At 31.2% G+C, this 142803-nt stretch overlaps 15 protein-coding genes and 2 long non-coding RNA genes across 34 annotated transcripts in view; 11 read left to right on the forward strand and 6 right to left on the reverse strand.

The window, feature by feature from the left end:
• Positions 1-3615: 3615 nt before the first annotated feature.
• Positions 3616-7077, reverse strand: LOC114196289 (nuclear speckle RNA-binding protein B-like). 2 transcript variants are annotated; one of them, XR_014984440.1, is made up of 7 exons: positions 6909-7077; positions 6164-6261; positions 5815-6079; positions 5385-5446; positions 5121-5193; positions 4781-4862; positions 3616-4161 (listed from the first exon to the last, which is right to left on the reverse strand). XR_014984440.1 is itself a non-coding variant. In XM_028086887.2 (6 exons), exons 1-6 carry the CDS (start codon positions 6955-6957, stop codon positions 4055-4057), a joined length of 663 nt encoding a protein of 220 aa, XP_027942688.1. In that variant the 5' UTR covers positions 6958-7073; the 3' UTR covers positions 3616-4054. The 2 variants fall into 2 exon arrangements, 1 of the variants encoding a protein (XP_027942688.1); XM_028086887.2 differs by lacking the exon at positions 5121-5193 and having other exon boundaries at positions 6909-7073.
• A 1921-nt stretch (positions 7078-8998) lies between these two features.
• LOC114162263 (uncharacterized) lies at positions 8999-10737 on the forward strand. The gene is made up of 3 exons (XR_003599175.2): positions 8999-9072; positions 9191-9264; positions 10514-10737. It is a non-coding gene; the product is annotated as an uncharacterized LOC114162263 (long non-coding RNA).
• Positions 10738-14481: 3744 nt separating this feature from the next.
• LOC114163385 (AGC (cAMP-dependent, cGMP-dependent and protein kinase C) kinase family protein) lies at positions 14482-25342 on the forward strand. Of its 2 annotated transcripts, XM_028047693.2 has the most exons (12): positions 14485-14819; positions 17176-17350; positions 17508-17591; positions 17858-18099; positions 18236-18479; positions 19071-19150; positions 19306-19390; positions 20324-20455; positions 20568-20681; positions 22009-22056; positions 24435-24519; positions 24909-25342. In XM_028047693.2, the coding sequence occupies exons 1-12, from the start codon at positions 14677-14679 to the stop codon at positions 24998-25000; spliced, it is 1524 nt and encodes a 507-aa protein (XP_027903494.1). In that variant the 5' UTR covers positions 14485-14676; the 3' UTR covers positions 25001-25342. The 2 variants fall into 2 exon arrangements, with proteins under 2 accessions (XP_085522559.1, XP_027903494.1); XM_085666433.1 differs by lacking the exon at positions 24435-24519 and having other exon boundaries at positions 14482-14819.
• A 2725-nt stretch (positions 25343-28067) lies between these two features.
• LOC114162920 (protein phosphatase 2C 50-like) lies at positions 28068-32570 on the forward strand. The gene is made up of 6 exons (XM_085666901.1): positions 28068-28276; positions 28419-28499; positions 28824-30108; positions 30190-30507; positions 30598-30703; positions 31876-32570. The coding sequence occupies exons 3-6, from the start codon at positions 29236-29238 to the stop codon at positions 32208-32210; spliced, it is 1632 nt and encodes a 543-aa protein (XP_085523027.1). The 5' UTR covers positions 28068-28276; positions 28419-28499; positions 28824-29235; the 3' UTR covers positions 32211-32570.
• Positions 32571-33987: 1417 nt separating this feature from the next.
• APM1 (aminopeptidase M1) lies at positions 33988-41434 on the reverse strand. Its single transcript, XM_028046925.2, has 19 exons — positions 41140-41434; positions 40809-40954; positions 40054-40156; positions 39638-39824; positions 39454-39547; positions 38531-38684; positions 38303-38407; positions 37823-37939; positions 37428-37541; positions 36880-37062; positions 36503-36779; positions 36297-36418; positions 36118-36215; positions 35664-35841; positions 35469-35583; positions 35330-35397; positions 35135-35209; positions 34542-34619; positions 33988-34439 (listed from the first exon to the last, which is right to left on the reverse strand). Exons 1-19 carry the CDS (start codon positions 41353-41355, stop codon positions 34254-34256), a joined length of 2616 nt encoding a protein of 871 aa, XP_027902726.1. The 5' UTR covers positions 41356-41434; the 3' UTR covers positions 33988-34253.
• A 2363-nt stretch (positions 41435-43797) lies between these two features.
• On the forward strand, positions 43798-47013 carry LOC114162921 (protein phosphatase). Of its 12 annotated transcripts, none has more exons than XR_014984641.1 (5): positions 43798-44077; positions 44154-44238; positions 44316-44406; positions 44544-44630; positions 46809-47013. XR_014984641.1 is itself a non-coding variant. In XM_028046931.2 (4 exons), the coding sequence occupies exons 1-3, from the start codon at positions 43992-43994 to the stop codon at positions 44394-44396; spliced, it is 252 nt and encodes an 83-aa protein (XP_027902732.1). In that variant the 5' UTR covers positions 43798-43991; the 3' UTR covers positions 44397-44411; positions 46809-47013. The 12 variants fall into 12 exon arrangements, 6 of the variants coding, with proteins under 6 accessions (XP_027902732.1, XP_027902731.1, XP_085523030.1 ...); XR_003599318.2 differs by having other exon boundaries at positions 46820-47013; XR_003599319.2 differs by lacking the exon at positions 46809-47013 and adding an exon at positions 44754-46514.
• Positions 47014-55160: 8147 nt separating this feature from the next.
• Positions 55161-58434, forward strand: LOC114163004 (U-box domain-containing protein 52-like). Of its 3 annotated transcripts, none has more exons than XM_028047046.2 (8): positions 55161-55387; positions 55524-55606; positions 55693-55814; positions 55917-56123; positions 56246-56492; positions 56587-56688; positions 56913-57341; positions 57490-58434. In XM_028047046.2, exons 1-8 carry the CDS (start codon positions 55240-55242, stop codon positions 58291-58293), a joined length of 2142 nt encoding a protein of 713 aa, XP_027902847.1. In that variant the 5' UTR covers positions 55161-55239; the 3' UTR covers positions 58294-58434. The 3 variants fall into 3 exon arrangements, with proteins under 3 accessions (XP_027902847.1, XP_085523080.1, XP_085523079.1); XM_085666954.1 differs by having other exon boundaries at positions 55222-55362; XM_085666953.1 differs by having other exon boundaries at positions 55287-55425.
• Positions 58435-59309: 875 nt separating this feature from the next.
• LOC114164516 (uncharacterized) lies at positions 59310-60142 on the forward strand. The gene has a single exon (XM_028049227.2). It carries the CDS (start codon positions 59504-59506, stop codon positions 60017-60019), a length of 516 nt encoding a protein of 171 aa, XP_027905028.1. The 5' UTR covers positions 59310-59503; the 3' UTR covers positions 60020-60142.
• Positions 60143-64196: 4054 nt separating this feature from the next.
• LOC146883983 (uncharacterized) lies at positions 64197-65920 on the reverse strand. Of its 2 annotated transcripts, none has more exons than XR_014984540.1 (2): positions 65472-65920; positions 64197-64431 (listed from the first exon to the last, which is right to left on the reverse strand). It is a non-coding gene; the product is annotated as an uncharacterized LOC146883983 (long non-coding RNA). The 2 variants fall into 2 exon arrangements; XR_014984541.1 differs by having other exon boundaries at positions 64197-64532.
• Positions 65921-79961: 14041 nt separating this feature from the next.
• LOC114163254 (eukaryotic initiation factor 4A-10-like) lies at positions 79962-83134 on the forward strand. The gene is made up of 5 exons (XM_028047444.2): positions 79962-80159; positions 80531-80607; positions 80784-80890; positions 81125-81555; positions 82151-83134. Exons 2-5 carry the CDS (start codon positions 80540-80542, stop codon positions 82784-82786), a joined length of 1242 nt encoding a protein of 413 aa, XP_027903245.1. The 5' UTR covers positions 79962-80159; positions 80531-80539; the 3' UTR covers positions 82787-83134.
• Positions 83135-86190: 3056 nt separating this feature from the next.
• On the forward strand, positions 86191-86814 carry LOC114162210 (uncharacterized). The gene has a single exon (XM_028046025.2). The coding sequence runs from the start codon at positions 86290-86292 to the stop codon at positions 86614-86616; it is 327 nt and encodes a 108-aa protein (XP_027901826.1). The 5' UTR covers positions 86191-86289; the 3' UTR covers positions 86617-86814.
• Positions 86815-89750: 2936 nt separating this feature from the next.
• On the forward strand, positions 89751-93453 carry LOC114196111 (magnesium transporter, putative (DUF803)). The gene is made up of 9 exons (XM_028086643.2): positions 89751-89956; positions 90316-90414; positions 90552-90681; positions 91144-91232; positions 91497-91553; positions 91676-91734; positions 92194-92314; positions 92432-92580; positions 92857-93453. The coding sequence occupies exons 1-9, from the start codon at positions 89846-89848 to the stop codon at positions 93050-93052; spliced, it is 1011 nt and encodes a 336-aa protein (XP_027942444.1). The 5' UTR covers positions 89751-89845; the 3' UTR covers positions 93053-93453.
• Positions 93454-108319: 14866 nt separating this feature from the next.
• LOC114164683 (cytokinin riboside 5'-monophosphate phosphoribohydrolase LOG8) lies at positions 108320-110866 on the reverse strand. The gene is given in 8 exon segments (XM_028049430.2): positions 108320-108504; positions 108506-108571; positions 109025-109168; positions 109250-109320; positions 109495-109594; positions 109854-109884; positions 109996-110093; positions 110491-110866. Coding segments are annotated over 8 exon segments (678 nt in total). The 5' UTR covers positions 110605-110866; the 3' UTR covers positions 108320-108450.
• Positions 110867-120918: 10052 nt separating this feature from the next.
• LOC114196208 (Mitochondrial substrate carrier family protein) lies at positions 120919-125002 on the forward strand. Its single transcript, XM_028086773.2, has 7 exons — positions 120919-121583; positions 122123-122208; positions 122289-122496; positions 123252-123378; positions 123567-123751; positions 123976-124104; positions 124637-125002. The coding sequence occupies exons 1-7, from the start codon at positions 121404-121406 to the stop codon at positions 124739-124741; spliced, it is 1020 nt and encodes a 339-aa protein (XP_027942574.1). The 5' UTR covers positions 120919-121403; the 3' UTR covers positions 124742-125002.
• Positions 125003-128347: 3345 nt separating this feature from the next.
• On the forward strand, positions 128348-130462 carry LOC114163160 (protein IQ-DOMAIN 6-like). The gene is made up of 5 exons (XM_028047293.2): positions 128348-128603; positions 128683-128934; positions 129026-129253; positions 129331-129444; positions 129579-130462. Exons 1-5 carry the CDS (start codon positions 128538-128540, stop codon positions 130245-130247), a joined length of 1329 nt encoding a protein of 442 aa, XP_027903094.1. The 5' UTR covers positions 128348-128537; the 3' UTR covers positions 130248-130462.
• Positions 130463-130519: 57 nt separating this feature from the next.
• LOC114163159 (cytochrome P450 711A1-like) lies at positions 130520-137190 on the reverse strand. Its single transcript, XM_028047291.2, has 5 exons — positions 136699-137190; positions 134483-134635; positions 131428-132220; positions 131197-131292; positions 130520-131082 (listed from the first exon to the last, which is right to left on the reverse strand). Exons 1-5 carry the CDS (start codon positions 136938-136940, stop codon positions 130753-130755), a joined length of 1614 nt encoding a protein of 537 aa, XP_027903092.1. The 5' UTR covers positions 136941-137190; the 3' UTR covers positions 130520-130752.
• A 5475-nt stretch (positions 137191-142665) lies between these two features.
• The window catches only part of LOC114164865 (heat shock factor protein HSF30-like), a 2119-nt gene continuing 1981 nt past the window's right edge, over positions 142666-142803 (reverse strand). For both annotated transcript variants that reach the window (XM_028049639.2, XM_028049638.2), the window contains exon 3: positions 142666-142803. This exon is cut by the window's right edge. The gene's annotated coding sequence lies outside the window, so the exon portion shown is untranslated.

Below are 142803 nucleotides of genomic sequence, written 5' to 3' on the forward strand. Positions count from 1 at the left end.
TGAGAAATTGAAATTGAGAACCTTGAGAAACTGAAATTGATAACCGTGAGAAATTGAGACTCATGAGAAATTAACAACCGTGACAAATTGAGAACCGTGAGGAATTGAAGTTGAGAACCTTGAGAAATTGAAATTGAGAACCGTGAGAAATTGAGAACGGCGAGAACTTAACAACCCTGAGAAATTGACAACCGTGAGAAATTGAGAACCATGAAAAAATGAGAACCGTGAGAAATTGATAGCCTTGAGAAATTAACAACTGTGAGAAATTGATAACCGTGTGAAATTAACAACCGTGAGAAGTTGACAACCGTTAGAAATTGAGAACCATGAGAAAATGTGAACAGTGAGAAATTGAAAACCTTAAATTTGAAATTGAGAACCGTGAGAAATTAACAATCGTAAGAAATTGAGAATCGTGAGAAATTGATAACCGTGAGAAATTGATAACCTTGAGAAATTGAAATTGAGAACAACGAGAAATTGAAATTTAGAACCTTGAGAAATTAACAATCGTGAGAAATTGAGAACCTTGAGAAATTGAAATTGAGAACCTTGAGAAACTAAAATTGATAACCGTGAGAAATTGAGACTCATGAGAAATTAACAACCGTGACAAATTGAGAACCGTGAGAAAGTGAAGTTGAGAACCTTGAGAAATTGAAATTGAGAACCGTGAGAAATTGAGAACGGCGAGAACTTAACAACCCTGAGAAATTGACAACCGTGAGAAATTGAGAACCATGAAAAAATGAGAACTGTGAGAAATTGATAACCTTGAAAAATTAACAACTGTGAAAAATTTATAATCGTGTGAAATTAACAACCGTGAGAAGTTGACAACCGTTAGAAATTGAGAACCATGAGAAAATGTGAACAATGAGAAATTGAAAACCTTAAATTTGAAATTGAGAACCTTGAAAAATTTAAATTGAGAACCGTGAGATGTTAACAACCGTGAAAATTTGAGAATTATGAGAAATTATAAATGGTAAGAAATTAAGAACTTTAAAAAATTAAAATTGAGAATCTTGATAATTTGAAATTGCGCGAAAAATTAACAATCGTTAAAAATTGACGATCGCAAATTGAGAATCATAAAAACTTGAGAATAATAAGAAATCGAGAACTTTAAAAAATTAAAATCGAAAATCTTAATAAATTGAAATTTAGACCATGAGAATTTAAGAAGCCTGAGAGCAATCTCATTCAGCATTAAAACATTAGCGCATATTTGATGCTGTCATCATAATTTCAAGAAAATCAGACAAAAAAAAAAGTTGCAATTGATAAATGTCAAGATCCACATTCTGTATAAATTAAAATAAAACAAATTAAAAATTCTGAATAATAAAAACAAAAATAAAGAATAAAGAATATAATACATTGTCCGGCGGTTTAATTTTATTTGGTTTAGATTAGTTTTCAACCTATAAATCTAAATCATGTTATTTGAAAAAAAAAGAACATAATAGGACGAAGTTAATATTTTACATTTTTTTCACTTTTTAAATTGGATTAGTTTGATTTTAAACATTTTTATCATCTACTAATGGAAAAACATTGCATGTGTTCTTTTTTTATTGTAAAATAAAAAATAATTTAAAAAGATAAAATCGTAAAATAATTATTTTAATTTATAAAATAATTAAATTAAAATCAACAGTCAAAAAAATTAAATAGAAATGTAATTATTTTAATTTCAAACAATGTTTATTTAAAGGATAAAATTATATATATATATATATATATATATATATATATATATATATATATATATATATATATAATCTGCTTTATATATAAATATAGATGTTTCTCCGTATTAATTTTATTCTTCTAAAGCGTTATTTTATTTGTAAGGTAAACTACTCAAATTTATTTGAATTTAATGAATTAATTGTTACGAAGAACATATTTAAAAATAAAATTACATGAAATAAAAAAATTATATTTAGAAAATAAATTATTTAGAAAATCAATACATCACAACTTAATCGGGTAAGTGAACTTAGCGTAACACTTAATTTTAAGCCTTAATTATTTTTCTGGTAAGATAGAAATAAAAAAAAAAAATTATAGTGTACATAAATTGATCATAAATATATTTTCACTTGTTATTTATCCGTAACTTTTCTCATATTTTTTTCTTCTATTTCTTCTTTCTACTCTTACTCTGACAAATACATTTTAAGATAGTATATTTACAAACTGTTCTCACTTACATGTGGAACTTCACATTCACAATTGTTCTCAAACAATCTTTCCCTCAAAGTAAAGTATTTTTCATCCACAAATATTCCATGGTCACCCTTAGAGCTTAATCATCGTTACCAATACGTTATATACTTGTAATGTCGTTAGGCCCATAAAGCTTAGTAATTGTTGTCAAACACGGCATTTGCATAGTTCTCAACTTCCATTAATGGGATACTCACTTCACATGCACATTTTGAAAAGCTATTACGTCTCCATACTTTATATTTACTACTAAGAAGATTTCGACATAAATAATCTTACATGTTAACGTATTACCAAGTTAAACCATAAACTATGAAAGGAATAAACTACTTTGATACCATATGTTTGTACTAAATATTTTATTGTGAGGTTTCATTTTAAGATAAGATTTTTCTTTGAATTTACATTTTAAATAATTATATTTAATAATCTTATTTAAATTTTCAAAAAATATACTCAAACGTATCCATGTATTTGTGAGTATTCTTCTTGTACTTGACAAGTAACAAGGTTAATTTTATTTCAGACTGGACAAGTAACAAACAAGAATACCCATTCCCATCCTATGATGCTGTCTTCCTTATTCTTTCATATGTTTTTATCTCCTCAAGCAAAAGTCTTTTCATATCCATGAATGTTCAGTCATAACACTTAAATCCATTTTCAATTTTGTTATATATTAATATAAACAAATAATCACTTTGAATTATTGACTTCAACACCACTCATTAGAACATTAGAACGATCATCATCAATAAATTACAGCCAAATCACAAAATAAAATTTCAGCATCACACGTATTAAGTTTAAAAGTTTTTCTCACTTACACATAATTCAACTTTATCTTGTGTGAAACTTTATATTCACACTTGTTCTCTTGCCGTCTATTTCTAAATATACTTCACATAATAATATAGGATTTGTCACGATTAGGCCAGAGTAATTTCATGTTTCTTTGTTGTCTGGAGTTAAATTTACGCATAATGACCAAAAAATATATATTTTTTACAAATGGATACAGGGCATGAATAGTTTAAGAATCACTGTGAGAAATGGGGTAGCCATCGGACATGTCTAAGAGCAAATCCCTGAAGAGTAGCCAAAAAGTGCAGCAGTAATTCTGAATACCCCACCAATTATTAGCCGACAAGCACAATACCTCAACATCAATCATCATCAATAGGCAATGATCATCGTTATATGGAATCTTGCACTATGCATTAATCTTCGGCGTAAGGCAAAGGTAAGTGGAGGCAAGCCATTAAATCAGCTATGGAAAAAATTCAAACACCCTCTGGACAGGGGATACAGCTTAAAGCAATGCAATGTTTTATATTTAGTTCTGACAAAAACAAGACACGTAGCATGCCATGATTTACTGATAAAATGCAGCCCGAATGCATAGTGAGCCAACTCCGAACTATTAGTATTATTTTCACAGGTCCTGACCATAGTTACAACTATCTGCTTGGGCATAAAAGATTAAAATGAGAGCAGCCGAATACATGAACTTCAACCATTGTCAGATATAAGTGGGTCAAAACTCAAATGTACAAGCCACGGCCTTAATCCGGTGATTGGAGAGGCTAACTGATAATAGGGGCCAAAATATAATGAAAATTCTATCAACATATTTCAGATTAAAAATTGTCCTATTGCCAGACTTCTTGCATATCCATATCCTACATTCAACAGCTAGGAAGGTCTAACCTAAAACTCGGAGTATAAAAGTGAATACCTCTATCTGATAGAGTTCATCTGAGCACCATCAAAATCCATTATCACCCAAGAAATGAATGTCCAGCCGTGTGTGTCATGTTGTTAAGCTATTGCCATGATCAGACGGTAGACGGAATGGAAAGTGCGCAAACTGTATTTTTAGGGTTGGCGAGTCGGGCTTTTTATCATCAAACTTGTAGCCTGCATCAAGTTTCACCCTTGAGTGTACAACTCACTCACATACATATGTTTAAGGGCCTTTTAATTTAAATTTCAAATTGACAATTTACAACCAAAGGCTAAGTTTATCTGTAGTACACCTTCTAATAAACACTGTACATCTAGATTTATATCTACTATATGGATAATATAAAGCAATATTAGAAATTTACTCATAAAATTCAACTCTGTTTAGATGGGTGTGCGTTTCGAATAAGAATAAATTATATAAAAAAATAGCTATTATTGACATCCAAAGCAGAGAAGCTGTTTCTGGTGAAAACACACACAATTCACAGACAAAAGACTTATTTAGAACATAAATTGTTAGATGTCTTAACCTTCAAGTCATTATGTTATCTAAGATGATTATTTATTCGTTACAAGTCTGGTTAAGTTAGTGCTTAGTAACTTATAGTTAGCATAGTACTGATACTTGAATTAGAATATTGCAATAAATAAGTGTTAGTGTTCTGTATCTGTATCCACAACCCACCATAGAATTAGAGATTCCATATTATTCACCAGCCTACATTCACATTCCTGAGGACTGTGCATGGATATAAAACTGAATTATATGCAATCCAGAAAAAACAAATACCTTGCAGGGCTTCCAGGGCAGTGAGAGCACATTTGGAGTCAACAAACTCCACAAAGCACAAAGTCATTGCCTTGTCACCGCTCTGCAACATCCCAGTCATTTAAAAACGATTCATTATTCATAATAAATGAAGCACAAACAAATAGCGTAGATTAACACTCTACACTTAATATATCTACCTACCAAAGCCAATGTATTACTAACAAGGTAGTCAAGCTCAAGATTCTATTATTCAGACTGGGTAGGAGATACTGAATTGTAAATCAACGGAATCGTAACAATGATGCATAAGATTCCACGACATATATAAAATTATATGTGTGTGCAACATGAATCGTACCGATTTTGCTCAGCAACAATTCTAAGCATGGACAAACTCCCAAGGCATTGCAGAAGGGTAGAATCGTGCAATTCTAGAAATTTTGACTACCATGATTATTAGCCAGAGGAATATTGCAACAGGTGAGAAGCAATTGTATGCTCCTCAAAAACAAATAATATTTATGACCTTATATGCATTTTCTGTCTTTCCTGGACAAGACTATTGTACATAATTGAAATATGCTAAAATATAAAACACGAAATTCTTAATTAACACACTTACACGTCTAGGCTCCTTGTGAACAACTCTGATATCCTTATAGCCAATAAAGGGGCGGAAAAGATCTATGGGCACAAGTCAAGGCTTCGTATCAAAATAACAACAAAATACAATGTATATTTGGGAATGTATCCTGGAAGAAAAGACAAAGACGAGCAATTTTTTCCTTTTCAAATCAAGAGTTATCTAGTGTTTACAAAACCAGCTAGAATTTTCACCTCTTCTTTTTCCTTCAAAATTTCGCTCTCAAGCATACTATTAAAGTAACCAACTGATCTAATATCCATATGCTATTAAACTTATAAGGCAAATTATAATCTCATAAGTAAATCCAATGTTAATTTCAAAATACTTAATTCCTATCCATTTTTGCAAGGAACAAAAGCCTGATATGCATATGCACACAAGCAGACATATAAATCACAAAGGATACGCCCAACTTCCCTTCTAGTGCAGTTATTTGGAAGTCCACCCACAAACAGAATGTTTGAGTCCGCTGCTGAAATAGGCAGACCATCATAACTGTTTTTAGATGATGCTCTTTCACTGTTCACATCAGAAACACCATGACTAATGCCTAATGGTGCCATATCTCGTTTTTTACTCAGGTCAGGATCTGCGAGAGGTGAATAACCCTTAACAGGCTCAGAATGAACCCTAGATCCCAAAGTATCATCTGCACTATAAAACAAGCCTATCTGCAGCAACAGTCAAAATTGAAAATGAACATTCGTCCCCACGGCATCACATAGTAACTCAAAATAGTATTATAATGTTCTTACGTCTCTTTGCAGGTAATCTGATCCAATACCCCGAAGTTCAGTAGAATTTGAAGGCTCAGTTGGAATATATCCAGCAAAGCTGGTCCTCGCAATACTTGCTGACAGAACCAAAACAATGGTCAAAACATAATCATTATTTTCTGTAATAAGAGGTTAAAGTATTTATTTCATCGGTATAGTTTTGTCAATTTGAGCTTTAGTTCCTGTGTAAAAATTGTAAGCTAGTCCTTGCGTAGTTTTTGCCATATTTTAACACCACTAAAAAGCTCTTGCGGCTAGGTTTAAGTCCACTCATCTTACGGTTATCCAAACATGAACTCTTGAACATCGAAAAATTTCTTGTGATCATTTTTTAGCAGTTTCGAATCATCAAATTGTTTTGGCGTTCTGAATGGGGATCAAAATAGCTAAGTATCATGGACTAAAACCCACAATTTCCTTATAAAAATGAAAACTTAAAATGGACATTATTATAAGGACTAATTCAATAGTTTAACCTTAAAGAAAAATAAGAAACAGAATCTTATTACTAATGTTCCTTTTCTATCATATAACTTGTTTAGGGTTCAGTGTTGAAGAATGAAAGTAATTGTTGAAATTTTAAGAAACTAACAGCTGAACTGAATCAATGGTTAAAACACGTAAAACTGGTTCGGGTTTTGTAGTTCTACATGTTTGTGCGAAGGAATTGAAAATGGACAAAAATTATTGGAAATTTGTAAAAGTAGGGAAAACCAGAGAGTACCTCCGTCGGTAGCTGCCGGAGTAGTATATGGGTAGTAGGGATCCGCCATGGAGACTCTTCTCTCTGTTTGGTCACAGTGGAAAGAAAGAAAAAATGTGAATGAGAAGAGGGGACAGACACTTACTCCCCTCCGAAGTTTTATCTGTGATCTAAATTTTATTCTTCCTTATTATAACTAAATTTCGAATACATTGTCTTAACAAAATTATTATAATCACTTCTTATTTACTATAAAGAATAGTAGGATAGAATGGAATATTATACATTTATAGTTAGTGGTAATTTAAAAAAAAACATAATTATACTAACTTTTTTGTTAGGTGTTCAAAATTAAAAAAAAATCTTAAATTAAATTTATTTTATAATGAGAGTGTTTGTATAGATATAATGAGAGGTTCAAATATTTTCGCATATATATGACTTCAACTTAACCATAATTTCAGTAGCATTTGAAGCGATATAACATCACTTTTAATGGTAACATATTATTATTACATTGAATAATTGGATTAAATAATTAATTATAAGCTAAAAATATTATTGGAGGGACATAACCTTACATCTTCATTTACTATTTGTTTTTTTAAGAGCATAACAAAAATGGTTAAATATGTTTTTATCTCTCAAGTTTAGTGAATTTTGAAATTAGTCTGTCTTCGAAATTTTATACCAATTTAGTCATTCATTTTTAGAAATACTTATTTAGTCCTTATTACTAAATTTTGTTAAGTTTATTTGATATTTTAAACGTATTTTATAATAATATTTGAGTTAACATTAAAGCTTGTCAAACGATGTAAATAATTCAAATACTATCATAAAATACACTTAAAAAGTCAAATAAACTTAACAAAATTTGATTAAAAAAACTAAATTCACGTATTTTTAAAGATGAAAGACTAAATTGGTCAAAAAATTTAAAAATAAACTAATTCCAAATTTTACTGAAACTTGAGAGATAAAAACATATTTAAGTATAAAAAGTTTACTCTCGGACCTAAAAATTTCTCTTAAATTTTTTATTTTCACAGAGTTCTTACATATTAAAAAAATATATTTTTTATAACTTGGTAACATATATATGAAAAAGTTTATCATCATAAATTTCATAAAATTTGAACGCAATGATGATTTCTGAAGTACACACAAATTAAAGTGGACACTCCATAATCAATTATGTATGATAATCACACCGCAGGGCTTGAACTGAAATTTCATTAAATTTATGCATAAATTTAAAACGTATGCATATTAACAGAATATGAAAAGAAAAATTTTCAAATTTTCAAATTTTCAAATCAAACAATTTAAAATTTAATATACAAACAATTTAACTTTAATCATTTATACTAAATCTAAATGAAAACTGAACTAAATTTTCACAAAATTTGTACGTCTAAAATTATAATAAATTTTATTATAAACTAACAATACACTTTAATATAAACTAACAAAACACCTAATAATAATTTATTATTTAATCAAATTAGAAATTAATCAACCATTTAATAAACTTAAAATTAATCAAGAATATCAACCAAAAATTATAAAACTCAGTCAACACAACCAATGTCTGAATTCCCCTAATAACAATCACGAACGTCTACGCTACAGCCAAAAAAAATATGAAACTAACTTTAATGCAAACAAAAAGAAAAAAATTGGGAAAGATATTTCTGAATGCATAACACACAAAAATAACAAAAAAATGTAACTTTTGATCACGAAATGAAACTCTAACAAGCACCATATAATCGTTGTCGTCAAGGATAATGGTCATGCAATGAAAAAATTAAGGAGAAATGCAGGGCGCAATATTGTAAGCCTCAACCTCAATCGTAACTCAATGATTTTCAACCATTTATAAATAAAAAAATTAAACCATAAATAAAAAACCAAAATATTTATTTTACTAACTTTCAAATTTCAAATAAAAATATCTTTCTATTTTAATATATAGAAAGTTCAAATCAATCTAGCCATTATTACCTAAAGGTCAGCCCCTCTAAAAGACCCCAATACCCTGCCAGCCCCCTCACAATCTCACTTTACCTTTGTTTTAGAGAAATAGCTTTCCTCCCATTTCTCTTGTTTTCTGCTAGGAGCTCTACTAGGGCACGAAGTCTGTCCGTCTCAGAGCAAGCAAAACCCCTTTCTTTTTCAGGTAAGTTGAGCTTTAGAGGTTCTGGCCCGTTCTTTTCCTTGTCCTCACTGTTTGACCATGTTGGTCAGGTTAGGGTTAAGTCTCCTAACCTCGTCTTGTGCGAATCTTCTTTTTCCAGCTCACTGCTCTGCTTGGAGCTGAAGTACTCCTTAGTTTCGAGATTGTTTGCGTTTTGGTTAGCATCTAAGCAAGGTAAGGGAAGCTATGTTTTGAGTCTTTAAGAACTATTTATGCATGCCTTTGGTCTGTACCATGAATTTATGCTTGATTGATGTTTTGGACGGTATGAACTGGCTTGTTTGTGTTTTGATGTGCTGCTTTTGAGTTGTATCCCTGCTGCATGCGCGTAACAGTGACGAGTACTGTTATTCTCGCTCAAGCGAGCTCGTCTCGCCTAGGCGAGAATAGTTGAGACTCGCCCAGGTTTTGTTCGAGCAGCTCGCCTAGGCGGATGGCTCTTATTTTGAGCGACACGCTGTCTTGCTCAAGCGAGTTCTCGAAGAAGAACCTGGTGTGCTTTGCTCACGTCCTCGTCCAGGCGAAGGATTTGATTTTTGGGCGGAGGGCGATCTCGCCCAGGCGAGCTGGTCTCGCCCAAGCGATATGCTCGTAGAGTGCCACTGTTATAGGCCTCGCCTAGGCGAGAATGCCTAGCCTAAGCGAGACAGTTGTTGTGGCTTAGGCGAGGACTTCTAGCCTGGGCGAGAATAGTGCAGATTTATATGTTATATTTCTATTTCCCTTGAGTGTGGCTATTTATCTCGAACGTGCATGATTACGGTGTGTTTGCATGAGTTGTATGAGTTGTGTACACTGAAAGTTGTATGTTAGCATGAGTAATATATGGAATTCTGTTTGGTTGGTTGAGAACATGCATGAGAATTAAATGTTGAGATGATAAGTGGTGGTTGTGGCATGAGAGACATGAAAATGGTATGTGATAGGCGTAATTCCATGAGTCTCGTGGGGAGACTTCAAGGTGGCGTGTAGTGTATATATTAAGATATGGATTCAAGTAAGGATCGCATCCCGAAACTCTAAAGGGTCAGTGAGTCTCAGGTAGAGCAAACTGACCCAAGTGGTGAGAGTGGCGGGAGGCCTTAGTCTTTGGCAGGATAATGGCCTTAGATGCTTGAAGGTTAACCTTGTGCGTGGTAGGGTGAAACCCATTGGCAATGGCTCTGCAGAGCAGTAGAGGCCACCACGAGTGCAAGCGTCCAGTGAATCCGATCTTAGTATATTTATCCGGATAACTGAGTCATAGTGTCCTGCTTGTTTGTTATAACATGATTCTTTGTACCTACTGTGTTGGATGCTTGGTCTGTTTAAGGACTTGTTTGCTATACCATGATGCCATTTATATTACACTAGCTTACCCTTGCATTTATGTTATGTTCCTGTTATGTTTTCTCTTTTGCGATGATCACCCTTGTGGGAGCAGATGGAGGAAATTTTGGGAGTAGGCCTGGTGGTAGTAGCGGTGCAGCTTAGGGGACTTGTATGTGTGACTCTCTGGAGCAGTCCTGGCCCTAAATGCCTTTTCTTTTGTAATTTCATGCTCCAGAGGAGCATCGTCATTTGTAAAACTGTTAACTTTTCTTTGCGTTTGTTATGGCATGGTGGTATGCCCAAGTTTGCTTTCACAAATACACTCTTGGATGCCTGTAATAGTTACCTTTCTTATCTTCTATGTTTCTCATTATTATGATCATGTGATATTTTATTAAGTAGATTATTCTATTTAAATGGGATTTCACATCCAATGTCATGATTTTATATATAAATTTGTCATCAAATTTTTAAATTAACATGTGCAGTCATTCAGTTTCATATTCAATTTAACTATAAATAAAATAATTATATAATAATTCATCAACTATAATTATACTTACTTTTAAAAAATAGCTGTCCAAATAAATGTTATAGAAAAATTATTACTTCAATTACTTAGAAACATAGTACAGCACAATCAGACAAAAACAAAATTTGACAAGGAGTAAAATAAAATATTGAAATTTAAAATGAACAAATACTTAATCTAAAATAAAATATCTTGTAATGAAATTAATCCTTCATGCACTCCTATTGCAAGATAATTTTTAATTTAGAAAGAATTTAAAAATGAAATAAAAAACCAAACAAAAAATATGGAGTAAAATAAAACTCAAACATATAGGAAAGTTTAAGAACAAGAAGAATAAAAAGAATAAACATGCCCAAAGTTTTACGATAAATTTATTTGAAAAAGAATATTAAACTATTGGACAAAATTTTGATTCTCCTTACCAATGACTATTCAGCTAAGTACATGTATTTTAGGTTACAATAATTGGGGTTCAATGTTATTTCACCACTTAACAGTGAAAATGATAAATTAAGATAATTCATTTTATAAAAGTTAAGTGAGAAAACTTTTCTCAGATATGAAACTATGTTTTACTAAATATTTTGTATTTCTAAACAAAAATCATTGTTCCAATTATGCTATATAGTTAATATTAAAATACTTTATTTGGATTTTAAAATGTATTTTATAGATAAATTGAGAAAGGGGTAAAGTAACAAAGTATCGCTATTAACAATCGGTTTAGTTTTACATGAATTTGGCAATTTGTCTTTAGCATATTGTTGACATTTTCTATCAGATTTTATAATTTTTCTTAAATAACATTTTAAAAATAATTGAAATTTTAAAACAGCTCAATAAAATAATTAGCAATAAGATAAAAAGTGTATAAACTTTTACCACTACCAATACATTAAAGTCAAATATTTTAATTTTAACTTTTTTTCTTACATATTTAATGCTATATTAATAAAGTAGAAACATGGTCCACCCATGTGCTCGATGACTGTGTATATGAAGATTAAAAAAATAAAAATAAGAAATGACTGTGTATACCATATATGTCTGTACCGTCCATCTTAAAATAATTGTTAATTTAAAATACACACGTTTATTATTGTTAACTTTTAAATTCCTTTAAATAGAAGAGGACAAAACAAAAGACGGAGAAATATAATAAATAAGTGAAAATACAATTTTTTTTGGTCGATAAAAAGTTAATAAAAAAATATTTTTACACTGAAAAAATAAAAACGGTATTTATTATTATAATTATTATGGAAAACATAAATGGTATGATACGTACCTATTATACACCCTATGAATCTTTTATAAATAATATATATATATAATTATTATTTAATGTAATTTTATTTATTATCTAAAAAATAATGAAACATATCATTTATTATATGTGATATAGAGATTATGTTATAATAAAATAATTTAATTATATATAATCAAAATATTTTAAATATTTACAACTTAATTATATTTATATTTAAAATAAATATCTTTTCATCCAGCTATAAACTATTTATTAGTTTCTTTTGGTGTTTGTTATTTTGCTCCAAAAATATTCTCATTTATAGATTATAAAATAATCAAACAAAAAAAAAGCATATTAATGTTTTTAGTTTTAAATAATAAATAATAAATTTAATTTATTATAAATTTTTTATTCATTATGAATATAGTTAATTAAATTGGATTTTCAATATTTTTTTTCGCTTTTTAACCATCTTTATACAGAATTAATTAAGTAGAGATTTTTTTTTTCTTTGAAAAATCCATAGATGATAATCTCACATTGAATCAACTTATTATCAATACTGTACACTTCTCCCAGTACACAACACATCAATAATATTTCTCAAACTCCAATTATAATACCAAAAAAATCTTTAAAATATATATATATATATATTAAAATAATTTTATTTTTATTATACAGTAAACATTTGCTTAAGTCCACACTTATTTAAATCCACATCCGACCTAAATCTGCATTTGAAAAAATAAAATTTCGAATCAATAATCTTGTGACTTTATTTTTAAAAAAGAAATATTGTAAAATCATTTGACTTAATATTTTGTTACGTGTATGTACACACACATATATATATATATATATATATATTGTATGAATAAAATAATAAATTTTTTATTTTTAACACATCTCTTATATTTGTGATGTATCTTATATTTTTCATATTTTTGTAAGTTTTTAAATTTTTCAACACTCATAATATTTCATATTATAGTTATACTATATAACTCATAATATTTTATATTATAGTTATACTATATAACTCATAATATTTTATATTATAATATAATTCTTAAAATTTCATAAGATCATATTTTAATTAATTCCACATTAAATTTTTAATATCAAAATACAAACTTAAACAAATGTTTACTATATACTGGTCTTATACATTAGTCTTACAACAGAATCTCAATTACAATTATTAAAATAACTCAATTGTCCATCTATAATGTTATATTTTGTTAATATTTAAATAATGCTTTGAAACATATTTAACTTATTCTCTTCTTTTATAAACAAAAGTTGTATAACTCATCGATAAAAAGAAGAGGGTGTATATCATGTTAAGAAATAAACTAATATCTAGTATTAAAATATTAATTTCAACTATGTTTATCAATTTCTTACAATTTAGTAATTTACAAATTTTAAAAGAATATAACAAATTAGACTGGGATAACAGTAAAACTATCTATTTGGACATTTCCACAGAGATGGGCAAAGCCTCCAAATCCCATTTTGGAATCTTTATTAGCACAGAAAATTATTGAAACGAGTTTTACTTAATATAATTAATTTTTTCAACAAAATATTTTATGTACACCATGATAAATAAATAATATTTGGAAAAAGAAGAAATTGGTGGAGTTGTTGGGAGGTGCGAGTGGAGGTGAAACAGCAAAGTTTATTATTATCGGAAAAGAAGAAAAGAAAAACATATAGAATAAGAGTGTGACAACTCATATCCAGTGATGAAAATACATGCATAGGGCGAAAGCTCACTAAAAACACAACCACATTGCACTGCACCTTAACCCATAACACACCACCACCAGCCAATAACAGTGCACAGAATTTAATTAAAAGAGACGTCTCAAGCAAGGAGAGTGGGTGTCACGACCCAATCAACACCCATCACACCGGGTCCCACTCCTCGTTGTTCTCATGTACTAAAATCCCCAAATTTCATTTATGACAAGGACAGCAACACTCTCTCCTACCACATCGCAGAGTGTTCCACACTCTCCTTCTCCAGCGCGTCACTCCCTCCCCACAACACACTTTTCCATTAATCTATTCTGAGCCTCTTTCCCCTGCGCCGCGACGCATGCACCTTCGCTGCAGTCACGGAACCAGATTTTGCCACGGAATATACGGGGAGTGCTATGCTGAAGACGAGAGGGAGGTGCAGGGGATTAGGATGGTGAGGTGTGCAGGAGAGCTAAATCCGTGCCTTTTTCTTTAATGCATCTTTGCCATCATCTCCTCGTTGTTGCAATAAATAAGAGCTCCAGGGTGTTTGTAGAGAGAGAAAGTGCGTGTGTGTTGAGGGTAGAGAGAGAGAAAAGGTTGAGAAGAATCAGATAGGTTAGATTTATATACATATAATAAAGAATAGATACACTTGGAGTTGGAGTTACACATTATTCTCTCTCTCACTCACACTCAGAGTGCTAGACAACGCTCACAGCGGGGAGAGAGAGAGATGGAGGATCTCGAGGAGGAAGAGAACGTAGCGGAGGAGGTGTTGGGGTCAAGCTTGACCATGGAGAAGGTGGCGGCGGCGAAGAAGTTCATTGAGAATCATTATAGGGCTCAGATGAAGAACATCCAAGAGAGGAAGGAGAGGTACCGAAATTGTTGATTATTCAATTTTTTTTTTCTCAGCTATTCTCCAACGCCAGTGTTTAGGGAACTCAGTCCTTGCATTGAAATGGAGCTCAATGCTAATTAAGGGTTAGATCTTATAATTTAATTACCTTTTTCAACTTCTCATGCCTTTGTAGCCGAGGTAATCTCTGTGTGAATCACTGTATTTGGGCTTAGTTTGCTCATAATTGATAATTGCTCAATTTAACTGATCCTTGTGTGAATCTGTTTGGTTTGACTAATGATTTTTAAAGTAATCCATAATTGTCACACTCCATTTGCTTTGTTTGGAAGTTCTGGTCCTTGAGCTGAAGTTAATGCACGGGGTATTTCATACACGGTAATCAATTCATCCACATAGTTGAGTTGGCGTGAGACTCGATGGTTTTATTTGTTCTCACAGTGTAGAAGTTTCGGTCTCTTAGTTTAAGTAAATGCCATGGTGTACGATCTAGGCTCTTGATGATAAACCCGGTTTTAATTTCCCAATTCTTGTCATCATAAGTTGCCAGGAGTGGGCATGTAATCTGAAATCTTACACCCGTGCAAGTGAACAGTGAGTGAGGAGAAGTCCAAGTATGTCTTGGAGTATCATCGCACTCCTCAGCTTGATATCTGTATGCTTGTTTTGGTTTGATATTTATTGTCAAGCTGTGAATCTATAAATTAATTACCTTCTCTTATTGTGGTTAGACAACTAGGACCCGACATGTTCGTTCTTTTTTGCTTTATGCCATCTTGTGGTCATAAATCATAATTTAGCTATATTTGTTAATGCTGAGTAAGGTTTGTACCATCAACCCTGATCTACAAAGATATGGGTCAGACTAGGTTGTTTGGTTTGGATTAACTTAAAAGACTTAAGATAGTTGGTTCTGTAAAGATATAGGAGACCTATGAATATTTTCTGCACAATTCCCAAAAAACTAATTTTGATGTTTTCCTTGATCCTTATTATTTTGTTTACACTGCACATCCCTAACTGCATTTGTTACCAGTGGTTACATTCCTCTGTACTCTCTAAATCTCATTGGTTTTCCAACTTCATGTTTTGTTCAGCTCTTAGCAATTGAAATCTCTTCCTCAGTTTGGTGTTGAGTGACTCATTGCTTTGATGTGCCATGCCAGCATTTTGTCAATGCTAGTTTGATCTTTTCATGTACCTGTTGGGTTCGACGACTTCTCAGCCACAATTTTTTCAAAGTTCACATTGAATTCACTAGATTAAACGGAAACAATTAGTATTTTATTTCTAACAAATGTGTCTTCCCATCTTCACATCAGCACCTCACAGGATGTTGTAATTTGATAGCAGAGACCAAATTAAATGGGAACTAAAGGACAATAATGATGCAATGAAAAGAAGGAATGCGCATTTGTCTCATCTTGCTTAGTATCATAAGCAAGTACAATGATATCTTTAAACTGATTGAGCATTCTGGTCTCTGTTAATAAATGATTTGCCTCCTCTTGTTATAGTTAGACAACTTGAACTGTGCACGATCTTTATTGTTCTTTTTTACTTTTTACCTGGCTTCGTCCTAGATAATAATTTAGATATATTTTTTGATGTCTTGTGCAAGATTGTGCAATCAACCCTGATTGACAAATATATGGGTCAGCCTAGATTGACTGCATTATTAAAAGTACTCAAGATAATTAATCTCATAATCATACAACATTTTTATAGATTTTTTATTTTTTATTTTTACCATTTAATAAGCATAGCAAACAACTACACAAGCATCTCATTTGGTTCAATGCCAGGTGCCCAAATTAAACGAAGACTGGAAATAAAGGACTATGTTGATGCAATCATAAGGCTTGGAAAGTATAAGAAGTGTGTCTCAAACTACTTAGAATCATAAACAAGGACAATGATATGTTTTTTCTATAGATTGACTCTCTGGGGTCTCTAAGAATAATTAAATTATTTGCTTTGGAATTATCTTCAACACTGTGGATGAAATAAACTATGTATTTCACAATTTTTTTTCTTTGGAAGGTATGCCATTATGATATGATGCCGGTGTATCCATTAATGAATGAAATTATACTATTTAATGGCTTGACCATATGAGGAATTCGTCACCTTGTGTGATATGACATCATAGTTTGGCCAAATCTGGTAAAAGTGAAACAACCTAATGCATGCTCTTCCTTTTGTGAGGTTCATCTGAAAAAAGAAACAGTTGAAGATTCTAAAGTGTATCCTGGCCTCTGTTGTAGTGGTCATGCTTATTTCTTTTCATAAAACAGTCTCTAGTATGGTGCAAATCTCTTGTTCACCCTGTGTTTTGGAGTTGCTGACACTGACATTTTTTTTTTATTCAAGGCGTTGGGTGTTAGAAAGAAAATTAGCATCTTCGGATGTGCCAAATGAGGAGCGCATCAACCTTATCAAAGATTTAGAGAGGAAGGAGACTGAATATATGCGATTGAAAAGGCACAAGATTTGTGTTGATGATTTTGAACTTTTGACCATCATTGGAAGGGGGGCTTTTGGGGAGGTCAGTACTGCCTTGGCATGCATTTTTGTGCATGAAAAAGTTCTAGCTGGATAATAGGCATTATATTATTATTGTGTTGTCTGCAAATGGAAATCTTCTTTGTGCTGGCTGCTTACTATGTAATGGTATTATTTTATGCTAACTTGTTCAATTACAGGTCAGACTGTGTCGGGAGAAGAAATCTGGAAATATTTATGCTATGAAAAAGCTGAAGAAATCTGAAATGCTTAGGAGAGGCCAGGTGAGAAATATACACAGTGCTGAGTAGAACAAAACGTAAAAATTACTAATGGATGGATGTTCCAGATGTAAATTACAGACTTGGCATGTGATTTAGTATTCTTCATAGTCCCGTAAAGTTCTGTTGTGGTTGAAATGTATTATTCCAATGTTAATGTGGTTATACTGTGTCCATTTCAGAAGGATCACCCATGTTAGTGGATGAATAAATATCTTGAAGAATGCTTATTTGCTATTTTATTTACACGAGCTCCAATTTGTTAACAGGTGGAACATGTTAGAGCTGAGAGGAACTTGCTGGCTGAAGTTGCCAGTCATTGCATTGTGAAGCTTTACTACTCATTTCAGGATGCTGAGTACTTGTACTTGATTATGGAGTATCTGCCTGGGGGTGACATTATGACTCTGCTGATGAGGGAAGACACCTTAAGTGAAAATGTTGCTAGATTTTATATTGCACAAAGTGTTCTGGCTATAGAATCTATTCACAAACACAATTACATTCACAGGTTCAGTTTGGCTGTGCTCTTAAAGTTTTTAGCTTTATATGTTTTATCAGGGTTGATGGTTATAGGGTGATGAAATTAATTGTTTTTACATGCTAGACAAACATATTAATATTTACAATTGTCATCTATTTTTCAGAGACATTAAACCTGATAACCTACTTCTGGATAAAAATGGTCACATGAAGCTCTCTGATTTTGGTCTCTGTAAGCCTCTCGATTGTATTGCCTTGTCTACACTGCATGAAAATCAGACCATGGATGATGAGACTTTGGCAGAGCCAATGGATGTTGATGGATGTTTGCGTGATGCGGACAATCGCAGCAGCTGGAGAAGTCCTCGTGAACAGCTTCAGCATTGGCAGATGAACAGGAGGAAGTTGGTATGCTTTAGTTATTTAAACCCAACAAGATATTTTCATAGAGATGGTCCTAGCTTTTATCACGCTCATGTCTGTATTTGGTTTCATAGTCTGTATTTGGATTCTGTGGCCTAAATCAAAACCTGCATTGATATAAGAAGATTCCTTTCCTTTGAATGATACAAAAGTAAACAGAGCTAGAATCTTAACATTTATGTGTCTATTTTTCGGGTGGGGGGGAATATAATTTTCAAGAGTTCTTTAAGGAAAAAATGTCTTTTGAAGGCTCCTAACTCCACACTTTTATATTTGAATTATGAAAATGGGGAGGTTTTAAAATTTTTAAGCTGTGGTCCTTTCTGAATTGTAGAATGACTCTGTCCCTATGTTCAGTCTTATTGTATGGTTTGAGGATAGTGTAACTTGGGCTACTATGCAATTATTCTCTTTAGTAAGACCTTAGTTCTTGATGACGGTTGTTGTTGAATCCATTGCACATGAATTATGGTTTTCAATTGCATCTTCTACAATTACTATTACACTTCTTATTTTAATACTTCTGAAATAGGAAAGCCTTTCAGTTCACTCTGTTTCCTTGTTTGACGTTGCAAGGCATTTTCAACGGTGGGGACACCAGACTACATTGCTCCTGAAGTACTTCTGAAAAAAGGCTATGGGATGGAATGTGATTGGTTAGTTCTTACCTGAAGTATTTCTGTTTTAGTTCTTACCTGGGAGGATTGCTACTCTTTTTTGTTGTATTTAATCTATAAGCTGTAGTTATGTTCAATGTCTTTGGCTGGTCATTTGAATTTGTACAATTTTAATTGGCTTGAGCATATGGCAGGTGGTCACTGGGAGCAATAATGTATGAAATGCTGGTTGGTTACCCTCCATTTTACTCCGATGACCCAATAACCACTTGCAGAAAGGTACCAATCTTAATTAGTTTAAAGACTTCATATTATAAATTAATAATTTATTGCATCTCATATGTAGTTTAATCTGAAGGGGACTTGACACTTTGTGCCATTTCCTATTGTTACCGCTTGTATTCTTTCTTAAACTCATTCTACCGCTTTACTGTGTCCTCTAATGAAATCCTGGAAAACCAAAGGGAGACAAGCAGTTTAAGCTGACGATGTATAAATTGACACCGTCTCCCGTTGTTAGTACACATATTCTGAGACTCAAATATTTTATCACCTCTCTCTATTCCCCTGATAAAACATGACAACTAATAAAACCAAGGATAGGTGGCAAAAGCCTGGTGATAGTTGTTTCATCCCAAGGTCTGGGACGCTGTTCAATCATTTCAGTTAAGCACTTGAGCTAACCCTCATTTGCACAATTATTTAATTTAAACAATGTGAAAAGTTAACTAAAATAGGACACCAAGGTGTACTTGGATGGAGATGGGACGGGGAGGTTAGCTTATTTATTTATTTCTGAATTAGGATGATTTTATTGTGTTGATTAGAATAATAAGGAATATTTGAAAAATGACCTATTGGAGATGTAATAAAACTATTTATCTGCCGTCACTAATAATAACTCTAGCTTTTGGGAGATGTGATTTTTAAAATGGTAAAAGATCCATTGCTCGAAAATGATTTGGAGTTTGATTTAAACAAGTTGTTGATCTTAGCCACCCGCATTGTTTTAAATAGTAGTTAAGATTAAGGTAATTGGACCTCTATATCATCTATGTCTCCAGCGCAGCTTTTCTGCGAGGGAAAATGTAAGAGAAGTAATTAAACCATGTGGGTGTATTTTACGCCTTTCTAGTTATGTTACCTAGAAGAGTCAGTGTTTCCAAGATTCTGTTCTTTTTGGTTGGCACTAAGTTCACTAATTGTTTTCAGATTGTTCACTGGAGAAATCATTTAAGATTTCCTGAAGATACCCAGTTAACACTTGAGGCCAAGGATCTAATTTATAGGTTGCTGTGTGATGTTGATCATAGGTTAGGTACTCGAGGGGCCCAAGAAATAAAGGTAAGGTGTTCGTTTTATTTTAATTATTATAATATTGCCAGAGAGGCTGTGTCAGCCTCTTTTTTTTTTTTTCTTTACCTGTCATACTTAATATACGTTCTGTATATACCAGGCTCATCCATGGTTCAATGGTGTGGAGTGGGAGAAACTGTATGAAATGGAGGCAGCATTTAAACCTCAAGTCAACGGGGAGCTGGATACCCAAAACTTCATGAAGTTTGATGAGGTATAAAATAGGAACTCATCACGCTATCCCCATTATTTCCCGTTCTGTATATTCTCTAACAGAAGAACTGCTACGAACTGTTGGAAAAACTTCAAATATTTAATTTTGCCGTTAATCTTTTGAAAATTGTGCTTCAATGTTACCAGCGATTAGGGGTGTAAGTGGGTTGCGCCCAACCGGGTAATCCTAATCCAATCTAATCCTATTTCACTTTTGTAAGTTGAGTTGGGTTGTACTGTTTTAGTGCACCCAATTAGAATTGGTTTCTTCATGAGTTAGAGAGCCGATGAACTCGACGCAACCCAACTGGTGTTATTACTTGTCTAATAATATTACTATAAAAATGTTATATGTTTTATGTGTGTCATAAGTATTGTTTTTACCTTTTAAATATTAAGAAACATTAAAAGTATTTATTTTGACAATTTTTTTTAAAGGTAACAATTTTTTTAAAATTACCCCATTTTATGCTCCGGTCCAATCCAATTATAATAGGGGTAGACTGAATTGGGTTGTTAAATAAAATATAGTTAAACTCGGTCCAACCCGATTATTTTAATTGGGTTGAGTCGAAAATGAGATTAAATTCAGTCGAAACCAGACCACTTACACTGCAACCAGCAATTTAGCTTGACATAACAAAGTTTCTGTTGTTAAATGTAGATTTGTCTTGGTTATATATTTCTAAATTTTGATACTCTTCATGGCCAATGTGGGACTTTTAAAATGAAAAAGGTAACCTCCTCCCCCCACCCAGGATCTGATAATTGTTAAAAGCTTGGATTGTACAATATGTGGAAGTTTGTGGGAATCTTTGTCTAAAAGTGAAGCTTTACCAATCATGGGCAGTTATTATCTTGAATGTATTTTCCCTTCAATCTTTCCACTTCAATCATGTTATCTTTGTCCTAAAAGTGAAACATTACCAATCATGAGCAGTTAACATCTTGAATGTATTTTCCGTTCAATCTTTTAGTATAATAAATTCAGCAACACCCGTTAAGCTGTTGAACTGAATTTAGCAAAGGAGATCTGGGACAGAGATTTCAATTTTGGACATTGAACCTGCTATTGTTACTTTTCCTCTCTAATATAGTTTTGGAACCCTTTCTTGTATAAGGTTCCCTTCTTATGTTTGTTCTAAGTAACATCTATTCCTAGAACTAAGACTTACTTCTCGCACTAAGAGTTCTTACATCATCTTTCCACTTCGATGACATTTTTTTATGTATTCTTGATTGCATATAATGCCCATGTTTATGTTGTGTACTTGGCTGTAGAAAAAGCCTTCAAGATTTTCTCATTGTATTCTTTGGGGAATTGTTAGGTGGATCCACCAACAGCGGCAAGAAGTGGGTCTGGATCCTCACGAAAGGTACACTTGTTTGGATTAGTTTCTTTACACAATTTTCTTCGTTAAACTTTTTCACTATCAATTGTTATATGTAAAGACGTGTTATGGACTTGTTTGGGTAAATTTCCATATTTACTTTTAGGAGAAGAAAAAAAATTTAAATAGACTTCCCCATAAACTTAAATTAGTTTATGTATGATTTAAATATTATCTTTTAGAGAACGTAATACGGGAGAGCTTGTACAATTGAGCATACACAGGCTAATTTCAACTTATGAGAAAACTCATTTAATTTTTTCTTCTTATTTCTCTAGTAGATATGTTTATTCAAACACACCTTAAATTGTATTGTGTTTATGACGAATATAGTTGTTTGGATCACACTTTAAGGTTTTGATTAGAAATATTGTTTTGAATTTCTAGCCATTCCTAACGCATCTGTGTTAAAAAAAATGATAAAAATATATTATGCTAGTGTCAGATTCTTGCTCCTTGGGGCTGTTATACTTCCTCTCGTCAATTTGGTTTCACTGATTTGTGATACTTTTTCAATACCGTTGCTGATAACAGTTAAAATTTATACGAGTTATGAAAATAATTTATTCTTTATTGTTCTTTATATCAAAATTATAAGATGGCGAGTATGCTTTTCATAGATAAAGCGAGGTACCCTTTCATCTTCTTGAAATATATCTACTTAGGTTAGTGCGTGTAATGGCATAAAAAGGAATTTGTTGTATGATTCCCACCTATCAAGGGTGGTAATCAACAATCGAAACAAACCATGTTGCTTCTATAAATTTTTCTTGGTGCTAAGCTGGGTAGTCCAGGAATTGTCTATTTCGACTTGTCCAAAAAATGGGGAAACAAACAGCAATTTGTTTGGAAATCGATGGAGACACAAAGGGTCTCCAACGAAAGTCTGCCGAAGAAGAGAAAGAAGGATAATGGCAGTTTAGGGAATGGATAGCAATGGTTTTCTTGTCTCTACTGAAGGGACAGTTGGCAGCAGGATAGTGAAAATGAGGGTGTAGCAGTGATAGGAAAGGACGTGTAGGGTGTGCGGTGGATGGGTAATTGGGTAGTGGCTGGGGTGACAGGGCAGGGAATGCACTGTTTCTATCCATGATATCTTTCTTTTTTATTTTATTTTACCTTTATACGTTTCCTGCAATGCAAGTTTCATTGTAATCAGACTTTTAATTTCCTTCTTACCGTTGGTGAAGGACAAGTGCATACTGCATGATCATATATCCTTTTAATCGATATTGTTCTTTCTTATATTGGAATCATGATTTCAAAAAACGGTTCGTGATCACAATTTTGGACGTAATGTAAAGGTATTGCAAGTTTACAGTAACTCTGATTTTGTGACCTCAATTTGTAGCTATAGTGGGCCCATTTATCTGCAATTTCCTGCAATATCAAGAAAAACTGCAAAGTGGGATCGATTCAAAATCTTGATTAGAATTAAATAAATAAGCAACTCTTGTATTTATTTTCTTTTTAATCTTTCGTTTCTTCGATGTTAGTTACAGTAGGGAGCAACTCTTCCTTTCTAGTATCACTACCCTTCTCATCTTCCTCTGCTTTGGTTAAACACTTGATTTGCAAGGCATACGTACGAGATTCTAGTGTGACGTTTATGGGTCTTAGGCTCTCCGACTACAGAGCTAGCTATTGTGATGGGGTTCTCCAAAGATTCTTATTAATTGGCATTAGAGTCTTTCACCCTGGCTCTCAACTGGAAACAAGCAGAGCGGGTCGTGACGCAACACTGACATTTTAGTGTTTGTTCAGGACTAATCATGGACTAGCCAGCTCATATAACAGGACTGAGTGTGGTGGGATGTTAGGAACCAATCTCATAGACTTTAGGATCCCTTATTACTGTAGTTAACTTTCGTGGTGTGGTTCTTCGCTCTCTCGAGATTCTTATAAGCATGATTTGAGCTAAAGTCCTTACAGTCACTACAAAATACCTCGCGAGTTGTTTCAGCTGGCATCTTATCAATTTGTTTTGCCCTTGTGTTAGACTGTTATTACATGACTACAGAGTCAAAAGTCTTTATTTGATTATTCTGGTTCATAGTTGGAGAGTGTTTCTCAGTCTTCAATAGCTAATTTTTTGCACTATACTTTTTTATATGATTTTAAGGTGATTATTATAACAGCCAACGAACTTACTATGCAATATTATTCTTTGATTGGATGACAATTGATTACTTATTCTTCTTCTGTCATTTTCTTTTAGTATGTAATATGTATCCATCAAGTATGACATTTAATAAATTGTTGACTAGCGTATTTTTTGTTTCAAGTATCTGTTATACACCTTGCTATTATAGTTAGACAAAATGGCATAATTTAATGTTTGAACTTCCTCCTAATTCCCACAGATGCTAACTACCAAAGATCTAAGCTTCGTGGGTTACACTTACAAGAACTTCGATGCTGTAAAAGAAGGGCTTCGTCAATCTTTTGGTATGTCTAGTGATTACCTTCTGTGGCCATGAGAACAATTCCTAGTTATTTTCTTGCAAGTTAACCTCCTTGTCTTCTTTCTCAATGTACGTGTGCATATCAAGCTCCAATTTTCGCAATCATTTCAAAATAGTTTTAACTGTTGAACATGCTGGATCAAACTAGTTGTAGTGTTCCTGAATACTACGCTGACATAGGATATAGGGATCAAAACGGTATTGCATGAAGGACCCAAGGACGAACACTGGTTCCAAAAAAGAAAAAAGGAAGTTTAGAAGCACTGAATTTGATCTGGCATGAAACAGTTTGAACGAAACTTAAAGACGAGCTAGACCAACCCAATAGTTGATTAAAGTTGACTAGATTAATGATCTAATAATTATTTGCAGGTGATTCTATGCAAGAATATGCTTCTAAACGGGCAGCTGAAGAAACAAATTTACAAATGCTTGCGTCTTCTGGAGATCCCATGTTACCGTAAGTTTGTGCAAATTGAAGTCCACCGTGTTGAGTTTTTGTGTACTTGCTTTGGCTTTAAATATTGGCCAAGAACATGTATTATGGAACCTTAATTCCTATGCCATTTGCAAGAACAGTGTGTACAGCAAGTAGTTGAACAGCATTGTGAAAGGTTGTAGGGTAAACAGCGTGTGTGTATTTGAATTTTCAACTTAGGAACTGAGAGTTGTGCGATTGAGTGCTCCTGTCCTGGCTGCCCAGGTTGGCTGTGGAAGACTTGCCTTCTCTAGTGGCAGTTGCTGGTTTAATGTTAGTTATGGACAAATTCCTGAGGAACCATTAAAGCATCCTGAAAATTATTCGATGTGATGTGTACATTTATTGAAACATAGCAAAATTAAACTATTAAACACAAAGACAATGCATGGCCATGGATCCTGCTATTGTCTTTAGCTGCTCCGTTGCTTACCCTTTTTCCTAAATCAATTTTATGTTGAAAACTGCACTCACTCACGTCTACCTCACTGCCTAATGCTTGAATTGAATGAATACAAACATTTTCTTAATCTCTAACACCCCACTAAGGATTGGCCTTCTAGCCCATGGCCAACCATTTTATGCTCAGTTTATCCGTTGTGATTGATTGACATTTTCTGCCCTATTTTACGATTTTCTGGTGGTTAAGAAACGAGATACAATCTTCAAACTAATCTTATCATCTTCACCATGATTGTCTTCAAAAGCTTGTGTCTTTATCTAAATAAGTGAGGATTTGATAAAAATGAAGAATTTAAATTTATTTTGAGAACTAAAGTTTCTGATTAAATTTTATGCTTTATTTATTTTTAATTCATTCGTGTTATTTCTAATCGTTCTATCAATTTCAGTATCACATTCTCGGAATGAAAAAACAATACTTATAATTTTAATACATGGAATGTTTTATGTTACAATTTGATAAATAGAATCATAACAACAATACTCGGCAATAATCATCTTTAAATGAGTAGACGCATAAAAAATAAATTAAATTAAATGCGAAAAAAATTAGTTCTGACTAGGTGCCTGTGTATTAATTCGTGCATGACTAAAGTAATGGTGGGTTGTGGGACTCCCATTTCATTGGTGGGACATCCCTTTCAAATAACCAAAAACAAACACATTATATATGACGAAAAGTCTATTGTCTCATCTTTTTGCGATGAACGCTTTCCAACGAAAATGTCGAAAGGCTATTTTTTTTTTGTTATACTTTTAAAATATACAGTAGCCGGTGAAAGTAACTAAACTAATTTCCGCTCAACCTGTGATAATATTTTAAGATACAATTCATAGCATTTCTTTTATACCAAATGCTGACTTCATTGAGCCCCAGATGATAATACGTCACAAACAACATCAATGATTGATCATAAACACAACCTTTTCCACACTCACTCTTTTGCCATTCTTTTTGTTTTAACTCAATTTCTTTGCCCTTACCCTTCAATTCAAAACTTTCTAACTAAAATGATCATTTGTTAAAATAATAGGTTTTTATTTTATTATATACATATACATATATATATATATATATATATATATATATATTAATGCATAAGTTAAAATAACTTGTTAATGTTTGACATTTATTTTTATCTATCGTATCCTGTGATCTCACATCACTTAAAAGATTTAGAATGATTTAAATATTTATTTCTTCTCTCATCTTTTGATATGTCTTTTTAAGAATTAAACCGAAGTTTCAACAATTTATTGAGTTAAGAAGGAATCACACTCATTTTTATGATTTTCAAAATTAATTTTATTTATATTTTTGTTAACAAGAATTGTATTCGATATATTTTTATATAGTATCTTTCAACTTTTTTTTTCTATTTGAACTACTTAATTAAAATTCATAAAATTATATAACTCACGACTATTTCTCAAATCTTCGTGAATTTAAAAAATTCAATTAATAATAAAAATATAATAAAGATTGTATTAGTTATATATTATTAATATTGATATAGAAAAAAATTAAATTTGCCATCTCAAAAAACTTTCAGTTTAGGCAAATATCGTTTTGCAATTATATTAGCAAGTCAAACTAAAACCTTTCTTCAATTGATAACATTTTAAAGATTTTTTTTCGAATTTTTGAAATATAAAAATAGCAGATACAGTATTTATTCTCAATTAGTAATGATTGAGGAACTGTTTTTTGAATTTTGGCTTACCTAAATGTAGTTAGTTATGTGATATGTGAATATTCAATAACACGAGGAATCATATTTCAAAAATTTTAGTAGCATATAACATTTAATTTGTTTAAAAAATATATTTATTAGAAAAGTAATTAATTGTAATTTCATTTTGAAGCATCTTAATAGTTTGAGATTAGATATAATGATTTTAGATTCTAATTATACCAACCAAATCCTTTAAATACGAAGTCTTCCAATTGAAATATATTTACATTTTAACATCATTTTTATTATAGGGTCATAGTCAGATTATAAATTCAAAATCGGAGTATTACAATACCTTTTATTGTATTAGAGTATGCTAACAAGTCAATGACAATAAATATAACAAAATATTTGTTATTTTTAAATTATATTAGTACACATTTTCAAGTTAAAATTTTAAAATAATGAGACAAGAAAAAAATTAAATTAAAGAAAAACATGTTATACTCTTACAGTAAAAAGTTCTAAGAGTGATAATGTATAAATTAAAATCATGAGTTACTTATCCGATAAATATGAAAATTCAAAATTAATATAAATTTGAAAGATCCTATTAACATGTTAAATATGAAAAGAATAAAAGTCAACATTTATAATATATTATAAAAGAAAAAATGAGATCTAAAATGAAATTGTTGCATATTTTAGCAGTAAACAATCTCCTTATATAAAATTTACTGCATTTGGAATAAAAAGAAATGTGTTACTTGAGAAGCATGATTCCTTTAAGAGGAAAAGAAGTTATAAAATAAATGCGAAGATTAGATTGAATGGTGAAAAGTGAAGGGAGGTTGGAGATGGAGGAATGGATGGGTGGAGATGCTTTAATATGCTCTTCAAGATTTGACATCTGTCCAACTCCATTGTCTTCTCTCACACAACAACACAACACAACACAACCCAACACAACACCCTACTTCTCTTTTTTCTATGTTGCCTCTTTCTCTTTTAAGCCCATTTTTCTTTCAATAAAAGTTTCTTTTTTTACTTAAATTTTAGTCATTTTCTTTCTTTCTTCTCCACTCCCTTTCTCGCGCTTCCAACACACACCCCAACACACTCAGGTATGCTTATTATATCTATGTCACACCCAGCAAAGCTGTTAATTTTATTCACTAAAATGGTTTGGATTAAGGAAAGTCCATGTTTTTATTTTGTCTCTTGATTCTTTGTTCCTTCTTCCATCATGGGTCTCTGGTGTCGCAGTCAGAAGACAAGGCAGTGAGAAGAGAACAGAAACGAAGGAAGGAAGTAAGAAACTAGACTCTACATGGTTGACAAAATTAGGTAATGAATCTCTTTTTCTTCTTTATTTCTTTTACCTTTTTTCTTTCTTTCTTTCATTTTATGATTATTATTATTGGACGAGGTTGAGGTGTGTTGCCTCAGATCCAGGCAACTCATGGTGTAGTGTGAAAAAAAGGGTGTTATCTTTTGAGGGCTTCCTTGTGATTCCTGAGACTTTGCTTTTCCTGGGGTTCTTTCTCATGACCCTTTTCTTTTAACTCAATATTTCTTGTGTGTAGAGATAATGAGTGTTAGCTTTGTTTCTCCTCTCTCTCTCTGTCTCTTTTATTTTTGTGGGTTTTAATCTTTTTTGTTTTTTTGCAGATAAAGTTTGTTTCTTTCATGTTTCGTCTGATTCTGTCTCGCCAGAGTTGACGAAGGTAGACAGAGAAGAATCTAGAAAAGAATATGATAATAGTTGAAAAAGGGTGTATTTTAGCTGATTTTGATTGAAATTTCCGCAAATGGAAATTCGGATCCATTGCTGTTGACCAGATCTGACTATCCCCATTTCACTTTCGCCACCTTTTAACTATTCCATGATTTGCATAGGTTGAATTTGCCTCCGTCTCTGGGCTTCTTAGACATGGGAAATGGTTTTTTTACATCCACGCTTGGCATTCCAGGATCGTTTTCACTCATGAAAGACGGTGATAATTTGGTTCAAATATGACAGGTTGTGTGATATCAGTAGGGTGGGAGGGTAACTTTTCGTACTACATAGATAAGGATTTTGATGGAGGAGATGTCAACCACGGTTACAGTGCCACTGAGAGTAGGTAATTCAGTGTGTGATAAGCCAACCATTACTACTCACATGGATGTGTCCAGAATTAAGCTGATGACAGATGCAGGGTTGTTATCCAATTCTATAGCTAAGGTTTCTACCGATACTTTTATTGCTGATGAGGATCTTGACAGTGATTGTCTTGTGGAGGAAGTTGGTAGTGCAGCGGTCACACCACCAGAACAGGGAAGAGTAGAAGAAATTCCGATGTTGGGTATGGTGTCCCAGAATATAAACTCTTTGGTTGTCGGTGAAGAAGTTTTAACCCCAGAAATTGAGGATGATGATTTGATATCGCTGGAGGGTGATCCAATTATTGATAGTTCTCTTTCAGTAGTCAGCGAGAATAGTAGTTTTTGTGGAGATGAGTTCATCAGTTCTGAGGTTTCTGCAGATTTAGGGACAAGAAGTTCCATAGAAATCGAGAAAAGCATCACCACTGTGAAAATTGCTGCCAGGGCCACTGATTTGGGTGTGTCAAATGTAGTTGCAGATGTGGCAGTTAGCGTTGAAGAAGAGACTGGAGTTATATCTGGCCCAGAGCCTACTACTGGTGTTCTTCATCAACGAACTCTAGAAAGATCTGTGAGTGGAACAGTTGGTAGAAGTGTTTTTGAATTAGATTGTACCCCACTTTGGGGATTTACATCTGTGTGTGGAAAAAGACCTGAGATGGAAGATGCACTCGCAACTGTACCTAGATTTTTGAAAATTCCTATTCAAATGCTAACTGGTGATAGGGTACCTGATGGAATAGACCAATGTTTCAGGGAGCAGACAGTGCATTTCTTTGGAGTCTATGATGGCCATGGTGGCTCTCAGGTAATGTTTTATTTTGCTTTTTACGTATTCGAATGTGTGCAACCATTAAGCATTCTTCACACGGAGCTTGTTTACGTTTAGGTGGCAAATTATTGCCGCGAGCGCATGCATTTAGCCTTGGCAGAGGAAATAGAATCTGTGAGAGAAGGTCTTTTAGTTGAAAGCACCAAGGATGATTGTCCAGATCTGTGGAAAAAAGCCTTCAGCAGTTGTTTTTTGAAGGTTGATTCTGAAGTTGGGGGTGATGTTAATTCTGATCCTGTTGCCCCAGAAACTGTTGGATCAACTGCTGTTGTTGCTGTTATATGTTCATCTCATATTGTAGTTTCAAACTGTGGTGATTCAAGAGCGGTTCTGTGTCGTGGCAAAGAACCCATGGCCCTATCAGTTGACCATAAAGTAAGCTACCTCCAATTGTAGTTTTGTGTCTTCTTTTAAAAGAATTTTAACCAAATAGAAGAAATTTATGTTTGATTGTTGTGTGGTTAGCCAAATCGACCCGATGAATATGCAAGAATTGAGGCCGCCGGAGGCAGGGTGATACAATGGAATGGTCACCGAGTTTTTGGTGTTCTCGCAATGTCAAGGTCGATTGGTATGAGCTTAATCAGAAGTTTCACTTTATTTCCCATGCTGTAATGATTCGGTTACTTAGTTTATGGATGGAAAAAGGAACATTGGTTGCATTCTTCATATCTGCACTCTTATCTCTGATAGAAATGATGTTATTATCAAGATTGTGAAAAGTTATTAATTTTAGAGTCTTTTCATTTAGTGACCTATGTACGTTTTCCAACTGTCTTAACCGATTTTCTGTCATCTTTTTGTATCACGGCCTTTCTTGTGTGGTCAGACATTCATATTACCACTCGCATTTCTGTTCTCACTTTTTCTCTCATGTCATGGGTCCTCCAAAAGTCGAACATTTAATACCATAACAATGTTATAATACTTCGTCTAAGCTTGATAGACATTAAAATCACAAACCTTGAATGTCCTTTTTCATTCAGCTATGTTTTTGTCTTCTATAACATCACCAATTTCCTCATCATTCCTTCCGAGTCATGTTCCCTCCTTGCTAAAGTTGTAACGTACATACTCTCATTCTTATAAAGTGAAAAGTACTATTTTCGTCTCTGAAACTCAAGTTTAAAGTTAATTGCTTACCTAGTCTTTTTAAAGCTGTAAGATACACACTCTCACTTATTCTTGTAGTTGTGTGTAATTCCTTAATTAAAAGTTTTTCTTCTGCAAAAAGCATGCAATTAGGGATAACGTTTTGTGTCTTTGTTTTTACTTGGAATAAATCTATAACTTCCAGTTCTAAGCTTAAGATTTGAGTTACAATGAATGTACACAATTCTTATACCAAGATTATCTTTCAACATTCAATGATTCACCCGATAAAACTTAACAGACTTTGTTTGGACAAGGTATATTATAGGGGAAACAATGCTGAGAAAGCAATCTTCATGGGGAGTTTCAAAATCCAAAGGGAACTGTCCTCAAGCTGAGCCTTTTTTCGCCCCCAGATCTGTTTACTTCTAAAAACTTTGTTACATCATAAATTTACTTAAAAAGTTTCATATGGGGTAATATGAAAATTGCCACATGCTATGGACACTCAAAATGATTATTACGCTTTGTTTCTGCTTTAATGATCTGTTTGTGCCTGTATTGTGTACTTGTGCACACTGAGGTTGCATGTCTTTGAAAAGTTTTTGTCGAAAGCTGTTTTTGTTAACTGTTGGCTTGATAATTATACAGGTGATAGGTATCTGAAGCCATGGATTATTCCAGATCCTGAGGTGATGTTTCTTCCTCGTGCCAAAGACGATGACTGTCTCATTCTGGCCAGTGATGGCCTGTGGGATGTCATGACAAACGAAGAGGTGTGCGACATCGCTCGGCGGCGCATACTTCTCTGGCACAAGAAAAATGGCATGCCACTGTCCTCAGAAAGGGGAGAGGGAATTGATCCTGCTGCACAAGCAGCTGCAGAGTACCTCTCAAACCGTGCCCTTCAGAAAGGAAGCAAAGACAACATCACTGTGATTGTGGTGGACTTGAAAGCTCATAGAAAATTTAAGAGCAAGACGTGACTGTTTCTTCAACTGCACCTGGGTGTTAGAAGATATTGAAAGCTGAATTATGATCGAATATAGTTTTTTTTGCCCATAAATTTTTCATATGGGCATCAGAATAGCACCCTGTACAATACATCCACCTCTCTCCCCTTAGATCACTCAACTGATTAAGAGTCTCCTTGTACACTGCCACATTGGGGCCATGTAAATCTTTGCTGCTTTTGTAGGTTGGTGTAGGAGACCACTTCCATGTTTCTCTGTCACCATATTGTATTCATTATTATGCCTCCGAGAACAAAGGCTCTGTGAGGTATTTACTTCATATTGTTTTTAACCTGTGTTGTTTATAAAAAGAAAGGTAGTAGTTAATTGGCATTGTTGTTTACAAGTTTGTGATGATTTTATCCTTAAAATTAATGTGGCAAAGTTATTCTCTCTGTTTGGAGACTGCTCTAGAAATTTATGTCGGTGGTTTATGATGACTCGGTTCCAGTTGTTGTATGCAATCATGATGATGGTGGGGACAGTTATGGACAAGGTTGTTTCAGAAAAATCTCAGTTATATATTTCTACTTTTATTTGCATTTTTGGTATGCGATGGTATAACTGTTCTTGTCCATGGTTGAGTAATTGCGTATATATAGGAATGTGGTTTCTTATCAAACACTATTAGACCTTGTCTCATTCTTCTTTTCTTAAAAAGATCACTGTAGATGGATCAACTTTTGAGATACTTATAATCATTCAACCATTGAGGTTGCCATTTTAGAGATATTTTCCTTTTTCATGGCTGTGATTTGTGACACATAAATACCCAAACATTGGAGTTCTGATTCAGATTGCTGCGAGTACTAGGGCCAACTTTAGGTCCTACGTGTTTGCCTGTGTGCTGCTTTCTTGTTTTGCAGCAAAATAAAACTGGAAGAAAATGACTTCTGAGCCGCAAGGCAAGGTTGTTGCATTGTACGACTTTGTTTTGCTCCTCTAAAAGGTTTAATTTGCTAAAAAACAAAAATAATACAGAAAAAAACACCAATTAAGAAATTAAGAATAGTAAGATTTAAAAGAATTAAAAGTTTTCTTGATGAAAATGTATTACCAGGATTCTTATTAAACAAATGACTTGTTATCCGTCAGAGTAAGTTGATGTTAAATTTTGTGAACTTTAATTTCTACAAAGAATTTAAATTTAAATGTTCAAAAAGGTATAGAAGCTAGTACCCATAAAATTATTCTTTTACAGGAGTAAAATGTTCTTAAAGAATTAAAAGTGAATATTCATAATTTCAAATATCAATGTATTGATTTTGTCTTCCAATATTATCATTTGTAGTTATTTCGTCTGAACATTAATGTTCAACTACACTTCATTTTTTAAATTAGTGTCTAGTCGATTTTCTTGATAAAAATCTACGAGTGCCTTATAAAGAGGAAGAGTCATATTACTGCATTCTGAAAAAAATATATAAATATTGTGTTCCAACTCACGACTATAGTCTTTCAATCTTCAACAAACAAACACATTCACATTTAGAATTAATCACACATTAACAGTGTGAAAATAAGATTAAATTATGTACGAAATCAGATTACTTTATGGCTGGTCCTTCGCTAAGCTGTTAACTGGTGTGACTAGCAACTAGGTGGAGCCACATGAAATCGAATTTTTGCCACATTTCAAATTCTAAGCATAATTCATCTTCTAGTTATCTCTGCACACACCCCACAAGCAGTACCCTAACCTATGAGACACGGTAGGGGACAGACAAATGATTCAATGCTATGCGAGGAGTATAAAAACCAGTCTAACAATATTGTGAGAATCTATTTGTCACATTTATCATGTTAACTGGAGTAAAATCGGTCACTTTTAAATAACAAAAAAAAAACCCACATTTAAAAAGGACACAAAAAATTGATATAATTAAACCCACGAAATGACATAGAGTCTATTTTTATTCCTTGGTGAGGTAACTCGCGAGGTTCATGCTCAGCGAAGACAGTAAGATTGCCAGAGTGAAGAGAGTTTAAGTAGCATGCTCAGAAAACACAGCAAGACTAATATTTTCTGTATGCCAGTTCCCTCACAGCATCAGTAAGGCTTTCTTCAATCATAATACTCTCAACCCAGTTTGCATTGATATTAACCCGCTCAAGGCTCTGCTTTAAAGTTCTAGCAATGGAAGGCGTACCATGGCTTGCAAAGAATTCTTCTACCTCCTTGGCCTTCTCAAGGGAAGCAAACTGCACCAACAATAAAGTAGAGAATTATAGATAAACATTCTAGAGGGAAACTCCAGTACCAATGGGACAAAGCAGGTTGAAGAGGGTTTTTATGAGACGAACCGGTGAGACAACTGCACTGACAAAGCGAGTTATCAGAAATCCTGAACCATATGTTTTTGTGAGGTGTTCCCAGTTGTCCTGCATAACATTGAGAACGGTGAGAAGATGATAAACGAAGGGGGAAAAGGGTTTAAAAGATGAGAGTTTTTGTTTTATTTTTTTTTTTCCGTCAAAATCAAATATAATCGTTGATGCATCAATTGACAAAAAATGACATTGCTAAGGACAACTAAAAAGAACTAAGTTTCAGAATACCCTCTAGGCTTAAAGATAAAGCAGTCGCATGTAAATTCATTAACGAGGTACATGACAATTGACAAGCAATGTTGGCAAAAGGGACAATTCCTAAATCAGGCTCTTTGACCAAGTTTTCCTCAAATATAATAAAAATAAAACTTTTTTCCAATGAATCTTAACTCGGTCTCAAAATATTGAAAATTTGCAAAACCTTTTTTCCAATGAATCTTAACTCCGTCTCAAATTATTGATTAATTTGAAAAAGCTTGAAGAAATCAATAAAATTTAAGAAATAAGGCATACACAACTTCTTTTCAATTTAATGTGTTTCAGTTCTAGTTCTGGGTTGTTTGTACCTTAAGCCATAACCAAGCTACATCTCGTCCTTCTCTATTAACAGCAAGTCCAAAAACGGCATCCTGGCTCCGAACCTTAATACATAACAACATCGCAAGTTAACATTTTAATATACACTACGCAGACCAAAAAACAATCAGCTGATAATTTGAGTATGCGCATTCTGACTTCAAAAATATCAGAAAAAAGGTTACCTCAGATGACAACATAAAGTTAAGAGCTTCAAGAATTAGCTCTGGATCACGTGAAGATGACAGAGAGCCTACAATTGTTGAAAATATTAGTACCAAGACCAGAAGCTAGGGTATGCTCTCACAGAAGATATTTCATTACCAAGAATTCGTGTTTTCTCCTGGCTAAGGTCAGTTTCTCTGTATACTTTCAAAAGGGAATCATAACCGGATCGAGTAGATTTGCTTGCCCCTTGCATTACAGCTACATATGCTGCCTGCCAACATTTCACACTAATAATCAGCAGAAGAGAGTCCATAGGGAGATTTCATGCATTAGAATGAAGATGCAGCCAACCTTTCTTGTATCAGGCGGGAGAAGTGGTGTATTCCTGTCCTCTAAGAATGCCTGAAAACGCTTGTTTCCTTCTTCCAGTGTTAAATCATGACCAAGCACAGCAAGGGCAGTCAAAATTTCTCCTCTCAACATTGCATCTAGATGACTTTCTTCTGGTTTAGGCTCCCAACCAAGCCTCCTGCAAGGCAATTCCAATATGAGATAAGAAGAAGCCAAGATCTAATGAAAACTACTACAAAAAGTGTATAGCCAATGGCATCTTATTTAGGTCATCAAAATTCCAATTCTTCCAATACCTTTATCCCCCAGTGTGAGTACCAGCTACATTATCACTTACATGATTCTAGCAGATGACTTTCCAATCATCATGTAAAGCTATAGAAATTGTAAGTAGTCTATAAATTTTTATTAACAGAAACACTATCTTCCCAGGATCATGCATTCAACAACTTACTCAGCACAGTGCTGGAGAAGACCAATAAAGAACTGCCTGAAATAATCTAGCAATTGAGGTTTAGCATCGGCTACAATGCGTTCAACTTTAAGAGTTATCTGTCAAACAAAAGTATTGCAGTTACATTCAACATATATAGCCTACGTAAGGAATGAACATGATTTGGAATATAATATTACAGTTATTAGGTTAGACAGCACGGTATAATCAACTTCCTCTCTGTATGATCCCATCAAGTTAATCAAGGAGGTCAATGATTCTTGGCGAGCCATACAAAGTGCATATGAATCATCCAAAACGCCTGTCAAAGTAAATAACTCGCAAGTTATCAATCTATTCCTTTACTACCATTGGAAATAAATTTTCAAGTGACTATTTAATTTACCAAATCGGTCTGAGGCAGATAAGAGTTGTTTCTCTACTGCATATCTAAGCTTAGCAGCAAGCACCTCATCATATTTCACCCTATAAAAACCAGCCTGATCCACATTAAGTTTAATCCAGTCATTTATGTCTGCGGTACCAATGAAGTCTTTGACGTCATGTGCATCAGATTTTGATTGCAAGAGGAAACTCTTGCGGACATCATAAGTGCCAGAGCATAATGTTACTGGAACAATCCATTCGCCTTCTCCTTGAGCACCACTTGACAAGAATTGTGACTGTCAATAAATGTACAAAGCTTACACATGAGATATGATGGGTTTTTTCTCAGAACATAATCGTATAAAAATCAAATGAAAGGTCAAGATGCAATGGAACCTGATCAAATTCCAATTTCTGATCATTGACTTTAACAGATACAACAGGATATCCCTTCTGCTTTGTCCATGAGGTCATTAACTTGTTCACGGGTTCACCAGATCCTTCCTCAAGTGCAGCCCAGAGATCCTCAGTCTTAGCATTTGAGCAAGCATATTTTTTTATATATGAAGCCAGCGACCTCTGGTCACAGGAAAAAGCAATGTAATAGCATGAATGCATGATATATAACTCAACCACATTTACAGAGATTATTAGAATCCATACTTCTTAAAAGACATAAGATAATATATAAGGTGGCTGTAACAGTGAATTCCATATAAAATACCTTCAATTTATGTATCACAAACTAAACTGTACAACCTACCCAACCTACCTAATTTTAAAAGCACAAAAATCAAAGTCAATTTAGTTGAGATAGAAATATACCCCCAACAATAATTTACTCATGCGCTAGATGATAATATATTGTATTATCCTTACATGAAGATTTCACTCTTTTATCCCATCAAATTTGACATTGAATACGAAAGCGTCCAAGTACTAACCTGAAAGCATTCAGCACCGAGATAGCTTTGCAGCATCCTAATAACAGATGCACCTTTTCTATAACTTATTGCATCAAATATTTCATCAATCTCACAAGCATGATTTATCTCCACCTTCAAACATAATTTACATAAGTTAAAAATTTAAAATGCACTAAAGACTGATAAGAAGGTGTGAGCATTTTAACCCAAGAAAAAAATACAAGTTCAATTTAGTTATACTTTAATAGTGTGTGTGTGTGTGTGTGTGTGTGTATATATTTAAAATTATATAACAAACAATTATATAATTACATTTAATTAATTTTCATGAAATCGCAGAGTCATATGAAATTAGCCAAATTTGTTATCTGAGACAGACCAAACCCACAAAAAACTTGACCATTAAACAATACCTCAATTGGGTGGGATTCTGCAAGTCCATCCAACCTAAGACCCTCCGTGGATTCATGAAGAAATTGAGACCATATTTTCCACTCAGGAAACAAGCTATCAGTTGCTAAATAGCTCACCTGACCCTCCCAAAAGAAGAGAAGAGGATTTAAAATATCAACAAGTCAATTAGTTATAATGTTAAAAAAAATGAAATAAAAGCAAGAAAACCGAACACCAGCACTGCAATGGCATCAATTTTTGGATGTATGATCCATACAACTTACACTTGAACTATGTAAGAAAATAAAGAATTACTTTGTTGAAAACAATTACACCAATTACATTCTTATCACATCTGTAATAATAAAAAACCTTTCAAAAAGAAAAATAAAAATAAGCAGACTATAATAGGAAGATTCTAAAAGTATTGTTTTTCCTAATAATTATGGAGATATTGGGAATAATTTTTATTCCAATAATCTGCTATTTACAACACTCACCCATGTTGCAAACCCCTCATTCAGCCATAAATGTGTCCACCACTCCATCGTAACAAGATTGCCAAACCACTGGTGAGCTAGTTCGTGAGCTACAACAGTTGCAACCTTAACAGTAAAAAAAAATATTTTGTCCTTCAGTTAGTAATAAAATAAATAGTTTTGAAAATTAAGATTAGGAAGCCCCAAGTAACCAAGACAAAAGACAAACTTCATGGTTAAGCAGAGTACCCTCTGTTTGTTTGCAGCAGCAGAATGCTGGTCATCATATAACAAAGCAGTCTCCCGATATGTAACCAGACCATAATTCTCCATGGCTCCAGCAGCAAAATCAGGGATCGCAATCATATCCAATTTTGGCAGAGAGTAAGGAGTAGCGAAGTAGCTATTAAATTATCAGTTAGTTGAGTAATGAATGATAAACAGTGGCATGAAGATTAATATGTAAATTAATTATTAGCCCCCTATGTTGGCCGTATAAACTGATAAAGCAAGGAAGATAATCTGACTGACAGTCAATACATAAAAATAGCAAGGCCAAAGGAAATTGAAAATTGAAGAAGAGATTAGAGAGAACAAAAACATCTTTTGTAAAATGAGAAATTTTGTCTTAAATATGTTGGAAATGTTCCTTCTAAAGCATCAAGCATATTCTAGAGTGAGGTGTCTATCAAACATAACTTAACTACTTGATAGTTAAGCTAGTTTATGAACTTAATCACCTCATTTATGAAGAAGTTACCTGCCTTCTAAACCTATAAATAGAAGGCTTCTCCTCTATACAAAACACACTTGAAATATGTGAAATTTCTTTAACCTTAATTAAGTGTCTTGAGAGTTTGACACTCTTAGCTTAGATTCTTAGTTTGGAAAGTTTGTTTAAGTGGTGAATCATGCACCTATCCTTGAATCACTTCAAGATGGCGTTTCCTATTTGTTTTCTACATGGCAGAAAGCTCCTGTGCTTTTTGGTGGAGAATTTTGATTCCAAACCTTTCTAAGAGTTAATAGATCTTTCAAGTTTTAAGGAGGACACCATCACAAATTACTTGGCTAAATGGTTGTCAACTTATATTATAATGATAATGATTTGCAACCATTAAATGGAAATTAAAAAGAAATGAAGTCCTGGATTATTTGTAATGGTTCCATACTTTTTGTAAAGTTCCAAAGTTTTCACAGCCACATCAAGCGCAAATTTCCCCTGGTTTGCCTTACCAACTTGACAGTACACTCGGACTTTGACGCCTGTAGAGATCCCAAATTCAATTATGTGCGGGAAGGTTAGTACTAATAAACTACCAAAACCTAAAATGTAAAGAGAAAACATGATTTTACCGTCAGGGGTGTGATCTTCCACATAATCAAACAAACCAACTACAACAGCAACCAAGTAAGTAGACATGATTGGTGATTCTTGATACGAAACTGTTTTTAGATCTCCATTTGTTATTTCTTCAACAACTGGCATGTTGGAAAGAGCAACAAGCTCTGAAGGCACATCCAATGTGATCTTGAAAGTAGCCTACAAGATCAAACAAACACGTGAAGAAATAATTTCGTCAAAACAAGTTGAATACCAAAATCCACACAGACTTGTCCATCCTCGTAGCCCTTATCACCCAAGACATGAACTCAAGATGTTATTATTTGAAGTATTTAGCTTGCACCGTTGCAACAACAAATATTTTAGCTTTGTGAGTGCTGACAGAAGGTTCATTTAGAAGGGAAGAGAAGGAGACAGGTAAACATACCTTGCAAACAGGTTCATCCCAACAAGGAAAGCAACGCCTGGCATCAGCTGGTTCAAATTGTGTAACTGCCATAGTCTTCTTCTCACCATTATGTTCATAGGTACTGCATATAAAAAGTATCCATATAAATTAATTTAAAAACAAAAACTCGAGTAAGACATCCATCTATATCCTCATAAAAATAGTAAGGCAACTAGGATCCTGTTTGGGTAAATCTGTTCGTAAATACTTCTATAATGAAACAAATAAAATGATAAAACGAATTGAGTTTCTGCCGTACATTAAAATATTCTTATGCACTACAACTTTTTTTAAAAGTTACATGAAAGAGTTTTTACAACTGTTTACGTAAGTTAATTTTAGATCATGGGAGAAGTTCATTTCATTTTACCTTTTATTTCCTTCTTTTCTAAGGTTTACAACAACATTCCTGATAGGTACACAATGTAATGTTTTTAAACAATTAAGGAAATTGGCGTAATGTATAAAGAGTTCCATTGTAATGTTTTTCAAGCAATTAAGGTGTTAGTTTAGGGATAAAAAAATGGATACCGTGTGCAATCCGACAAAATCTCAGTGGCAAAGTAATTTAGTCAAACATTTTTAAACATCAGAAGCGTTTTCAAATCAGCAATCTACACTGATAGCCAAGAAAATTAATAAAAGAGAATCACCAAAATGCAGGCTCAACCAGAATTCAGATAAACTCTTCAGCTTGTATAATATCAAGCAAAACAAACAACAACAACACATACCTTCTGTAGAACCCTTTCATTCTATCGTTCAAGATTCCTTCAAAAAGAATAGACAATACACCCAGCCCAACGGGTATTTCCTGCGGGAACTCCAGAACCAGAATCTCATCACTTTCAAACAACTCAACTCGCGAAGGCTTAAAAACCTGCAACACGCAACCCATTGGTTCTACATCAGCAACAACCCTCCACACAGAGGGACACAACATAATACAACATAATACGAGGTTGTCAGATATGGATGAAATATCTACATAGCCATGAATCTCGAATGTACTAGAGAGAAATAAACATTTATAACAAGGTGTCAAGGGAAGATAATAGAGAGAACCGTGGAGGAATCTCCAACGGTGAATGAAATGGAGTCGGGTGTGACGGAGAGTTCGGCAGCATTGAGAACGATGAAAGAGGTGCCGGCGACGATGTCGAGGTCGACGGCGACCGATCCAGCGAAACGGTGCTCGACGAGGTCGGGCTTGAGCCTAATGTCGTACAGTTTGGGAATGGCGAATTTTGGAAGACGAGGTTGTCCTTTGAACTGATCCATTCTCTCTTTCTTCTGTTGTCAGGTGTTACTCAGAAATTTACGCTTCTATGAATGATGTTGATGCTGGGAGTGAAAATTGAGGTTAGATGGGATATTTATAGAGATTGTTCGGTTGAAGTGAAAATGAAAAAAAAAGAAATTGAAGCTAAATTAGCCATAGTTATGCCGGTTCAAACTATAATAAATCTGCATTTTATTGAATTAAAATATGTGTTAACGGATTGAATTTCGGGTAAAATGCATTTTCAGTGACTTAAACTATTTTGCAATCGCTACTTTAGTAACTTCAGAATCTATTTTTTTCTTAACTCTCATCTTATTGATCCAAGTCTCATTGCTGTGGTTGAGCAATTCGCACTAAAGCTCGAACTTATTATTAATTTTATCTATTATTAATTCGAATGAGGACGATATCTTAGAATATGTCTTCCTATATGACACTATTTTTTATATTAAATGTAGTTTTTAAATAATTCAAATTTAAAATGTCATTGTACAACAATTTAATATTGTGATTGGAATAGAGAGTGAAACGAAATGAAATAAAAATAAGAATGCATACATTAGGAGAAAACAAATATGAGAAATGAGTGAAAGGTATAGTTTGATTTAATGGATATGATAAATTTTTTATATTAACATATTTAAAAAATAATTTCTAAAATAAAATTTCAAAAATATTTGGTACAAATAATACTTTTTTTAAAAATATAAATCAGAATTAAAAAATTTAAATTAGAATAAAATATTATTGAATAAATTAATAAATAAAAAGTTATATTTCAAAATCAAAATATATTAAAATTAATTAATTTACAAAATATTATAATATAAAACATATAGTAATAAAATATTAAATTAAATTAATTTTTTAAATTACAACATAAGTATATATTAATAAAATATTAAATATAATTATAAAAAATTTATAAATATTTTATAGTTTAACCTTGTAATACTAAGTATTAATATATCATAGCCTAATATTTTGTAAAATTAGTTATGATTAAAATATTTTATTAATTTTTAGGTTTTTAATTTATTATAAAATTATATATATATTTTTTCATCACTCTATGTATCGCGAGAAGGTTTTTCGAGAAAAAAAAATATAGTTTCTCGTATTTTTCATGTCGTTTATTAAAATTAAGTACATATCCATAATAGGATATTTATAGATACAAACAAAAGCTAAATGATAAATTTCACCGATTTTTGTTTTCTTATATATTATAGGAAATTGCTAGAAATGCTTTATTGTAATTTTTTAAAGTATTAATATATCATAGTCTATTATTTTGTAAAATTAATTATGGTTGAAATATTTTATTAATATTTATTATTTTTAATTTACTATAAAAGAGTAAAATAGATATATATTAGTTTTTGTTTTTTCTTAATCCGCTCTATCTATGGCGAAAAAAATTTTCGAGAAAAAACAATATCGTCTTCGTTCATATTTTTTCATCTGGTCTTTTAAAATTGAGTACATATCCCTGATATATTTTTTTTAGATACAAACAGAAGCTAAATGATAGGTTTCACCGATTGTTTTTGTCTTTTTTATGAAAAAAACAATTTTATAAACTACATTTAGCTCGTAAACTTTTCCTAGTACCACCTAAAATTCCATCGATTGTAATATTTAGACAGACACTCTTGATTTCAATTTATACACAGATTGAAACTTAAAAATCAATTGATAGAATTAAAAAGTGTACGTCATGAGTTATTTAATAAACGTTAAGAAAATACACCACTTTATTTGCTTTTTTTACTATTAGGAAACGTTCAATTAAAAGAAATTAGAAGTTCACGTCTCAAATTTTTTAAAATGTTTCCATTAGTTTATTTTCGTAATAAAATTAATACCAGCCGCGATTAAATGCGGATCATGCTTTCTTACAAAATTTATAAAATAACTGTAACATCTATCTATAAATTATAAATATATAAATTTTAAGAATAAAATTTATATCAAATTTAATATAAAATATATATTTAAATAAATATAATTTTGTTACAAATATCTATTATAATAAAAATATTATTATTAAATTTATATAAAAATTAAATTAAATATAGGAAAGAAATTGATTCAATTTCTAAAATATTTGAACTAAATTGAAATAAAATAATATTTAAATTAAATTGAAATAAAATAATAAATATAGAGACTATATTTGATGATGATATTGTAATTATCACATCACGGTATCTCTATCACCTGATATACCGTTAGACTAACACATGATAATTTCTTTTTTAATTATAAAAAAGAAAAATTAAAAAAAATTATATATGAGATATAATTAAAATCGTAAATATATTAAAAGAACTGATTATAACAAATTTTTTAAAATAAAAAATTAATTGAGTGAAATAAAATAAAAATTAAATTAAATTTCACTATAAAAATTACAAAAATGAAGACATCCTATAACGATCTAACCTTAAATCTAATACCTTAGGACAAGAAAGTATCGAAGTGGAGAAGGTTGAGAATTGAAACGTTAAGATGTGTATGAGTATGACACTGACTATGTAAAACACATAGGTGTGGAACCATCGTTGAATCTGAAAGCTCGGATCTTTGTGAGACGAACAGGGTTGGCAGCCATTGGTACTTCCATGAGATGAGAGAGAAGAAAGCCTCCAAATCGTTATCTTCGACCTCTCCTTGTGCCACACTTCGTGACGCATACCACAATTGCTTCAACAGGTTTCATTCCTAAACTTTTTTGTCCCTAATTTGTTTCCCCTCTGGTTTTCCTCAAACCCTAATCCTAATTTCCAAGGTGGTACGCCGAGAAATTCATGAAGGGTCACTGGGACAAACAAGAATGCGTTTCTGAGTGGCAAAAATACCGGGCGTGCCTTTCTGTAGGTCTTCACTTCTTTACTTACACGCTTTTGATCCATGCAACTTTTCGTGAAAATTTAACTGTAACTTTTGACAGCAACATTTGGAAGATAAGCATCTGATTCGTTTCTTACAAGCTGAAGGCATTGTTCAAGACAGTGGTGTTACTTCTCAGTAACTTGTTGCGAGTAAGGTGATTCAGACATCGATTGTATAACTTAATTGCCTAGTTTTTAATTGCGTTGCTATGCATTTAAAAAAAAAAATCTGTTATGTACAATTTATATGCTGTATAAGTAATAGAAACTATGGCTGTACGCATCAGGTTTAAGAACAGACCAAGGCAACGGCCATTGCATTCTTCAGTAGGATGTCAAGTTACAGGATTAGTTGACAGGACTTCAAATGTGAAGTAGGTCTATTGTTGTTTTACCCATTTGTGGTGTTTACGGAATTGGATGTTCATACCTGTTGTGCTTTAGGCAAGATTGAGTCACTTATCATTAATGTTTGCTTGTTTTTCTGCTTCATCCAGTGGTTGCCTCTAGCTCCTTCTTGCCCTCATTGTAGAATGGCCTTGAGTTCATCTCTTACTGGTTACAATTTTCTTGACCTACAACTCATTAATGCAGTCACAAAAATGCACTCTCGTATGTGGTTGGGGTCTCACTCATAACTTCATGTCTATGACGTTAAATCACAGAGAAATGCAATTTGGGAGAAGCAAAGACTTCCTCCAAAGAAAAGAAACCAAAAATAATAAACCAGGAAAGCTCGGTTACATGGCAAAGTCAGACATAGCAACTCCCTTGTAACAGCCATGGAACATTGTGCTTGAACTAAATGCAATTTTTGGTTGAAGAGACTGCATACCGCCCCAAATTTGTCTGATCATTTTGCCACAAATTTCCTTCCATAATATTGTGGGTTATATTATAAGTGCTGGTTGAAAGCTGTTTTCGTTCTTATCACTCGTGTCTATGAAAGTTTAATTAAACTGTGTACTGAAGACAAGAAACCTGCCTTTCCTAGGTAGCATAAATTAAAAAGATGACTTTGAAAAAAAAATAGAGCTGTTTAAGAAATGTTTCAGAATAGAAAAGTAACGAGGAAGAAATGATTGGAGTGAGAAAAAACTTTGGAACTCTTTGTTAGGAGATTTTTTAGGACCCAATGGAAATAGGGTCGCAATTGGGATAAGTGAAGGAATAGAATCGTTTTATATTCTCTACATCTCCATTATCTTACTCCCATTTAAACATCCAAACGGTAGGTGAATTCTTCATTACATACTCATCCAAAGTTTCAAATAGTAGGATTGAACAAGAAATATATAACTGCTCATCAAAGCAATTGTCACTCAACCCATCATGGCAACGTCCTCTGTCAATCTGTCATTAATGACATGTCTTTTATGAAGTGAATCTATTGTGAGCAGTCCCTTGAAAACTCTGGTTCTATTTCTAACTAACATTCTGTTTTTTCAATTTCAAACCTCTGACGTTGTGTTTTTAAATTTTTAACTTCCTGTATTCTGTTCTTATGTCTTGTAATTTTTGAATTATTTATTCTTGGCTTTGTGGTTGCCTCAAACTTATTTTAAGTTATCCCCATTACAGAAACGTTGGTTCTTAGATTAAATAGTGCTTGGATATTATGATACGTTTTTAACTTTTTTCTGTATTAGGTAACCCTTCTGGCATAAGGGTACAATAGTTTCTTTCTTTTTGTATTATGAAAACTTCTATCAGCTGAGTTTACACTATACTAGCTCATCATGAGTTTCTGGTAGATTATGGAGTTTGACAACCTAGACAATGAGTTATGGGATGCACGGCCCTAGGAGATATTAGCCACTCTTTCAATTGCATTCTGGATCTCTAAAGTTACACTGTTGTTGGGGGTGGGGGGTATTGAGCTGTCTTGCAAAGCTCATGTGACATCAGCCAAGTATTTTGAAGAAATGACTTTTAAGCCAGTCAAATTGACCTCCTTGCATACAATTGTAAACACTCATCATGATTTCATGAGTTAAATCCCAAGTTTCATGAACACCACAACAGCTGTGTCCTAGCATGAACAATCCGTAACAGCTATATCTCATGCTCCTAGTTTGAATGAATCCCTCACTGTTTTCTGCATGGAACCTAGTTGTCAATGCATCAATGAGCTGAACCTAGCATCCACCTTCATATAAGTAATTCTGGAGCTTGGGAAGAATTAGTTATGTTCTGTTTATGCCCCTTTGCTATTAACTCATGTTGTAATTTGTGAATTTATCCATTTGAATTTGTTATCTGCTGTTCCATTCTGAGATAGATATCAGCACATCTTGTGATCTGTAAATTATTGGTTCATGGTTTCTTTGTACTCTAAAGCTATTATTTCCACTATAAATATCTGAAACTGGTGGTATTAGATTATTTTTGGATATTCTAATAACTTTTTTGACATTATTACCGTATTAAGTGAATTCTTACAAGTTTTTCGTGCCCTACAAATTTATATAAACTTTGAACTTGAAAACCTTGTTAGACACATCTTTCTTGTCATATTGCCCTGTAGTAGGTTGGGCATTATGAGTTTGTAGTTTTGGTGCAGGTAACTGACTACTAACGGAGAAAGCTTATTGATGTGATGATCATTGTTGATGTAGTATTATGTCCGCTACCTGTGCGCTGTATCTTAGTTTGAATAGAGCAAGCTTTGTATTTCCGTAAGAAATATTTGTGGTTTATGGTTTATGGATCATGGATTATGGATTATGGAAATCAATTGTAGTATCGTTATTTCTATTTTTTTTTTTTGGACTTTGGATCTTGTTGCAAAAAGGAAAAATTCAAATTTAATTTTGCTTATTGGTCTAATATAATTAGATTTTTAGTACTATAGCTTAACTAATGCAATATTTAAATTAGTTTGTACATAAATATTTAAAAGTAAGTATTACTTAAAATATATGAATATTAGTTTAAAATATATATTTTAAATAAATAGAAATTTTTAAAATATAACCGTACTTCCCTATTTTGAATCAAAATTTATATTCACCCTCACTTAAGAGGAGATATAAACCGGAATCCATCTTAACATAAATAAAAACTAAATTTTGGAAGTGTTTTTCTTTTTTCGCTCTTTGCAATTTATATTTTGCTAAAAGATAACTTTTTTTTAGCCTTTCATTATCATTATTTACATATGAAATAATTTTTTAAATAGCACAATTTTATAACTTTATGCAAAGTTATATTCTCATCTTTAAAAGCCTCAAACATGACAGTAATACTTAAAAATTAATTGACAATGATAACAAGAGCCATAGAAAAATAACAAATCATTCCTAGAAAACTTATTGTCGTTAAAGATGGCAATTAGAGTCTGGCCTGCAGAAAAAACGCAGGGCGAGCTAGGGTAGTGAGCCTGCAGGCCTGCACGGGTCCGGCCCGCAAAGGCCTGCAGCCCGCACGGGCTAGTCCGCGGCCTGTGCGGGCCGGTCCGCAAGCCCGCATAAAATTAAAAAAAAAAACTTGCACTTGTGTATATTAATTACTTCTTTTATGGACTCTTGCATTAACGTTTCAAATTCTTGTATAACTAGAAAAAACAAGTATTATGTAATTTTTAATGTGCTAAGATTTAAAGAATACATTGTGTATGTCATAGTATGAATATGATGAAAATGTTGAATTATCAATTTATCATCTAATTCCTCAAAGTCTTTACTTAATTTTGTGAACTTCTTAAAGTTTCCCAATTTTTAAACATTGAAAGTTTTATATAAATAAAAAATAAAAAGCGGGCCAACGTATATGTGGGGTGGGTCAGAGTATGCGGCCCGCATAAATTGTGCGGGGCGGGGCGGGCTGGCCCGCGGTGTGCGGGCCTTATACGGGATGGGCCGGCCCGCATTGCCACCCCTAATTGTCGTACATTAAAACAATTCATTGCGATAAAGAAAAAAGAAAAGAAAAAAAGAGAGTTCAGTTATAGTATCATATTTATGCTAAATTATTATTATTTTTTCAAATAATTCCTAATTTCTATTTTTAAAATATCTGTAATAGTTTTTATTCATTTAATCTTATTTACTATTAATATTTGTATTAGCTTTGCGTTGACCTTGCATGAGAAGAGTCTAATAGCATAGATGAAACACGACAAGTATTAATCCATAGATTATCCTTAAAGAACACATTTAACGAATACACTTTGATTGGAAGAAAAGCAAAACTAGAGTAGAACTGGTTTGAGCAGAGGCAATTATCTGGAACTTATCTTGTTATGGAAGTTGTGTGTGAACTCCACAGCAACACTGGCGGTGACACTGAAAGTGACTCTATCATTCTAATTCACAAACAGTGCTTGTTTGGGGTTGAGAGTGTTATTTTCGTGTCGTGCTGTGTTGCGTGTGTGAAAGCTACTTGTTTCCCATCAAATTCATTAAGACCTGTGTCTGTGTGCACCGACATCTCACATCACAGAGTTTTGCCTTTCAATATATTAACCCTTCTGCTAAATTTTCTAAACAATGTGGTCCAATCAAACCTTGCAATTCCCTTTTTTGTTTTCTTTTCTGTCACTGTTCCCTTACCATGTCAAACTCAAGTGTGAACGCAAAGAAACAACTAACTTCAATCCCTATACTATAATAACACCACACAAACATATAAAAACCCTTAATTCGTGTCAGCTATCAATTAAATATGCAAAGCCAACGTGTATGCCATGCACTTCTTTTCTTCACACACACACACACACTTTCCTCCATCCATGCTTTCTATTCATAATTAACAACACCACACCAATGGTTGACCTCGTGACCCAAAGAAGATTATTATGTGCTAATCATGATTCTTGTTAATTTTTATACGGTATATAATTTAGTGTCATTAATTTACTTTCTATGAAATAATTAGTCAAGACTGTAACTTCAAGGTGAATATACAGCTTCTACATTCCTACATAGTCATATCATGCATATCATATACAAAAGTTTTATTCAATCATTTTAGTACTTTGCCTAAACTAGTGAATGAGTAAGTATGAAAAACAAATAAAGAAGCATAGATATGGATTCAGGGATAGAGAACATCATAGAAGTTTAGCTACCATCAGCAACCAAAAACTGTTCTGTTTCTGTACCCGGTCTTTTCTTACAGCCTAGGATCTCAGACAGTGAAAATGAGCTACTCAGAATGGTTCTAATTTAAACATAAGACATGAAGTGTTTTGTTTGATAGGTTGTGAAAGATCATTTTCCTATGAAGAGGTGCATTCGTTCTGTTTTCAAGCAACGGGATGGTATTATATGACATGAGAATATTCTGACTTTGATTAAATCGCTGAGAAATAAACTACAGAAGAATGATTTTATTAACTAATTAATAATGTCTGGTTTAGATAGTTAAAGGAACTAGAATCTTTCAAGTATCTGAATCTTATAGATTAAACCTGGCACCAACGATTACAATTGATCAAGTATTTGAGGGAGGGACGAATATACCTTTTAGTTACAAAGCCCCTTCGACAAACAATGATGAATGCCTTGATTGAATTCTATCATCATGTCTAAATTTAAAAAACAACCAAAAGAATTAATTATACATACATACATACATGATCTGAACCTTAAGTTTTCAATTCCAAATTGTAATCAAACAAAAGAAGTGCCAGCTCGTCCATGGTGCAAAAGGTTATGAGCAATTGCATCCCTGGCCTTGAAGGAGCTAACAGATCTCAAAGCAACCTCGGGCTCCACCACCAAATCATCATCATCATCATCAACATCATCGTCGATCTTCAACAACTCAGCATCCATTTCCTCATTCTTCAACTCACATATGTTATGCAAAACACAACAAGCCCCGAGCACAAGAGGCAAATCTTGCAGCTTCACCTCAGTTCTCTTTCGCAAGCACCCCCACCGTCCTTTCAACCTTCCAAATGCATCCCTAGCAACCCTTCGAACCTCCCCAATCTTCTCATTGAAAGCATGCTGAGTCCAAGTGAGATTCTTCTGCGTATAAGGCACCAGAACCCAATCCAACAAAGGGTACCCGGAACCACCCACGATCCAAACACCACTGAGATTAAGCCCCCCATTATTAGCCCTCTGAAAAAGTGCCGACTTTTCCAACACCTGATCGTTACCCATTGAACCAGGCCACCCAATGCACACATCGGTGAAAACCCCTCTGTGGTCGACAACACCCTGAACAGTCACAGAATATGAAGTCCTGTGGTTCCTCTCGGTGTGCCTCTTGTTGAAGTAAGCAGAGACACTCATCTTAGGAGCTATGATGGGAACATGAGAAGTGAACATGGATCCCACAACGTTGGGGATCCCAGAAACGTTCTCAAACTCACCCTTGATGTCCCTCAAGATAACAGCATTAGGCCATTGCAGATACTTTGGCATAAGCACTCTCTTTATGGCAGTGCAGACCTCAAGAACCAGTTTGTGGCAAGTGGATATCCCCAAACCGAACCTTTTCGAAACCACGCTCAGAGGGTCGCCGGTGGCCAACCGCCACAGACAAACCGCCACCCTTTGCTTCACCGGAATGGCGTTTCGCAGCGTCGTGTCCTCCTTCGCAATCACCGAATTCAGCTCCTCGCAAATCGCTTCGAAAGTCACCCTTCCCATCCTGAACGCTTTCCGGAACTCTTCCTCCGGAAATTCGGCTTTGTTACACTCCTCCCACCACGCCCCCGAACGCTCCTTCACCCAAACTCGCCGGTGACTCACCGAGTCACCGCCGCCGCCGCCGGCGACCTTGTTTCTCTTTCTCGGATTGGACTCTTCCACCTCGCTGTAGTAACCATCGACCATGCCCTTCTTTTTCTCGTGTTCTTCTTTTTCTTCTTCTTCTTTCTCTTTTCCATCCATGAACAGGATTGTTGTGAGCACACCCTTCAGTTCTCTCTTCTTCTTCTTCGTCTTACGGGTTGACCCCTCATCGTTCTTCTTACGGCGTTTTGTCGTGGGTTCGCTCATTTCGCCCAACGAATTCACCTTTCACGGGTCTCTCACAGTTGCTGCGGTTTTTGTGCAGATAATAATAAACAGTGTTGTTGGCTTTTGCTTCATCTACACACGTACGATACACTGAAGCTGCTTTTTTTTTTTTGCCACTCTTTCTCTTTCCGACCATGCGTTTTTAACGTGGCTTAAACCTCCGTGTGAACGGGTATTTGAAAACTTTCGTAAGTCACTGTCATCCCAATTTAATATTATGTACAAGGTGGTGTTGATTGAACCCGATTCAATCTTCTCAATTATATCTTGATTAATTAAATAAGACCAACCTTAATCGTGTGTGCGAAGGATGCAAGAAAATAACATTTAAATGTGTTCCACGTACGTTACGGTGGATTGATTTTGTGTTCATACTCACTTAAATACATAAATTTAATAATCTCAGTCTCTTTGCTTTGTTTTCAGTTTTAATTTAACACCTATCTGCTGTCAATCACAAATCAGTCACATTAGAAAAAATATATAAATTTTACTTTGAATTTTGGTTAAGGTAGTGATAGAAAATTGATGGATTTTGTGTGTAACGGTGAATTAATTAATCCAGGGGAGCGACAAGGTGGGAGGAGAAGCAAGTGTGAACACGATTTAGGAGTGGGACATTTTTTTATATTGGATTGGCACTTGTTATTTGGATTTGGTGGGGGTTAGGTAAAGGGTGCTTAAAGTAATTTGGAAAAAGAGGAAAAAACATATCTTTGTATAACTTTTTAATATATTTTTGGTCTTATATATACTATCATCTAAAATCATTCGGTGTCTAAACAAAATTAAGGAGTAATATCAATAAATCTAGTTTAAATATTCTTACGTAATATTTCCTGGATTCCTATTAATCAAACTTAATTATCTAGTTTAATTATGTTTGGTGGGCACGAAATGTTTGAAAAATGAAAAAAAGAGAATTGATAATTTTTAGTTTTTATTTTTTTTAAATCGTGGTTGCTTGGAAAAATGGTATATATAAAAGTTGAAAATAAGAATGGAATTTATTGTGCATAAATTCTTTGATGAAAAAAAAAAAAAGACAAAACGTGCACTATTTTTCTATACCACCTTTGCCTTGTCCGGTCAATTTATTCAAATATATTATACAATAACATAATTTATTTCATAGAAAGAAATTGAATATTTTGTATTAATTAATTATATATTCTGAATTGCCATATAATCAATTATATATCTTTTGTTCATTATAAAACGTGTATATTTATGTGATCAATTATGGATTATTATAATTTATTAGTTAATAAATATTAGTTTAAAAGAAGGAGGCAAATGTTATTTATCTGATATATTATACTAGGATAATAGCATTATTAACGTTTTTTTGCAATTCAATTATTTTTTATTTGTTTTTATTATGTTAGGATTTGGTATCTGAAAGTTATGTGATAAAGTATTGGATTTATAGGTCGACTTTAAAAGAGGAAGATTTACTTATAAAAGATTTTCTAATGCTTCAGAGTTAAAAGATATTTTAGAAGTAAGGACAATGATATTTTGATTATTAAATTTTGATAACTTTTTTTTATAATATGATGTGTCATCTTCTAAATAGTTTTGAAATATTGAAAATGAGAAAAAGGACAAATAAAAAATCACTTAACAGATACACCTAAGATTGTAAAAAAATTATCAAAATTTAATAGCCAAAAAATTATTTTCCTTTGTTATATCAAGTATCTGGGGAGTAACAACAAGTAATGTCAAATAACACAATAACTATATGATTTAAATTTTTGTTCTGAATGACATTGTTGAATTTTAATTATGCATTAAACTAAATAACTTTGTATTTTTCTTTCCTCGCATAGTTTTTTCTCCTTTTCCTTCTATCTACTCCATCTACTTTTACTTCTTATACCTTTCAAAAAAACATATCTTTATTAACAAATTGTCAAAATTATATACATTTTGTTTCAAAACTACTTGATTCTATTAATACTCACTCAGTTATCAATATGCTTTTTTAAATATAGTAAAATATATGTTGGTCGATATCCTGGCTAAACTGTTAAGTGTGTGTTTAGTTTTCGGTTTGAATAAGATTTTCAGTTTCATTAAATAAATTTAATTTTTCTAACTAAAATCCAAACACATCCTAAGATATTTTTATATAACTTAATCCAATAGTGACATCATTGTGTGTAGTTTAACAAGATTTAGGAAATATTAATATAACTTATTCAAATTTAATCAGACTATTAATTTCATTTATTTATTAAATAAATAAGTTAACGTCTAATTATTTTTGTTTGCAAATTATTATATGTTTGTTCCTAGCCTTCTGGTGTTGCGTCTGTTAAGGCATTGCATGAAAGAGTTGAATAGTTTGGAGCATGCATGCACCTTCGACGTTCCTTTGGGTCCCATTTTGACATGCTTATTCAACAATTAACACTACTTTTCATTGTTTCTCTCTCTAATTAATACCATGGAGAGCTCCAAATCATGAATGCTCAACCCTTAATTTCAGAAAATCAAACAGAAAGGTGAAAAAAGAAGAAAGAAAAGAGACCCAAACGATTCATATGCATTTTTTTGGCAAAATTTTCAACCTAGTAGTTAAAGACTATCAACGGAAAGATTAACCAAAATTTTCATTTTTAAACTTTAATTACGCTTACTTTACCGGTCTATTGTGTGTTTCACATTTCCATAAATACTTCAAAGAAAACAAAAAAGGAGTTCAAATTAAATTTTTATATAGAAGAAAAAAAAATGAAATTTTCATTTTCATCTCGGTATTTATTTATAATATAAAGAAAATATTTCAAATATATTATTGTAAAAGAAAACACGAAATAAAAGATAAATGTTTGCTTGTGTAACAAGAAAAACATATTCTCAGTCAAGTTTTCTTCTATTTCTTACCTAACTAACCATTTTACAGGAATTGATGAGTTTTGTTGCGATTATAAAAACTAACTAATTATTACAACGAAAAGCATCTTTGCCAAAAAAAAAGAGAGTATATAATTAAAAATATATGGTATTGCTTTATAAAGCTAAGTTTTCTAAACCCAAAAAAAGAAAAAATGGTGATCCTTGTAAACAATCATGCAATTGGATTTGGATAAAGCTTGCCCCACTTTCCCTGTCTCACGGGCCTCACAACTTTTCTTAAACAACATCTAACTATCCTTTACAAAAACGTGCTACACGTGAAAACACAGTAATCAAACGGCAATAACACTAAAATTGTGCATTTTTTCACTCCAAAATTATTAAAATGGTATAATTTAAAATAGTGTCATCTTGGTATATTTTGAAGAAAATATGTTAGTTTGGTATGATTTTTTCTTGGAAGTTTGGTATCGATTACACTTAAACTTCACTTCTAATATGGTATCAGAACCAAGTTAGAGTCTATCTTAACAAATTTTCTTGAATATTCTGTTTCATCCGATATCGGGCTGCTAACAGATCACGCACGAGATGTATATATTTCGTGAGGAGGTATGTCGGAAGTTCCATATCAAGTAAGATAAAACTGATTTTGTGGGGTTGAATTAGACTTAAATTCCATAACATTTCAATTAAAAAAATTACACATGTATCAAACTGACATAATTTTAAAATTACATCATTTTGATAATTTTGAAGTTAAAATTGGATCATTTTAATGTTTTTGTCGTAAATAGGGTAGACCTTCACATTAGCTCTAGTTTTTAAATTAAATTATTTGAATTAATTAAAGTAAAAAGGTATTTTTCACTTTATTTTTTTAGCTGAATTTATAACGTGTAACTATGGATGTTTGATAGATAAATCAACACAAATATGGATTGGGTTGATTTCCATTTGTAATTGAAGGGTTGGTCAAAGCGATGCCAAAATTAAAGAAAAAACGAACGGTGGAGGAGGAGTTGGGTTAGTTAGGGTTTGATGTTCAGAGGAACTCCTTCATTCTCCTTGTTCCATCAAGGCATCTTCGTTTGGTGGACCAGACCGGTGGCGGCACCTTCCTTAACGTGCAATCATGTCTCTTGCCGCCCCGCCGCAGAACGTCACAATGGTGGCCGTCGACAAAGACAAGAACAGTGCCAACGCTTTCCGTTGGGCCGTTAATCATCTTGACAACCCCGTCATCATTGCCGTCCATGTCAAGCACAAAAACTTTTCTCATCGTAGCTACCCTCTTATTCACGCATATCATATATTTGTGGTCATATAACATTTATTATAATCATTGGAATTGATTCACCTAAGATAGTTTGTGATTTCCCTCTTTTATTGATGTTGCGTGTGCATGCATGCATGCAGATGTCACCAATGTGTTTCCACCCGACGAAGATGATGTAGTCAATATTTTCAATTCCTTACGCGGAATGTGTACTCGCAAAGCTGTATGCATTAATGCCAATGAGATTTTCGGTTAATGTCGTACTTGATGAAACTTGCACTCACTGTAGTACTGATTTGGTGCGTTCAGGTCATGATGAAAGAAGCCGTAGTCGATGATGCTGATGTTGTGAGAGGACTTCTTGAGTTTGCGAACAGGAATCTCATACATAGTATCGTGGTCGGTGCATCTGCCAAAAACCCTTTGTCAAGGTTTCGTTAATTTTCTCTGCTTTTTCTATGTATGTTTATCCCCTTTTCATATATATATTTTGTCTAACGAATTAATGTGTTTCACAATGTTGTGGCGTGCAGTCTCAAAAAACTTAAAGCCTATCAGTGTCAGGATATACCAACAGCCATGATCAAATCAGCTCCGGATTTCTGCTCTGTTTACATAATTTCGAAATTGAAGCTTGTGTCTGCTCGATCAGCGGTACGGTCATTGTCAAAAAATTTAACTACACCGAAATCAATTCCTGTGCCGCCAAGTCCACCCAGTCCAGATGGTGGACCATTAAGGTGCCAAGAATGGAAATTACATAGCTAGCAACTTGATATCTATGTTACATATGTGTTTTGTTGAGATCAGCATCAGTTAGATGTTTTTAATTAATAATTTTGGTTTGGTTACATGCAAATAGGGGACAAATACCTAGAAGCAGGGCCATTTACGAAGGAGCAGCAGAACCAATGAGAGTAATACATGCTAGAGAAAGACCAAAGAGTGCGGGAAATGGTATATCAATAGACCACATTGATATACCCGCTCGTCCACGAAATTGGTCAATGGATGAAAGGGAAATTTCAGGGCTTGGGTTAATGGATTTGAATAGAATTGATTCTGGTATATCAGAATCCCTCCCCGTGTCATCATCTCCTCAATCCTCAGTGAGTGTAAAAGAAATGTTATTGCATGTGAAAAAGTCCGAACAAAGATGGTTAGATGAACCTAACATTCCAATATTTAATTACTTCATCACAGAAAGAACTAGAAGCCGAGATGAAAAGATTGAGGCTTGAACTGAAGCAAACTATGGACATGTACAGCTCAGCTTGCAAGCAAGCAATCTCAGCCAAAAACCAGGTTACGTTTTATTGAAGTTTTTAAAAAATACTACGTGAGGGATTTTCCACTTTGTGACAAACACATTCACTAATAAAGAATAAGTTTCATCCTTAACCATGATGCTTCATATATGGTCACTGGAAGTCAGTGGAGGAGGTTGTTCTGGTTTTAACTCTTTATGGTTATATATGAAATGAAAAACTATGAAATGACTCTTGAATGTATGATTGGTTAACTAACAGGCGGAACAGATTCGTCAATGGAAACTGGAAGAGGATCGCAGGGTTGAGGTAGTTAGGATGTCTCAAGAGGCCGCTCTTGCAATTGCAGAAAAGGAGAAGGCTAGAGCCAAAGCTGCAATGGAAGCAGCTGAGGAGGCCAGGAGGAGGGCTGAACAGGAAGCACAGAGAAGAAAGGATGCAGAGGAGAAGGCCAGGGTAGAGGCAGAAGAGAAAGAACGAGCATTATCTACGTTGGCTCAAAATGATACCCGGTATAGAAGATACACCATAGAGGAGATTGAATTGGCCACAGAAAAGTTCTCCCCGTCAAACAAAATTGGTGAAGGTGGATACGGACCTGTGTTTAAAGGCCACCTTGATCACACCCCGGTTGCAATCAAAATTTTAAGGCCCGATGCCTCTCAGGGCATGAAGCAGTTCAACCAAGAGGTAACTACACTAGTTTTCACTCCTATATTTAAAAGTATGACTCTTAAATTTTTCATTGCCTTTTCATCACTTAGTTATCAAGACACTATAAATGCAATGCAAGAACAATATATACTTTTTTTTCCTTCTTAATTAATTGCATTCACAGATTGAGGTACTAAGCTGCATTAGACATCCGCATATGGTCCTCCTCCTTGGTGCATGTCCTGAGCATGGATGCTTAGTGTATGAATACCTGGATAATGGTAGCTTAGAAGACAGATTATTCCGGAAAAACAGCAGCAGACCAATTCCATGGAAGAAACGGTTCGAAATATCTGCTGAGATAGCAACTGCACTCCTTTTCCTCCACCAAAACAAGCCAGAACCCATCGTGCACCGAGACCTCAAACCATCCAACATTCTGGTGGACAGGAATTACGTGAGTAAAATCAGTGATGTTGGTCTTGCACGTTTAGTCCCTCCCTCTGTAGCTGATACTGTGACACAATATTACATGACTTCGGCTGCTGGAACCTTTTGTTACATTGATCCTGAGTATCAACAAACGGGAATTCTAACAACAAAGTCAGATATATATTCTCTGGGGATAATGCTACTTCAGATAATCACAGGCAAGCCTCCAATGGGCCTTGCTCACTTAGTTAGGAAGGCAGTTGAAAAGGGTAGGTTTGAAGAAGTGCTGGACCCTGTGATCACAGATTGGCCTGTGGAAGAGGCTCTATCATATGCCAAATTAGCATTGCAGTGTGCCCAACTCAGCAAGAAGGACAGACCAAATCTTGCAACGGAGGTGTTGCCTGAGCTTACCAGGTTAAGCGAACTTGAATTGCCTCCTCAGAATGATCCATTTTCTTTCAGCAGTGATGATACGATCTATAGCTGTGTTTCACGTTCCCCCACACCTCCGCGAGGTCAATACTCAGATTCAGAGACGTCCAATAGGGTCTAGGTTCGTGCATTGGCTTATATGTCATGTACAAAAACAACCGAAATGTAATCCATGCAACTCAAATTATTGATGTATATGCAACTGAAAGGAGCAAAACACAAGCCATCAATACTCAATTCCTAGAACATTTTCCGGTTGTAACTTTTTTTTTGTAATTTCTTAAAAGTGTTGTAATTATATTGATATGTTTTCCACCAACTAGGAAGTAATACATTGGATGGTGTTGGGGAATTTAATGCTACCCCAAGAAAGGAACATTGCTGCTGTTAAAGGTTGACGGTGACAGACTAAGAGCACTGAGATTCAGAAAACGCTCAAATTATATATATAAATTCTGTGAGTTGAAAAATGAAGTAGTTCTATCGTGTAAATTCTTTTCAATTTCTTTTCACCATGAATTATGTGCGGGAAGTTCGTTCATGCGTTGTCATAATGCCACGCTTTATAAGAATTTGCAACAACTTTAAGTAAAAAGGAGGCTCCGAATTTCCGCTTGCAAAGCAAAGTATATAATAAGATCGAGATAAAGTGAGATGGACTATGTTTGGAGATTGGTATAAGAAAAAGGGAGAGATTATTGCTAAAGAAGCATTGCTTTGGATTCCCTTACCATTAAAATGAAAAGGTTCAGAATTACATTTTCTGAAGTCCTAACTACAAAATGATATAATGAATCATGATATGGGTCCTCTTATCCCCAGATTATATTCACGATATATAAGTATGAAATTGAACTCGTAGTCCTGTTCTGTCACACTGTCATTAACATAGTAATTTGTTAGGAATAGTTCAATAATAAGTCAAATATATATAAAATCACAACTTTCGATTACTATAAACCATATATGAAAAATATACAACTCAACCTAATTTCTCAATAAACTAACAAATTTTATAAAACAATTATCATTTAATTATTTAAAGAACGAGAATAGTAATTCATAACATCAATAATATAATTGATATTTCTAGTTTTTAACCTGAACAAGTATTTAGATGACATACAGAGGAAGCATGAACAAAGATTCTGAAATCAAGTTTCCCCAAAGAATCATTTTCATTACAGGAAGTAGCCACCTTTGTTAGTTCTGCAAGTCACCCGATTCTTCAAACCTTGCACATCACAAAAAAACGAGCATCACCACCACTACTACCAAACCCTATCACCACACCTTCTCAGTTTCTCCGAGCTTCCCCAGCTTCAGTCCAAATGAGTCACATCAGCAATTCAGGGTTCATTACAAAAAAGCTGTTTTCATGGATGAAGGTTTCCTTCATTGTGCTTGCTTTGTTTACGAGGGTGACATGGGAGGACAAAGCAGAAGATCCCTCAAGCGCCCTTTTCTGCATCAGCGACTGCTCCACATGTCCTGTGATATGTTCACCCCCTCCTCCATCGCTCATCACACCCCCACCTTCACCTCCGCATCCTCCATCATCATCATCATCACTACCTTATAATTCCTATTTCTCACCACCTCCACCTCCTTCCAAGCCCAAACTAGCACCACCTCCACCGCAGTCGCATTCTTCAGGGGCTCCTCCACCACCCCCACCACCTTCAGGTTTAGGACAGCCCCTACCTACGGTGGTCTCAGCGCCGCATGACTTTTCCTATCCCTATTACTATTTCTACGCTTCCACTGCTTCTTCTCTTTCTGTTCATGCACCCTTTCTTCTCTTGTTATTCTTCCTATTGTTGGTAGCCAGTAGTTTTGTTCTATAAGGTCAAATTAATGTGTTGTTTGGTCTCCGTTACATGTACTGATGAAAGTCTCAAATGCACTGTTTTTGTTTTCTTTTACATCGTATTTGTAATTTTGTGGCAAATAATCTGTGTTACAAATGATTTTGGTCTGTTCCTGCAACCCTTCTTCTCTATCCCTTTTTCTCGTTTGTCCCGTTTGCTGTGTCTGCCGGAGAAGCTAAAACCCTGTTCTAAATGAAAGTAAGCGATTCTTTCTACAATATAACATTGGATTTTTGATATGTTAACCTCTTCATAAAAGAAAATAATTACCGAAAAATCAATTGTATTAATATTTTAATTACATTTTTTAATTTAAAGTATTATATATATTATTATACTATTATGATGAAGTTGTTAAGTAGATTTTTTTTTTGTTCAATGGTAAGTTAAAGTATAATTTCCCTTTTCCATATACATCATACACATTTTGATTGAAATTAAATTGAGGAGCCAACATAGGAAAATTTTACTTCCTACAATCACATTTTTAAACAACTCTTTGATAACATTTTTCGAATAATAAAACATTATATTTAAATGATGATAATAATAAATATAAATAAAACATATAATTGATTGTACGTTGGTTATATAACATTAAAGCTCTTAAAATATGATTGTCCTCCTCATTAAGTTCAAAAATCCAAAATTACAGTAGCTTGTGGGCTGTAAGAAATGGGCTTGGCTTTCCCCAAATGTTGCTTCTAGTTGGGCGGGTGGGTTGGAACTAGTTGGGCCAAATTCGACCACATTTGATAAGCTTTTGCTTACTGCACCCAACAATTTCCTCGCACTGTCAATGATGCGTTAGAAGTTAAAAAGAAAAATCACAACGCTAAATGTTAAATAAAATTAATGTTTATCTTATTCGTATCTTAAAACATGATGTTTTATTATAAGTTTGTATGTTATCTTATTATGTGTCGTCTTATGAAAAAACAAACCCCTAGGAAGTCCTAAAGTTAGAACAAGAGGACCACTTCCTTATAGACCTACTAAAACTTGAGAAGAAAACAAAATTAAAAAAGAAGAAAAACAAAAAAAGGGTTAGAAAATGGATAAGTCCAACGAAAAGAAAACATGTAGCATCAATCTTCTTAGTGTGGGGACACCGATACCTTTCGGTTGTGCTTTCTTCTATTTTTTTATTCAAACTCTTCACAATTCAAAATCCCAAAAGCTCTCAGATTTTCTTCACTTCCTTCTAAACCATTTCACTCCTTTCATCGTGTTCGAATATACGTTTTTAAGGTCACCTTCGTTGTATCACATAAACTATAATCCATGTCAAACAAACACATTCACTAAATTTTAAGCTCAAGACATTTCATGATAAAAGCTCCTTCAAATTTGGATTTTTTTTTAGTTGTTTCTTTGGTGAGTAAAATATATTGACAAAGAATGTTCAAGAAAACTCATTAAGATAGACTCTAATCTGACTCTGATATCATATTAGAAATGAGTTTTAAGTCTAATTCAACCCTACAAAACCGGTTTGTAAGAAGATGTAAGATGAAGTTTGCATCCCATTTATATATTGTGAATTAGTCTTATCTCTAGTTAAAACCAAACTTCTAACAAAAACATTCTTAATATAACAAAAGCAATGCAGTTTGAAACCTCAATATAAAAAATTCAATAGAAAATATGGATTCCATAATTTCCTTTCAATGAAAACTATGTTCATTGACTCACATTCTTTTAATATTGATATTTTAAAAAGTTTATTATATGTTAGAACTAATATATTTCTTCATCTATACTAACTTTCTCCATTAATTTTTTACCTTTTGCATTTCTATTTGTGAGAAAATAATTATAATTTCTAACACATTTTTTAATTGAAGTTTATCAAAAAATTGTAAATTTAATGAATGTCATTCTCATTTATGAAATATCTGTTTCTAATAAATTTTGATAAATAATATAAAATGAATGTTAAAAAAGTATGGTAGAGGATATAGTTGTATTGCCTCTGTCTCAAATTATTTCCAGTTTTAGTTATTTTTTTAATTATTCCAAAAAAAAAAATCACGTTCTCAGTGTATTTTTTTTTCAAATTCATTGTCACATAATTTAATATTCAACCACCGCAATTTACGTTTATTTAATTTATTTATAGAAAATGTGAGACTGTTTGAGTAAAATTGTATAGAAGAGGCAGGTGTTTATTATTTTTCTTAATCTATGTATAGAAATCTTAAACTATAGATAACTTGAAACGGAAATAAATTGTGAAACATTATACTTTAAAAAATTAGTGTCATTTTTTGTGCGACTCATATTTGAGATTTGTGCAACTCATTTATCCATACTATGAGAATGATTTACATCCGAATAAAATTAAATCATTTACTCAATTTTTAAAATTTAAAAATCATCATATATGGAATGCAAAAAAAATATATTATTGAATTTTTTAAGTATATTGAAAACTCTAATATAATGTTAAAAGAATTTCAAAAAATTCATATGAACTTTCTTATTTATTAAATAAAAATATTGAATACTTTATATATATTTTGAAAACAATTATGTTGCATTTAAAAAGAAATTTAAAGCATTATAAAGTTAGAAAGAAAAATAGAAAATATACGTTTGTGCAAAGATATCATATCTATCATCACTTAGGACGATATATATGTACTTATTAAAAGAAGTCGAAAATTTTAATTATATGATATTTAAACACAATTTTAATTTTGTATATAGATTTTTACATACCAATCTATAAAAAAAAAAAGGAAGTATAAATTTAAAAGTTATTATTATGAAAAGAATAAACAGCATATAAAACTACATTTCCTTACTAGTTCAGTAAATTCCAATTAAATTCATAAAAACGGTATTCAGTGATAATTTTTATTTTAACGTTACTTTCAATAATAATAATAATAATAATAAATATTATTGCTAAAAACAACAAAGGCAGTTTTTGCTCTATATATAACATTGTATTATTTTACACAACTTCTTCCAGATGAAAAACAAATATAAATGAAACAGAAGTAGTTGATAAAACCATGTAATGTAATAGAAACAAACAAAAGAAAATCAAACAAATACAATCTCTAATGACTTCATCTTTTAAAATGGTTTTTGTGAGCTAATACTGTGATTATGTTTAGTGATCCATAAGCTGTTTCTCTAAGAAGTAGATCTAGTTCATTTTCTGCATTATCACTTTTTTATATAGATAGGATTGAATATAAGGGATGTTTTCTAATTTTGGTAGTAACATTCAAATAAGGGAGTAATATTAATTAATTTGTAGCTTACCAGTTCATACCAATTTCAATGGCGTGATTTAAAGCCAGATATGTTGAACCACTCTTTGTTTAAGACCATCATAGCAATATATTGTGTGTGTGTGAAAACATGATATTTAACGTTGGAATGAAAGTTATTCTGTAAAGTTTTATTTTTTACAAAGAAACAATGAGATATTAATAATAAAGATAAAAGAAAGAATGATAGAATAATTGTTATCTGTCTGGCCTCTCCCTTTTCGTTGCAGGTAGGAGGTGGCATGTTATGTTAATTAAGATTAATGCTGAAATTTTTATAAATAAATCCATAAATTAAAGCAGTAACCCACCTGCTTCATACATTTAAAGAAGAAGGACCACTCTATAACAGACTCTACTCAATCCATCCCTTCAATTTTTTATTCAAACCTATAAAAAGAAACCCTCAACAACATGCTCTATAACTTCATTTCTTCTCCTGCATTTACTATTTATCTTTACAAATGGATAAAACTTCTCATTACTGTTATTACTTCTCAAATCAATTTTTCTCTTTTTATTTATTTTCTTTCTTTCTATATATATATATATATACAGTACATATGATATAAGAATATCATGATGGTGCAATGGCTTCCCAAGAGAATACCAAACTGAACTTAAGAAATAAAAATGAGAGAAATTTTGATGATTCCTTATACTATATCTAATCAAATGATTCTTTTTCCTTTTGGTGAAGGTGGGACGGTGGGGTATGGATTGGGACCATTCTTATTTCATGCTATAAAAATTTATAGCACACGTTTATAATTCTTTGATTTATTTTTTCTGCTTGTTAAATAGTGGTAATTGTTTCATATTTTGATCAATCAAATTCTTGCTGAAATTGAAAGGTGAAACAGATATGAAGGTCTTGAAATGATGCCACATGCGTTAAAATTGGCAAATGAAATCATCAATTCTTGTTCTACCATTTCACTTTCAATCAACGATCACTAATATTACAGAATAGATGAGAATCCTTTTAATTTAACTGAGGGTTTCCACAGAATTCAACCTTTGAGTGTAGTCAACTAAAGATATTTTCTCCGATTCCTCTTCGTAATTGGTATCAATCTGATGCCAATTTAATTTGAACAACTGCAACAAATATGGAACAAACATTTACACATTCATGCCATATATCTCATTTCTTTGAAAATCAAGCAATGCATGGACCAGACTCTCTCTTCCCTTTCTAACTACAAAGAAAATACATCATTGTGGTTAGAAAGAAGACAACAATATATAGTTTACCAGAAAGATTGTCACAATCTCAGAGTGTGAAACTTACATTTCAGCAAACCCTAGAGTGCACAGAAAGAAGACAACAATATATAGTTTTAACCTTCTGTTTCCTTTCACAAGGGAAAAATAGGGAATTTCCTCCCCATAACACCAGAATGGCTACAAAAGAAATTTTTGTTTATGGCAGTACAAAAAATACTCCTTCTCTTACATCAGATTACTTTTTCCTTCTACGTTGGTGAATCGTGTTAAAGTTAATGGGATAAAAAAATCAGTAGATATATCAGAAAGAAATTCCTCCCCAAGTTCATGATATTTTCTCAATTCCAGCGTCTTTTCAAGATCCAAAAAGTTCCTACTCAGATTGCCTGAGTTACAAAAAATTAATTAAAAGCCGTGATCAGAATGCAATATCTGTTCGAAGGAGAAAGAAATTACAGAAAATCAGTTTTCTTAACCTTGAAAATCTAAAAAACCCTAAGGATAAGAGATATATAAATACTTTTTTCCATGAATAGACTTGAGATATATCTCCGGTTATCTCTTTTAAAGATGGATACACCCAAAGCAATGTCATCAAAGAAAAACCATGTTTCTTGACTGTCTGAATTGAATGAAAAGACGAGCTAGGTTTTCCAGATGCTTTTAATTAATTAATTAATCATGATTACTCGGTCTCATATTCATCATAACAGTATATTGACAGAGAACAACAACATTGATGAAGCAATTAGAGTTAGATAATTATAATTGTTAAAATAGATTCTGTATCGAAGCACATGGCTGCCTCGGAGACAGGTGTTAAATAAGGTTTTGATGAAGTAGCTAGGTACTGCAGCTCAGCATGCTAAGAAGCAAGAACTAATTAAGAACAATCTGAGAAACGCATATACCTGAAACATGTATCAGATCGATGTTGTGTTGATATTATTTGGCTGATAGTGAGGTCCTAATAGCTGCAACTTAGGGTTAGTCTAAGCAACAAAAGGGAAAGCTAGAAAATAAATAAACAAAGTATATATGGTGGTGGGGTGACAGATAGAGAGTAAGCACGCATAGCTTCAAGCATGTTATCTGCAAGAAACACCATGTGTGCTCACTCTCTTCTGTCACCTCCTCTTTACCCTTTGACTTGTGCAGAATCTATGAAAAATTGAGTGGCTCCTCCGGTTTCTGAAAAGGGTAAGAAGGGTTATAAGGAGACAAAGAATTCCTCTGGATTTAACAAAAAGGTTGTCACATTTGAATATGTGTAAAAGGAAGAGATATCAAGGTTTGAGATGTTGTGTGAAGAGGTTGAGGGAGATAGGGGTTTATATAGAAGCTTAAAGAGAATTTGCTTGCATCATGTATATGTGAGGAATAAATGTGAGTTTATCTCCCACTGACCATTCTGCAATATTTTAAACATTTTTCACAGAAGAGAAAAAAAAGGAAGAAGAGAGAAAGCATAAAAAAGAAGTGTTGAGACTTTATCTTTATGATCTCTCCACCCATATGCAATGCAACTAGCCCAACTACAAAACCCATTTATTCATTGTTGTTACCAACGCATCTTGTAATTCTAAATCTATTAACCCTCCAATCCTCGCAATTCAACATCCCTTAATTGATGCCCTATCTTCAATTCTGCATCTAGAAGAAAAATTCTTGTGTTTTCAGTTAAAGAGAAATCTTTTTTTGTTTTTTTTTTATTATTACTGTGAGTGCATACAAAAAATAAATAGTAAAAGTTTTGTAAACATCATGAAAGATACATAAGATGAGTGATATAATTAATGTAATAAATCATAGAAATAGAAAGAAAATAAGAAGATCAAATCAACAGTATACTACTAATTAAGGTGTTAATGTATATTGCTATAAAAAAATTATGAATAAAAGTTCTGTTATCTGTACTTTAAACATTAAAATCGGCTGTTATCTATACATTATTCGTCTCTCTTCATATCACATTACAAGGATAAAAAGTGGACTGGTCTGTATCTCTGCCACATCTCACTGTAATTTAATTTAAAAGAAAAACTACTTTTTTTAATCACATCAATTGTTAAAATTGTATAAATTTTAATTAATTGGCTAATAATGTGAAGAAGTTTATATTATCATCCAATTATTATTATAATAATTGCATTACTTGTAAAGCTATAACTATATGTCCGTTTGCGGTTCACAGGTTATAACTGATTTGATTCTTAAACTTCTAACTGTTCTCTAAGTTATTAACATTTACTTTTATATATTATTATACCTTCATTTTATATTTCTTTCGAAAACGTTCATTTTTATTTTTCTTTATATTATTTCTCTTTTTATTTTTCTTTATATTATTTCTCTTATTATTATTCTTTTGAACTAAATCCATATTTTTTTTATAATTTTTCATTTAGTAAACTATAAATTATTAAAATAAACTTATTCTTTTTTCTTGTGAGAGGATACAGAAGATGACTAACATTGGTGAAAAATAGTTAGGTTAAAAGAGAGATGGTTAGTCTCTGTAGGTGTTGACTAACATTAAAGTACTCTATATACATGGACAAAACTCGGATCTAACTTCATTATAATATATTTGTAGTACTCGAACAAAATGAAGTTTCACTTTCATCATTCGCGTTTTTAATGAAAATTTTACTATACAAATATCATCTAGATAAAACTCTAGTAGCAATATCAAAAAGTACCTTAGAAATTATACTAAAGTTTAGTCATTCATATATATATATATATATATATATATATTCTTTGGTACATTTTTTTTACTTATATCTGTATAAGTGATTGAGCTGGGTGAGGAACAGGTTTCCTAGTCCTTATACTGAGGGAGGAGGGTGAAAGATTAGATTTTCATTTCATAATGAAAGATGGGGTTTGGGTTTTGCTTTTATTTCTCTTAACTATTTTCTTTTTTATAACTATTGTGATCCACATTCATTGATAAGAATGGAATATTTTTCTTATTCCAATAAAAAATAAAATTGATAAGAATGGAATATTTTTCTTATTCCGAAAATACATAAGAGTCTCTCTCGTGTGTATTTGATCTTATTTTTCCTATAGATATTGTATTTTATATTGTGTCTGAAATTCGGGGCCTTCAAGATTTGCTTAGTACTTAAAACTTTGCTCGGTTAATGTAAGACACAACAGAAACAGTAGCAAAACAATTAACTATTCAATTAGGTCAGTTGTAGAGTGCATGCTTTGTCGCAGACAGGTGGTGGTGTTGGAGTTCCTGATAAAGAATTTTGAGGAACAATAAACACGATTGATTAGTGGCGGCTATATACAAATGATGATTAAATGTTTGATTTGCAGCAATTTGGTATTATAGCTGTTGAAAACTTTTGAATCAATAAACAGTAGTACTAGAATTTGTTTAAACTAAGAAAGCATATTTTAAAAAAATATTCGCTTTTCAGATAACAATAACAATGTGTATGATATTCTCGTAAATGAGAAAGTCGATGATTGAGGTATAATGGTTTCTTGCTCTGAAATATCAGCATCAAAAACTATTTAAATGTGGTATTATTGTTGTCCATCTTTTAAGGAATATCCATGGTGCCCTTATTTCTACACACAATAGGGTGGTGATCGAATTGAAGGACAACACATGGAACTATAATGGCAGGTACCCTTCCTTTAATAAAAGAAGAAGAAATTGCGTTAAAGAAGTAATATATTGGCCACTTATTGCTCAAGACAGCCTCATACACACAAAAGGTCACACAAAGATCTAATGCGCCGCTAAAGCAGTTTAAAGTATATATGCTTTATGCCTTATTTTAGTTCAAACATTATTGATGTCATTAGCGTCTATGTTCCAAGCAATTGCAGCAAGTGCGTGATTTTAGTTTTAGGCACGTTATGCCTTTGACAATTCCTACATTATATATGCATTTAATATTAAATTTGTGTAATTCTATATTAACCACTTTCATTGGTTCAGCTGCTTTGTCCCTGCTAAATATGGATGCATCGCACATTGAACCTCGCGATTCCAGGAACCAAAAACCAATCATTTTTTCTTGTGTGAATTTCTTCTTGCAAAAACATCTAGCCATATTCTTGGAGATATGTCTTTGTTACATATTTCAGTCTTTCAAAATAATATAATATAACTCAAATTATAAACTGGAATGCAAAATTTAATTGCAGACTGGAAAAATCCACTGAGAATTTATTTATTGTATATTATAGATTGATCACGCGGACCAAAGGCTGTTTCACACCTTAATTATGGGCGTGAAATGCAGATCTTGAGGCCTGCCTGTATGATACTATATTTTGTGCCAACTATATATTAAAAAATAACTATATATTATACTTCCAATGATGATATGAACTATGAAGTGTATGGGATCACAAAGGGGAAAGATAGAAATGGCTAGGTTTCCCAATAAGGAAGGAGCATGATGTAAAGTTTTAACCCTTTTTGGTGAGTGAAGAGGATGCATAATGGTTCATCGTTAATTCCAGGTGTTTCAACATGGGGCAATGAAAAACCAAACAAGTAGAGAAAGATTATAATGATCGATGTTCGGCAGCTTCAGAATAACTGCATGTGAACATGGTTTCATCACTTTTTGAGATAACCTTCCTGTAGTTTTAAGTCTTATGACAAAGCTCAGATTGAAACTTTCTGTAATCAGTTTCAATATGTTCGTTTATGAAATGTATGATTGACAAGTATGTGTTGAACATGTTGATTGCTGCAATAGAGTAGTGAAATAAAAAGAAAGTATTTTAAATTTCCAATATCACATAAAGTTTCTCTGATAATGGTTTATTTGTTGCAACACTGTCAAAAAGTACCCAAATAGTAGTAACTTTTATAATTGGTGAAAAATGTCAAATAGTTTATGCCTTATTTAAGTAAATCTATGTGTTACAAATCAAGTTTTATCTTTGAAAGAAATAATCCACTAAGTTTTATCTTGTAAATTCATTTGTATCCCATGTTTTCTTACCTTTATGAGATCTTCATTTTTGTTAATATCATTTTGTTTCAGTCATAAAGTTTTGTACATGTATACTATGTGATAAATGTATAGTCAAATTACAATTAATTGATTCAAGAGATTGCATCACTGTTTTCGAAAATCGAAAATCATAGAAAATATCAATGGTTGTCACTACAAAATTAAATATAACAACCAAATCTACAAATTAAAAATTATTGTTGTTTAACATATTATGTATTATTAATAAAGAATTATAATTAATTTTAATTTATGAATTAAAATTAAAATTAGTATGTAATATTAGCTATCAAAATTTTATACTTATATTCTCTTATTTTAAATTAGATATATTTAGAACTAATAAAACATATGATATATAAATAAAACAATAATAATAATTGCAAGGTGTAGTAATTGTGTTTATTTTAATTATCTCTTTACATGGTTTGTTTTGATTTGGCTGTGTGTCGGCATCATTGAAGTAATAACCAATTGAAATCCCACATCGTGTGGTTGGGGTAGGGCTGGGTGTGAAGTGGGGGTATTGATTTGATTCCTTTAAGATATGAAGTGGGTGTGACGAAATTGACTGATATAAGTGATAAACCCTAATAATCCCTAAGGCTACAATTTTCACTGTGCACACATATCCTTTGGAATTCGATACTCACCACACACCACTCCAGTGTGTTGGGAACTGGCCAACAAAACCAGTCAATGAACATCGCTGCATGCCTTATCAGAAATTAATGGCCTCATTTTTTTATTTCTCTAACATGGTGCCAAGCATGCATGCATGTGACCACAATTTGGACCCATGTGCTTCATATCACATATTCATAATATCTTTACTCCTGTCAACTGTGCACGCCAACATTGGCTCACTTTGGCGGTGTGTCTATGTAACTACTGCACTCTTGCAGAACATTTTTTTCTGCTTCTCACCCTCGTCTAATTTAAATTTTTTATTGATTTTTCTATGTTATTATCTACTGTATTAATATTTTTAAATATTATTTTAATATATTTTAAAATGTCGATATTAATAATAATCAGTATATTATAAAGACACATTATAAGTTCAGCAGATAATTTAAATTTTTTTGATGTTTTAAAATATAGGAAAAATAATTTTAAAATATCATCAGTATTTTGAAAGTTTGAAAGTGTAACTCAGAACAGTGCAAAAAAAAATGAATAAAAAATCAGACTCCTCCTTTACTCCTTCTTTCCCTTATTTTTAGTCTTTACAAAAGAAATTCAACTTTATTCCTTTTGTTCTATTTCTCAATAGTAAGAGTGTGCCTTAGCTTCTACCAGTGGAATAAGGTACACTGTTTCTAAAATAAAGTTTCTAGCATCATACATAGATATTTGTAAATAGTTCTACCTGCAAAAAACTAACATATGCAATCTAATTTGTATCAGCAATAGATTCTGCAAAGCAATGCCTCAGGTTAACTTGGTGCTTGTTATCCTTAATAGAATATTCTTTAACACAGTTTTCAACGCACTTTTTATCATAAGATAAGATACTTTTGGTGCTGTAAATTATAGTTTGATCTCTATAGACTGTATATTTAAAAGTGTGTTACTAACATTATACTTTGAAGATTCACATAAGCGTATTGATATTTTATATATTAAGTGTTTAATGAAAGACATCAATATCACACCGTTGGTGCATGCAGAGTTTCAAAGAGATTTAAATCAATTAATAGTTTTGTTTTTCATTAAATGAAGACAAAGGCTAATCAAATGGTGTCTGACCAGTAATTAATTTGCTTTGGTAAGATCTCTCTCTTGCACCATTCATTTTCTCTGTTCATTAATTGAAACAACACAGTTGAAGTATCAAACAACGTTGCAGAAATCAAATTGTATGTCTTGAAATAAGAAAAATTCAGGTCTGCTCACATGTAACCACAAAAACACTGTGCAGCGTTGCACAGTAACGTGCATGCAGTGGTCTTTTTGGTCTACCTTTGCCATATTTCTGACCACGCACACTGTGCATTTACTCCAACCACAACACTTTTGTCAGCGTAAAAACCTGAATGGGGAAAAAATGAATATGTAGAATGAAATCATTTCTTTCAAGTTGTCAAAATACATCTCCTTCGTCTCTGCAGTTAGCAAATAAATTTAAAATTTTAGTATCAACGAATCTGGAGTGAATCATGAATATTGTTCTTGTCCTTGTAAAAAGAATGATACTATACTATCCTTGAAAATCCAAAGTTTAAAATAATTGAAACATTTGATTGCACGATATAGTTCATTGAAAACAAATGTGAAGCGTGAGCACGTGTCACTGTATCCCATGGCTATATGGCTATGTCTCATAGCTCTAAACCTTTATCAGTTATCAGTTAGTTTTTTGTTTTCTTCATGCACCGCAATTTAAAAATCCAAAGTTCAAATATAATCATCATAGCACTTCAAATACAGAGTATTAGATTCAACTTTTACTATTTTCACACTAAGCTAAGATTCAATCCTTGTCTGAACTAATATAGATTCATTTGTTTGCACTAAAAATGATTTTCAGAGCTTAAACATTAATTATTCTTATAAAAAGCAAAGTAATATTATTGTAAAGAAATGGGCCCGTAACCTAGGATATGCTAAGGATACAAATACAATAAACCTAAGTTATATTAATTTACTAAATTCTTTCAGAACTTTGCAGCTAGATCAAAGTCTCTAAATTGAAAAATGTTGACTAGTACTGGCAAAATTAAATTAATTGTTTGTTTATTTCTTCTACCCTTAAATAAAAGTTGATAAAATATCATATGTGTCGACTTATATTACATAAAATCCAATAAAATTGTACATATAGTTGAATTGAAAATAAATTCTGTTATGAGGATACATAAAGTTTTCACAATAACAATGAAAATAATTTTACCTAGTTTGTGGTATGTTAGCATTCAGTCCAAACTTTATAAACAAGTAGTTGGATTAACCTAGCTGAAACTCATATATATAAATCATAATTACAATGCAACAGTAGATATATAGGGGTCATAGTGGTGGTTATATCTTTCTCCATTTTTATTTTTGTCGGTTATATATATATAATTTAGCATCATTAAAATATTTTAATATCAGTTTAATATAATCGTCGAAATAATCGTTATTAAAATTCAGTACTTTTATGCAAAAAAAAAAAATGTGAGTTTCTTTTTCCTACATTTTCATTTTCCTTTTCCCTACATTTTTACCGTCGTGCCACCGCTAGTCAGAAAAGGTTGTGTGAGATGACCCTTCAAAAACTTCCTTGGCTGTACTCTATCACAAGTTATTGTTAACTATTGTTATTATTACTTAACAATAATTATTCCTTAAAAATCAATATTTATACATTTTAATAATAAAAATAATAATTAATAGGGCATATAATTATGTTAATAATTTGAATTGAATTATTACATATATAATATGTGTGAGTATGGGACAAATTAAGTATTATATTACTCATACTTACATTCATATTTGAACAAATTTGTAGGTAACTAATTTATTTCAATCGTTTATCCATTACAAAGTTATTTATCTTATTTATTTATAGATACATTTTTACAAATATAATGGGTTCCAATATAATTTTTTTGTTCTTTCTATCAACTTAATTAAATCAATATACTCTATTTTTTTTCATGATTTTTTTTTCTCAATACTTATTAAATAGAAATTTAAATATATAAAACAATAAAAAAACATCAAATCTCTTGAAAAAAAAAACAAACACTTGATTAAATTGTACATCATAAATCAAAATAATCTTGATTTTTTTTTCCAAAGATATATATAATTTGTTGAAAAATAATATAAATTTAATATGCTTACAATTTGGTTTTGAGCATGATCGCAAATCAAATTACATAAAAAATGCATTTTTTTAAGTAACAGTTGCAAGTTTTCAATTTTATTAAGATTATTTACCACCCTTAACTAGGTTATCATGTAATTGTTTAGCAGAAATAATATTTTCAGAAACATTTGTTACAATAAAATGAAATAACTGGGAAGATAGCTAATGGTGAAAACATAAGACGCTCTGGAAAAACCGAAACATAAAAAGTGAAGAGAACCAAAATGAAAGGGATTTTTTCTAATTTTGCAAGAGGGCCCAATTCCCTTGTTCATGTAGGCCCAATATGTAAGGTCCATGAGCTCAGCTGAATCTTTATTTGATCCAAAAAAATAAAATTTAACACTCAAAAGTTCAGTGAAAAATATATTCAAATTTAAAAGTTTACTAAATAGAAATTAGGTTTTAAAAAGTTATAAAATAAATTTTTTTATTTTTATATTAAAATTTAATATTTGTATTATAAGTTTCAAGAAAAACTTTAAAATGTTTCAACTTATTAAGTTTATAACATTTTTTGAATAAAAAATTGAATTAAAGAAAAATGACGAAGATTTAATTTCAACACTAAAAACTAAGAATTTAAACAAGATAATAATAGTTCAGCAAATGTCAAACAATCTTGTTGAGTTTGTAGCAAAGCAACATAACCACAACCAATTCTTTGAGAACCAAAAGACAATTACAAAATGGAAAAAAAAATAATAATATGTTTTTGATATCACTCTGTTAAAGAATAGGTTAATTCATTAAAAGTTCATAATATATATATATATATATATATATATATATATATATATATATATATATAGATAGATAGATAGAATGAATCAACTATATCATTCTACATAATTTTTTCCTAAATAAAGTATAAAAAAATAGATATTAGAACTTTAAATATTTTAAGATGCAGTGTTAAAATATTCAATAATAATTTGCTATTAGGAATTGTTGAGAATTTGAAAAGAGAGAGAGAGAGAGTGAGAGAAGTATTCAACTTTTATATGGATAGTTGACTGTTTAAAAAAAAAGTATAAATATTGGGACTTCAAGATAAAACATCTTTTTATTCCTTCCAAATATTTTAATGTATATCTTTTGTTATTGCTTTTTTCTGCTAAATTTAAAATATATAACTTTTGCACTTCTAAATGATTTCGATGATAATTTAAAAAGAAAAAAAAATGGTTTAGGGAAACAAAATTTCAAACAGAATGATATTGAAAAACTAAAATCAAATTCTACCTGTTTTAATAAAAATATATCACTATCGAGCTTATACATGATTTAATAAAATATTTTACTCATAAAATCTACTGGAATCTACATTATTGTAACGAATACAAATTAATGTGATATATTTTAAAATATATACAAAAACTTTAATTATATACTTGCAATAGTTGAATCTAAAAAAATCATAAATAAAATAGTTAGCTTGTCACTAGAAATATTTTATATATAATTTTAGTGATGTAATACTTTATTTTATTTACTATATAAGATAATGTAATTTATTCCAATTATCGAATATGTTTACTGGAAAAATATTTATTTTCATTAAAACCTAAATTTTCATTCATTTATTTTAATTATTTAGACTCTCTCATTCACATGTCTTAATATATTCAATAAGAACCTTAATTATTGTAAAGATAAAAATTTCAATAATAACATTAAATTTCATTTGAATGTCATTATCTAACACAGTGAACAAAATTAAATTTCAAATAGTGAAATATGATATGATCCTACTTTAGAACCTTGTAATTGGACATTATCCAAAGTTAAAATGATTTACCTAATTTCAAGAGCTTATAATAATTTAACAATGTTTTTTAAATTTTAATTCTTACATTGGTTTTTAATTTGAAATATTTTCCATTCATCATTAAAATTCAATTCAAGATAAATTATGAAAGAGAGAACAAATATATTATGGAAACACATTAAAAAATATATTATTACTTAGTTAAAAATTATTATTTGTAGGACTAACAGGTAGATACTATAACAATGTGTATTCAATAATGTAAAATTTTTAAATTTAATGGTGAAAGTAAAGGAGAGAGAAAAAAAAAGTTTCAAATCATAATTGTACATGACAAATTATAATAATATTTTAACATTTTTATTATAATCAATATATAATTATGCTTTCTTAATATTCTCATCACCTATACGTATATATCAACAATTTTATTATAATAAAAAAATAATAAAAAATTTATTTTTATCAAAATTGTTAATAAAATTTATTATTAGTTTTTAAAAATATAGTCATCATAATTAGTTAGAAAATAAATATTTTTCATAATTTTATTTTAAATAGTTAATTAAATTAAAAATTAATTGTAAATTTAAAATAATGAAATTATAAAGTAACTCATATTTCTATGTTCAGATGTATAATCTCAATTTCCTGATAGTTTGTACTGTGTTGCTCCTATTTATGGTTGTTTCTCTCGATTAATAGTTTGTCTTGCACCACTCCTATATCTTGTTAGTTTGATTTTCAAGGTCTTTCGTTCGTCCAAAATTGCTTGGATGATACTGGCAAAAAATACTCTAATGCTTATATGCAGTGATGTATGAGTATGAACAACCATATTCTGTATATTTATAATTAGTGCTATGGGCTTTTACCTTCTTGCCAGTATAGTCATGGTTCAATCTCACCTTAATCACCATTAGTTAGTTGATTTGTGATTATTATTGACTAAGTGTTAATATGACATTTATTTTGCAATCGATCGGTCTTGCTATTCAGTCGGGATAGTCAATCCACCAGTCGGTCAAGGAGTCTTCCTGCACTCAGTCAGGACGGTTTGCCCACTAGTTGGTCGGGTCGGTTGACCTGCCAATTGGTATGACTTATTGACCAAAAGATGTCAGTTTGTTGTTAGAATTAGGGATGGCAACGGGGCGGGGAGGGGACGAGTTTCGCTATTTTATATTCATCCTCGCACAAAAAATTCATCCTCATCCCCATACCTAAACCCAACGGGTATCAAACTTTTGTCTCATCCTCATCCCCACCGGGTAACGGGTATAATCTCGTACCCATACCCGTACCCGCGTTCTAACTATTTCAATATTAATATTTATAAAAGAAAAAAAAATTACGGTAAAGAAAACGTAATATTATCAAATATTCAATATTAGGAGGATGATTATTTCTCCCATATCAAATACTTTGAAATAAATTATAATTGTCTACATTTTAGATTAGAATACCAAATAAAATTTCATGACAACCAAAACATTTATTAAATTTGCAAACTACAACATTGATGAAACTTAGTTGATAAAATTAAAAAATATTTCAAAAAAATATAAAAGGAAACAAATATTCAAATTAAAATATATTTTAAATGTTTGTTTACTTCAATTTTTTAAATTCTAATGAATATTTTTTTTATACACTAATAAAAATTATAATACATCACTTGATCAAAATGACACAAAGAACAAATAATAAACATAATAAAATTTTGACATAGATTTTGTATCTTTTGAACTTCAATATATGTTGGATAATGACAAATAAATATTCATAGCAATTACATTAAATTTATTTTTATATTGTAGTAAATAAAAGTTATTTATACAATTAAAGTGAAAAAATTACAGTATGATTAATAATGAGTTATAAAATAACAAATAATTAGATAGAATATATCGAAATATTATTCTACATGATGAAAATAAATAATAAATAAAAATATTAAAAAACTAACAAATGTGTGTTTTAGAAATAATTTGAGATATTGAAAGAAATTGCACAAAGGAAATCAAATGTATAATTAAGGTATGATAAAAAGATACCTTAGAGAACTAATTATTAAATTATGTTTGAAGTGGTTAAAATTAAATAGAAATATCATTAGTGACCAAATAATTTGTCATTAAATTACAAATAAATTAGTAATTAAATTGATCACTAAATCAAGTACCGATTCGATCATTGAATCAGTCACTAATTTAATCACTGATTCAGACAATAAATCAATTACTACCACCAATGACGAAAAATAGTGACTGATATAGGTTAATGAATAAATCAGTCACTATTTCATGTTTTTCTTGTAGTGAATTATCATATATTATTCCTAAATATCATTATACATATATATATATATATATATATATATATATATATATATATATATATATATATATATATATATATATATAACTATATATAAAGGGGATTCCCTCTTTTGTGTCCACATTTCATAATTCCAACTTTACCCTTTATAATTTAATTATTTATTAAATTTTTAAAAATTAATGGTTATTTGTATAAGTTTTTATAAAATTATTTACTTATCTCCTTTTTCTTTTTTTCTCTTACTATTCATCAACAGTTATTTTTCTCTTATTTTCTCCGTACATTTTATTTTATTTTTTATAAATATACTTTTATTTTATTTATTAACTTAATAACATTACAACATCATCAATTATTAATATAATTCAAAAAAATGTGTACACACAGGCGCGATAGCGCCTGTGTTTACACTAGTATATATATATATATATATATATATATATATATATATATATATATATATATATATATATATGTAACTTTAACCACTTCAAACATAATTTAAAATGAAAAAAATTACAGTATGATTAATAATGAGTTATAAAATAAAAAATAATTAGATAGAATATATCGAAATATTTTTCTACATGATGAAAATAAACAATAAATAAAAATATTAAAAAACTAACAAATGTGTGTTTTAGAAATAATTTGAGAGACTATCGAAAGAAATCGCATAAAGGAAATCAAATGTATAATTAAGGTATGATAAGATGAAAAATATCTTAAAGAACTAAGAAAACTTTTCAAATATCAACACATATACTCAATGGTTGAAAAATAACAAAAATTATTTTAATGAAACAAAATAGTTCTTCAAATTAAACAAAAATTAATAATAATAAGTAAATAATTTTTGTTATATTACCTTAAATTGAGAGTATAAACATTCTCATGTGAAAGAAAAATATATAATAAATAACAATATTAAAAAATAATAGAAATATTCAAATGTGAGACATAATTTTTTTTTAATTAACATACATCATTTTAACATAATTATATAAAAGTTATGATAAGATAAAAAATATATTGGAGATGCGAATGAGTTTCATGTCAAACCAAATAATTAAAAGAAATAAAAAATAGAATATATATAAGGTTATTTAATTAATTGTGAATATTTTAATAATTTAAACGAGAATGGAGATATGGCGGGAACGAGTATTATGACGGGATATGTACATCCCCATACCTATCCGCATACCCAACTGAAAAAGTCAGAAATTCTCTGTACTTATACCCAGTCAATACGGAAATTCCCCGTCAAAACGGGAACGAGTTCGGATAATACCCACAAAGACAAATTTATTTGTCAGATTAGAATCATTAATTGTTCCTCATTAGTAGCCCAAACTCAAGTGTCAGGCTCAACAACATTTGTCTGGCTTAGCAGAAAAACCTTTTAATGTGTCATGTGTTTTTAATTGTTGTGGCTTAGCTGGTGTGACTTAGCCAAATAACTCATTTTTCCCTTGGTCTATTGCAAAGAGTGTCATATTATTAGTTTTCTTAATTTATCTCCCCAAAAAGTATTATACATGATATTTTAATAAAATAAGGCAATTTCTCAAAAAAAAACAACTTGTAAACTCAAAAGAAGTGTTATGCATTTTAATGGCATGAATGCACTTATTATTGGTCGATAAGAGTGGTCGGTTTATTAGTCAATCTAGTTTATTAAAAAAAATATATAAAATACAATTTATAAGATCCACAACAATCGATATATATATATATATATATATATATATATATATATATATATATATATATATATATATATATATATATATATATATATATATATATATATTCTAAAATCAGTTAAAAGATAATTATCTTTTATTAATGTATATATAAATTATGCATATCAATATCATTTTTTTCAACTTAAAACTAAAAAATCAAAGCAATACAATTTACAAATTAAATGGTTTTAATCGTTTTAAGCTTTGTTTGATCCAGTAAATAATTACCCAAAATATGAAATTTCACTCTGGATACAAAAAAATCTTCCTCAAATTTTAATCTCACATCGTAGTATATCTTCGTTATTTTAACAAAATTTGACCTAATTTTGTATTCCTAATCTTTCAAAATATGTATATCATAAATATATATTTTTTAAATAAACATACAAAATCTTTTGGTTTCCTTCTAAAATAAGGATTTATTTGATATGTTCATATTATTCTTGTTAATTTTATTCGGTATGATTTTTTTTTCACTTGTTTCCTGTATTTAAACCTTCTACTGATAGTAGATGACACATAATACAACCTTTGACTTGTTTCAACTTTTCCCTATTAGAACAGGGGAAGGTTTTACTCCGAGGGTAACTGGAAAGACGCTGTAACATAGTGGATCAGGCTGCAATTAAAAGAAACCATGAGGGGTAAAATCGAGAAAGAAATCGAAAACAAAATCATAGAAGTCTATTGAAATAAGAAAACAAATCCATTCGACACTCTCTCCGGCGTCATCTTTGATACGTCGTTGTCTCAAAGCCACCGCCATCGCCTTCGATATTAGGAAACCCTAACTCCTCAATTCCCTCTCACACACTCAATCTTCTTCATTGTTTCCTAATTCCAACTTTTTTTTATCGTCCTCAAAGGTTCGATTTCGTTACTTAGCTGTTATTCAGATTTCTTTTATTTGTGATTTATGGTGTTGATTAACATCGCTCTTTTGCTCGGATCGGTTTATTCTCTAGGGTGATAATTCTTAACAAAATTATTTCAGGACTCACATCTTCCTAAGTAACTGAGACTGATATAGCTAATTTGGTTGCTTAACTTTTTTCTTGTAACACACCTGTCTCTGCTTTCCTGTAGGTGTTGTTTGTTCAGTACACTGTAGCAGATTATCCAATTTTTAATTTCTTTTCTGTATTTGAAGTTGGAAAAACTAAAATTTGTGGAATATCAGTGTCTAAACTTTGATCTGTGGTTTGTGAAATGAGTTGATGTCTATTTTTCTTTGCAGTTTGAAATCATGGCTGGGCAGGCACCGGAAGGATCAGTGTTCGATGGTCGTCAATATGATGCTAAGATGAATGAGTTGTAGGTTTCCCCTCTCTTTAGATGCTTGCTTAGTAGAGATGCTATTGCATTTTCATATGTTTTTTTTCTTCCATGTACTTGTGATTTCATCTTATTATTTCATACACAATACCCACCTGTGGTGCACCCATGCCTAGAATTATGTAGTCATTTTGGGTTTATGTGTTGATGGCCAGACTTGGACCTGATGGACAAGAGTTTTTTACTTCTTATGACGAAGTCTGCGAAAGCTTTGATGCTATGGGATTGCAGGAGAACCTTCTAAGGGGTATTTATGCATATGGTATGTACATCAATTTTTGAATGTAATATAATTTAAATCTTGATTATTGCTTGAGAGTTTTGGTTACACTTTCTATTGTTTATATCTCCATCAAATATGAGATTAATTTACAGTCAAAATTTACATCTCTTATGAATCTTGAATGCTTGCTGCACTTTCTGTTTTGATTGTTATCATTGTTTTATGTCGTTGATGACTGAGCATTTATATGGGTGCTGTATTACTTCTGATAAGGTTTTGAGAAACCCTCTGCCATTCAGCAAAGGGGGATTGTTCCTTTCTGCAAGGGACTTGATGTAATCCAGCAAGCACAATCTGGAACTGGAAAAACTGCTACGTTTTGCTCTGGAGTTTTGCAGCAGCTTGATTACAGCTTAGTTGAGTGCCAGGCACTAGTTCTTGCTCCTACTCGTGAACTTGCACAACAAATTGAGAAGGTCATGCGAGCACTAGGGGACTATCTAGGTGTCAAGGTTCATGCTTGTGTTGGTGGGACCAGTGTTCGTGAAGATCAACGCATCCTTTCAAGTGGGGTTCATGTAGTTGTTGGTACTCCTGGACGTGTATTTGATATGTTGCGCAGACAATCTTTGCGCCCTGATTACATCAAGATGTTTGTATTGGATGAGGCAGATGAGATGCTCTCTCGAGGTTTTAAGGATCAGGTTTTCTCATTTACTGATGTTTCTTTCTTTAATTTGCTTCATTATGTTGATTTGTTGATATGGAGTAAGATTATGCGTTGGTATTTTATTTGAATTTAACCAAATGTGTAGATAATGATTATAATATAATTGCTACCTTTCAAGTTGTTAGTCGTGGTATGTCAGTCAAACAGTATATTTTGGTGTACTAGATACATTGCGACAATATATTAGCCTGTTAAAGTCACAAGTTACATTTGACTAGATTTTGCGCCTGAAAGAATAGGGGAAATGAAAAATAATTTTTTCAATCCCTTGGCTTTCTTTTCTTTTATATATGCATTTTTCATCTCTATGAAATTTGAAAAAAAAAAAAGCATGTGGAGCTATTATTTGGAAAAAACATTTTGTTCACTAAGTGCATACTTGTTTAATGTTATTATGGACAGGAAGATTTAAATGCTTACACCCCATTTTGAAAACTGGATGTTATGGTTTGCAGTCTGCGTCGGTAGCATGTGCATGAGAAATAGAAAATAGCTGCAACTTTATCTGCCTTTTGGTTGGTTCAAAAGTGTATCCTTCTGAATTTGCCTTTTTCTTTTCAACTTTGCAGATCTATGATATTTTTCAGCTACTGCCTCCTAAGATTCAGGTTGGGGTATTCTCTGCCACAATGCCTCCAGAAGCCCTGGAAATCACCAGGAAGTTTATGAACAAACCTGTGAGGATTCTTGTAAAACGTGATGAGCTTACCCTGGAGGGGATCAAGCAGTTTTTTGTTAATGTAGACAAGGAGGAATGGAAACTAGAGACATTATGTGATCTTTATGAAACTTTGGCTATCACCCAGAGTGTTATCTTTGTGAACACTAGACGCAAGGTAGATTGGCTGACAGACAAAATGCGGAATCGTGATCACACAGTTTCAGCCACCCACGGAGATATGGACCAAAACACAAGGGATATCATCATGAGAGAATTCCGCTCAGGGTCCTCCCGTGTTCTTATCACCACAGATCTTTTGGCCCGTGGTATCGATGTGCAGCAAGTCTCACTTGTTATAAATTATGATCTGCCAACTCAGCCAGAGAACTATCTCCATCGAATTGGTCGTAGTGGTCGGTTTGGGAGAAAGGGTGTTGCTATAAATTTTGTGACCAGTGATGATGAAAGGATGCTGGTTGACATCCAAAAGTTCTATAATGTGGTGGTTGAGGAGCTGCCGGCCAATGTAGCTGATCTCATTTGATTTGGTCTCCCCTTCATTGTTGATTGGTATGATTTTTATCATGGAGGCTGGTCTCTGTCATTATTTCATTTTTCATGGCCCAGGCAGGGCCTTTCTCTGGCAAGACTTGAACTTAACTCCAAAACCGGTGATTTTGAAATGATGGGCATTCTTCTCTAATTTTGCGTTTAGCAGAATGCGTTGCTGCAATTTTGTTGCTTGCTTGTGTTGTGTATGTGTATCTGTCTTACTACAGATTGTAGATTGCCTCTTTCCGTGTGTTTTGTTTTTAATATATCCGCGAGATGGTTGTGTATATTTGAAACCTTTTTTATGTTAAGCTGGAAATATACTGGACTTATTCTATTATCACCCTGTTCATTTGACTCTATTCTCGTTTGAAGCTTCTCCTTAATCTACAAATGGGAATGGAAGCTGTTTTTGAGTTGCACAGGATTCTCTATTTGTCTGCAAGGATGACTTACAATTGTTCATATCTATCTACAAAAAATAAAATAAAATAATAAATATATTATATAACTTTTGATTGGAGATAATCTGGCATGCTTAATTTATAATGAGGGTTCCCTTCTGAGTTTAGAATAAATAGATTGCTCGTCACGTATTTGTGAATTGTGAAGTGAGGATATGTGCAAATGGAAGCAATTGCTGTCAGCTGCTGCGTCAACTATTCGCTAAACTGCTTATACTATGCGCAGAGACTTCTTAGTTATAATATGCAATTATACATTATACATAATACTAATAGTTGAAAGATAACTGTATCATTAAACTTAAATTTGATTATTTTTAAATTAATGGTACATAACATTTATTCACTTTAGAAAAGTAAAAAAATTGAACATCACAACTCACTCGTTATACCTAACCCCATTCATGCATGCACAACCAAAAATGAAAACGTCAAATATTTATGAAACAAATGTCTATACAGAAAGAAGATGGTGTGTCATCTACGGTTGTCATGACTTAAAAAAATATAATAAATGAATGATAAAGATTGAGAGTCATTAACTTGCGACAGAAGAGTCTGCATATCTAATCTCTTCTAATATTTAATTACAATAAGAAAATCAATTTTGTAAATTTCGAAAAAATAAAAAGTATAAAAAATAATATTTTCTTATAAGAACCTATTTAAAGTTATTAAAAACTTCGGAAATTTGTTTGTGAAAAAATAGTAGTACTTGCTAAACAACAAAGCCTTGTAAATATGAATATCATTACAATGTACGTCAAATTTAAGACAGCTGTTACACTATTTAATTTAAGGTAAGTGTTTTGATACGTATTAAAGGAATTTTAGTTCCATAATAAAATATTAATATAACAATACACTAATCATTTGTTTTAGTACTCTAAAACTAAATTTTCTAGTTTTTCTCTTGTTATATACTATATATATATATATATATATATATATAAAATAAAATATAAAAAAATATTCAACACTTCTTTTTGACTTACAATGTTATATTATTATTAGATAGAATTACTCGTATCTAGTTTGTGGCTAGTATGTCAAATAGGTAACTGGTTTAAAAAAAGTGTCAATTGCATCCCAACTTTTGAAGAAGTGTTTCAATTAGGTCCTTTTTGGACAGAGTTGACTAACGCCTTAGTCAACGTGTCACATGTCAGTCTGTGGTTTTTTTGACTTTTTTTTTTATTTTTTTTTATTTTTTTTAATTTTTTTAATTTTTTAATTTTTTTTAAATACCAATTGTCAAGTCCTGTGTGTGACACGCGGCATTGTTAGTGCCACGTGGCATTAATGCCACGTGTTAGTGATACTATCATATGTCATTGTGTTGATTTCGATTTAGTCTCCATATATATCTTTTTGTTTCAATTTAGTACCTAAGTGTGTGTATTTGATTCAATTTTGTCCCAATTTTTTTTAATAATTAAAATATTTTTGCAATCCATTTTTATAAGATTAAAAATAATTAAGTATAAATATTTTTACAAAATTAAGTACTAATATTTATTTTGTTCCTTTCAATTTCAGACCAAATTTATTATTTGTATAAATGTTATACTAATATTTTTTATTAAAAACGACTTTTTAACATATTACTTTATTAATTACTTTTTTATTAAGTACTAATGTTCTGTTAATTTTTATTTTTTTTCCAAAATAGAACAATATTGTCTCTTACTAATTTTAAACCAAAATTTCTATTGGTATGAATGTTATACTAATTTTTTTTATATTAAAAATGACTTAATAAAATGACTTTTACCATTAAATTTTAATGTAAATATCAAATACTTAATTTTTGTAAAACTTTTATACTTAATTACTTTTAATTTTATAAAAAATGGATTTTAATTATTAAAAAATATTAGGTCAAAATTGAATTAGATACACATAAGTAGGTACTAAATTGAAAAAAAAAACATATATAGGGACTAACTCGAAATCAACACAATGACATCTGACAGTGACACTGACACGTGGCATTGCAATGCCACATGTCACACACAGGACTTGACATGTGACACTTTTATTTTTATTTTCATTTTTTTTAAAATTAAAAAAAAATTAAAAAATTAAAAAAACCACATACTGACACGTGGCACGTTGACTAACTGAAAAGAACCTAATTGAAGCATTTTTTCAAAAATTAGGATGCAATTGACACACTAGCCCCAAACTGATACTATACGAGTAATTATACCTTATTATTAATATTAAAAATTTATTTTTTATCATTAATATATATTCGTATCAAACACTTATGTTGTAGGAAGTTAGAAAAAAATAATTTTAAACGCGGGTATGAAAAAAAAAATAGGGTTGTATCAGTTGCTGTCGTGGGTCATTAAAAAAAGGATCAAAATTGGTGGCAGATGAATTGTCTGAGGGGGAATCCTTTGTCCGGGTCAAAAGAAAAATCCTCAACAGTTTTAAAAGCGTAAATCTTAGACAATGGAAAATTCTAAAAGTCAAGTCACGGATGAAAGAAAATAAAGACAAACAAATAAAAATAGCAAAAATTGACATAAATATCATAATGCTTTAAAAATTATATAATCTTTTAGAGATCTTTGTAAGTTGGGTCAGCTAGAATTTAAACAAATTTATTATTCAATTTATTAAAAAGATATTAGATTTAATTTCATAGATTTCATCATGGATAACAAGACATATGAGACCCTTATTAATTTTAATTTATTTTCTTACCCTCGTTTATCTTTTAGTTGTTTAAAATATATGAATATAAAAAGGCAGTGAGAGTTAGGAATCCCCAGAAAACACGGCACCTAACAGTGAATATATGGAATTAATTTAATAGAAGAGAAGAGAGAAAAAAAAAAAATGGAGAAAGCTACAAGAAAGTTGAAAGTAAAACCGAGCCACCGTAGACTGAACCTGTTATGGTCGTTGTTGGACCCCACGGCACCACTGTCCCTCATATATTGCAATAAAACAAAGAAAAGGTTGAGAATTGAAGAGAGAGAAGCACCCCTTTGGCTTTTCCATTGTTGTTCTTGCCATGGAGGAGTTTCAAAGATCAAGGTCTTATGCGAATGGCCAAATGATGCAGATTGAGACCTACTATGGAGCTCCTACCAGATGTTACAGTGCTTCCTATGCTCAAACTCAGATTCCTCAGAGGGACTTCAAGTTGAAGAAAGGGAAAAGCATTTCTGCAGCTTCTTCTTTCTCCAAGTCTTGGGCCTTATCTGATCCCGAGCTTCAGAGGAAGAAGAGGGTTGCCAGCTACAAAATGTATTCCGTCGAAGGCAAGATCAAAGGCTCCTTCAGAAAGAGCTTCAGGTGGCTCAAGAACAAGTATTCTCAAGTCGTTTATGGCTGGTAGTGCTACTGCTTCAAAATTATTCCTCCTTTTTTTACATCTATCAACTGTGTTTATCAGAAGAATCTGTAGATTAATCATTCATGGATTATCATCGCTTTACTTGAATTCGTCAAAGCTTTTTTTGTCTATATGTGGAATAATCTGTTACTTTTTATTGGGTCCTGGAAGATCTTCTCTCTGAGGGTTCACATCGATTTATATTTGTTCTGTTGTTCATGATTTTTTAACTGAATCATCTGTAGTAATGAGTATTTGGATCCAATAAACGATCTTCTACTTTTAATTAGGATTAGTTTTGCAGCAAACATCTTCGAGGGTGAGTAGATTTTAGGCGTTTGATTTTTCTATAATGGGATTTTACCATACATATGTTTCCAAGAAACGTTTAGATTCTTTCATTTGAAGGTGTTAAAAGGTTTTTGTGTTTTATGGTGATGAAGTTGCTTTCTCTTCTGCTGTCTTGCATGGGGTATGGCCATAGTGATAGCAAATAATTTGGAGGAATAATTTGCTTTCAAAACTTCAACTTCACAAGCCACATGATAGATAGAGTAGTTTGAAATGAAGTTTGCAGTAGGGCGAAGATGAATAATTCTGTGGACAGGGACAGTAACTTCCAAGTTCTTCAATAATTTGCATAAAGTGATGATCTCTTTTTTTTTTTTTTTTAAGCATGTGTATTTTAGTATCTGAATCTTACAACAGAAATTGAAATTCCTTTCTATTTTGATAGTTAAATTTTACAAAAGAAATAAATATACTTCTTTTAATTTAATTATGTTAGTTTTTGTTTTTACGTTGAAATTGTTTATGATTTGACATATTTCGGTTCAATATAAAAATTTAAGATAATTGAGTTAAAATGATTATATTTATAAATATTTAAAGTCTAGAAATTAAGATATATCGAAATTTTGAATATGAACAAATTCTAATTTTAAGTTAAAGTTCAAAAACTAAAAACATATTTAACATTTTTTTTTTCCTATTGACATAATTTATTAATGTATTTTACCTTAAATTAAATTAACTGAATTGAGAAGTGAATGAAGTATGACGCAGAATTGTTTGTGTGAAAGAACACAACTTAGAATGTGGTCGAATAACATGACCTTGAATTCTATACATTAAGCATTGTCGATTGTTTGGTGTGTTGGTTGGGAGTAAGGAAGTTTAGTGGAAGTGATTTTGATTAGCCAAGAACATGAAGCAGATATGGTTGCATAAACAAAGTTACAACTGTTATCGATCATTTTTCTTCTATTTTTCTTTCATATTTTTAGTTAAAATATTTAGAAACACTAGTAGTAGTATTTAAATAAGTTCTGAGTTGGATTGAATGACTTTTTTTTGGCAAAGTATATTTTAAAATAAATTTTATAATTACAATAGTAAACATTTGAAAAAATAAATGAAGTTATGTATTAACTAAAGATTGATTTTCTCACGTTTGTATTAACTATATCTCGCCCATTTTTTCTTAACACAATAAATTGAATTTTATATAACTTGAACCAAATTAAACAATGACCAATTCAACTTTTTTAGACCGAGTTGGTCAACTACCATCCATTTATAATTAAATAAAGAGAAGAAATAACTTATGGGTTTTCTTCTTTATTTTGTTTTGTGATTGTCTTGTTGCATGAATGAAAGGAAACGTAGGCAGACCAGATAGCTAGATAATACAAGTGATGTTTAATAGAATCATCTTCGCTAGGCACGAAAGATTAATCCTAAAATTCAATAAATATTCTTTTAAGCATGTAAATAAAGATCTACATTGAGCTTATTTTATGAATATGGAATGAAGATGAAAATGAAGACAATGATAAAATAAAAATTAATTAAAAATATAGGTATATAAAAAGTTAAAAATATTTGTTTTTAAAAATTAACTAACTTACTACGGCAAACTTGTTTGATTTACAAATCTAATAATGAAATTAGGCTAATATGAACTTTTTTTTTACAAATTAATAGGTTGAGGTGGTTTGTATATTTTGGGATCAATCCCATTTAATCATTAATTTTAGATGTTAATATGATGAATACGTGAAATACGTGTTTTTTTTTTTTTTACAGTTATTAAGCAATGAAAATACAGTAATTTATAAATTTATTAAATTGATGTGCAAGATAAAAATTATATAATTATTTTTCTTACTTAATTAAATTACATTACCTTCGCCTATAATATTTATTATTATGTATTATTGTATTTAGTGACAAAATAAATACTAATATATGTACAGCTACTATGAGAGAAGATATTATTTTTAAAGATGAAAGGTATATATTTGATTTTTTTTTACCAAACTTCTATGTTTGAAAATTTCCTAATTAATTAAAATATCTTTCAAATGATATGTTTATTATATCTGTAATATGAACAGTTGACAACTCACCTCTTTCTTGTACCCAATCTAACAAACCTCAATACTATTATTTTAATACCTCTTCACATTATTTAAATACAAATCTATCCTTTATTATATATATACATATATGTATATATATATATATATATATATGTATATATATATATATGTATATATATATATATATACATATATGTATATATATATATATATATATATATATATATATATATTTTGTTAAAACTATATTTTTCCTTGTAATACGTACTAGATTTTTGAAGATGTTATATTAAATATATTACCAAAATGGGATATATTTATACTTTTAATTTTTAGAGTTTAATATAATATATGCATATTAAATTTTATATAAATAAAACAATTATTTTAATATGAATTTTAAATTAATTATTTATAAAATTCAATAACTCATTATAATCATTAAAAATAAATATACACTATGATTAAAGAATAGTTTTTTTTTTCAACTTTCCTTATATATACTTTTTCCGAATTTAATACCAAGAAAAAAAATTCACTTATGATCATCTGATTTTAATAGTTTCATATACTTTTCTTGAATGATTATATTTCAATTAAATAAATAGAAATACTAATAAAGTTAGTTAAAATATTTTAACATTTGACCAAAAAACAGGAATTTTATTTTAGCTGTATTAAAGTTTGTAGAGAGTATTTAAATTTTTTAATCACTGCTTCAAAACCTTTTAAATAATGGGGATGAATAAACAATTAATAGCTAGTTTATGACAATTAACAAATCCTAGGCACAGAACAAAAAAGGAGGAGACACGCAGAGCAGAGGGAGGAAGAAAGGGTAGGAGAAGATGTGGGAATCAATTGTTTTGACGGTGGTTGCCACCGCCGGCAACAACATCGGCAAAATCCTTCAGAAGAAGGGCACCGTCATTCTTCCTCCTCTCTCTTTCAAGCTCAAGGCATCTTTTTCTTTTCTCAATTCCACATTCTTTTTCCCATTTTCATGTCCATGATTTGCTTCCCCTTCAAAATCTCCCCTTTGAACATAACTATTCCATTTCAAGCATACGCATTTGTTTTTCTTTGATGTGGATGTACCTGAACCCTGAAACTTACAATTTGCGAGGTTTATTTGTTGGAATGAAGAAATTGGGTACATGCACGAGGGTGTGTATGAACGTGGGATTTTGGGTGCAGGATATTTCATTAAAGATCCCATTTTTCATTGAATAACGTGTGATCAGGAAGTCACTGTTTGATTAAGGATTTACATTGGCATGGTATTTGGTACTTGTTGACAATTGTGTTGTATTTGCAGGTCATAAGGGCATATGCTTTGAACAAAACCTGGCTCATAGGTTTTCTGATGGATATATTTGGGGCACTGTTGATGTTAAGGGCATTAGCCCTGGCTCCTGTAAGTGGTTCAGTCATGCCTATGATAGAAGCATAATTCTGAAGAAAACTAAACGATATTACGCTATCAACAGCAGAATCTTCTAGTCCCTTACCCTAATTTTGTATTTGTGTAATTTGGTTGTTCTTCTGATTTAGGTCTCTGTCATCCAACCAGTTTCTGGCTGTGGACTGGCAATCCTTTCAGTCTTTTCTCATTTTTATCTCAAGGAAGTCATGAATGTTGTTGATTGGGTGGGCATTACCTTCGCAGGTTTCGGTACAATAGGTAATGTAAGTTTTAGATTGCTAAAGTAAAGAGCACTTAGTTTAGCTGCTTTTTATGGTTGTTGAAGTAATGACAAAAAATCTATATTCTCTTTCCTTTTGTTTCTCACTGACAAAAAGAGAAAAATTAAAATCTTGTGCATTTATTGACAATTCATTTTGTTTATTGTGACGGTAAATTTTCCAGGTTTTTATATGTAGTCAGAGTTTGAGTCAATATAAAAACTATAAATGGTGATGGACTGATGATGCGACCATTTTATTTTTATATATTGTGCAGTATGCACTTGTGTTGTGTAGCTGAGCAGTGCATTGGGATGTCGTGGAATATTCCTGGTTTATCATCTTGCTGCTAATAAAATCAACTTTGCAGTCGGTTGCTTGCATCATATGTGTCATTCTATTGATACTAGAGTAAGGATTAGGTATTCAATTTGTTAATATGCTCTTTTATTATATTTAGGAGTTGGTGCCGGAGGTGAGGAGCAAGGGGCTGCTGCTCTGTCTATATTTCACATACCGTGGCTGGCATTTGTTGTTTTCATCTTGTTTGTAGGTACCCTGTCTCATGCTCTGGTCCATTATTTACCAACTTTCTTTAAAGTCAATAGGAAGGCATTACTGTGGTGTCATGGAACTAATCATCCAGCAGTATTTTTTTTTTTCACAAACCTGAATGCATGATTACAAGCCTTACGATTTTTATTGGCATAACGTTTCTATAAAGAGTGTAGGGTCATTTGTGCACCAAAGAAACATTACTATTTTTTAGTTTAAAACAGCTATTGTTTCTAATTGGTAGAACCACTTATACAGATAATGCTTAATGGATGGCTTCGAATATGTCGGCGTAATCGAAGAGAACAAGAGATGGTAATTAATGTTTTAATCATGACGGGTGTCTTCGTTCTTACATGTTATGCCTCTCATATCAATCTAATGGGATATATTGTCCTTTATTATTCTTCCATGGCCTGACGTTTTAAGTGATGCAGATTGAATATGATGTTGTTGAGGAAATTATTTATGGCTTGGAATCTGGAATTTTGTTTGGGTACTGTTACTTCCCTACCACATTTATATGTCGTGCTCTTAGATGGACTCATTTCTCTTCCTTCATTTACCTCAACTCCTTAATGTTGGGATGAAGATGACGGCAATTAAGTGTTTATCTTTCCTTTTCTTTCAAATCAAGAATGCTCTCGGTTGAATAATGCAGCTAGTAATATAACAAGGCATTTAAAACAAACATGATCTGCTTTTTATAACTATGAGCATTTAACAATATACAAGTTTTCATTGCTTACAGTATTTTCATTTATGAAGTCCAATCCGTAGTTCATTTAGATTTGTCAGTTTTTATTAAGTATCACTACTTTCTGTGGGCTACGAAGAAAACCAGCTGATGATAAGATATAACATTACACAGAAAACACACACAGAGATAACAAAACTTGATTATAATTCTAACTTCCAAGTCCTTACTCTTAATTCTATTAATATGAAAATGCAGGATGGCCTCTGTAATATCAAAGATGGGGTTCCTGTTCCTGGAGCAAGGCTTCCCTAAGCTGTTGGTTCCTATATGCTTAATCGTAAGTGTCTGTTCAAGTGGTACAGGCTTTTACTATCAGGTACTTTGAAGACCTTTTCATACTATTTACTTTTGTATTGTGAACTATTACATCCCTTAAGCCAATTTCAGTCAAACAGGATAGTAACCCCTTTTATTTTTACTGCTCCAAATGCAGACACGTGGTCTAAAACACGGGAGGGCTATTATAGTTTCTACATGCGCCGCTGTGGCATCAATTTTGACTGGTGTACTAGCTGGGATGCTTGCTTTGGGTGAGCGACTTCCTTCGGCCCCGAAAGCTCGCATGTTACTCCTTCTAGGATGGTAATGATTGACTATATACTATTATTTCTTTGTGTATTTTCCTTTGTAAGTTCTCCATGCAAAAATGAATTCCTAGTTCTCTAGTTGTATACTTCACTCCCTCTGTTAATAGTGGCATTGCATTCATGAGCATATCCTGTTCTGCTTCTGATATTTGATGCAAATCTTTTTCTGATTTAGTTGAATGCCTTTATCTATAATGTTGGTGTTCTCAAATAAGATGGACACCTTCAAGTTTTTGTCAGGAATACTTTAATTGGAAATGTTTTGCTGCAGGCTACTTATTATTGTTGGGGTGATTTTACTTGTTGGTTCAGAAAAGCTAGTGAAATTCTTTCGACTGTATTCACACCGCTTTAAAAGAAGCAACGTTGACAAAAACTATAGCCATAGAAGATCTGCAACTTCCCGTATTAAGGAAACTAGCCCAACTGATGTCATTCAAGCAGCGACCGTAAATCATTTACTCTAATAATCTTCCAAAGAAAGAACATGATTCATTCTCAGGATTCACCCTCACCTCTTGAAGAAGATCCCTTTTGTAAGGATAGGTTGTTTGTGTACAGTGGTTGCTTTTATCAGAGGGCATGAATTTTTAGGAATCATTCCTTCTGGCTCACATATAATTCATTAACTTTCTGATTTTCTGATGCTACTTGTATAAGCTAGTCATGAACTTCTGATATTTCTGAATGTTGTAAATGAGGATGGTATAGTAACATGCAGAATGCTAGTATAGCATGGAAACAGCTTGCAGGCTGTACTACAGAATACTTCATTCTTAATTTCATATGTTAATGTAGTAGCAACAAATGTTCTTTGAGAATGAATATAGTTTGTGTTGCCGAGTAATACAAGAAGGTTGTACTGTTATCCACCGGAACTTTTCATTTGGGCAAAAGGGTCGATTCTATGAGAAGGCCATAAACCCTCTGTTGAAGGGAAACATAATGATGTTTTGATCCTGACAGCTAGAGACAATACATTTCCTTTCGATTTAATGTTAAGATTGTGAGGCATTTTTAGAGTAAATATATTCTTACCTTTTCACTTTGTAATTTTTTTTTTTTCTCTTGATTGCACATTCTATACTTAAGATAAATCAAAATGAAAGTCAGTGACATTAGGAGTTTTAAGCCGAGATAATCCACGCAGGTGTTCTGGTCTTCTCTCTAAATTGCACATTAATCCAACCTTATAGTTTAGAAGTCGAAATCTAAGATACTTTAAGTATTTTTTTTTCAACTTCTGAGACGTATTTTAATAAATAAAATTGTGATAGAGTATAGGTTTTAAAGTGAACAATACCATAAATGAAGGATGATTGATCCTAACAATATTACTGGATGGACTGAATTACTCAACGGAATTTAACGCATTTCAAAATCACAACACATATCCTTTTCTTTCCCTATTAGTTAACATTTATGTTATTAATAAAATATTTTCCTTTTTACTATATATAATTTTTTCATTTGACTTTTCAAATAATATTTTACCTTTTAACTAACAATTTTTTAAAATCAATTTTATTAATTTTACCATCAGTGTCCGTTTTTTTAATTTAATTGTTTTTTCAAATTTAACGATTTTGTAAAGCTAGAATAACTCTGTAATAAAAAAAATTATAGTATAATTGCAAAATTTAATTATATTTGATTATAAAAAAGAAAAAAGAATACACACCGGTGTATGTAATGAGGAGACTAAAAATGATGTGTCCTGGAGTGGAATTTTTCATATAATACTGATTTGTTACAAAAAAACGCGAAACGGTTCGACAATCTCTTTCTTTCTTCCCTCTCTCTTGTTTGTCTATTCAGGATCACCCTTCAAAGAAAAAAAGTTTATGATTGAACACATCATCTTGATATGGAGCTTGCCCTTTTTGTCTTCTTTTCTTTGTTCTTGTAATGGTTTTGGTTTGAATTGAAAACCCTTATTTTCTTTTCTTTGTTCTTCTAATGCCGCAAAGAAAGCATCCAATTGAATGGAGGACATCGACGCTGCGATGCAGGTATAATATGTGAATTAATCTATCATTATTAGAAAAATGGTAATATTGTCCTATTTTTTTCAACCAGAAGGGTTGATTTTTGTAACTTATAATCAAACTTGTAGTACATAAGAAATACATCGTTTTAGATAATAACAAAAATTGATCAATACATGTTCAAACTTTGTGCGAAAATTAATACGTAACTCTCCACTTAATTATTTATTATGCCCCACTTATTTGCTTATTTTTTTCTTCAACGCAGTCACCTAGTGCAAGTAATCAGGGATAATTTTTGTAAGTTATAATCAAACTTGTGGTACATAAGAATTGAATCCCTTTGAATAATTAAAAAAATTTGATCAATAAATTTTAAAACATTGTACGAAAACTAATACGTAGATCTTCACTTATTTGTTTATTATGCCACATTTATTTGCCTATTTTTTTCTTCAAGGCAGCCACCTAGTGCAAGTAATAAGGGTTGATTTTTCTAACTTATAATCAAACTTGTGCTACATAAGGAAATGCATCCTTTGGATAAAAACAAAAGAGTTGATCAGTACATGTTAAAAATTTGTACGAAAACTAATACGTAGCGCTCCACTTAATTGTTTATTATGTCCCACTTATTTGTCTATTTTTTTTCAAGGCAGCCACCTAGTGCAAGTAATAACAGATTTTTCTAACTTATAATCAAACTTATGGTACATAAGAAGTGCATCCTTTGAATAATTAGAAAAAGTTGATCAATACAATTTAAAAGGTTGTACGAAGACTAATATGTTGCTCTCCACTAATTTGTTTATTATGCCCCACTTATTTGTCTAATTTTCTTCAAGGCACCCACCTAGTGCAAGTAATAAGGGATGATTTTTGTAAATTATAATCAAACTTCTAGTACAAAAGAAGTGCATCCCTTTGAATAATTTTAAAAAATTCATCAATAATTTTAAAACTTTGTACGAAAACTAATACGTAGCTCTCCACTTATTTGTGTACTATGCTCCACTTATATACCTATTTTTTTTTTCAAGGCAGCCCCTAGTGCAAGTAATAAAGGTTGATTTTTGTAACTTATAATCAAACTTGTGAAACATAAGAAAAGCATCCCTTTGAATAATAAAAAGAATTGATCAGTACATTTAAAAATGTTGTACGGAAACTAATATGTTGCTCTCCACTTATTTATTTATTATGTCCCACTTATTTGTCTATTTTTTTCTTAAAGGCAGCCACTTAGTGCAAGTAATAAGGGTTGCTTTTTGTAACTTATAATCAAAATTGTGGTAAATCAGAAAAACATCCATTTGGATAATAAAAAAAATGGATCAGTACATTTTAAAACTTTGTACGAAAACTAATACGTAGCTCTCCACTTATTTTTTTATTATGCCCCACTTATTTGTCTACTATTTTCTTCAAGGCAGCCACCTAGTGCAACTAATAAGGGATGATTTTTGTAACTTATAATCAAACTTGTGTTACATAAGAAATTCATTGCTTAGGATAATAAAAAAAATTGATCAATACATGTTCAAACTTTGTACGAAAACAAATACGTAGCTCTCCACTTATTTGTTTATTATGTCCCACTTATTTGCCTATTACCTAGTGCAAGAATTAAGGGTTGATTTTTGTAAGTAATAATCAAACTTGTGGTATATGAAGTGCATCCTCTGAATAATTAAAAAAATTGATCAATAAATTTTAAAACTTTGTACAAAAACTAATACGTAACTCTGCACTTATTTGTTTGTTATGCCCCACTTATTTGTCTATTTTTTTCTTAAAGGCAGCCACCTAGTGCAAGTAATAAGGGTTGATTTTTGTAACTTATATTCAAACTTGTGTTACATAAGGAAATGCATAGCTTTGGATAATAACAAAAAAGTTTATCAGTACATGTTAAAACTTTGTACGAAAACTAATATGTAGCTCTCCACTTATTTGTTTATTATGTCCCACTTATTTGCCTTTTTTTTTCCGGGGCAGCCACCTAGTGCAAGAATAAGGGATGATTTTTGTAACTTATAATCAAACTTGTGAAAGTTAAGAAAAGCATCCCATTGAATAATAAAAAAAATTGATTAGTACATTTTAAAACGTTGTACGAAAACTAATATGTTGCTCTCCACTTATTTGTTTATTATGCTCCACTTATTTACCTATTTTTTTCTTGAAGGCAGTCACCTAATGCAAGTAATAAGGGTTGATTTTGTAAACTTGTGAAAGTTAAGAAAAACATCCCTTTGAATAATAAAAAAAAATTGATCAGTACATTTTAAAACGTTGTACGAAAACTAATATGTAGCTCTCCACTTATTTGTTTGTTTTGCCCCACTTATTTGTCTATTTTTTTCTTCAAGGCAGCCACCTAGTGCAAGTAATAAGGGATGATTTTTGTAACTTATAATCAAACTTGTGAAAAGTTAAGGAAAGCATCCGTTTGAATAATAAAAAAAAAATGATAAGTACATTTTAAAACGTTGTACGAAAACTAATATGTTGTTCTCCACTTATTTGTTTATTATGCTCCACTTATTTGCCTATGCTTTTGTTCAAGAGTGCAAGTAATAAGGGTTAATTTCGTAAGTTATAATCAAACTTGTGCTACATCAAAAAAAAAAACCCTTTGGATAATAAAAATAAATTGATCAGTACATTTTCAAACTTTGTACGAAAACTAATATGTTCTCTCTAATTCTTTGTTATTTATGTCCCACTTATTTGCCTATTTTTTTCTTCAAAATAGCTACCTAGTGCAAGTAATAAGGGTTGACTTTTATAACTTATAATCAAACTTGTGGTACATCAGAAAAACATCTATTTGGATAATAAAAAAAATGGATACGTACATTTTAAAACTTTGTACAAAAACCAATACGTAGCTCTCCACTTATTTGTTTATTATGCCCCACTTATTTGTCTACTATTTTCTTCAAGGCAGCCACCTAGTGCAAGTAATAAGGGATGATTTTTGTAACTTATAATCAAATTTGTGTTACATAAGAAATGCATTGCTTGGGATAATAAAAAAAATTGATCAATACATGTTCAAACTTTGTACGAAAACCAATACATAGCTCTCCACTTATTTGTTTATTATGTCCCACTTATTTGACTATTTTTTTCTTCAAGGCAGCCACCTAGTACAAGAAATAAGGGTTGATTTTTTTAAGTAATAATCAAATTTGTGGTACATATGAAGTGCTTCCCTCTGAATAATTAAAAAAATTGATCAATAGATTTTAAAACTTTGTACAAAAACTAATATGTAGCTCTGCACTTATTAGTTTATTATGTCCCACTTATTTGTCTATTTTTTTAAGGCAGCCACCTAGTGCAAAAAGTAAGAGTTGATTTCTGTAAGTTATAATTAAACTTGTGGTTCATAAGGAAATGCATACCTTTGGAGAATAAAAAAAAATTGATCAGTACATGTTAAAACTTTCCTATTGTTTTCTTCAAGGCAGCCACCTAGTGCAAGTAATAAGGGATGATTTTTGTATCTTATAATCAAACTTCAAGTGCCTATGGAAATGCATACCTTTGAATAATAAAAAAAAGTTGATCATTACATTTTAAAACTTTCTACGAAAACAAATACGTTGCTCTCCACTTATTTGTTTATTATGACCCACTTATTTGTCTATTTTTTTCTTCAAGGCAGCTACCTAGTGCAAGTAATAAGGGTTGATTTTTGTAACTTGTAATCAAACTTGTGGTACATCAGAAAAGAATCCCTTTAAATCATAAAAAAAATTGATCAGTACGTTTAAAAACGTTGTACAAAAACTACTATGTTGCTCTCCACTTATTTGTTTATTATGCCCCTTTTATTTGCCTATTTTTTCCTCAAGGCAGCTACCTAGTGCAAGCAATAAAGGTTTATTTTTGTAATTTATAATCAAAATTGTGGTACATCAGAAAAACATCCCTTTGGATAATTAAAAAAAAATGATCAATAAATTTTAAAACTTTGTACGAAAACTTATACGTAGCTCTCTACTTATTTGTTTATTATGCCCCACTTATTTGCCTATTTCTTTCTTAAAGGCAATCACCTAGTGCGAGAAATAAGGGTTGATTTTTGTAACTTATAATCAAACTTGTGGTAAATAAGGAAATGCATCCCTTTGCATAATAAAGAAAAGTTGGTTAGTACATGTTAAAACTTTGTACGAAAACTATTGTGTAGCTCTCCACTTATTTGTTTGTTATGCCCCACTTATTTGCCTTTTTTTTTCAAAGCAGAAACTAGTGCAAGTAATAAGGAACGATTTTTGTAACTTATAATCAAGCTTGTGAAAGTTAAGAAAAGCATGCCTTTTAATAATAAATAAATATTGATCAGTACATTTTAAAACGTTTTACAAAAAATAATATGTTGCTCTCCACTTATTTGCTTATTATGCTCCACTTATTTTCCTATTTTTTTCTTCAAGACAACCACCTAGTGCAAGTAATAAGGATTGATTTTGTAACTTATAATCAACTTGTGCTACATCAGAAACACATCCCTTTGGATAATAAAAAATATTGATCAGTACATTTTAAAACTTTGTACGAAAACTAATATGTTGCTCTCCACTTATTTATTTCTTATGCCCCACTTATTTGCCTATTTTTTTCTTCAAGGCAGCCACCTAGTGCAACTAATAAGGATTGATTTTTGTAACTTATAATCAAACTTGTGGTACATCAGAAAAACATTCCTTTGGATAATAAAAAAATTTGATCAATGCATTTTCAAACTTTGTACGAAAACCAATATGTAACTTTCCACTTATTTGTTTTTTATGCCCCACTTATTTGTCTATTTTTTTTCTTCAAGGCAGCCACCTAGTGCAAGTAATGAGGTATGATTTTTGTAACTTATAATCAAACTTGTGCTACATCAGAAAGAAAAACCCTTTGGATAATAAAAAAAATCTATCAGTACATTTTAAAACTTTTTACGAAAACTAATATGTAACTCTCCACTTATTTGTTTATTATGCTCCAATTATTTACCTATTTTTTTCTTCAAGGCAGGCACTTAGCGCAAGTAATAAGGGTTGATTTTTTAACTTATAATCAAAATTGTGGTACCTATGGAAATGCATACCTTTGCATAATAAAATAAAGTTTATCACTATATTTTAAAACTTTCTACGAAAACAAATACGTTGCTCTCCATTTATTTGTTTATTATGCCCCACTTATTTTCCTATTTTTTCTTCGAGGCAGCCACCTATTGCAAGTAATAAGGGTTGATTTTTGTAACTTGGAATCAAACTTGTGGTACATCAGAAAAACATCCCTTTAAATAATAAAAAAAAATTGATCAGTACATTTAAAAACATTGTACAAAAGATAATATGTTGCTCTCCACTTATTTGTTTATTATGCCCCTTTTATTTGCCTATTTTTTTCTTCAACACAGCCACCTAATGCAAGTAATAAAGGTTTATTTTTGTAATTTATAATCAAACTTGTGGTACATCAGAAAAACATCCCTTTGGATAATTAAAAAAAATGATCAATAAATTTTAAAACTTTGTACGAAAACTAATACGTAGCTCTCCACTTATTTGTTTATTATGCCTATTTCTTTCTTAAAGGCAGCCACATAGTGCAAATGATAAGGGTTGACTTTTGTAACTTATAATCAAACTTGTCGTAAATAAGAAAATGCATCCTTTGAATAATAAATAAAATTTGATCAGTACATTTTAAAACGTTGTATGAAAACTAATATGTTGCTCTCCACTTATTTGTTTATTATGCTCCACTTATTTGCCTATTTTTTTCTTCAAGACAACCATCTAATGCAAGTAATAAGGATTGATTTTGTAACTTATAATCAAACTTGTGCTACATCAAAAAAACATCCCTTTCGATAATAAAAAAAATTGATCAGTACATTTTAAAACTTTGTACGAAAACTAATATGTTGCTCTCCACTTATTTGTTTTTTATGCCCCACTTATTTGTCTATATTTTTCTTCAAGTCAGCCACCTAGTTCAAGTAATAAGTGATGATTTTTGTAACTTATAATCAAACTTGTGGTACATTAGAAAAACATCCCTTTGGATAATAAAAAAAAATTGATTAGTGCACTTTAAATCTTTGTACGAAAACTAATACGTAGCTCTCCACTTATTTGTTTATTATGTCCCACCTATTTGCCTATTTTTTTTCTTCAAGGCAGCCACCTAGTTCAAGTAATAAGTGATGATTTTTGTAACTTATAATCAAACTTGTGTTACATAAGAAATGCATCGTTTTGGCTTTGGATAATAAAAAAAATTGATCAATACATGTTCAAACTTTGTACAAAATCAATACATAGCTCTCCACTTATTTGTTTATTATGTCCCACTTATTTGTCTATTTTTTTCTTCAAGGTAGCCACTAGTACAAGAAATATGGGTTGATTTTTGTAAGTTATAATCAAACTTGTGGTACATACGAAGTGCATCCCTTTGAATAATTAAAAAAAAAATTGATCAATAAATTTTAAAACTTTGTACCAAAACTAATACGTATATCTCCACTTATTTGTTTATTATTTCACAATTTTTTGCTTATTTTTTTCTCCAAGGTAGCCACCTAGTGCAAGTAATAAGGGTTGATTTTTGTAACTTATTATCAAACTTCTGCTACATAAGTAAATGCATCCTTTGGATAATAAAAAAAAGTTGATTAGTACATGTTAAAACTTTGTGCTAAAACTAATATATAGCTCTCCACTTAATTGTTCATTATGTCCCACCTATTTGCCTATTTTTTTCTTCAAGTCAGCTACCTAGTGCAAGTAATAAGGAATGATTTTTGAAACTTATAATCAAGCTTGTGAAAGTTAAGGAAAGCATCCTTTTGAATAATAAATAATAATTGATCAGTACATTTTAAAACGTTGTACGAAAACTAATATCCACTTATTTGTTTTTTATGCTCCACTTATTTGCTTATTTTTTTCTTCAAGACAACCACCTAGTGCAAGTAATAAGGATAGATTTTGTAACTTCTAATCAAACTTGTGCTACATAAAAAAACATCCCTTTGGATAATAAAAAAAATTGATCAGTGCATTTTAAAACTTTTGACGAAAACTAATATGTTGTTCTCCACTTATTTGTTTATTATGCTTCATTTATTTGCCTATTTTTTTCTTCAAGACAGCCACCCAGTGCAAGTAATAAGGGTTAGTTTTTGTAACTTATAATCAAACTTGTGGTACATCAGAAAAACATCCCATTGGCTAATAAAAAAAATTGATCAGTACATTTTAAAACTTTGTACGAAAACTAATACGTAGCTCTCCACTTATTTGTTTATTATGCCACACTTATTTGCCTATTTTGTTCTTCAAGGCAGCCCACCTAGCGCAAGTAATAAGGGTTGATTTTTGTAACTTATAATCAAACTTGTGGTACATAAAGAAATGCATACCTTTGGTTTGGATAATAAAAAAAAGTTGATCAGTACATGTTAAAACTTTGTACGAAAACAAATACGTTGCTCTCCACTTATTTGTTTATTATGCCTCCCTTATTTGCCTATTATTTTCTTCAAGGCAGCCACCTAGTTAAAGTAATAAGGGTTGATTTTTGTAACTTAATCAAACTTGTGGTACATCAGAAAAGCATCGCTTTGGATAATCAAAAAAATTGTATAATACATTTTCAAACTTTTTTGTACGAAAACCAATATGTAGCTCTCCACTTATTTGTTTATTATGCCACACTTGTTTGCCTATTTTTTTTCTTCAAGGCAGCCCCTAGTGCAAGTAATACGGGTTGATTTTTATAACTTATAAGCAAACTTGTGGTACATCAGAAAAACATCCCTTTGGATAATAAAAAAAAAAAATTGATCAGTACATTTAAAACTTTGTACGAAAACTAATATGTAGCTCTCCACTTATTTGTTTATTATGCCCCACTTATTTGCCTTTTTTTTCAAGACAGCCACCTAGTGCAAGTAATAAGGGATGATTTTTGTAACTTATAATCAAACTTGTGTTATATAAGAAACACATAGCTTTGGATACTAAAAAAAATGATCAATACAAGTTCATACTTTGTACGAAAACTAATATGTAGCTCTCCACTTATTATTTTATTATGCCCCACTTATTTCCTATGTTTTTCTTCAAGACAGTCACCTAGTGCAAGTAATAAGAATTGATTTTTATAACTTATAATCAAACTTGTGGTACATAAGGAAATGCATCCCTTTGGATAATAAAAAAAAATTGATTAGTACATGTTAAAAATTTGTACAAAAAGTAATATATAGCTTTCCACTTATGTGTTTATTATGTTCCACTTATTTGCCTATTTTTTTCTTCAAGGCAACCACCCAGTGCAAGTAATAAATGTTGATTTTTGTAACTTATAAACCAACTTCTGAAACATAAGAAAAGCATCCCTTTGAATAATAAAAAAAAATTGATCAGTACATTTTAAAACTTTGTACGAAAACTAATACCTAGCTCTCCACTTATTAGTTTATTTTGTCCCACTTATTTGCCTATTTTTTTCTTCAAGGATCCACCTAGTGCAAGTAATAAGGGTTGATTTTTGTAACTTATAATCAAACTTGTGGTACATAAGAAGTGAATCCCTTTGAATAATTAAAAAAATCAGTCGCTACCCCTCCGATACGAAAAAAATTATGCATCATTCTCATTACTCAGTACATTTTAAAACTTTGTACGAAAACAAATACCTAACTGTTCACTTATTTGTTTATTATACACCACTTATTTGCCGTCAATTGCTTAGTTTAAGGACTCCTGCTATTTGAAGTTTAAAATAAAGCATGGACATAAACATAAGACTCTTTTGATGACTTATTATTACTTGGACTCGTGAGAATAGATTGGAGGTCTTATTCTTTTCTTATGTTCTTCGCCCTTAGGCACTTTGTCTGTGTGACAGTTGTCAAGGAGGACTTTGGTGCCTTAAGCACTTTTTTGGTAATTGTTGTCATTTCGAACTTTTCAGCTTGTGTGGCATTTTTTTTAGACTCTGAAAATGATCATAAAAGTTAATGATGTCAAAGGGTTAGTGTAATGTGTTTCCTCTTCTCTCTCTGTTTTGTCTTATTTTCTTAGGTGCAATAAAAGAAGTGTAGAAATCACTGTGTTGAACTTGAACTGTAGCTGACTATTCCTTTTTGCAGCATTACACTCCTTCGCACGAACATGTTGCCCCTCATGAGAGATGACAGATGAAGCAATTAGGTAATTATCCAGATGCTGAGTGAGATTGTTATTGATGGAAGGTTTCTCTCCAATATTTAAGTTATGATCTGATTCTGTATCATTTGAGATGTGTACAAGTGCCTGCATTGATGGGGCCATATGTTGTTTGTTACCGTGTACCATGTTGTTTTATTATGTTTTTAAGAATGATATATTTATTATGTTTTTAAAAAATTATTGTTTATTTTTTAATATTTATTAATCATATATCTATCATATATTGTATATTATTATTTTTAAAATAAATTTATCTAACGTATTAAATACGTGTCGTATGCTATACACAACTCCGTGCATGATAGAATAAAACACTACGAGTCTACGATATCACATTGAACCTGTGCCAGCGAGTTGTCTATCCACAACCGAGTTTTGGTAATCCCATAAGTCAAAATTTTGTTTTGTATTATAATAACATCTTGAATGGAAAGGTCAAACATTCCCTTTTTTTCTAAATTAGAAGTCTATTATCCACTCGTTGTGGTATCTAAAATTATTTTTACTTCAAGAACTTTCAGAGCAATTATTTAAATTATACATTCTTCATAAAATGGTTCACTTGGTCCTTGCTTAAAAGTGAAAATATCTTATTTGACATTGATGTACTTGGATGGTGGAAAAAGATGAATTCATAAATTTTTTCTTCTATAATGTCAACTAATCAAATTTTGATTCCTGCTAAAGAAAATGGAAAGAAATGAAGACACCGAAGTTCTTCACCTTCTAGAACTTCCGTGGTACCTCACAACTCTTGTGAATTGATTACCTCTGAGTAGGCTTAAGAAATTTATATTTATTTTCGGTGCTTTGGTTAGGAGTGAAACAAAAATGCCACCTTCATTGCAGAGCATAATTTTCTGTCTTGGTTTTTCTGAGTTAAACAGTTTTTCATATTACAGCTTCCTAGTATCATTTGTATCATTTTTCTACATCTCTAGTCTACACTTATCTTATTTGATTCTGTGACTACTTTGAGATTCTAGAAGAAAAAAATTGGCCCGACAATTCTCAAATTATGATCTGCCAAATGTATGCATTTTTGGTTTGAGGAAGCTGCCAAACAAGGGGTCCCCTTGTTTGCCCAACAGTTCCATGACAGGTTTCATATGTCAGTTGTCAACAACACTGTACTGTTGTCAATCTCAAACTGTAACAAAGTAAAGTGCTTGTTATTGCTTCTTAGTTTAAGATGAAGTGGACACATTAAAGGGTGTAAAGGAAAGAAGGATTTTTCTTCCATGCTCCAACCCAAGTATTCAAGATTCTTCCTTTGAATTCAATGCTGAATGCTCCACAAATATGATTGAAAGGAAGAGGAAGTGAGGAAAGTTTATCTGAATAGTGAGCCCAAGAACACAAATTGTGCAGTGCAGTGGAATACCTGTGCAACCCTTTCAGAGTGGGGATGTGCCAAACAGTTAACAAGTTATGAAGAGGGACCCCTCAAGAGAAGAAGTAATAGCATAGCACTCTCCACTGGGCTTTATCTTCTGATTTAACCATATCACTTGGTCCACCACTACCACTGTCCACCGAAGATACAAGCTCACACTTCTATTCATAATCAGTTAGAATTGAACTTTAAATCTAACTCAATCCCATAACCAATTTGTAAGGTGAGGTTTTGCACTCCACTTATATATATTGTTAATCGGTCTTATCTCTAATCGATATGGAATTTTTAACATAATCTCTTTTGCATCATCACAATCCTTACCTCACCAATCTCAAGGGGACTCAAGGGACATAAAATATTGCTGACATAAAATATCACCTCACCAATCTCAGGGGGACTCAAGCGACATAAAATATCGCTGACATAAAATATCACTAAGAATTCAAGTGTGAGTTTAATTCCAACATTCAGTAAAAATGAGAAATTGAAGTATCACGAATATCAATAAATCTATTGACTTAAAATTTTGGATTGGAAATAATGTCAATATTTTATATGATTGGACTCGATCTCGTTAATCTTGTGTATCGCGTAAAAATCTCCTGTAAACCTAAGAAATAGGAAAGTGCAACACCCTATTCCATCACTCATCAAAGCCAAACAACCCTACGCTGCAGCTCCTGCTTAATACTTCCCTCTGCTTAATAGTTTCAAACATGGCCTCATTTCTCCAACTCAGCACCACTTGCATTACCACATTCACCATTCAAGACTCAATTTCTATGGTTAATGTCAGTAAAAATACTATATTTTGGAAGATTCTGTTTGGTTTCTGTTAAAAGAAGTTATAGGTCTTCGGCCTGTGACCACTTTATGTCACACTCTGCATATTTTACCACTCAGGGTGGTGGTACTTTGTGTATCAGTTTAGAAACCATAATTTTCCTTCTATTTTTTCATACTCCTTTATTGGAGTTTATGAAATAATGTTTCTGTGACAGTATTTTTAGATGAGCATGTTTGCGCCATTAGCATTGGAGAGATTTCAAATATTGTTAATTCAAAAAGAATAAAACAGGACCAAAAGAAAGTTGCAACCATGAAAATATTAATTATTCCTTTTTTCACCTCTACTATTACTTTTCACCTAACCTTTAATTAATTTATATATTTAAAATAAAATAGAAAATCGGCTTTTTTGTATTTAAGGATCTTTTTGACCAAAAAATTGTAAAATAGGATTCGTTGAATTTTTTTTTTGTAAAATTGGGTCAAATCGTTATTGGGGAGGACGACTTTCAAGGTGAAACCATCCTCCCCTAGGCCGGTTTTGCATTTTTTTTTTTCAAAAAATAGTGTCGTTATTTCTTATAACGACTTCTACTAAATTGAAAAGTGAAGTCGTACTGTAGCATGACGACTTCACTTTTCATTTCTTTTTTTTTAAACTTCTCAGTTTTAATTTTTTTTTTAGTTTTTCACTTTTCATTATTTTTTTTTTAAATATTTCAATTATTTTTTTCCTTTTTTTAATTGAACTGTTTTGATTATTTTTAGTTTCATTTTTGATTATATTTTTTTAATTTTCAGTTTTCGTTATTTTTTTTTAATTTATAAGTTATCAATGTTTTTTAAATTTATAAGTTATTTGTTTTTTTAAAATATATTAATTTAAAGTTAAATTTTATTCTATTAAATTTTTTACTGTTTATTTTTCCAATAAATTTAAATTAAAAAAATAATGAAAATTCATATATTATGAAAAAAAATAATAAAACAAAAACAAAAAAAACAAACAAAAAAATTTTGGAAAAGTGAAGTCGTTATGCATAACGACGACTTCACTTATTTTAAAACCAAAATCGTTATAGTATAGTATGACATCATTTTTGAAAAAAAAAATAAAGAAACCGGTCAGGGGGAGGACGACTTCACCTCCGATGTCGTCCTCTTCCCTGACGACTTGACCCATTTTCGCAAAAAAAAAAAATAAACGAATCCATTTATACAAATTCGACTTCTAACAGACCCCAAAATAAAAAAAGCCTAGAAAATCTAATAAATAGTTTATTAAAGAGTTATTGAACTTTTTTGGTATATTTAAAACAACCTTAGAAAGGAAAAAGGTGTAATCAGTTTTGTTGGCGTAAACAATAATTCAAACAAACAATCTCAAATCCATCTAGTTAATATATATCAAGGTATGAAAATGTTATTTCAACAATTTAGATCCCTACAACTTTCTCTTTGTTTAGTGACGTTTCATCTTTTTTAAGATTGATTTAATTATAATGACTGTGGACTTTTTTTGTTTTTGTTTTTGTAATATTGTCTGGTACACGTTACTTTAGTTTCTTAACACTCATTACAAATAAACAATCTTATCCAATATTTATTTTATGGTTAATTATAAACTTAAATGTTATTATTATATTTATGTTACAATCACTTTTTTTTTGTGAACATGACATGATTCCAAAGCTGAGAGCCACAGATAAATATGTGGTAATAAAATATCATTTTAGTGTTATTTAAAAATGTGTTAGGAATGGTTATCTAAGATCTTTAGTTTAAGATTTATGTTTTTTAACAAATCTTTCCATATAAATATACTGACATGATACAGAACATAAAATTATAGGCTATAAAAACCCTAAACCCTAAAGAGAATGGTGTAAAATATAACAGAAAATCGATTAAAGTAGTTTAAACATGTGTAAAGAAGGTTCAATAGTAGACTAAATGGTTCAGTCTTAGAAAAAGAATGAGAGAGACAAGGATGGATACGAGAGAAAGTGATAAAAAGAATTTCACGTCAATAACATTGTTAATATATGGCATCATAGTAAGTATATGATAAAGGTTCATAAAATGTTGAGGTTGTTGTCCTTGATTTTTGTCTAATTAAGGCACTACAAAGTGGAGCCAAAACATTAAGCACAACTGAAATTCGGCTGAAGAAAAAAATGCTTATCATCTCTTTCCATTTCCAAGTACTTTTGGCTTTAATGAGTGGTAACAACCAGATATGACTATCTCGGCAGAAGGAATCAATTGACCATGAAATAAAGGAAAAAAAGAAAACGATGAAAAGCATCAAAGCCAATATATTAGCACTCCAGTCATAAAACAACATGGTACACGGTAACAAACAACATATGGCCCCATCTATGCAGGCACTTGTACACATCTCATATGATGAAGAATCACATCATAAATCAATTTGTTGGGAAAAACCTTCCATCAATAGCAGTCTCACTCAGCATCTGGATAATCACCTAATTGCTTCATCTGCCAGCTCTCATGAGGGGCAACATGTTGGTGCGAAGGAGTGTAATGCTGCAAAAATGATTCAACGTTAACACAGTTCTTTCATTGCACCTAAGAAAATAAGACAAAACAGAGAGAAGAGGAAACAAGGACTCTTTGAAATCATTAACTTTTATGATCATGTTCAGAGTTTAAGACAATTGCCACATATGCAGCAAAGTCCTAAATGATAACAATTACCCAACAAAGTACTTAAGACACCAAAGTCCACCTTGACAACTGTCACACAAATTAAAGAATAAGACCTCTATTCTATTCTCACAACTCACAAGTCCAAGTAATAATAAGTCATCAAAAGAGTCTTATGGTTATGTTCATGCTTTATTTTAAACCTCAGATAGCAGCAGCCATTGAACTAAGCAATTGACAACATAATATTACCACTTTTTTTTTATAATGATAGATTTGAAAACACAAATATTTTTAAGAGGGTAAAGGGGAAATTGCTGATTGGAATTAGACCTCCATCTTCATCATAAGTTCTTTAGCAGAAGTAGCAGAGACAACAATATTCCGTGCACCAGGCTTAATGAAGCCTTCTTTAACACCATTGTCAAATAATGCAAGCAAACAGTTATAGTAACCGTCAACATTCAGCAGACCAACCTGTGGAGGAGGATGATTTTGAGAGTTAGCATTTGATTGTTACATTAAAGATTTTGAACTACACAGTAAAAATACTGTTACCGGTTTTCTATGAATTCCAAGTTGGGCCCAAGTTATCATCTCCAACAGCTCCTCCATGGTTCCATATCCTCCTAATTATAAGGACAATGAGAGTCCATACTACATAATCAATACAACAATCCAAAACACCAAGAATACAAACAAATCCCGTACAATTAAGAACCATTTAATGACATTCACATGTCCAAGACACGTAATCATCAATTATTTTTTCAAAATTATTTGAGAGCCGTTGAGGTAACTACCAGGGAGAGCAACAAATGCATCAGCTTCTTGAGCCATTGCAGCTTTACGCTCATGCATATCTGAAACAATTCTTACTTCTCCTACTGTTTCACCAGATATCTGTCAAAATTGCAATAATTCATTCATCATATTTTCTCCTTCAAAAGCATCTATACATTTTTCCATTTTCCATGGCCAAGGGGTGGCCATTAATTATAAATAAAACACCAAATATCAATCCTGTTACCGTTTAAGTTATACTCCAATGCATTGGTGGTAATGAAATAACCAAAACACTAAATCCCAGAAATAAATAAACCAATTGATTAAAGTAACTGCACAGAAAAATGAGAAGGTGGTGATGTGGAAGGACAAATACCTCGTGAGGCATGAGAGCTTTTGGAATGATCCTGTACGTGGAGTGAAGGTAAAATTGAAGAAGAAACAAACAAATGATGAGACAATGTGATCAATTATCAGTGAGACTAAAAAGTAATTTTCTTTTTTCTTTATGCACATACCCCAGGACATGGCAGCCCCCATCATACACTCTCTGAGATATCAAGCCCATCAACCCAACACTGCCCCCACCATACACCAAGCCTATGTTCCTCTTTACCTGTAATTCACACCGTAAGATGAAAATGAAAAAAATAAAAATAAAGAAAATGATGATGAAGAATTATTCATTCTGCTTGTCCAGTCCACAGAAATGCATTCATACAAAATTGTGAAGCCTACCACAAAAAAAGAAGAAGAAGAAAGACTCAGCCCACAAAAAATAAAGAGGCTTCTTTCAGAGACCTAACAAATTCATCAGCAAGCATCATCACAGAAAACAAGAGCTTATTTACGTAGAGATCAGTTATGCATAACAGAATACATCAGAAGTGAACAAGAGGAGGTGCTCTGCGACCATATAAAATCCTTTCTTACTTTCTTATTAACAAATGTTTATAGACAAAGAAAATAATATGCAAGATAGTGAAAGAATGATGCAAAAGAAAACCACAAACCAATTCATTGCCCAATTGAATCGCAGCGTCGCTGAAGATTTGTCGGTTGCCAGAGTTGCTGCCACAGAAGACACACACGGTCTTGAACTTGCTTTTGGAGTACCCTTCCTCCATTCAAAATCGATGCTTTCTTTGCTGATTTTCAATTCAAACCAAAACCATTCATCGAAAGAACAAAGAACAAAGAAAAGAAAAGAAAAAGGAAAGCCTTAACGCGGATCAAGATTATGTGTTGTGCTTTACTACTTTAATACTTTATTAAGCAATGAAGAAAAGCCAGAAACTTTCTTTGAAGGGATGATCCTAAATAGACAAATAGAGCATGTAAGAGAAATCGATGAGACGGGAGACTCATTTTTGTTGAGCAAAGGACGCCCACCCCACAACATGCTCTTATTTCTTTTCCAATCCTACGTCTTTTTGTCGGCTTTCTAAACTTTAATACACAGTATTACTGTTAATTCACACTGCGATAATAACCAATTTTAGGGTTCCATTAATTAACCCACATACTTAATTCCAATCAATTCACTAATTTTAGTTTTATCAGTGCAAGTATCTTCTCCTAAAAGGAGTTAAAATTGACTCGTCTGAAGAAATTCTTAAGTTGAGATTAACGTCTCTTCTACGTGTTCTTCTTCCGTACACGCAATTATATATTAATGTCAAATAAGATTCCATGGATAACGATATTAAAAGAAGTAGTCGAATTTTCACTGAAATGATAGGAAAAAAAAGGATGAAATGATCCTCGGTGAGGTGCAAAACATTTCGATCATGTCAACTATACTCTTTGTTCAAGAATTTTTAGTAAGTTCAAAAGTTTTAACAGTGACAAGTGGTCTTTAATTAATAGTTCCTCAGTCAAATTATTATTCAACCATGTTGATACGTGGTTTTTGAGAATTCTGTTTCCTTTACAAAAATTAATTTTTTTTTTGGTTTTATTGTAAAAAGGTGAATTTTTGTTTGGATGTGATTTTTTTTTTATTGTTATTTTTTACCAGGACTGGTGTGTGACAAAGAAAAGGGTAGGATGAGAAATTGGAAGTTTAGAAAATCCAAGTAAGATTTTCCAACAAAAAAAAAGGGTCAAATCAAATTAGTGTAGATAAACAAATATGGCACCAGAAAGGGCTAAAAAGGTATACAAACATCTATCATTCTTTTGTGACAAAACATTTACTATCGTTGGTGAGGTATCGAATAAATTTCATCTTCTCGTATGTTAGCTATTCCAGACTCCAAGGAGATGCCTTTATATTTTATGGACCACAAATAAGAGTCGGTTTTATTTTTGTTACTAAAGACAGGGCCATGAGTGGAATTGAATTGGTTGAAGAAGAAGAATGTTGAATTTTGGTAGTTTTTCTGGATTCAAGAAGAATTAGATCCTTAAAAGCTTAGGAGTTACATAATGTATTATGGCTTAAGGCGTTTAGAATTGGTTAAGGAAATTGAAGATGTGTGTGACCTACCATTGAAAAGAAAAATAGGTTTATTGGATTGGTTGGTGAGGAAAGTGGAGGAGCGTGTGCGTGTGGCATGGGAATATGTGATGGAGCAGTAGGCACTACAAAAGGGAGAAAGAAGAGGAAACATCCAAAAATGAACATCATATGATGTCTCGGTGACAGTGTCCTCCAAATGGACCACCACGCTTTTTGCCTCAAACCTCCATTTCTACCATTTATATTTTCTCACCTGCTTTTCAACAAATCTTCTTCGTTAACCAATCTTCTTTGTTTTATAACAATACTTTTTATCTTCCCACACTTTTGTTTTATGAATACAAATATACGTTTAAGTTTATGGTAAGTTTGGATATATATTTAAATTTTTGTGATTTTTTAAAGATTTAAAGATTTATATTTTTAAATAAATATTTATTGTTTAATTTTCTTACTCAAGGTGTGACAGTTATTTTAACTTATTCTTGTATTTAATAGTTGTTATATGTTATTTTATAGGGTCTAATTACTCGGATCATACCTATTTTGATTTGAAAATTTCAAAATGGTACCCACTTTGAACCTTGTCTCAATTTAATACCTAATTTTGATTATTGCATCAATGTAGTACTCTCCGTTAAGTCTTCACAAACGTCGTTAACTACCTTGCCACGTGTCAGTATCTGGATTTTTTAATTTTTAAAATTTTTTTTAAAATTTTATTTTATTTTTTAATTTTTTTTAAAAAACAAAATTTGCCACGTGTCAAATCCTTGGTGTGACACGTGGCATTGTCAGTGACACATGGCATTGTCAGTGACACGTGGCAAGGTATTGTCACGTGTCAAGGTACTTGGCAAGTGTTATTGTCTTCATTTCAACTTAGTCTCCACATGTGTCTATTTGTTTCAATTTAGTACACATATATGTTTATTTTGTTTTAATTTAGTACCTAATTTATTTGATTGAATTTTATTCAAATATATTTTTTTTAAATGGAGAAATATTGTATCTCTTTTAAAACAAAATTTATTATTTATATAAATGTTATATTGATATTTGTTACTAAAAATGAGTTATAAAATTAAGTATTGAAATTTATATTAAAGTTAATGGTAAAAGTCATGAATAACATATTTGTAAGTCATTTTTAATAACAAATATAAATATAACATTTATATAAATAATAAATTTGGTCTTAAGGGAGACACAATATTTCTCTATTTTGTAAAAAAATATTCAGACAAAATTAAAACAAATAAATTGGGTACTAAATTGAAACCAATAAACATATATGGGTATTAAATTGAAACAAATAGACACATGTGGGGACTAAGTTGAAATGAAGACAATGACACTTGTCAGGTACCTTGACACGTGGCGATACCTTGTCACGTGTCACATCAAGGATTTGACACGTGACAAAAAAAAAATTCTTAAAAAATTCAAAAAAAAAATTAAAAAATTAAAAAAAAAATTAAAAAATCCAGAGGCTGACACATGACAAGGTAGTTAACGCCGTTTGTGAAGACTTAACGGAGGTTACTACATTGATGCAATAATCAAAATTGGGTACTAAATTGAGACAAAGTTCAAAGTGGGTACCATTTTGAAATTTTCGAACTAAAATAAGTATGATCCGAGTAATTAAGCCTATTTTATAGTTATATTGTTACACCCAAAACATGAACTCAACAACTTTAAGTCATTATTTACTAAGATTAATACTTAAAATGTGTTGAACCGATGAAAATAATATGTTTTGAAAAATTTCACATTCGATGATAAGACAAGTTAGGGAGTGTAGGAAATGAGTGTTAGTGACTATATAATGGGTTCTAAGTCGATAATGTTTCTTGTTCCAAGTCAAAGACACTTTGCGTTAGTGTTTGACTTTTTTTATACTCTTGTAGTATAATGTTGTGATGTATACTTAAATTTATGTTCTTAAGAGTGTGAATGTACTTGGGGTCAAATGATTAATAGTGTTTTTTGTGTATTGTAAAATTTTGAATATTGCACATTATGATTATTCTCTTATTATCTTTGAATAATGTTCATGGGTTTTTATCTGTATTTGAAGTTTTCATGTTATAGTCTTGTGTGTCCTTGTTTTTATTTGTTATAGGATCATTCTTGGAGGTAAAGACGGTAATGTTCTTTATTGATGATATTTTTTTTTCCAATAGTGATATCAAAGCCAATGGTTAGTCTTGCTTGTTAACTGTGGCATCAGAGATAATGGTTAGTCTTCCTAATCGCCTTAGACGAATGTTCTAGATAAGCATGTCCTGCTAAGAAAAACAATGATATGATAAGGGGTACTCGTGGTTGCTTCCGCCGGAGGGGTGTACCAATGTGGTGGAAGGGATTCACCTTTCAGGTGAGATTGTTGGAATCAAGTGTGAATCTAAGTCCCACATAATAGAAATGAGAAGGTGGAGCATGATATAAAGATGGAGACTAATAAACTCATTATTTTAAAATTTTAGGTTAAGAGTGGTGTGAATCCCTTATGTGATTGGACTTATGTTTCAAAAAAGGTACAGAGGTGCCTAGAAAATGCCAACAAGGTTGAAGATTTATTGACGATGGATTATACGTAGCAGTTGAAATTTGTGATAAAAATTATAACATAAGTAATGGTTATAAAATTATAAAATTAGAGCTATGAAGAGATTGGATATCTATAATATGTAGTTTTTAATTTCTTAAGAATGCAAATATTATTTTATATAGTATATTTATTAACAAAGTGTTTTGTGTAAACATTTTTTTTTACATGGCAAGTACACTAAAGTCTTATTGTAATTTTTAAAAAGGATAAGTGATGATACGATGATCATAGAAACTTATTGATAAACTTCTATCAATTATAAAATTATAATTAAATAGTGTGTTTATGTTTAGGGTGATCGTATAGGGTGATCGTAAACAATGTCTGAAATAATAACAATATAAATAGAACTAATTAAATAATGCATTAAGCATGGAATTTAAAGATATTATTGACAAGTTTATTTACAGAGTGTCCGTGTCTTTGAATATATGCAAAAATGAAATTCTTATACATTATTTTGGATTTTATGTGATAATTGTAGAATAAGTATAGGATCTTTTCATTTTTATATGTTAGTTAAGTAAATGATATGGAAAGTTTGTTTACTATGTTAGTTATACAAAATTAACATAGAAAGTGATATGAACTTAACACGAACAACATGAGTTTGGGGATAGTTCTTCCATACTTCATAATGATGATTTTTTCTCTCTTCTTAACCCTAACATGAAGCGGCTATTGCTTCTTACACCCCATTAAATTTCTCATCCACTCTATAAAATGTTTTTAGGAAATTTTTTTCCATAATAAAATGGGAAGATTGCTTTCCAGAAAAAAAAAAAAAAGATTCATAGTTATTTATTATGTTCCGAAAAATAATTTCCAAAAGTGATAGGGTGCAGGAAGAAATCTGATGGGTGCAGAAAGTAGTAGCCCACACAACCTCCCAGACTTTTACGACATCAAGAAATTGCTCACCCAAGAAAGCCTTTCTTTTCATTGTTGTGCTGTTGACAGTAACCAACCCAATGTTGTTTGTCATGTGTGCTTTAATTTCAACTAACATAAGTACTTTTTATAAATTTTAATGGTTTAACTGACATGGAAAATAATTTTTATATTAGTTTAAATTTAAACTACATGTAAAAAGTTTTCTTTTATTTACAAGTTTGTTATTGTCTCAAATATTATAAGATGGCCATATTACAATCGTCATAATAAATTACCATTAAATATTATTTTTTATTAATGTTGTAATATGATTCTAGTGGTTCTTTATAACAATTGTTCATCACTAGAAAATACAAGTATTTCTAAAATATCAATTCCTCGTGTTTTAACAAATATGGTAAAATCAAAAGGATCATATTATAAGCAATTGATACATCAAAAGGATCGAAAATTCTTCTTCCTTGTTTGAGTAATGTTTCAACATTAAGCAAAAATTAACATTGTTACCAGCTTTCATAACTCGAAGTAGATTATTTATGAGTGTCCTTATATAACTCAAATACTAATTTATTGTTTTTATAATAAGATGTGTGTGATGATGTACACCTAATGTTTCTTTTTACGTTTTTATTTTCGATTTTTCTTCTTCTCTTTTTCCTATTTTACTGTAAAAATAATATTTATATTTACAATTTTTGACAAATTGTGCAATTTCAATAAAAATAAATGTCAAAATTAACAGTAAAACACTTATAAACTGTATATATCAAATGGAGTGCATACGATGTTACGGATGTGGTAGTTAACAAAAAAGGATTCATAATTTTGACAACCAATGACAATAAAATAACTATTTGTTAATGAATATATTAATATTGTAATTATATTTTTCTATTGCTTAAATTAAATTGTTGATATATTATTAAACCATTAAAATTGTCAAGCGGGCGTTTATTTTATAAAGTGTGTCGAAATATAATTTCTTTAACAACTTCTTCATTTATGATTTAGCCTTCTTAAATCAAAATCTTGGCTCCATTGCTATACATTAAATATTAAAAAAAAAACAAAATTAAACTATAATTACTTAAATAATGTCTTTGTTATTTTGTGGTCAAAACTCAAAGTTGATGTTTTGTCTGTGAAAATGCAATACAATTTAACAATTAAATTTGTCTTCGTTTCAATATAAAACCTTACATTATGAAACACATATCCTCTAATTTTAAATTTGTTAAGTTTTCCCTAACGTTTCCAGAGTAACATGGTGATATTTTTAGGTTTACAAGGGCAACAAGAATGCTGTCATATTTTCCAAAAATGGAAAGAGCGAAAACAAGACAGAAAAAAACATCTACGGTTAGGCCTTCTTATCTCTATTTTTTCTCCTTCCCGAAGAAACCCAAAAACTGGGTATTTGACATCTGAAATTGAATCTTGTCTCAGGACTTGTGCATGCAGAAAAAAGTCCTCGTAACATATTCGAAATTGTGGTTCTGTGAACACAAAACAAGCAAGGGAGGGATACACAAAAAAGAAAAAAACGCAGGAGGCAATAATCGTTCTTCGTGTTTGTGATGGGAAGGAGACTCCCAGTTGAAACCCTGTTATTCATTCACCATCCTGTTATATATCTGTCGTTCTTTGCCGCAGGCTTGGCGGCTAGCATGGCCATTATCACCGCCTTATGCAGCGGATTTGGAAGAAAACCGGCAACGCCACCGCCAACACTTGATCCCACAGAACTCCCCAAGGAATCGGACACTTCCCCGACATCGAATTCAGAAGACAAGGACAACAACAACGAAAACGAAAACGAAAACGAGAAGGAGAAGTTGCCTCTTCCACCGGCATTGCAACAACTCCCGAAGGACCCCTTTATCTCAGACAGAATGAAGAGAGTGACCTCTGAACGAAGGGCACCGTTGAGTCTGAGCATCAAAATGCCGAGGAGTGTGTCGGTGGCGAGGAACTGGGATCACAAGGATCACAGGGAAGATAAAATAAAAGGGCCGAAGTTGAAAGCAGAGGACTCTGTTTGGATGAAAACCATTATTCTGGGAGAAAAATGTGTCCCTGATGCAGAGGATGACCCTGTGATATTCGAAGGAAGGGGAAAGAGGATCTCAGCATATCACACCAAAAGACATAACGCGACAGCTGTTCCGACGCAACCCCAAGATCAAGATGATGCTGATGTATCGTCGTCGTCGCCACCACCTCTACCTCTACCTGAAAACCCAACCCAGGATGAACAAATTATTAGTAAAAAGGCTTGATTTTTTTCCACAGTTTTGTTGTCTCCTCTCTCTCTTGTTCAGATAGTTAGCACATGAATGCATACCGATAATTTTTCTGCTTCTTTAGCTATTTGCGATTTGTATGTCTGGTGCTTGTGTTCTTGGTAATAAAAATTCTGGACTATCTTCTCAAACCAACCATGTTGCATGTAGAACGTAGTCATGATCGAGTAGGTTGTAAGAAATTTTAAACAATCATTATTTTTTCCACCATTTAGAAATTTGTGGATTAATTACAACCCAAATTGAAAAGGAAGATGTTGAATCAAACTGAGATTTGGTTAATAAGGTTATACTTTTGGAAGATGACTTTTTCTTTTCTCACTTTCCAACATGATGAAAAATAATTGAAAGATAATAAAAAGGTGTATCAACATTTAGTATACATTTAGGAAAAAAAAAATAGGTTTATCATTTAGTTATTTTTTTTCAATAACTAGCATAGTTCACGAATCATGATCATGAATTTCTAAGTTGTGGAAAAAAAATCATAAAACTGCGAGTGTTTCAATACTTAATTGATTTAGTTATAAATATAAATACTTGATTGAAAATGAATCAATTAAAAAAAACTAGTTTACCTAGCTATAAATTCAAAATTCAAAAAAAAAATGAATTGGGATTTAAATTTATATTTTAAAAATAGGTTATATTTTTATATTCGGTTTGATATCAGTTTTAAAATTAACATTTTTTTTCAATATTAAAATAATTTAAAATCAAGAATAATAAATATGTTTATTGGAACCCAAACCCTATTCAACATAATAATGATGATATGACTTTGATCGAATAATAATGATATTCAGTAAAATATTATAATATAAAACTCACTATGAATAAACTATCATAAACATATGCGCACAAGCATTTTTATGGAATTTTTTAAATACTAATAATAATAAGAGATAATATTATAATATTATTAAATTAATAAATAAATTAAATTTATATTTATTAAAAATAAAGTAAAATATATTATAATAGATAAAAAAGTAAATAAAAAAGTAATTATTAATAAATAAAGAGAAAAAAATAAGTAAAAACATTCGATTATATAAAATTTTTATAAAAATAACGATCAATTTTTAAAAATTTAATAAATTATTATATTTAAAAATTAAAATTAGTATTTTAAAATATAAAAAAAAAAGAAAATTCTTTATATATTGTCGTAAATATAATTTTGTTTAAATGGATAGTAATAAAAATATTAAATTTTATTTGAATATACATCATCGTGTGTGTTTCATTAAATTCAATTTTATAAACACCAGAGATGGTAATGTGGCTTGACCATTACGTTCTTTTTTTTTTCAAGTAAAATTGACTTTTTCGTTACATATTAGTTTTGTTGGCGCGTTCTGCATAATAACAGGCATACATGTTAGTTTTTATAAACAAGTTTTTAAGAAAAAGTAACTGTTTATGTATTTATCGCTCGAGTCTACCCATTGATAATATTATAATAAAATAAATAAACATAAATTAAAATCTATGTTAATTACATATAATAAAATTAAACTTTTCATAAAAAAAAGAAAAAAAACATTGTTTAAGCTAAAAAAAATTATAATAATCAATTAATACTAAATAAAAGCAATGGAAGTGGTTTAACAAAATAAAAAACTTTTACTTGACTAAAAAATTAATGTATTGATGTCTTTAGTATTGTACTAAAAATACCTAAACGGATCGATAGATTAAAATATTTAGTTCATCTCATACTTTTTCTTGTGAATTTACAAGTTAATTTGAATTATTTATCTTTTATCCTCATTCCTAATAAATGTTAATAATTTAAAGAAAATAAAAAATATTAAAATAATAGTAATAAATTTTTATATATTTAAATATTTTAAACCGGTTCTTTTTATGCAATAGTGCGAGTGTTTGATTTCCAGAAAAAAAAAGTAAATAAGAATATATTTACTTATTTTATATTGCTATTTTATTTTTTCAATAATATATGTATAAGATTTTTCTTTCTTTTAAAAGAAAAACCTGCAGAAGGGTTGCCAAACCTGCAGAACGTATACATTTTTACTAAAGTCTAACAAGTGATATCCCTTTACCTTTTTGTTTAATATTAAACTTATAAGTAATACATAATTTATTCTTTATTTTTATTATAAAGTAATGCACCACATTCAAGACATCTACCAAAAATTCTACCAAACTTTATATAATATATATTTTTACTAAAGTCTAACAATTGATACCCCTTTACCTTTGTGTTTAATATTAAACTTATAAGTAATACATAATTTATTCTTTCTTATTAGAACGTAATGTACACTCACATTCAAGACATCTACCAAATATTCTACCAGACTTTATAGAGAATATATACCATATATGAAAAGAATTAATGGTTTTATTTTTAAATTATTAACCAATTTCACATTCTCTGAAAGAGAAAAGATTTCAATATATTTCCATTCCAAAAAATACAATATAAAACTATATAATAATTTTAAGCTATTTAGATTTAAAATGATTTAGCAAAAAAAAAAACTAATTAAAATGATTTTCAGTTTTATATATATATATATATATATATATATATATATATTAACGTCATCAAGAAATTAATTAATTAAAATTAAAATATTCAATCTGTACTGCCAATGAAAACATTTAAATCATAATGGATTATCTGGCTAGATTTATTAAATTTAATATTTTATCACTCGTTAATTAATTAATTGCCAAAAATATAAAAGAATGTCATGAAATTTAATAGATTGATATAAATCAAATCGAGATAATCTTAATTATATAATTATATTTTTTTATCAAAGAAAATAACAACATTCAACGGTATTTCTATGAAAAGAAAATAATCTGGTGTATTCTTATAAGATAACACATATCTTAATAAATTTTTATAATAATATAATTGACAACGGATAATTGTTTGATGGTTGATAATTGTTAAGATTAAGAAAACACTTAATTTTTGCTGTTTAGTTTTTTAATTAAAAAAAAAAACAAAAGGAATGTGACAGTATAGATATTTTCCTGTATAAATTCACGTGGACAAAATCAAAAATCATAAATGATGTAATGAATGGTGACGGGGACATTCCACGTGAAACATCACCAAAGATCCTATGTGATTGCAAACTGGCAGTTTCGAGGAAGCGAAAATAGGAACGTAGAAAAAGGGGTCATTTAATCAAAAATCAAATCAAAACACGAAAACCCAAAATTCAATTCAGTTCAAAGGAAAACGGGTTTGTTCCTTCTTCCACCCCAACTCTCACATCACACACCCGTTTTCCTTTTCTCCTTTTCACCAAAGCAAGGGTTTTCTGTTCACCCTTTTATTTTCACGCCATTCAGATTCACGGGATTATGTTCATTGGGGCACACGACTCCTTGTCTTTCGGTGTAAATTCCTCTTCATTGTTGTGATCGAAAAGGGTCGCTTTGCTCGTTCTTGTCTGCTGTTGATGTCTCTTATTGTTGCTGAAGGGGATTGGCTTGTGATTCTGGACACACCCAATTCCTTGCCATTGCAATACGCCCACTTGTCTTTCGCCAAACGCAGATGGGATAAGGAGTTTTCTGAGCTCCAGAGTGGATAGCCTTAATCTGATTCATAACAATTCAATTCTTATTATTTTCTTTTTACTTTTGGAATCAATGGATTCTTCACAAGGGTCTACCATTGCTGGTTTCGTGGACAATGCATCCATTCAGAGGAAACAGTCTAGTTTTGATGGCGTTCCTGTGTATGTCAAGGAACTAATTGCCGGAGGCTTTGCTGGTGCGCTTTCTAAGACCGCTGTTGCACCTCTCGAACGAGTCAAGATACTTTGGCAGGTTCACCACTCTTTTTCTTCACTTATTTAATTGAAAACATGATTCGAAGCTTGTACGATCAGATCGCGTTGTAAGTTTGATGATAATGGATTTAAATATCCTTCTTTTGTAAATGTATTGGAGGTAAATGTCTTATGATATAATGATGATACTAGACAACAGTAATATGTAATGTAAGTTTATGCTAAGGAAGTGAGGTATATTGGATCTAGATTAGGAAGATAAGGGAAGGGGGAGAGAGTTTTAAATGTGTAAAGAGAGGATAATATTATATCTTGGGTTGCCTCGGGTGTCAACTAAATTATTCTATTTGATTTATGCCTCTTGCTGGAGTCTTGAAGTCATTGATTTCTTTCAGAGGTTACTGCCCCATGCTTCAAGGATTTTTTTTTACTTTGGTTTTAAGCTATATGTTTGTTGTCACTTGCTAGATGTACATCATTTACGATGTTGTTACTTTCCTTTTGCCATCTCCACTTCGTGAGAATGTTCTTAATGGATGTATGTTCCTTTTTAACCTTTATTTATTTTATCCACAGACAAGGACACCTGGATTTCATTCTCTTGGGGTGTATGAATCTATGAATAAATTAGTCAAGAGGGAAGGTTTTCAAGGATTATATAAGTAAGACTCAAATTACATAACATGGTGCTTTCTCGGGCTTAAATTATGTATCGTTAATCTTGTTTATGTGGTGATTTCAGGGGAAATGGAGCTGGTGTTATCCGCATTGTTCCGTATGCAGCCTTGCATTTTATGACATATGAGCGCTACAAAAGTTGGATCTTGAATAATTATCCAGTGTTAGGTTCGGGTCCTTGTATTGATCTTTTAGCAGGCTCTGCTGCAGGGGGAACTTCAGTTTTGTGTACCTACCCGTTGGATCTTGCTCGTACCAAACTTGCTTACCAGGTAGTTATCTGACTCGAACATATCAAGCTTTGAAATAGACTTGATGAAATTATTTAGAGACCATTATTATCCATTCCATTATTTCTCTTTTTTCACATTTAGTGAAAACTTAAATTAAAGTTTAAGGAAGGTTATATTTGTACCACTAGGGAAAAAGAGAGATGAAGAATGCATTATGTTAGAATTACATCCTCCAGTTTCATAGAGAGACATAAAAACTTTTGTGGTGTTCATAGAATACTTGAGGGTGATTTAATGAATCGTGGTATATCTTGATTCCAATTTACATGGTCCATGGGACGGAAAATTTTCCTATCATTTGGGGATTTTCGTGGGGATTGCTTTATTTGGGTTGCAAGTTGGGAGATTCCCCTCAAAGCATATGTGTGATCAAGGACAAGACCATTCTCTCCCGACTGCAAGGTCCTTGTATGTTGAAAATGATAAAATTGTCCCTTATTTAATATGCTTGTATGTACAAGTATAAATGACTGTAGTCTTTTGCTTCATATTTATTTTTTTTAAATTATAATTGGTTAAAAGAGACTTAAACGGTGCCACCCCTAATGAGTTATGATAATTTCTAGGAAAGTTTTAAGGCCAATGCTTTAATGTAGGAATAAACATAATGACCCTAGTCAATTAAAATTGATAAAGATTAGCTTTAGTTACTAGGGGATATTTTATGAGGAAATAATTGCTTGTAGTATACAATCTAATAATGTTTAGTATTTCTGTGGTTTAAATTTTTATAGGTGGTGGATACAAGAGGAGATATCAAAGATGGTATAAGAGGAGTTCAACCTACACATAATGGCATTAAAGGTGTGCTTACAAGTGTCTATAAGGAAGGCGGAGCCCGTGGACTTTATAGGGGTGCAGGTATGTATGTTGCAGCTTACAGGATCTACCTAGACAGCCGTAATTGGTTATTGTGGTGGAGAATACTCTTGGAAAACATAATTGTGGAGATAATGCTTTCTTACAACATATATTAGCTATTATTTCTTACTGCCCTACATTTTTTTCCATTACATTGATGAGAAGCCTGACCTATTTCTTTTCCTTAGGACCAACCCTTACTGGAATTCTTCCATATGCTGGTTTAAAGTTCTACATGTATGAGAAACTGAAGACTAACCTTCCAGAAGAACATCAAAAGTCCATTGTGATGCGTCTTTCTTGTGGAGCTCTAGCTGGACTGTTTGGGCAGACTTTAACATACCCTTTAGATGTTGTCAAGAGACAGATGCAGGTATTTGAAGCATGACTTTTTGTCTACCTCAGGTTTATAAACATTTTCCCCTTTTCTGGTGATGGTGAGATGGGTGTCTAGCCAATTAGCTCTGCAATCTTTTTGCTGTGTATAAAATTTGATGTTTGAGCCTCTTTAGGTCGTATCTAGTTTTACAACTATATAGTATCGGCACATTTCCCTTGTTTAAGCTTTTATTCATCATCTTCTATTTGTTTGTACAGGTTGGCAGCCTGCAGAATGCTAGTCATGAGAATGTCAGATATAAAAATACCATTGATGGACTTAGGACGATTGTTCGTACTCAAGGATGGAGGCAGCTGTTTCATGGCGTAAGCATTAACTATATAAGGGTAATGCCCGCCTTATCATACCCAAATTTATGCCTGTTTCATCGTTTCTATTATTTTCTTTGTCTATAAAAGAAATGCTATTTGTTTTGTCATTCGTTGTTCTGTTGTCTGGGAGTGTACAGCACTTTATCTTTCTTAATATTGGTTTTCTTTGAGTTGAATAAACTGGATGTGGAATTTGATGCACTGTATTACATTGGACAGTAAACCATGTCAGTAACCCTGTTGGACTCTATTCTTCTGTTTGCCAACAACGTAAGGACTGAAAATAATAGTTGGTGAATCGTGGTAGTTATTAAGGCTCTTTATCTTGCTTCAGCAACTACACGCATGCATTCATTTTAGAACCTTGTGGCTTTGGTTACTCATTTAAACAGTGAAAAACATGTCCATATTAAAAAACACCCTTAAAAATAGTCACGAGCCATAACTGTGGCCGATTCCTTAAAATTGTTAATATCAACTTTAACATGTCATCCTAGCTTTCTTTTTGCTTCTTCTATTTGTAAAACATTATTTGCTCTGTTCACAGATTGTTCCTTCAGCAGCAATTAGTTTCACCACATACGACATGACGAAGTCTTGGCTTGGCATACCACCTCAGCAGCAAAAGTCTCGATCAGTTTCGGCAGCATGATTTCTCAATGCTCACCCTTAACGACAACAAGTTACGATGTTACCTTCTTATGGAACTAATTTTACAGGAATATATCTAACTGAGTATTACTACATATTCACAGATATACCCTTGTGATTAAATTAACCAGTGTCCAAGTTTGTTTGTCATATCTCGAGAGTTCCATATAGTGCTACTCATTTTTTTCTTTATCCTTAAGATTTGTATAGACTCATACGAACTATGGATGCAATACAAAGGTAGTTATTTCCCCCCTTGAAATTTTCAGAGATGTTGTGCATGAAAACAAACTCTTATTCGTCAAATCCATATCAGTAACTAGGGATCACTTAAGTTTTCATTTGAACAATCTAGTTAATCACAAGAATCATCATCACCATTTGAAGGATTTTCACCGGGTATGATGTTAGAGGACTGCAATGGTACGACATACTTATGGCTTTAACACAGCACGAGGTAACACTTATTTACTTAGTTACACTTTGAATATTTATAATAATGCTCATGAAGTCATGCCTTATGTAAATATACTGTAATATTATGTTTTGGGGAAGACAAGGTCACAGGAGCCGGTCTGACAACGTGCTATATTTTGAACAATAATCTTCTGTTTGGGCAGAGAGAGAAAAATGACAGAAGAAAACATTTTCTAAATTCAAAATTTATTTAATTAAAGAGACAATATGGAAAAACGTTGGTGTGGAAAATTCAAAATATTTCTACTGTTAATTTAAAAGTTTTCTCTACTTATCGATGTGACTTTGTGATTGAGCCATTTTTCTTCTTACTTTTGAGTTTTCTCCGTTTAACTTCAATAATGTTTATGATATATGGTTCATTTGCTTTAAAGTTGAATAAAATTAATTGATGTAATTAATTATAAATCATCCAAAATATTTAGACGCGTACTTTTTTTGAGTTAAAATTTATGTTGCCTTATCCAACGATACTACTTTTTTAAAAATGAATAAATGAAGATGAATGTGTTTCGATAGTTTTGGAATATTTTAAATAGGTAAGTTTGGTTTTATTATTTGTTTTGTTTCAATAAAAGGTCGGGTGGTGTGTTGAATACTCAAAAATAGTTTCAAAATGGAAAACAAGAAAAGTGACTCACCTCGTTCGTTGACCATCTGTCTCTTACTTTTCGTTTTTCTTTCATAACATAATAATGTTTTCATTAACTTTTCTTTGACTATTGATCCGAGGAATGTTGAGTATTCATCACACTGCATGACATTTTTTTTTTTGTATTTTAAACTCTGTTATGTCTTTAAATCCATTTTTAGAAACAGACCATCCTAAATATCAGTTTGAAACAGGAGGTGGAATAAATTTTAAAGGAAGTTTATTAAGTACTTAATGTCTGATAAATTTAAATTTTATCTCAGTAATAAGGTGGGAAATAACTTAGGAGAAGAAGAGATAATTAATTTGAAAAATACTGCAATGGTGAACTGCCAATAACAATGAAGTAATTTTTTAAAGGGTGAGAATTAGTTGAAATAATCATAATGCAGGAAATATATAAGAGTGTATAATTTTCAATATTTAATACTATTTTTTTAGAATGCTAAGTACGCCATAAGCAAAAGCATTAAAAATACTTTTTAAGAACATTTCTAACTTCCTTTGTTTCTTTTTAGTTGTGATTTTTTCAATGAAAACATGTTTTTTACTTTCATTTTTTAATTTAAAAATATTATTTTTTCTATTCTACCCTTCAGTTAACTAATATGAAAAAGGGTTTAATAACATAAAGAAAAAAATGTAACATCAACTAAACATACATTAAACTAATAATACGAGAAGAAATATAATAAATAATTCACTTAAAATCATATTAAAAATAGAAAGTTAAATGGTTTCCTTAATTTTGACGGAAAAAGAAAATCTTAAATAACTATTATAAGCTAATAGAGGGAATAATTTTTACCCCTTAATTATTTGACAAATTATGATTAAGGTTGAAAACTTATAGATATGTTCGAGTTCACATTTGACATGTGAGTGTAAAACAAGTCAAATGATTTTTTCATTAATCGTTATATTTTACAATACATTAAAAACACGATCATAAAATTCAGATTTGAGTTTCATTTAACTTAATAAAGTTAAATGTTGCATAAACTTATGTTCAAATATTTGTTTACATATTTTGTACATATACCAGTTAAAATCAATTTTATAAAATCAGATTAATTTAAAGTTAACTCCACAAAACCTTATCTTCAAAATACAGCCTAGTGGTAACTCTAACTTAATGCAAAAAAAGCTGTTTACAGATCAACACCAGTAAGTAAGAGATATTATTATTCAATTATAAAAAAAAAGTTGAAGTTTAAAATTTAAGATTCCCACCAAATTGAACCTCAAAATTTGTAAAAAGAAGAAAAAGTAATTAATTTGTGGAGTAAATTATGAAGTATTGGAAATCACCCCCCAAAGGTTCAAATTCAACTTTAAGCAGCCAATGAAAGGGAGTGAAGGCAGCATTTTTATTATAGTTTATTTGAGTTGTTTCTGGGTTTGTCTTTGGATTCCTGTGAATCGATGTTTCACTGTTCTCCAAAAAACAGAGGATGGAAAGGAAATTACTGGTTATAGCATTTCCAAATCCAAGACCCTGTTAATGCCATTAAAAAAAGTAGGAGCCTGGTTCTACATTTTCTCTGATTTTCAACTGCTACTACTTTATTTGTCGAATGCTCCTCAACACTAAACAACAAAGACAAAGCATAAAAAGCCAAACTCCCTTTACAACCAGATTAATTGTTCAATGAAGTATCTACATTTAAAAGTAAAACAACATGATTATGTAAAAATTAAATCAAATTCTTCATTAGTTTTTATAAGCCTGAGGAAAGAGTTGGAACATAAAATAAATAAGTAAAGGAAGCATTGCAAGTGTCTGAGTCCAATTTTGATGAAACAGAGTGAGATGTGGATGTATGGTAATTAATCTCTTTTGTAAGGTTGTTTTCTACTGCACTAAAAAATAGCAGTAACAGAGAAAAAAGTTATGAGAAAAAAAAGAAGAGGAGATGAAGGGCCCTTGACATAACAAAGTGTCAGATCTCTTTCCCCTGCACTAACTCTTTGTTTGTTTGCATGAAAGATCCCTGTCGTTTAGCATTTTTCGCCGGATGCCCCCACGCTTTTATTTATTTTTTATCTATTGACTTTAATCATTAAATTCTCATTAGTTCATTAGTATTAGTCAAGTTTAACTTTTATTTATTTTTATTAATTATTATATTTACTGACCAATTTAAAATATGGTTCTATTTAGTGTTTTTGAAAAGTTTTATTCAGTGTAATGTTTATATTTTATATTAAAAAAGTTCAAAATAAGAAAATAAAGAAAAAATTATAAGAGAAATATATTAAAAGGGTTTCGGTAACACTTTGCTTATTTCTGACTTGGTAACACTTTTCAGGTACTACACACCAAAGGCTTCGTGCCTTTTTATGCCTTTATTATTATATTTCTCAACAAAGCCCGTGGGTCCCACCCACCTCAAACCCTGAACCTCAACGTGACGTGGTGTCCTGTTCCAATGCAACATCAAACGATTCCTTCATCATGCGGGACCAACATCGTCAACCCCCACTTTGTCCGTTCCACGTTTTGAATTTCAAATCTCCTCCTAACGTTACATCCCTTCACGAAACACTCTCTCTCCGACAGTCTACGCTGTAACTCAGTTACGTTTAACAAAACAAAACTTTGGCTTTTGTTTGAGTTCATTTCACAGACACTAGCTTCCTTCAAAGAAACAAAGCTAAACTCATCATGGGTGCATCAGGAAAATGGGTAAAGGCTTTAATCGGACTCAAGAAACCAGACAAAGACGAACATGTTAGTTCTATATACTTCAAAGTGCATGCGTCCATCTAAACTTTACTCTTTTTTCATGACTTGTTTGGCTTATGTGTAGGTGAAAGAGGGTGGTAAGAGCAAGAAGTGGAGGCTATGGAGGAGTTCTTCTGGGGATGTGGGTTCTTGGAAGGCTTTCAAAGGAAACCACCACAAAGCAGCTTCTGAAGGGTCTGATTCTCCACCTGTTGTAGCACCAGATGCTTACACAGCCGCAGTAGCCACTGTGGTTCGAGCACCACCTAAGGATTTCAGACTCGTCAAGCAAGAATGGGCCGCTATAAGAATCCAAACTGCTTTCCGTGCCTTCTTGGTATGGATCTTCATTCTAATCATTGAAATGTGTGGATCTTCAATGAAATGGAAGAGATTTGGTGTTGATAGTTGTGTGGTTATGATTGTAGGCAAGAAGGGCTTTGAGGGCATTGAAAGGAGTGGTGAGGATTCAAGCTCTTGTTCGGGGGAGACAGGTGAGGAAACAAGCTGCGGTGACACTGAGGTGTATGCAAGCCTTGGTTCGGGTTCAGGCCCGTGTTAGAGCTCGTCGTGTGAGGATGTCCATAGAGGGGCAAGCTGTGCAGAACATGCTTAATGAAAGGCGCAGTAAGCTTGAACTTTTGAAGCAAGCTGAGGTATCATCATAACTCACTCGTGCAAAAGCTTGTGTTTCTGTTTCGTTGGTGTGTGTACTGTCTAACAAAAAGTGCAGGAAGGATGGTGTGACAGCAGAGGAACTTTGGAAGATGTTAAAACAAAGATACAGATGAGGCAAGAAGGAGCTTTCAAAAGGGAAAGAGCAATTGCTTATTCTCTTGCTCAAAAGGTAACAAGTATCTTCTTAAAATCATGATAATAAGTATTTCAACTTGATTCACCTAAACAAGCAGTGACAAAGTTGAAACTATGCGCTTTCTTAGAAAGGTGTTTAAAATTGTGTATGTTTTGTTTTTATTCCAGCAATGCAGATCAACCTCAAGTTATAATTCACGAACTAATGGCTCTGTTTCCTCTCTGAGGAGCCATGAGATTAACAAAGCTAACTGGGGGTGGACTTGGTTGGAGCGTTGGATGGCAGCCAAGCCTTGGGAGAGTAGATTGATGGAACAATCTCAGGCAGAAGGTTTGTTAGATAAAACCCCACTTCCAAAGAAGTTTGAGGAATCCTATGTGAACTCTAATTCCAAACCATGTTTGGTCAAAGTCAAGAAGAACAACATGACAACAAGGGTTTCTGCTAGGCCTCCCCTTGTTGGGCAAGCTACTCGTTCATCCTCAAGTCCAAGTTCTGAGTTTCGATATGATGAGAGTTCTGCATCATCTTCCATTTGTACATCTACAACACCAATGTCTGGGAACACTTGTGACAGGACTGATGACAGCAATGGTAATGCTGTGGCTAGGCCTAATTACATGAACCTGACTCAGTCCACAAAGGCAAAGCTAAAGACAAGTAGTAATCATGTGTATAATAGAGCTCAAAGGCAACAGTCCATGGATGAGTTTCAATTTCTCAAGAGGGTACCGGTTTTCTCCAATGGAGATTCCAAAAGCACTGCAGGTTCTGACCCTTCAATCAACCTTTCTAGGCCACTTCACTTGGACAAGAGCTCGGTGAGGCCACGGTGAAAGGGAAATGGCCCAGTTTACATGGTATGAAAATGTGGTGGAAGCTCAACATCTTTCTGTATTTTATCATTATTTTTCTCAAGAAGTTCAACATCTTGTTGTTCCATGCAGTTTAAATTGCGTTAGCTAGGTACAAGTAGCTTATGTTTGATAATACTTATGAGAGGGGTCTCCATCTGTACAATTGTTCATTTATGGGTATTGATATTACTCACTGTCCTCTGATTTTTGTTGAAGTTTATTTCCCACAAAAGATAATGCCATCCAGAATCTTGTAGGAAGTGTGCCCAGCTGATATTTATTAAAACATGGAATTTTGATAAACTTCATAACATGATCCTAGTAACACACTCTTTCAGGTATTCTATTACACAAGCTATAGTAGGCTAAAATTCTACATAAGGTAATATTTGGAATTTAGCAGACTGTAACATTTGTAAGATAAAATCATCTGAACTCTGCAGTGTAGAGTATATGAATAATCTTAACCGTTTGCTTAGTAACTTTATGTTCTTTTAATGGCTCTGAGCTTGACCCCATGCTTGAAGTTGAGGACTATCCCATACTGGAGTTCCAAGGGGTTTTCCATATTGGGTGAATGCCGAAACAAGTATTTCCGATATAAATGAATGAGAGAAAGCTTGATCTCTTGTAGGGAAAATTGTTTACCAATGCAAGCCCGAGGACCAATTCCAAATGGTATAAAAGCATAAGGGTGCCTTCGTTTCATTTCATCACAGTTGGGGTCAAACCTCTCTGGTTTGAACTTTTCTGGCTCCGGAAAGTCCTTGGGATCTTTTGCCACAACTCCAAGTGCTAACCACACCCAAGTCCCCTGCTCATGCAAACCAGATTCAGCAGCGGCACAGATAAAACACTTAATTTTATGACTAACTTTTCATCAAACACTTCGAAATGAATTTGAAAATAAAATGAATATTTTATTAACCTTTGGGAGAAGATAGCCTCCAATCTCCACTTCATTTGATGTTTCTCTTGCAACTAATGGAGATACAGTGTAAAATCTCATTGCCTCTTTGATCACCTGCATTTGAGGTAAAGTGCACACTAGTATAAATATATTTGAATTTGAATTAGCAGAAGAGTGCATTCAAAAATAGTAACAGAAGTACATATACAATTTCGAAGTTGTATGAGATTTTGTGTTAGTTTAAGAAACCTGATCAAGATAAGGGAAGTTGTCACGAAGATCTTGAGATGTCGGAATCTGATCGACAGGACCAAAGGCATCTATCTCGTGAAGCAACTTTTTCTCAACTTGAGGATGTCCAGCAACCAAATAGATAACAGAAGACAAGGTAAAAGACGTGGTTGCTGAACCAGCAAGCAGATGCTCGTAAGTAACTGCGTTGATGTAGTCTGGTGTGAATACATTCTCTGAAACTGCTTTTGTTTCTCTGGCATTAAGTATGAGTGACAAGAAATCCTTTGAACTTCGTGTCTTATCTTTCATTCTTTTTTCCACAATCTCATCAAGACGACCACTTAGTTTTTGGTTCGTACGCTCAATCTTCCAGTCCATGGTTCCTGGAATTCTCTTCAGAATCTGCCTAAAAGGCTCTTGAAGTATCGGCAAAAGCAGACCCAATATAATGGAGAAAGAACCAGACAAGTCCATCTTGAGTTGTGTAGTGGAGTATATGTGCTGGTTGATGAAATCCGATACCTCATTGTCATTACCATGACTTGCAGGGTCAGTTTCAACACTCTTGATGGAATCACAAACTGAATGGGGTCTAGAAAGACCAAAGTTCACACCAAATGCTGCTTGCCCAATCACATCAGTTGCAAGTCTCAGGGACAAGTTGGAAAAAACAATGTCTTCTTTTTCAGAATCAAGGTTTTCAGTGGCGGATTCTATGAAAGACTGCATCAGTGGCACTAATCCAGATAAGTGTGATGGTTGGTAGATCGATAGAATAGTGTTTCGCATGGTAGACCATTGTGAGTCCCTGCACCACCGAGTTTCAACACACTTTAGATTTTAGTTGCTTCACTATCATTGCAACAGTTTCTCAGAACCACTAAGATGATTTCATGTTCATGATTACAGAAGCGAAAGAAAATGATATTCAACTCGGTGCACTACTACAGAACCATACTCTAAACAATGACTTCTACAGTTTTACGCACAACCCTTCAAATTTCACGTCACTCACTTGTGTGTAATATGCACAATCTAAATCTTCACAACATCACCATATAAATTTGTGATTAAAATAAATGATTAACCATGTCATTAACCCATTTGAAAATGATCCTTGCACCCCATATAAAGTTTTCTTCTTCTCCAACATTTACTAAAAATCATAAAAATTAAGATGAGTTTGGGGAATGAAATAAAGAAAATGGACAGAATCAATATATTTAGATGGTTACACTTAGATTATGACTTAATTACAGTTGTTGACCTAACAATACAACCTTAATCAAGCTATTATCATATAACAAAAGTAAAGCCAAATAAAATTATTTATATGGAATCAAATACTGTGCTTTCACATATAAGTTTGATTCTTGTCCTTAATTATTTTTCTTGGTAAGCAATCTCCTAAACATATTGACAGCCGTTGGTAATGCATGTTACAGTAATTTGTTCCTTCAAATCTTAATTGTCATTTCATGAAATGGTTCAACTTTTGTACGAAGATTTGGTATTCAGTCAAAAAAATCTTATGCAGGGCTCAACTATTGATTTAATGGATCAGGCGAGTAATTATTTTTTCAGGAAAGCATTTTATCAATTTATTTAGTTTCACAGACAGCTAAAATTCCCACAATACTTACAAAATTAAGATTTTCATTGCTATAATTTTGTTTGTATGACAAATTACATTTGTTTTTAACAGATAAAATAGAAAAGACAAATTGATATAAGATAAAATAAGCAACATAATACAAATAATAGTTATATAATCTGTATTATATATAAAAAGCATTCGTTTTTCAATTTTACTTCTTAAGTATTTGTTGTTTTAAATCAAGATATCTACATTTCCATTTTTATCTTTTAATTGTTATTTAAATTTAATCATTTTATAGATTAAAATAAGGGTTTAATATATTTTTAATCCCTAAACTTGTACGCGAAATTGAAATTCATCCATGTCTTAAACTTTGATACATTGTTGTGCTCAATCTTTAAAAATGAATGTTTTAACCCAACAACATGAACTTTCTTTTGAAGTGTTAAATAGTGTTCAAGACTGATATAAAATATTTATATCATTGACACGTTCTAACTTTAATGTTACCTTGTAATACCTACACCTAAACAAAAGTTAACATGTTTTAACCCAACAACATGAACTTTCTTTTTGAGATATTAAATAATGTTTCAAAATGACATTTGAGTTGTTTACATCATTTTACATATTCCAACTCTAATGTCAACTTAACATCAATTAACACTAAAAAAGAGAGTTAACTTTGTTAAGTTAAAATTATTATATTCATTCTTTTTTTAAGTTTGGAGAAAAAAGTGTATTAAAATTTGAAACAAATGAATTTCAATTTTGTGTTTAAATGTAAAGACTAAAAATATTCTCAACCCTTAAAATAATTATTTTAACTTATTCTTTTAATAATTATTTTTTAATTCAAATAATTATTTATGAAAAAATTATTTAATAATAAAAATATTTTTTACAATTATTTTTAATAAAAATTACTTTATAGTTTAATAAACTTTTGCTAAAAAAAATAGACACATATACCATACCCTACCCATGTGTTTCTTCAAATAATATTATAAAAAGGTTATAAAAATATGTTGACTTCTTTATATTTCAGAATATGCTTCATTCTTTTCATGTGCAACACTATTCGTGTGTTACATGTCCACATAGCATTTGGCATAATTGTTGGTGTTTGTGTACCTCCACAAAAGTGCAGTTTTTGAATGCTTTTTTAATAAACTTTTCTAATATTAAATAAGGTATGAAAATTAATTTTTGTTAAGATTATTTTACTGTTATAAAAATTGTTAAATATAGTGTTGTAAAATTAATTTGTATTTCTTTTATCGAAATAAGAGAAAGTAAGTGAAGAAAGAAAGTAGTATATATATATATATATATATATATATATATATATATATATATATATATATATATATATATATATATATATATATATATATATATATATATATATATATATATATATATATATAAAGAGAAGTGCAGGAATAACATTAGTATTATTTGTGATACCTGCTGAAGAAGAGACCCTTTTGGTGAAGAGGGGAAGCAGATATTGGTGAAGGAATACTTCTGTTTGAAATATCTTTGAATTTCTTAATTCCAGCTTCTTTGCACAACTCTGCATTTGCTATAATTATTAATGGCTGTCTCCCCATATGGAATCTGCACCAATTAATAACAGTAACACCATTTACAACACTAACCCACACAAATCATACAATTTATCTTAATATTTTGAATTGAATGTGATACCAGTTCCTTATTTAAATTAAATTCGAATCATATTTATATAAATTTTTATAATAAATAATCCCTTAAAAAAAATTTCCTTATCTTTACTCTTAGAAAATGATTTTTTATTACTAAATTTTGACAATTTTTTCTTATAATTTTATGTGTCATTTTTTAAGTGATTTTTTATTTTTTTTTTCATTCTCAATATTTAAAAACCATTTAAAAGATAACACATCATATTATAAGAAAGAGTTGTCAAAATTTAATAGTCAAAATATGTATCACCCGGTTAAGATGGTGAATTTATGTGAAAGAGAAAGTGCTTAATCACTTAAAATACAAATAAACAAAGAAAACAATTCAAACAAATCTTTTTTAGTAATTCATTTGAATGTAATGTTAATATAAAAAGGCACTTTTTGGCTCATTACTATAAACAATTTTGTTCCGGTTAACATCAAGTGATATACTCATTAAAATTTGACTTCGTTGTAAAGGAAAAAAAAAAAGTGATATATCAATAACATTTTATATTAAAAACACAGCACATCTAAATTTGTAAAAAAAAGAAAAGAAAACCTTTTTTTTAGAAGATGGTAGGTTGACTTAGTAAATAATTCTGTTCCGAAATGATTTGCTTAACTGTGGTCACTACAAAAGAATCATACAAACAAAAGCATAAAACTTTTTCTAGAAACCATTAATAATTTTTTAGGATATATAAACAGATAATAGGTATTTAATAAATAGATAATTGAATATATAAACAGATAAGGCAAGTTAATATATATATTACTGGATACATTTTATTCATAAACTGAAAATATAAGGAAAACGTAAAATGAGCTTCTTAATACACTAAGAATAGTTTTTATGTAAAAGTTAAAATCTAAACAAATCTTTCAATTTCTATAGATATTGTTCATGTCAACAATTTTTCTTACATCAGCAAAATTTTCAATTTAAGAAAAAAATAGTAAAAGGTGAATCGTGTCACATAGAAATTGTGGAAGAGCATCTTTCAAACGAATAATAATTCATTCATCTCATTTTGTGATGAAAAAGGAGACAGATAAAAAAAATGACAAAGTTATAATAAAAATAAACATGTGATGAATAAATACCAGATTTAATTAGGTTTATTTAATCCAAAACACTGACAATATGAAATAGCATCTACAAAGAGAAAAAATAATATATACATATATATATATATATATATATATATATATATATATATATATATATATATATATATATATATATATAGATAGATAGATAGATAGTGTGTGTGTTTTATGCGTCACGATAGGATAGGTGTTGATTAAAAAAATGAATATTAATATATGATTGGTGAAGAGTAAATGATAATATAATAAAAATGAATAAATATTTGGTATTATTGGTGGCTGAAGTTGAGAAAGACACCAAAGCACAGCACGCTTGCACTGGGCCCTTTCTCAGTTTTGTGTATGGAAGCAAGTGAGCATCTGAATAAACCACAACAAGTACGACAATCGGATCATACAATAATCACTTTTTTTAAAATTTATATCTACTTCTGGGGCACACAACAACCTTCTCAGGTCAAAATCTATCTCCCATCATCCTTCTGTTTAAGATCATCATCCTCCTCCCAAAAATGGAGTTTCGGTTCAGACATTACACTCCAGAAAAAAAAAACATAAATATATATTCTAACCACATATAACTGGTATGAAAGGTGAGGTGAAACAATAAATTAGTGGGTGGTTCGTCAGTGACCCAATATCGGGTGGAACAGAATGTTCAAAAAAGTTTTCTAGATTAGGTTATAACTTAGTTCTAATACCATGTTAAAAATGGACTTTAAGTATAACTCAACTCCACAAAACCAACTTGTAAAATAAGAATTGCATCCATTTATATATTATTAATTAGCCTTATCTCTGATTAACATGAAATTCGTACGAATGTTGCAATAGTTATAATATAGATATAAATAAACTAACCTGTAAATCGGACCATATTGTTTGGCAAGGACTGAGAAGACATCAGGGCCATATTTGGCGAGCAAGGGAAGGTGTCCTATAAGAGGCAAAGAAGGTGGAGCCGGAACCTTCCTCACACCCCAATAAGGTGCATAGAGATATACCAACAACCCTCCTATTAAACCCGCCAAGGTAAACATTGATGAAGCAGAAACCACACTTGGAACTGAAAACCACCATTCCAAATCCATCAGCACCACCATATCTGTCTTTAATTTAGTTTATATTAAGGTGGTTGGTTTGAGGTGGTGGCTGAAAGAATGAGGGTTTGGTTTATATTAAGGAATTGGAGGTACTATAAATAAGAAGATGAGGTTTTGTCGTAATGTGAATGATGAGATGTGGGAATTAGATACCCTTCTACCCAATCAGTTTCTTTGTTGATTGTTTTGGTCTGGTTTTGGAGACTTAGAAGAGAGGTGCATGGGTGGAGAGTGTGGGGGTAAAACTGAAAGTTCACCTGAATCTGGACACACACTCCTTTATCCACTATGCATCCTATTCTTGTACCCGCCATGAAAATGATCGAGCCAGAGAGAGCGATTGCTGAATAAGATAATAATAACATTATTGTTTCTTTTATCCTTAGATCATTATCATCAACGTTTGTGTTTGTGGACTTTCAATATACGTCACTACAGTTGTCACAATACTTTGTCTATAATCACTTACCATTATCTCATCATCATCATCATCATAATATATTCAAAAATTCTATTTTCTTCTCACTCACTATATATTAACACCATCTTCATACACGTTATTTGCATCATCTTTGGTTACACCTAATTTATAAGGACAGTAATACTTTTACTATAACAACAAATTTTTATATTCATTTCATCATATTCTTTATCACCTCTCGATTTGTTAAAGAAAAAAATTTATATTTTTGAGACTCTCTTAGAAAAATAAACTCATCTTGCAATCCAAATTTAATAATATAAATTATAATTTTAAATTGAAAAATAAAGTAAATTTAGGCTAATGCGCAAACACACTTCACAGTTAAGTTTGGAACTTTCATAAAACAAAAGTAAGCACAATTAAATGCTTTACTGTGTAATAGTGAATTATTATTTCGTTGCATGGGTGATGATTTGTTGAGATTACTTTTTTTCTTTTCACATTTCCTCTTTGCTCTACAACCGTATAAATTAATATTTTGTTAAGAAAGATAGTTGTATAATAAATATATTTAACAATATATAGTTGAGTCTAAGATATTATTTTTCTTAGAGAGTGGAAGTACGATGTAAAATTTTATGAAAGGACGATGAAGATAATTTTATGATATTAAGTGTAAGTCTTACAAATTTATACCTTTAATCATTTTAATAAATGATATTTTAACAGTTGAGTATTTAAATCATCTAATGAAAAAAATAATAATTATATTTTAAGTACCACACGATGTATACCATTAAATAAAGTAAAAAAATTAGCAAAATCGGTGAATATTATGTACCAATATTTATGACTGTAAAAAATACAATAACAGTAATTAATTTCTAAATTATATATACAATTGTCAATGGAAAATCTATACCGACATTTAATTACGAATTCTCATACATTTTAAAATTATTAACTCCATTGTTAGTTGAATTATTGTGACACTTGTACTTAAAGAACTTTTTAATTGAATTCATATAAAAAAATTAAGGGTACACTATATTTTATGAAATCTTTGTAATTTTATAGGTGACTATAAAGTTTTACAAGACAATTATAGTGTGAATAGATTGCACGTGTACGTGTGCAATAATGCTGTCATTTGCTAAGGAACATAACAAAGTAATATTATATGCTATTTATCTTATTTTATTCAACATGGATTTGAGTAGTTTTCTTACAATAATTCTTGTTCAAATAACATGTTTTAAGTATTATTTGTTTATAAATTTATATTTTAGAACGTAAAATTTACTATTCAAATTTATATTTTTAAAAGCATAGTTTTTTGAGTTTATACGTGAAAAATAATTTTCATATAATTTTATTTATCATAAAATAATATTTTTTAAAAATATCCCTGAGGTTATAAAATTATAAACGAATATTCTTCTAACAAAATGGTTTATTTTTCAACCAGATGGATAAGATAAGAAATAGTTACTAGTCATCTCTGTTCCTAATTTATTCAATAATTCCATGAGATTCTGTAAAATATTTTGGTCAAAAAGGATCTATTATTGAGAGAATATGTTGTTTCACGAGGCTTCTATATACCTTGGAGTCTGAAATTAAACTTTTGAAGTGGGTATTGGATTCAAGATTCTTGGTAGAATGCCAATGAAAATTTAAGATATATTCTGTTAACAATGGCTATTGGAACTCATAAATTTGAGCCATTTATACATATAGTATGTTATTTTCTTTGCATTTCTAACTCAATAGTGCTTTACATTATCTATTTGGTCGATAAAAGGAGAATATAAAATAAAGTTATCTTCTTTAGTTGTTCAAGAGGATGGGAGAGGTGAAGAAATCAACACCATAAAAACAAGGTTCATTTACCTCAAAAGAGGAAAACATAAATATAGGATAATGTTTTCTTTTTTTGGTTAAATTTGTAAGGATAGAATAATTTAGTTTAAGAGTATAAATAGTTCAAACGATGTAGTATAAGAGTATAATGCTTTTATATTTTATTAACCTATTATAATGAAATATTATTATGATATGATGAATAGTAAATTACAAATTTTTAGTATTTGTTTTCATGTTAGAATATGGATTTTTGAATGATAATCTTGATATAAGTTTAGTATATTTTAAACATTTGACATTTTAATTTTTTTTATATCTATTTTGATATTTTCAAAATAATTTTTGAAAATCAGTAACTGTTAACCGTCAATGTATATATATATATATATATATATATATATATATATATATATATATATATATATATTTCAGTTATATATTTTTATTTTTGTTTAAAACACTAATATATATTATATTATCAAAGTGAGTAATTAAATAAAGTTTTTTTTTTGTTTTAAACAATATTAAAGTATCATAAATCTTAAGCAAAAGTTTATACGTGGAAAAAAACGAGATTCTTGTTTTTTTAAATACTTCATGTAACATCAATTAAAAAAAAAAATCCAATAAACGGGAAACTATGTTGTAAAAATATTTGTTTTTTTGTATTAGGCATATTCATACGTAAATACAAAATACCAAATTTCTTTGCTGTTTTTCATTAATAAATAGGTTTGGTACTCTATAAATGCTATTTAACTTTATATTTGTTGATAGAAAACATGATAGAGACGGTGTTTGAATTGAGCATCAATAGATAGTGTGAATACTATTTAACTTTATTTCTGCTTATAACATGAACATGATAGAGACCCCATCAATTTGAATTACAATTTACATCAGAAATGCGTTTGAATTAGTATTATAATATCACACAATTGTAACTTAAATTTGTTTTACAAAATAAGCTAAATATGTGAAATCTTCTACTAGTTAATAAGTTTATATTTAACTTTTTTATTCCTAGCTTATTATTATTTTAAAAAAGTTCAAATATACCCTATATCCTTAGCATAAACTGCTCATAAAGGATAAGTTCGAAACATTCATACTTTTGTAAGATCGCATAATTAATTTAAATTGGGTATCGTTGTCAGATTTATAGTACTCGTCAATACCATAGCTGCAAATATTCAAAGATATGATGAATGAAAAAATAGTAAATATTATATTCATGAATACTGATACCAAACAATAACTTCTCATGTAGACTAAATGTTATCTTGAAAATTACATTGATAACATATATATAACTATTAAACCAATAATGTAATAGAATTATTTTGAAAAACATGCGCATCTCTTTATAATGAATAATCTTGGTTTCATATCTTTGTAGGATGGGGGCCAAATTTGGTTGTCTTTTGTTTCACCACATCTTTTTACACTGAACACCAGTTTTTGGTACCAACCCACCACCCCTATGATGTGATTGCAATTTGGTGGGAAAATACCAAATTAAAGAATAAAAAGTCTAACATGCTCTACCAAAGTTAATAGATAGTTATGTTTTTTCAAAATATATTATTCAAAGTGGATTAAATCTAATTTATCGTTACAAAATAATTTGTAAACTAAGGATTATTTTTACTTATACATTGTAAATCGATATTATTTTTAGGGTACAATATCTCTAGAATATACTAATTAAGAGGTATATGATTAGTTTCTACAATTATGCTGGGATCAAATTATAAATCTTGATTAATTTGCATAATTTTACTATATAATCATGTTATATACTCATATTTAATATGACGGTAGCTGGTTAATGTCAAGAAGAAATACACATAAAAAGTTTGATTTATCTCTATTTTATTGTACAATGAGAAACTTATTCACACTCACTTTTGTTAACTAAGAAAGAGAAACTTCATATTTAACCCCAAACAAATCTATTTCAGAGCGTGTCAATATTGTCTTTAAAATTATTCACACACTCACTCTCATTAAACAGATTTTTTACATTATTTATTATATGGCAGTTTTTAAATAAAGGTTTGGCTTCAAATAAACAAAATACCAGAAAAAAATATTATCGTATTGTTAGTGTGATTTATAATTTACTCTATTCTTGTCTCACGGTTATAAAATAGAGTAATTACCAAGTGGTTGAGGAGAAGCCAACAAATTCGATTTGGGCCCTAGAAGCTATTTTTGGTGATTGACGTTAGGCTGTTGCTTCTTACACCCCCAAAAAATTTCTCCCTACTGTGATCCGGAAAATAGATCCCATAGAAAGCAATAGCCTTCACCTTGTCAAACAAACTTAATATAATTGTTTATAGTTAAATTTCACTTTTCTGAAATAGTATTACAGCTTATCAAGAATCTATCGTAGTTAAATTTATTATTATATTATTAAATATCTCACATTATACACATATAACTAAATTATAATCACTAATAAATATAAACACTGTCTAATTAAACTAGTTTTATGAAATTTATCTAGCCTTAAATCTCACTTTATAACGTTGCTATTTTGCTTTGAAATGACTCCATAACATAACCAATGCACATGGACAAATCTTCAAACCAAAGAACCTTACCTGAAGACCAATGTTCCCAATTTTGCCTTACAAATCATGTCTTGTGAAATATCAATATTAAGTTTGTGTATTGTTAGCACAAATTACAAAATCCTATTCGATAAGAAGCCAACAATTTAATGTCTATGTAAACATTTGTGTACTATTAATTAACCATGTATGCAAAAGAAATATATATATATATATATATATATATATATATATATATAGTGATAATAATCTTACCCAACTTTACAAAAGTTGTATATTTGTGAAACTATTACACTCAAAAGCTTATTTGATTTTGTGTTATAATACTAAGAAGAAGAATATAATAATATTATCTTATAACTATTATTTTTAACATTAATAATACATTATTCTTACTACAAAAAAATATTATTATTATTAAAATATTGCTGTAGTCACTATTGTTTTAATTATGAATTTCTATTATAATGAAATGAAAATCGTATTTTTTTTATATTAGTAAGTAAAATCAAAGTCCAACGTCCCACAGTTTAAATAATAATAATAAAACTAAAACAATGTTTTAAATGAGCAAGGTATAGTAACGAGTTTATTTCTTTTTAAAATTTATATAAGGAATAAACTCATCATCTTAACTATTTGCTATACTGACTAAAAGAGTGATTTAGCATATTATGTATGACATTGAAAATACAACATAAAGATATAAACATTGTTATTTTCACACACATCTTATATTTATTATTTTATCCTTGATCTCTCTTTCACTATAAATACCATAAAAGTTAATTTTTTTCAATAATTACGATAATTAAAATACTTCTAAAAATGAGTTTCTACTAGTACAACAACGGGTAAAAAAACAATTTTTTAAAAAAATATAGAATAAAATAAAAGATAAAACAGGAAGAATGTGTATTTCCCTTTCTCAGTGTACACCAATGGACAAGGTGAGATGGCGGATGAGTAAAGGGGATTGTTAATGATATTC

The sequence above is a fragment of the Vigna unguiculata genome, chromosome 9 (assembly GCF_037176805.1).
Source record: "Vigna unguiculata cultivar grain cowpea cultivar isolate G323 ecotype 2 chromosome 9, ASM3717680v1, whole genome shotgun sequence".
Classification (NCBI taxonomy): Eukaryota; Viridiplantae; Streptophyta; class Magnoliopsida; order Fabales; family Fabaceae; genus Vigna; species Vigna unguiculata.

What these genes read in the sequence shown, in the direction of transcription:
- LOC114164516 (XM_028049227.2), top strand. Translation starts at nt 59,504, where the DNA reads ATGAGTCACATCAGCAATTCAGGGTTCATTACAAAAAAGCTGTTTTCA.
- LOC114163159 (XM_028047291.2), bottom strand. Translation starts at nt 136,940, where the DNA reads ATGGTGGTGCTGATGGATTTGGAATGGTGGTTTTCAGTTCCAAGTGTG. An exon ending in CAATATGGTCCGATTTACAG is followed by an intron (nt 134,636 to 136,698) that starts GTTAGTTTATTT and finishes TAATTGGTGCAG; the next exon opens with ATTCCATATGGGGAGACAGC. An exon ending in AAGGGTCTCTTCTTCAGCAG is followed by an intron (nt 132,221 to 134,482) that starts GTATCACAAATA and finishes TCGGTGGTGCAG; the next exon opens with GGACTCACAATGGTCTACCA.
- LOC114163254 (XM_028047444.2), top strand. Translation starts at nt 80,540, where the DNA reads ATGGCTGGGCAGGCACCGGAAGGATCAGTGTTCGATGGTCGTCAATAT. An exon ending in GATGCTAAGATGAATGAGTT is followed by an intron (nt 80,608 to 80,783) that starts GTAGGTTTCCCC and finishes GTTGATGGCCAG; the next exon opens with ACTTGGACCTGATGGACAAG. An exon ending in CTCGAGGTTTTAAGGATCAG is followed by an intron (nt 81,556 to 82,150) that starts GTTTTCTCATTT and finishes TCAACTTTGCAG; the next exon opens with ATCTATGATATTTTTCAGCT.
- LOC114196289 (XM_028086887.2), bottom strand. Translation starts at nt 6,957, where the DNA reads ATGGCGGATCCCTACTACCCATATACTACTCCGGCAGCTACCGACGGA. An exon ending in TCCGGCAGCTACCGACGGAG is followed by an intron (nt 6,262 to 6,908) that starts GTACTCTCTGGT and finishes TGGTTCTGTCAG; the next exon opens with CAAGTATTGCGAGGACCAGC. An exon ending in CACTAGAAGGGAAGTTGGGC is followed by an intron (nt 5,447 to 5,814) that starts GTATCCTTTGTG and finishes TTGTGCCCATAG; the next exon opens with ATCTTTTCCGCCCCTTTATT.
- LOC114163385 (XM_085666433.1), top strand. Translation starts at nt 14,677, where the DNA reads ATGGAGGATCTCGAGGAGGAAGAGAACGTAGCGGAGGAGGTGTTGGGG. An exon ending in AAATGCTTAGGAGAGGCCAG is followed by an intron (nt 17,592 to 17,857) that starts GTGAGAAATATA and finishes ATTTGTTAACAG; the next exon opens with GTGGAACATGTTAGAGCTGA. An exon ending in AGATGAACAGGAGGAAGTTG is followed by an intron (nt 18,480 to 19,070) that starts GTATGCTTTAGT and finishes TGACGTTGCAAG; the next exon opens with GCATTTTCAACGGTGGGGAC.
- LOC114162921 (XM_028046931.2), top strand. Translation starts at nt 43,992, where the DNA reads ATGAGAGAGAAGAAAGCCTCCAAATCGTTATCTTCGACCTCTCCTTGT. An exon ending in TACCACAATTGCTTCAACAG is followed by an intron (nt 44,078 to 44,153) that starts GTTTCATTCCTA and finishes CTAATTTCCAAG; the next exon opens with GTGGTACGCCGAGAAATTCA. An exon ending in AATACCGGGCGTGCCTTTCT is followed by an intron (nt 44,239 to 44,315) that starts GTAGGTCTTCAC and finishes AACTTTTGACAG; the next exon opens with CAACATTTGGAAGATAAGCA.
- LOC114162920 (XM_085666901.1), top strand. Translation starts at nt 29,236, where the DNA reads ATGGAGGAGATGTCAACCACGGTTACAGTGCCACTGAGAGTAGGTAAT. An exon ending in ATGGCCATGGTGGCTCTCAG is followed by an intron (nt 30,109 to 30,189) that starts GTAATGTTTTAT and finishes GTTTACGTTTAG; the next exon opens with GTGGCAAATTATTGCCGCGA. An exon ending in CCCTATCAGTTGACCATAAA is followed by an intron (nt 30,508 to 30,597) that starts GTAAGCTACCTC and finishes TTGTGTGGTTAG; the next exon opens with CCAAATCGACCCGATGAATA.
- LOC114196111 (XM_028086643.2), top strand. Translation starts at nt 89,846, where the DNA reads ATGTGGGAATCAATTGTTTTGACGGTGGTTGCCACCGCCGGCAACAAC. An exon ending in GGGCATTAGCCCTGGCTCCT is followed by an intron (nt 90,415 to 90,551) that starts GTAAGTGGTTCA and finishes CTTCTGATTTAG; the next exon opens with GTCTCTGTCATCCAACCAGT. An exon ending in TTGTTGTTTTCATCTTGTTT is followed by an intron (nt 91,233 to 91,496) that starts GTAGGTACCCTG and finishes CCACTTATACAG; the next exon opens with ATAATGCTTAATGGATGGCT.
- LOC114163160 (XM_028047293.2), top strand. Translation starts at nt 128,538, where the DNA reads ATGGGTGCATCAGGAAAATGGGTAAAGGCTTTAATCGGACTCAAGAAA. An exon ending in AACTTTTGAAGCAAGCTGAG is followed by an intron (nt 129,254 to 129,330) that starts GTATCATCATAA and finishes CAAAAAGTGCAG; the next exon opens with GAAGGATGGTGTGACAGCAG. An exon ending in CTTATTCTCTTGCTCAAAAG is followed by an intron (nt 129,445 to 129,578) that starts GTAACAAGTATC and finishes TTTTTATTCCAG; the next exon opens with CAATGCAGATCAACCTCAAG.
- LOC114162210 (XM_028046025.2), top strand. Translation starts at nt 86,290, where the DNA reads ATGGAGGAGTTTCAAAGATCAAGGTCTTATGCGAATGGCCAAATGATG.
- LOC114163004 (XM_028047046.2), top strand. Translation starts at nt 55,240, where the DNA reads ATGTCTCTTGCCGCCCCGCCGCAGAACGTCACAATGGTGGCCGTCGAC. An exon ending in CATCATCTCCTCAATCCTCA is followed by an intron (nt 56,493 to 56,586) that starts GTGAGTGTAAAA and finishes ACTTCATCACAG; the next exon opens with AAAGAACTAGAAGCCGAGAT. An exon ending in TGAAGCAGTTCAACCAAGAG is followed by an intron (nt 57,342 to 57,489) that starts GTAACTACACTA and finishes TTGCATTCACAG; the next exon opens with ATTGAGGTACTAAGCTGCAT.
- APM1 (XM_028046925.2), bottom strand. Translation starts at nt 41,355, where the DNA reads ATGGATCAGTTCAAAGGACAACCTCGTCTTCCAAAATTCGCCATTCCC. An exon ending in TCGGTGCTGAATGCTTTCAG is followed by an intron (nt 37,063 to 37,427) that starts GTTAGTACTTGG and finishes TCCTGTGACCAG; the next exon opens with AGGTCGCTGGCTTCATATAT. An exon ending in TCCCGCCTGATACAAGAAAG is followed by an intron (nt 35,584 to 35,663) that starts GTTGGCTGCATC and finishes AAATGTTGGCAG; the next exon opens with GCAGCATATGTAGCTGTAAT.
- LOC114196208 (XM_028086773.2), top strand. Translation starts at nt 121,404, where the DNA reads ATGGATTCTTCACAAGGGTCTACCATTGCTGGTTTCGTGGACAATGCA. An exon ending in GTACCAAACTTGCTTACCAG is followed by an intron (nt 122,497 to 123,251) that starts GTAGTTATCTGA and finishes AAATTTTTATAG; the next exon opens with GTGGTGGATACAAGAGGAGA. An exon ending in TTGTCAAGAGACAGATGCAG is followed by an intron (nt 123,752 to 123,975) that starts GTATTTGAAGCA and finishes TTGTTTGTACAG; the next exon opens with GTTGGCAGCCTGCAGAATGC.